General features: G+C 40.9%; 2 protein-coding genes across 3 annotated transcripts in view; both read right to left on the bottom strand.

Annotated features, from left to right (window-relative positions):
- Nucleotides 1–10,231: 10,231 nt before the first annotated feature.
- CFDP1 (craniofacial development protein 1) lies at nt 10,232–114,206 on the bottom strand. Its single transcript, XM_054579175.1, has 7 exons — nt 114,021–114,206; nt 104,620–104,737; nt 102,271–102,490; nt 99,814–99,941; nt 90,955–91,074; nt 20,367–20,525; nt 10,232–10,501 (listed from the first exon to the last, which is right to left on the bottom strand). The coding sequence occupies exons 1-7, from the start codon at nt 114,082–114,084 to the stop codon at nt 10,411–10,413; spliced, it is 900 nt and encodes a 299-aa protein (XP_054435150.1). The 5' UTR covers nt 114,085–114,206; the 3' UTR covers nt 10,232–10,410.
- A 6,830-nt stretch (nt 114,207–121,036) lies between these two features.
- TMEM170A (transmembrane protein 170A) overlaps nt 121,037–131,859 on the bottom strand; it is a 15,183-nt gene continuing 4,360 nt past the window's right edge. The window contains exons 2-3 of one of the 2 annotated variants that reach the window (XM_054579172.1): nt 126,282–126,452; nt 121,037–123,385 (exon numbers count right to left, since the gene is read on the bottom strand). In XM_054579172.1, the coding sequence (XP_054435147.1) occupies nt 123,255–123,385; nt 126,282–126,452 (302 nt within the window). In that variant the 3' untranslated portion in view covers nt 121,037–123,254. The remainder of the gene's footprint in view (nt 123,386–126,281; nt 126,453–131,859) is intronic. The other variant, XM_054579173.1, reaches the window with a different exon arrangement.

Genomic DNA, 131,859 nt, shown 5'->3' with positions numbered 1-131,859 from the left:
TACAAATGTACAATGGCATACAATACAGTTGTTAAAAATCGTATCCTCGAGGAATGCTTGGATAAGTGGGGAAATGCTCACAGTGTATTCCACAGGTTAAAATAACCGCACCAACCAGCCCAGTTCAATAGAATTCTGTGATGATGGAAGCGTTCAATGCCTGCTCTGTCCACTATCGTAGCCTCAAGTCACACGTGACTACTGAGCACTTGAAATCTTTGGCTGTTGTGACTAAGAGACTGAATTTTGAAGTCTATGAATTGAAATTTAAATGTAAATAGCCACGCACATAATTGTAAGCAGCTCCTGTGCTGAGCTGCAGAGGTACGGTATGCATTCAATTGTGTTAAGAAAAGGTGTGTACAAACATATGAAAAAAATACTGAAATGTATACAGCAGTTTTCTCTGTAAGATTAAGGGAGGTTTCAACTTTTATTTTCTGCTTCCCAATTTTCCAACAGTGAACAGTTTCCTTCTATAACCAGAACAATCATAGGGACCTATTACACACATCACAACGCAGAAGAGAGAACAGCCCAGCGCAGGCGGGGTTCATGCTGGCGGGAAGGCCGGGGTGCTGGCCTGGGAACTGGGGTAGCCTGCCCCGCGCAGGGCTTGTTTTGACACGGCTGTTGTGCTTCTGGTGGCTTGGGTTGTCTCCAAGCCGCAGAGCAACCTAGCCGACACATGACAACTCAGTTTGGCTGGTGTGAGCGTGTGTGTGCGCACGTGGGTCATGCCATCTGTTGCCAACCTGGCAGTGAAGTGTTGCCTCTTCAGCTGTGTGTGTTGTGTCTTGGGGGTGAGGGTTTGTTGTTTTAATTTCTCTATTGCTTCCCAGGCCTGACTTCAGCTGCTTCTCCAAGTTACCCATTAACTTTCAGGAGCTTCACAGCTAAGCTCTTGGCTGGGCCTCCAAAGACTTGAAAGTAGGAGAAAGTCCCCGCAGGTGGATCACCTCGGCAGGCGGCAGGAGCGAACCCTGGGTGCACTGACGATAGTTCGCTGGTGCGTCAGGAATTTCAGGGTTTGAATTATTTGAAGTGGCAAGAATAAAGGAAGGTTGGAATTTTCCTAAATACATAGCTGGAGGCTTTTACATTTTTTATAAGCGGGGAGGCCCTAAGCAGCAGTTCTCCAACTTCAGAAAGCACGTAAGCATCACCTGGCTGCTCGTTAGGAATGCAGAGCCCTAACATCGCCCCCGGGGTGCATCGCACCCTCCCTCATTTTAGGGAAGCAGAAATGGGGTCTGGAGAGGCAGAGGGCCAAATGGGCACAAGCTGGCCAACAGAGCTGGGGTTAGAGCCAGGGTTAGAACCGAGGGGTCCTGACTCGGCTGTATGTGTGTCTTTCGCTCTGTCGGCGGCTTCTCCGTCGCCTGTGGCACAGGTTTGGCATTAAGGGAAGAGTTAGACACAAGTGGGCCCCAACCAATTCTCTAATACCAACTGCAGGTTCAACACTGGAATTCAGTTCTGTCACTAACTGCATGGAGTTAGTGCAGACCCCACAGGAGAAGGGCTCAGTCCGACGAGACTGTCCCCGCTTCAGACGCAGCTGCAAATGGGCTGCCCAGGCCCAGCCTGCGACCACCCTCATCAGGTTTGATGTTTTCCAGAACAAATCTCAGACTCGGAAAAGAGCTCTACTTACTGTGACAGCTCATTATAAAGGCTACCAATCAACGGCCAGATGGGGTGGTCGGGGTGGGGGCACGGCGTGCACAGGAGCCTCTGGGCCTGTGGAGCTGGGGCGCGCCCCTCGCCCAGCACGTGGGTGTGTTCATCCACTTGGAAGCTCCTCAGATTTTATGGAGGACCCATTTCACAGGCGTGCTTGATTAAAGCATTGGTGGTTAGTGACTGAACCCCATCTCTGGTCTCCCCCTCCCCGGAGGCCGGCGGTGGAGCTGGAAGCTCTAGCCCCGCAGCCACAGGCGGAGCTTTGCTGGCGAGCAGCGCTCCTCCTGAAGCCGTCTGGGGCTCCCCCAGGAGCCCCCTCGTGAGAGTACGAAGACAGTAAGTTCCAAGGGTTTTAGGCGCGCTGTGCCAGGAACTGTGCAAAACCCAAATATTTATTTTTTTATTACACCACATGGGGTATTTGCAATCATCTGGAAAATACCACTTGCATTGCAAAGACAAAATAGGCCTCTACAATGATTCTCATCATTTCTAGCCCCAGCTGTTAACAGTGGTCTCAGGGGCACACACAGGTCACACCAGACACTGTTGGTGCAGGAGGGCAAGCGTGGATGTGTGTGTGAGAGAGAGAGAGACTGGGGGATGGGCAAGTTCCCCTCCCTATTCTGAGGACCCCCAACCTCAAAGGTCCCATAATAAAGCTCAATGGCAGAGCTGTAATAGAACTGCCAGGTCCAGCTAGAGAACAAAATATGAGGCGATGTGATGAGGTGTCAGGGACAGAGAGGGTCCACCTGGTACCCTCAGGCACCCTAAGAGCTTCCAGACTTAAAAAAAAATGTCTCCCATTTGTCAGTCAGGGCGCCTCAAACTTGGGCAGGCTTAGGTTATAATGCAAAGGTGGGAGAAACAAACAAGGCATTAACTAATTCACAGAGATTAGCGGGGCTGGTCAGAGAGGTGAGCCTCCTGCCCCTTCTACAGAGGAGAGCAGAGCAGCTGGGCCCAGCACCCTCCTCCGCACGCTGGTGAGTTCGGCCATGCCTCTCATGGAGACAGGGAGCCCACAGCAGCCTCAGGTCACGGCTGTGACCCTCGGACAGCCAGGACGCTGGGCAGAATCTGAAGGTGGGTAGCCCCACACCTTCCACTAGAAAACCCAGGCGTTGACTGTAATTCACTTTGGTGTCTTCAAATTCCAAGCTCATTTATCAGGTCAGGAACCATTTATTCACCTCTAACAAGTCGAGGCCTGCTGCAGCATCTTTCTGCCATGTGGCTTGTTCGTGTCCTGTCTCTGTGCATCTGTCAAGGCGGCGTGGGTGAGAGGGAGGCCGACTCAGCGGGCCTTGCACCACCGGCTACGCTGGGAGGATGCAAAGGGCCAGGCACAGACCCCTCAGTTCCCCAGCCTGCTTTTCAGAGAAAGCGGAGTTGGGGGCCCCCGGTAGCTCACCCGTGTGAGCCACTCACCTCCTGGGGAACGGTCAGGAGCCGATGGTGGGGGGTGTCATATTGGAATGCCTGCTAGCCCAGAATGGGATGCAGAGGAAGCTCCTCGACACCCAGCAAACTCATCACTACGGGAACCCCTCTATCCCTTAACTGCCCATCCCTTGAGGTGAGATTCACACACATAAAATGAACCCTTTTAAAATGTACAATTCAGTGGCATTTAGTGCGTTCACGATGTAGGGCAACCATCACGTTCCTTTGTACGTTAAGTCTTCTGTGAATTGCTTTTTGCATCGATGCTCCTTATGAGGTGCATCTGTGATGGTGCGTGTAGCCGTGGTTCATTCTCTCCATCTCTGGACCATTTTCCACTGGTGACTATTTCACGATCAACCCTTTCCCTTGACGGGCATTGGGTATTTTCCAGATTTGTCCGATCACCAACAGGCCTGCCTCGCTGTGCACATGCTGGTGCTTTTCTGGTACAGGAGGCGGGTGTGTGTGTGTGTGCGTGCATGTCTGTGTGTGACTGGGGGACAGGCAGGTTTCCCTCCCTGTTCTCAGGACCTCCAACCTCAAATTCAAAGGTCCCATAATGGAGCTCATGACAGAGTTGTAATAGAACTGCAAGGTCCAGCTACCGATGACAAAAGATGAGGGACAGAGAGGGCCCCCCTGGCAGTTGCAGGCTCCCAGTAGAGCTGTTGGGTCACATGGGCCAAGTGCAGCTCCAGATTTATTAGACAGGGCCAGTGTTCTTCAAAGTTGTGCTAATTTATATTCACATTAGCTTGGCTGTCTTAGGGAGCTGGGAGCCAGGTGCACAAATTAATTATAGTAACTTAACACTTGGATAGTGTATTTCATTTAATAAAATGCTCTGAGGTAGGCAGGGCAGGATTATTAACCTTTCTCAGCAAGCTTTTGAAGACAAGGAATCTGAGACTCGGAGGGACTCAACCTGGATCCCAGCACTGATTTAAGGGAAGAGGCAGGAGGCGCATCTGCCCCTGGGGAGCGCTCTCCTCCTGTTTCTGCCCCTCCTCCCCACAGCGTCAACACTTGTACCCAACTTGAGCATAGATCAGGCAGTCCGCCCAGCAGCTTTCTGAGGTCACAGCAACGGAAGCTCCCTGGCAGAGCCTGGAGAGGAGACTGAAGGAGGGTCTCTGTGGTTTGGGTTGTTCCTGGCTGCAGGGAACTGGGGCAGAATCTCCTGGACTTTCATATCTCATATTCCTCATTGTTGTCAACTTGCCTGTGCACAAAGATTGCATCTGATAGTACTTCTGAATCTAAGTTGCCCTAGGAGGGCACCAGAAACCTCAGGGGTTAAAAAAAAGACTGTAGAAAAGTCCCAAGCAGGAACCCTGGGCACACCTGTAAGCCCAGGGAAGGAAGTGCAGAGGGAGAGGCATTTGAGACACTTTGACATTTAAGATATCTTGGCAGTCACCCGGGCACCCGGTCCCTCCTCCCCTCACTCCCTGAAACCAGGCAGCATCCCAAAAGATGCTGCTTAGCACAGAAACCTGGCCCTGCACCGGGGCTCACGCACGGATGACGCCTCCCCAGGAGGCTTGCCCGAACAAGAACTGAGGGGTCTACGTGAGGCCACACTCTCCTCCCCTCGCAGGGAGTGTCCCGGGCACAGGCAGGATTGGAAGCGAGGCCGGTGTGCCCGCGCCTTTGGTGCTGTACTTCTGACACAAAGTTTTGGCAGTGGGTGTGCCAGCTGCCATTCAACTGCAAGCGTTGCCTCTCTTTGCTTCTGTCCCTCTGCACTCAAGCCCTTTCTTTCCAACATGAATTCCCCACCACTGGGCTCCAGCAGGCGATGAGTGTTTAGCCTTTCCCGTCCCCTTTCTCCAGTCTTAAGATGTAGGTTTGAACACTGGCTGTTTTGCAGTTTGACTTTAGGCAAGTTTGCTCTTCTCAAAAATGAGGAGGATCTGATGAGATAACGTGAGGAAGCACCTGGCGCGTGGGACCAGACCTTCATTTGTTGATGTAGCAAAGAGCTTCTGATCCTTCCCCAGGAGTCCACCATCTCATACCACTTCCTATTTGTTCACTTGTTTGGGGGGAGGGGCAGGCATGCCCTGGCTGGTGTGGGTCAGTAGATTGGGTGCTGGGCCGCGAACTGAAGGGCCACCGGTTCAATTCCCAGTCAGGGCACCTGCCTGGGTTGCAGGCCAGGTCCCCAGTTAGGGGTGTGCAAGAGGCAACCACACATTGATGTTTCTCTCCCTCTCCTTCCCTCTCTTTGCCTTCTCTAAAAAGAAATGAATAAAATATTTTTTTTTAAAGTTTCCTCTTAAAAAAAAAAAAAAGGCATGAACTCTAATCCAACACGCCCGAGCAATTCCCATTCCAAAACCAAATGCCAGACTGCACTCTGGAGAGCCTGTTCTAGGTGCTTTCCACCGCTCCACACCATGCCAACCTCGCTACACATCACATGCTGCACCTCCTCTGTTCTGCTGATGCCACAAGGCACCACAGCACCTGGAGCGCCCTGTCACCTGGTCCCTGGCTGGGTAGCCGAAGCGCCATCTCCCCATCCTCTCTAGGGGGGTCCTCCCCGTCCCTCTGCGGGGTCAGCCACCTGCTGGCCCTGTACCTGGGCAGGTCTCAGGAACTCGGGCACTGTGCTGTCTGCAGGGCTTAGTCCAGCTCCTCCTGCTCAGCTCTCTCAAGGCGCAGTTCTTAATGGAGCCCCTTCTCCCCTAGAGACCACACGCAGAGTTCCTAACTAGAGCACGGTGTTCCTCGAGAAATAGGAAGCAGAACACAAAAAGCAGCCCGTTTTGTTCTTTGACCTTATGCTGTTGTAGGGCAGTTTTTTCAGCAATGGGAAGGTACCAGGTGGCTTGGAAATCCCACGTACCCACCTGGGACAAAGAGAAGACAAAATCGATGGCAAGAACAAGGCCTGGAAAGCCAACTCTTGAGGGCTCTCTGGGCTCTCCAGCCCAGGCGAGACGGGTCCTTGGGCCGCCCTCCCCCGTGGCTCACAGGCGGCGAGAGCAGTGCACGGTGCCGCAGTGCACGGTGCCGGCGAGGCTGCTGCACGCCTCCCAGCCCTGACTCAGCCTTTCCACGTCCCACTTCCTGCAAACGTTTGCCTTGACCATTCCCGACTCTGGGATAAAGGGACAGTACTTCCTTTGGGAATTAAGCAGATTAGTTTTCACTAACTGTGATGTGAAGAGCTAGATAAAATATCCATTTGTTCTTCAAACAGTGGGCTAGACGGTGTCTGCCAAGGCTCAAACGAGGCCCTGAGGAGAAAGGTGATGCTTGACTGAAGAACAGCACACTTCAGTCAGCCCCGCCACCCAGCCTGGCCTCAGCAGGCTCATCGAGGAAGGCCAGGCCCTCGCTGCCGCTGCTCTGTCCTTCGAGAGTGAGGCAGGAGGAGGTCTGGACAGGTGGCAATGCTGGCTGAGAAGGCAGGTCCCACCAAGGGCACAGATGGGGCTCAGGCAGGAACAGACAGGTGACCAAGAAGGCAGCCCAAGGCTGCACCACGGCTGCCTCTGGCCCGCCTCGCCCTCTTACACCCCCGTCCTTGCCTGGGTCCCTGGCAGGCAGCAGACACTCTGTTCTGCAGCCACGGCGGCGCTCAGCCCACCGCGGGTGGTCGGGTAGGGCTTAGACACCTGGCACCTCCGGGGGCCTAGTTCACACCTACGAGAGACAGCCACTCATTTGGAGAGACCAGCTGCCCACGCTCGAGGACCTGTCTGGCTGACCAGTCCTACTGTCCCTCGGAAGTGATCCACAACAGTAAGGAGTGAACTAAGGGTCAGAAAAGGTGCTTCAAAGTCTGGGAGGTGAGGCGACATAGGAACAAGCACAGGATCTTAGGAGGGGGGAGCAACTTTTCCTATACCAGGGTTCCCTCCAATACATTCCTGGCCGCCGCCGGACCTGCAGGGTACGGAGCGGAGCTCTGAGACCCCCTCATTCTGTCCTGGAAAGGCCAGAGCGCTTCCAAGTCTTTCCTTACACACAGCTTCATTCTGCCTCTATGGGGCAATTTTTAAAAAATGGTTTATTGTGAAAATTTAAATCTATATAAAAGTAGAGCAAATACTGTAAATAACTTGATGTACTCCTCACTCAACTTCAAAGTTACCGACACATGGCCCATCTTGTTTCAACTCAAACTCCACCCACTCCTCTGGAGCAGTTTTGAAGACCAAATGGAGGAAAGTCAGCTCATTTATTACAAAGAACTGAGTGTGCTGGTACCACTGTTGGCTGACCTATCACCTGGTCTTAATGCCCCCACCACTCCCTTCCCTGACCTCCACAGGTGGTTTTCCAGCCTCCCCCACAGCCGGGGGCAGTGGGTGACCCAGCGCTGGCCAATGACACGTGAATGAAAGCCTGCTCTGAAGCTGCTTTAAAGTCTCATTGTGAGAGGATACATGTGCGTGTGCTGATTAATAGCCAGAGGAAGATGCTTTGTCAGTAAGATGAACTTAGTTCAATACAGGTGCTTTTAAAGTGATTACTTGCAGATCAAGAGGGAGGCAGCTTAAGTCAAGGGAAATGAAAGTTTTAAATGTGAAAGTTTGGGGACACCAAAGGAAGGATCTACAAAGCAGGGAGGAAGCGCGTGTGTAACTAGGAGGGTGCGGTGAATAGAGACTCACCAGCACTGGATTGCCCCCTTTTGTCTCCAACTGTTGGGAACACAAAGAGAGGCTACGGATCATCGTGAACAACTACTGGCTCTAGGGACCCCAGGCTCCAGAAACCTATCGTGAGCCAACGGATGGACACTTCCGTCTGCCTCCTCTGACTGACAGTTAGCAAATAGATGGAACCCTGAGAAGTCTCAACATCCCTTTATATCAGGAAGTAGCCAGAGCAGTCGTAGCCCTAAAGCCCACAAAGATTTGGGTTCCTAATGCCTGAAGGGGGAAAATGTTAGAAGCTTGTAAATAACTTTGATTAACTGCCTCGGGCCATGTGTCTGTTTTTAACAGGGTAACAAGAGGTGGTCACGCCCTCCCTCAGAGGAGTATGAACCACCTTCTCCCACCAAATAGATTCTAATTCCCTCGCCCCACCCCACAGGTTATATAAGACCTCAGGACAAAAAGCCCACGCCTTTCTCACCCACCTGGCCTAGGCCTGCTCTTTTCTAAGAGAATGTATCAGTAATAAACTTTGCTTACAAACTGAAAAAAAAAGAAAAAGGTCAAATAGCTACCCATTCGCATTCTTGACAAGCTGCCAGAGTCTGTAAGAAGATGGGACTAGGCTACAGGACTTTTCAAGAGACTCGTGGATGTGTGAAAAGTCATCAAGTGGAGTTCAGACACATGCAGCAAACCGGCTGGGAGAACTCGTAGTAAATCAAGGGGCAGCTGAAAAATAGCAGAGCTTTCTGCAGAGTTGTGACATTAATCTGATGCAGAGGACAGAGAAGCCTGTGCGAGGACTCTCACGACAGAGCTGACTTCTCTCTCAGTGCCTGGGAGCAAAGTGAGAATAGCAAACCCACTTGTGCCAAGAGCCCAGCATGCTCTTGCAGTGTGTGTCTTAATTCCATAGGCTTCGAAGGTGTGAAGATTTGCTAAAAACCCTAATTTACGAGCTCAGCACCGTTCATTCTACAGGTTTACAACTCATTCTTCAAACTGGGAGGAGCCACCTCATGTCTGCGGCAGTGGCGGCTGAGCTGCAGAACTGCGCGAAGGGGAATGAATGCTGGAGGCCCTCAGGACTCCAGGAGAAAGGGCGACAGTCCCCCGTAGGGCAGTGACCAGCGGATGACGCACAGAGGACGCCACGCGGCGGGACTTGCGTCTCAGTCTTGGCTGGCGGCTCCTGTGGGTCTTGACATTCTTCCCTCATCAAAATGCTGGCTGCTCCTAGATCAAAGGACTCTCCTGTTATTCGGTGCGTCACAGGCCCCCTGTTCTGATGCTGGACTGAGAACGCTCCATCGTGACTTCTAGAATCCTTCACTCAAGTGGACAGGAACAGACAATGTATTCCAGTCACACGGAGCCTGTAAAATATTTTTCGGAGAAGTAAGATCCCTGACCGCGTAGAGTTGAAAGCCAGGTCTTGGTTGCCCAGAGCTTCTGACCACACACTGGATGGGAGATAAGTGCTTATGCCACACAGGGGTGTCGTGAGCACAGCTTCTCCCTGTGAGGTGCTGGTGTTACTCATGCCATTGACAGACGAGAAAAATGGAGGCTCAGAAAGCTAAGCTGTGGTCAATGCCTCAGAGCCGGTAGCTGCCCGGGCAGGGACTGGACCCCGGTCTCTAGAACCCTGCCTTCCCCTGGGGCGCTCCCACTCCCCAGGACCAGGCTGCGGGGTTTACGGCCTTATTAATATAAAGTCTGGGATTTAAATTTTCCTGAGGAGTACAAGAAAAATAGCCTTTCACAGTCTTCTTTGACAAACCAAAAGCGAAAGAATTATTGAGGTAGGAGCACATCTGAAGTCAACTTCAACTTTGGGAAGAGGAAAAAGGGTGAAGGTAAAAAAAATTCCTAATTCTTTAATAACATATCCTTATTTTCAGCCTTTCTTTATGCCATTGATAGGAATCTCATTCAGCAGGGAAAGAGATGAGGGGAGACACGGGGACGGAACCAAGAGCAGAACTGCCCAGGGCCCTGGCGTCCCTCCACTGCGAGGGCGCCGGCTGCCGTCAGCCTGCGGGGCCAGGCCGACTTCGCGGAGAGCCCCGCGGCCCTAGAAATCCCCTTCCTGACGGGGCCAGCCGGGGCGGCCTGGGACGCACTGGCTCGGCCTGCTGGGCTCTGCCGCAGGGTAAGGGCAGGCAAGTGGTATCATCATCTTCACCGGCCTCTTACAGGGGCAACCTTTATTTTTAAATTATTTTCTAAAAGATTTTTATTTATTTATTTTTAGAGAGAGGGGAAGGGAAGGAGAAAGGGAGGGAGAGAAACACTGACTGGTTGCCTCTTGAATGCGCCCCAACCATGGACCGAACATGCAACCCAGGCGTGTGCCCTGACCGGAAACCAGACAGGTGACCTCTCGCTTTGTGGGACGACGCCCCACCCACCGAGCCACACTGGTCAGGGCAAGCTTTTATTTTTTTACTTTTATTTTTTTAAGGACAAACTTTTAAAAGTAAAATGAATGAAACCACGTGAGATGGAGATACAAAGACAGAATTTCGATGTAGAAAAAAGGCCTTGCTGGGCAACACTGGAGGAGAAACACCAGAGACGTTTCACAGACGCACAAGAAGCTCACATTGTAAACAGGATTAAGCTGCTATTGATTCCCCCCATAACATCAGGGTTTCATTTTGCTCAGCCTGAGATCTCGCTCAATTTCAAACTGCCTGTGATCCACTCGGTCTAGAAAAGCTTTCCGTTCAATGTACCTAGAAGAAAACGAAAAAGATGTTTGTCAGCAGAATCCAGTAAGAGAACACGTCTCTGCTGCACTGACCCGTCCCCCCAGGTGTGAACAGGTCCACGGGGGCAGTGGGATCACCGGTTAACAGCAACTGCAGCCAGATGACCGCGGCTGGGCCGGAATGACCACCTAATTGCTCTCGGTACCGGGTCCTCACATTTGGTCTAAACAAGGATGTTTCTGGTTCAGGTGTGAATGCAAATAAAATGAAAAAAGAAAGCAACAACTTGTCTTAGGGAAAATACATGAGGGCTTAGTGGCAGGAACATGTTGCAATTTTGTAACAAGGCTTTAAGGAAGGACACATACCAGCTCAGCCAAGCCAAGTTCAGAGCCCAGCGTGCTTCCCCGCTGGTCAAGGACTGAATGTGTCTGAGGCTCATTTTTCTCACGAGTGAAACAGTAATGCCATATTCCCTGGCTTTAGTGCTGTGCTGAGCTGGTGGGGAGAGGAAGCTATGCATCCTGCATATATACATGAAAATGTCAAAAAAGGTCATCCAAACATGGTAGTAAAAACTACCTCCCAGGGCTGCAGTGAAGAGGTACATAAAGTGCTCACCTCAGAAGGTATTTAGCTGCCTCTGCTCTTTCCTCCTCCTCGCCCTCCCTCCTCTCCTTCCATCCTCTCCTTGTACCTCGACCCACTGGGGGCCTTAAAGGGGCGGGGTGATGCTCCCTCCTCTGAGGCCAGGTTCAGCGGACTGATGAGGAAGGCTTCCCTGGGCGCTCCCAGGCAGGGTGGGAGGGAAGCACAGGGCTGGCGCAGCCCAGCAGACGCCGCTGCATGTCAATGCTCCTTCTTGCCATAAAGTGTGTGGCCATTTGCCTGAGGAGGGGGACCTCTGCTGCTAATTAATCTACTGAGGAAAAGAACGCCATCGAAAGTGGGACATATTACTTGAATCTCTGCACCAACTTCTCTTTTGTTGCACTGTGGAAAAGGTGCACCGTCTCTCATTACGAGGCTGTTATGTTTATGGTGAGAACCTTACCAGGTTCAGGAACCGTGCTCCTGTTCGGAGTGCGGGGCCCCGCTTTCCCTCTCGCAGCACCCTGGGACGTGCAGCTCGTCCGAGCGCCTTCCAGCCCAACCGCCCTGTGTCTTAGGCCACGGAGGCTCGGCCATCTGCCGGCTGTGTGACCGAGGAAGCCGCACAACCTCACCCATTGGCTAGCGTAGAGTAGCTGCTCAATAAAGTGGCAGTGACTGCGGTCACCATTATTTTGGGAACCTGGTTTCCACTGAGGTTGTGAGGACAATCGATCCAAGAAAGCAGTCAGCTCTCCAGAAGCATGTTATCAGCAACAAGTAGCCACCGCCTGGTCTGGGGTGAGGCACGAAGGGGCCGTGTCAAAGCTGCTAACTAGAGGCCAGAATGGCTGAGAACACGAGGGCAGGGCCTGCTCCTAGGTTTGACATCAGCCCTCAGGGTCAGGCTGTCAGATTTCGCAAGTGAAATACAGGATGCCCGTTAAATTTGAATTTCAGATTCCCTGGTGGACAGGGAAGAAGCCACAGAGACTGGGCCCCATGCTCCCTTTCAAAAGTCCTCACTCGAGGATGTGTTTTTTGATTTTAGAAAAAGAGGAAGGGGGAGTGGGGGGAGAGAGAGAGAGAGAAAAACACTGACGTGAGAAACATTGATCAGCTGTTTCCTGCATGCGCTCTGACTGAGAATTGAACCCTCAACCCACCAGGTATGTGCCCTGACCAGGAACTGAACCCGCGATGTTTTGGTTTGTGGGATGCTCTAACTGAGCGATCTGGCCAGGGCTGGACCCCTTTTTGATACAGAGAGAAAATGGGAGACAGACAGGGAAATAGACACATGACAGAGCAAATTCCCCTTCCATCTGTCACCAAGGGACCGAGGATTCTCCAGTGGGGACGCTGTCACACTACAGCAACCATGTCTCCTCAGCCGCGCCCGCTGGCCCCAGGTGACGCTCATGATGGGGACCAGCGTTCTGACAGCAGTGCGCTTTAAATGCCCCTTGAAGTTCCGGCGGGAAAAAAGGGGTGACCTGGGGTTCCAGAGGAATTTAGGGCATGTTTCAAAAGAGCCATTACCCAGGGCTACCTGTCTGAGAGCGAGCGGGTCATGGTAAGGAAAAAAAGTACGACATGCGGGGTTGAGCATTTGTTGAAAGGACAAAGCCAGCCCCATTTGCTACTGCGGCACCATTTGCCTGGCAGGCCTGTGACCTTGTGGAACGTGACTGCCATCTTCTCTTCTGAGCTTGTCCCCAGGACTGGAAATTACTGGGAGCAAGAACAGAACCAACTGCTCCTACAGCCACAGGCAGAAGACACTGGAACAATCTGCGGCCTGGTATCACAGTGCCCCAGCAGCGCCCCGACGCCTCTTTAATCCGATAAAAGCCCACGGCCCCCACCACCCTCGGGGCTGGTGGCTCTCTCCACGCCAGGCCCCCTCCTTTCTGGGAGAGTGAATAACAACCTTGTTCTCTACACTTCCTTCTCTTTGGGGATTCTTTCACAGCCTGCATGACCAACCACCCTAACGCTGTGGTCTTTCTTTTTGACTTTCCTTTAAAGAAGAGAAGTGATACTTGAATTAGGATGTACACCGAGCATGAACACAGGCCTTGAAGGTTCCCGATGGCTGTGCTGGGTCCAGCTGACCTTGAGACTATCAAGGCTGAAGCCAGGCTGGGCGCTAACGAGGCAGATGCGGGCAGAGCTCAGGGTTGGGAAGGCCTCAGGTGGCAAAGAGGGGCACATGTGCAGAGTGCGACTGAATTCTCAAGGGCACTCCAGACAAAGGCCATCGAGACAGGTTTGGCGACTCCATTTCCCCATTCACGGCCATCTGCAGCTGCTAATGGGATCCTTGTGACGGCTTTGGTTTACTGCCAAGAGCTGACCAGGCAACATTTCTATCGGACACGGACACCCCCACCACTGAGACAGAAAAGATGCCAAGGATGAGGACGGCTGTGACACTCACTATCTGTGTGACACGGGGCAAGATACTTAATTTTCTGTGCTTTATTTTTCTTCTCCGTAAACAGGAATAAAAATTACAGTACCCTCTGATGATACAATGAAACCACAACAACTGCTTTGTAAACAATAAAACCCTAAATAGCCGTGAGCACTGCGGGGTTCTTGCTTCCCATTTCTCACTCGACTGGTCGCTAAAACGATTCAGAGCCTGGGACAGCTGAACAGGAACCATGGGATCGAATGTTCCACAAAGAGGAAAAGCGCGTGGGGAAAGCCCCTGCTCTGAGGCGGCCTGAGGACGCGGCCTACTTAAACTGAGCCTCAGGAAGTGTCCGGGCACCTTGAGCAGGTTAGTCCCAGAACAGAGCTGCCAGCTGACAAGTGTAACGGTGCCTTTCCGGCCTGTGCCCAGCCCTCCTGGGGACCCAGGCTGATTCGCCCCAGTCCACTGGGAAGCCGGGGGTGGGGGTGTCACCCTGTTTCACTACTATTGCGCTATGTGGCCCATTTAAGAGGCCGCAGCTCTTCACTTTCATTAATAAAATATGCTAATAGGATCAAAACCTCAGGGATTTTCTAGCTTTTCCTGTCAGAACCAGGTTACACCCAACAGGCTCTGACATCTTTTTCATCTTTCAACCCAAATTGCTTTTGTGCCACCAATTTTCTTGAGATCCAGGCCAATGAGGAGGGAAGGAAAAATGGAAGAAGAGGACAAGAGAAGGGTAGAAAATGTTTCCAGGAAACATGCCGGCACGTACTTCTGGAAGCCCATGCCACAGACGAAAGGGTGGCCACCCACCCTCCCGAGACATCAGAGGTATGTGAGGGTGGAAGCGCCCAACGGGTGCGCTCACCTCCAAAAGCTCCGTCACATGGCTGGTCACCTGCCCACAAGAGGCCTCCTGCCTGCTGGTCAGGAAAAAGAAGCGCAGTCTGGGCCAGGGCCGCCGCAAGCGGGGACAGAACTGGGGATGCTTCAGGGCAGTGTTGTTAGTCAGCTGCGAGCAGAGCCAACATGCATTCAGTGCAGCATAAACAGGAGGAGGAAAAGGAGAAACTCCAGAAAGCCACGGGCAGCAGAGGCGCTCTGAGGCCCGAATAGATGTCACTGCCCTACAGGGCGGCGTGTGAGCGGAGCCCACCCTGGAGGTGTCTGAGGGTGTGTGACTGACACTGGGCCACCCTGAGCGCGGGAGGGGAGGAGACGGGGTGGGCAGGGGACAACTCGGGGGCCTGGGAAGCAGGGTAAGGAGCTGAACGCTGATTTCAGCAGGGAAGTGGGGAAAAACGGTTTGTATGTTTTAAATAAGCACTTAGCTGCCATGTGGAGGAGACTGGAGGAAGAGGGGCAGGGGCGGAAGCAGGGGGCACAGTGGGCGTCTGCAGCCTGCACTGCAGGGCCGGCAGTGGGGCTGGACACACAGGGGTGGGCCCAAATGTTCTAGCACAGAACTGTCTACTGGACTGTCAGGATATGAGTAAAGAGAGAGGAAATCAAGGAGGACTCCTAGGTTTTTCTTTTAACAGTTGCCTAGATGGCGATGGTGCCATTTTTTGAGAAGTCTCAGGGAGGAGAAAGCAGGAATATAGTTTTGGATGTTAACTTTGATGTGTGTTTTGAACGTGGAGATGTCAAGTAAACAGGTGATGTGGGAGTCCGGGGATCAACGGAATGGCAGCTTTTTGGGGGGTCATCAGCAGAAAAACAATACCGAACCCGTGGACCTAGTGCGCTTTGTTAGGGGAGAGAATGTGAGGAGAGCTCAGCCCTGGGACTTCCCAAGTTTAAAAACTCTGAGAAGGAAAGGAGGTCAGCCAGGGAGAGTGGGAGGAGAGGCCCCCGAGCTGCATTTGCCACCACTGTGGAAAGTATTCCTAAAGGAGCAGGAATGTTGGCAGGAACATGCCAGAAGGCCGCCAGCCCCGAGGAGGCCCCGCAGACTCAACTCTACCCCAAGAGCCAGCCCCGCCAGGTGTGGGCTCGCCCACGTCTCCTTGCTCTCCTTTCAAGTTCCTGTTCCCTCGACATTACGGTCTAGTTGTGCCTCATTTTGAACTTGACATAGACTTATACTGTGTATATTCTTTTGTGACTTGCTTCTTTCACAGACTGACCTAATGGACACGTTGGTTTTTGTCCTTCATAGAAATGAAATCATATACTCTTTGTGTTATATAATTAAAACTTGCTCATGTTCATGTTTGTTGCTGAAGAGTATGCCTGTGTATGAACATATCACATTTTGTCACACAACTGACAGACGTTGAAGCTGTTTCCAGATTGGGGATATTATGAAAAGTACTGTTCTTTAAATTCTCACGTGGCGTTTGGGGAATATATAACTGAGTTTCTGTTGGGAACATGGCTAAGAGGGAAACTCCCAAGGCAACTCCTAAGGCACAGGGAATAATTGCACTGAGCGTCAGTAGATAATACCAAATGGGACGTTTGAATTTGAATTGTTTTATCTCCCAGATAAATTAAACGTTTTTATCATGAGGAGACCGCCCTCTTTATTTCTGGTAATGTTGCTGCCGTAAAGTCTATTTTATCTAATATTAATATGGCTACGCCAGCTTTCTCTTAGTTAGTATTTGATTGGTTTATCTTTTCTCCAATTTTTTTGATCAACATTTCTGCATCCCATTGTTTTAGATAAGTTTATTTTAAACAGCAAATAGTTGTTTTCTATTTTTTTTCAATGTGTCAATCTGTCTTTTAACTGGAGCATTTAGTTTATTGACATTTAATGAAAGGTCTGATAAATTTAGTTGTAAAATTACCACCTTATTTTGTGCTTACTTGTCCTTCCTGTTTGGTTTCTTTAATTCTTTTTGTGTCTTCGTTCACAAATCATTTCATTATTCTTCCTCCATTACTCTGGAATTTATACACTCTATTTCTGTTCTAGAAATTTCAATACGTACACTTAATCAACACTTTTACCCTCCTCCTGGATAATACAAGATCTTTGGAAAACTAAACTCCCGTTACCCCTTCCAACTTTTATGTATTTGTCGCCTGGTGTTTTAACACTATCTTGCTATAAGAAAAAACCCTACCAATGTATAAGACATTAACATTATTGTTTTATATGGTCAGTGCTCATTTAAATTCAACAAACATATGCTTCTTTGTCTGCTTGGGGCAATCTGTCAGCTTTCATTATTCTGAAAATGTCCATGTTTTCCCTCATTCTTGAAGGAGTCTCTCTCTCTCATCTTTATCTACACACATGTAACACAGAAGTCGAGGTTGGTAGTTGTTTATTTTTGCACTGTGAATAGATCATTCCAGAGTCTTTGGCTTGTACTGCTGCCAATGAGAAGCTGTCTGTCAGTCTAATGCCCCTCCTTTCAGAGAAGTCTCTTTTTTTCTGGCTACTCTTAAGATTGTTCTCTTTGTCTTTGGTTTTCTACATTTTCACTCTACTACGTCTAAGTTTGGATTTCTATTTTATTTATCCTGGGGTTCTTTGGGTTAAAAAAAAAAATCTATAAAAGAGGTGTCTTTCATTTTTTCCCACTTTGGCCTCCAAATTGCTTAATTTCCCTTCCATATTTTTTGTTCTTTTGGGTAATTTCTTCTGTTTTCCAGTTCATGGATTCTCTTTTCAGCCAGTCCAACTGCTATTAAATCTATCCATTTAGTTTTTAATTATGGTCATTATATTTTTCATTTCTAGAAATTCTGTTTGTGTCCTTTTTAAATCTGCTAGGCCACTGTTTAAAGTTCAAATGTGTATCTGATATTTCCACTGTCTAAAAATTCTTTGCAGATCGGATCCTGTGTGTGCTATTTCTCAAGGTGCCTTGTTCCCTCCTGTATTTTAAGATCACAAAATTGCCTTCTAAAAAATTGGAAATAATAACCCATCTACCTTCAAATTCCATCAAGTCTTCACAAGGGAAAACACATGCTGGCACTTACTAAACTAGAATTACCATCAAGACACAAAAAAGCACAATAATCTTTTAACCTCAATCCAATCTTATGTTAGTCAGAACTGCATAGCAGGAATACTTTTATCACCAGTCATGGCCTGAATTCTTGTACATGAGGTAGATTTAAATATAGTGTTTGTAAAAAAGTCACAGTCTCATAATAAATAGGGCAGACGCCAATCATTACTCACAGGTAGCTTTTTTGAGACATTACCCACTGCGGCCTTTCCCCCTCCTTTGTTCAGGAGGGCACTCTCGTTCCAGGGGAACACTTCTTGGGATTCACAAAGGGGATCCTCTCCCCAGGTGATGCCTTTGCTTTTGTTGGCATCTGTGCAGGAAAATTTGGGGGGCTAATCTGCTTCTGCTCAGAAAGACCTTACAGGTTTGGTTTTCGTACTTCCCTCCCTTTGATGCTGTGGCATTGGGTGCACTTTTCAATAGAAATCTTCTTGCCCTTCTTGATACCCCATTTTGAAGTCAGCTCTCTAGTTACCATGTGCCGCAAAGGCTAACCCAGGAGCTGGTTGTCTTGCTCTCATCTCTAGAATTTTTAACAAGTGTTATTACACTTGTCGGGCTGACATTAGTTCTTCATCTCTAGAATTGTGATGTTGTGGTCTAAGTGCTCTTCAGCCCTGGCTGCACATTAGAAGCAACCTAAGGAGCGATTTTAAAAATATAGATAATGATGACTCTTGATTTAGCAGCTCTGCATAGGGTGACCTCGCCCCCTGAACTTGGAAAAATCCCCAGAGGATTCTCGTGCTTAGTCAACATGAGAACCACAGCTCCGGTCCCTTCCCTGGACTAGGGGCTGGGCCCTTTCATCCGCCTGCAGGAGCCAGGAAAGGCAAGTGAGTGGCGTGGCCGTGCACACTGGGAAGAGCAGGTGAAAGGAGCTGAAGGCAAAGCACAAGAGTCACAGATTTGCCTGGGAAACACTCGATCAGACTCATGGAAATCCTCTGGCCAGGGGAAAAGTCTCAGAAAAGGAGGGGAAAGCAGAGCACTTAAAAGTTGCACATGATCAGTTGTTCCCTAACCCAGTTACTTGATTTTCATTACCTGAAAAGTCCTCCTCATGGGGCAGACATCTTTTTAATTTTTTAAAAAATTTATTTTAAAGAAAGAGAGAGAGAAAGATCAATTTATTGTTCCGTTTATTCATGCATTCATTGGTTGCTTCTTGCATGTGCCCCAACCAGGGATTGAATCCACAACCTTGGTGTATCGGGACGACACTCTAACCATCTGAGCTACCAGGCCAGGGTACAGGTATCTTTGGTCTCGTTTTCTCTTCCACTCTATGTTTTATTAATCTCCCTTATCTTTAACAGCACCATTTCTTATTTTTATAAGATCTGTATTAACTCAAGCAGAATGAACACACTGTCCAACCCAGACAGTCAATATTCGGAGAAATAACAGAGTGTAGCGCACACTGGCAGCTCCCCTGCTGCCTTAGATCTCTAGGCAAATGTGGAGAAGAGGAGGGGGCTGGGAGTTACGAGAGCTCAATCAAAGAGTGGGGAGGTCTGGGGCGAACGTCAGGGGCCTGCTCCCGATGACAGCGACCCTACGTGCACTGCAGCCTCGGCCTCCCCCGACGGCCTGGGCGCTTCCGCTCCTGTCCTGTGGCATTCTACCTTTGACAGACTGACCTAGAAGTCTGGTAGTTAAACAAGCTCATAAAGTCAGTAAAAAAAAAATTTTTAAACCTACTGATCAGCTTCCAAGTTCACTCAAATAATCTTGAAGCCTAATTTAAAATACATGATACCCCCATCCTGGCCAAGTAGCTCAGTTTCAGTGCAGGTTTGATCCCTGGTCAGGGCACATACAAGAGTCAACCAATGCCTGCATAAATATGTGAAACAACAAATCGGCGTTTCCCCCCTCTCTCTTTTCCTCTCCTCTCTAAAAAAATCAATTAATAAAATAAAATAAACTATATGACCCTCCAAATAATTCTCTCACTTTATTATAGTTTAGCTTAGAAATAACCTGAATGCCTACTACTTAATGCACAACTTTAGGTGATAGGCACTCTGTAAAGGGCTTTATGTATATTACTCATATATTACACACATGTTACATTTATTTTTTCACAAGATCCTTACAACCACTGAGGGTGGTATCATTATCCCAGTTTTACTGGTGAAGGAGCTGAGCCGCAGAGACGCCCCGTGTGCAGCAGGGAGAGCCCCCCGCCGAGGGGGGGGGCGGCGCACCAGGGCTGTCCCACGGCTCACACAACACGTCCTTTCACTCTGAGGGCTGGAAAGTGCTGACCTCGAGCCTGGACCCACTTCTGTAGTAACTTTGTTCCTTAGTCCTTCAGAGGTTTCCAAGTACTCACTGAACACTGTTTCTCTCTTGATATTCCTAAACACATAGTTTATGGACGTCCTCTTTATATTTCAAAGTGAAGAGGAAGGCGGTGTAAGTGATAGCCAAGGGTGAAGCCCCATCCTGGGTCATAATGACATGTATAAAAATAAATCCCACAATAATGAGACATCTAGGCACCCTGTTGGCTGCTTTTGAAGCACTGGGCTAGCCTGGCTTCTTGGAAGGCCAAATAATTCAGGTCAGGCCAAGACCGATACAGTGAGCCACATCTGACCACGTGAATAAACAAGGTGACTTACAGTTCACAGGAGCTGTAATTCAGCAAATTCAGCTTGGCAGACATGACCGTCCCCGAGGGAAGTGTTGCTCACATGCCCCTCCCTTCCTGATACCCCTAGCATTTTTCTCTGCCAGGACCTGCCCCACTTAGAACAGAGCTTTACTGACAAACCCAGGTACTCACATTTTTCATTTAAATTGGGTGGCCTGTCTGCAATAAACTATTTCAGAGTTCTTAGGATTTTTCAGAGGACTGTAATCAATTCATTCTTACCCTTCCTTCCCTCGATTGTGGATGGCTAGCTCTTCACCGATGCCCTCTTCCTCCTTGAAGCTCTCCCAATCCAATTTGGACTTCTCTAGGGTGCTCATCTTCTGCTTCTTGGCTCCAATTTTCCCCAAAAGGCTGCTCATGCCACTTGATCTTTTTAATCTGGGGAAAGCGAAAACATGAAACAGGTAGCATGTGAAAACTATAATCTCTTGATTAATGTTTTTTTTGATAGGCACAGGGCTCCCCAGATTCGAGTTCTTTACCTTAACGGGGAATGTTCATATCCAGGGTACTTACTGTCTGGTGTGGAAAACATGTTAAATAGACCAGAATTCTGAGGTCTTTTCCCTGCTTAACATCTCTGACCACTCTAAGGACCTGAGGATAGAAAATCCTGAGCACCTCTGTGTGCTCTGACAGGTCTCTGCTTGCAAAGAGGGAGAAGCGCAGCATGACTTAGACACGGCTTTAGGATTACATGCCTCAGTTCATATTCCAGCTCTGACTGTAGGCTAGTTATTTAACCGTATCTGCCTCGGTTTCCTAATCTGCAAAGTGAACAGTTTACTCACGGGGCTGTAGAGTACCTTATTTGTAAAGTGCTTAAAGCAGCACCTGGCACAGAGTAAAGACACAATGAATGTCAGCCATGCCGAACCACTGTCACGGCTTGTGCACTACAGCCCCAGGGGATTCTCTCGAGAGAAGGAGAACCAGATCCCAGCGCTGATGATCAAGAAGTCACAATTTCTTGAAAGGACTCTGAGATCAGTTTCCTTTCAGCTCCTCTGAGTCAGGGCCCTGGTTTTTCCCAGGAGGTGGAGAACATTCCTTACCCCAAAAGCAAATGCACAGCCTGTGTTCTATTTGCTGGTGCTGCTATCATGGTCTGTGGGAGAAACCCCATATGCCCAAGGTCAAGTCTTAGCAGGCCAAATGTTTCCAGTCAATGTTAAATTAAATGTATGAGATTAAATAAGAATAACAGAATGTAGCTAGTGAGAAGGTAGTATTATGGGAAGGAATATGGCTTTCAGTCTCTTTATGAAACTAAGGCAAGTTATATACCAACATGCAGGAAACTGGAAGTTATTTTCTGCTTTCTTGGGATATGCAAGAGTTAAAACATTTAAAAGTCTCCATGAGCTAACATCACAAGGCCTACTGATAACATCAATTCCTTTCTCTTGCCTAGAATGCTGATTCTCCAAGTGCTTTCACAGACCTGTTCTTCCCTTTGTCTCACTGGGGCCTGTGTCTCGGAGTTGGAGGAGGACGTTTTGAGATGGCTTGGGGTCACACTGACCATTCTGAACCCCCACCTCCCTGCAGCGCAGAGCCGGTCACCACCTCTGCCCTGGAGCGAGCTGACAGGCCAGTGTCCGCACCGCACACAAGACTTTTGGGGCTGAAATACTTCCCTCCAAACTCTCATGGTATTCACCTTGACTGAGAGCCTGTTAGCTTCCCTGTTGTGGTTACATCCCACTGCATGCTGTTAGCTTAAACCAACTCAGAACAGGCCGGCCAGGCATCCTCATCCTCAAGGTTCAGTGACAATAGTTTTCTTGAGTTGGGCAAATAAACAAAGTTTGAAGAGGTCAGTGATACAACAAAGGTCAAACCAATAGAAAATGCAGATCCAGAATGACGCAAGGTCCTTCTGATGCCCAGTGCAGTGCACTGAGCTGTCTCGCCTTTAAGGTGAGGATTTACTCGAAATATTTTCTGACAGCTATTTTACTTCCCAATTTCTATAAGCATTTTCCAAATAGTTCTTTATCAGCTTTTAATTCACATCTTCTAAAAATTCTTTCCCTACAACAATCATCTCCATCAAAACACACACACACACACACACACACACACACACACACACACACACACGGTATTTTTGGTTCGCAGGCCGGCACTCAATCCACTGAGCCACACCAGCCAGGCACACATTATATCTTAACAGGAGCAGAGCATAAATGGGGATTTAGAAACTTAGTATGTCAAGTTGTTTTACTTCTCATCTGCCCCAATGCCGCTGCCTTGGATCTCACTGCTACAGTCTCTTGGCTGGATAGTTCGGCAGAGTCTGCACCCATCTCTCCAACTGCTCCCTCCTGGCATCTATTCTACTGCTGTCATTATAGTGACTTTTCTAAAACACACACGTTATCAGGTCTACTTAACGTCTCTTCCTGGGCCCATATTGCTCTTGTAAGTATAAACTCCTCAACTTGCCAAGTTCTTCCTGATCTTCTCTTGCCTCACCTACCTTTGCAATCTTTGCCCCAACTATACAATCTTGAATCTGTACCTCACCTCTACCTGCCTCCTCGCCATTCCTCTGGTCCTGTCTCCGCTTAGAAGCCACTCCCTCCCGCAAGCCTTCCAGGACCCTTCCTTCAATCCCTAAATTCACTACCTCCTGGTGGTGCTTCTATTGCACCCCAGTTCTTTTCCTATTAGAGCATGAATCCTTTCCACAGCAGATGCTTGAGCACTCTAATTTCAGCTGACCCCCGCCCTGGGCAATTCTGAGCAAGCTCCGAGTCATTGTTGACAACATTCCACCAGAAGCACACACCTGGAGGCTTTCCATTTCTGGCTGCAGGACCTCCTTTGACCTTGCCTACGTGCCACAAGCACTGCCTGCACACGTGGTGGAGTTCATGCTTTGAGGCACCCCTCAGGGGGACAGGAGCTGGTGGCCAAATGGCCCCAGCCTGCTGTCCTCACAAAAGGCAATTCTGGGAAGTAATCTGAAGGCTTCTCAGAAGTTCTGATGGCATTAGGCTCCTGTGTCCTTGGAAATGCAATCTTGGATTGGCTTTTTTTTTTTTTTTTTTTTAAGATCTTATTCTTTTATTTTTACAGAGAGGGGAAGGAGAAAGAGAGGGAGAGAAACACTGGATGGCTGCCTCTCCCAGTTGGGAGCCTCGCTGGCAAACCAGACATGTGCCCCGACCTGGAACTGAACCTGCAGCCTTTCGGTTTGAGGGATGATGCCCAACCCACTGAGCCACACCAGTCAGGGCCAATCTTGTATTGGCTTTTCTTGCTTCCCTGTCTCACTCTCCCACCCCGTCTCTCCTGCTCCCTGGGATGACTTCCTAAATAACCTACCTGCACTCAAAGCCTCATCTGAAGTTCCGCTTTGAGAGGAGTCTAAGATGTTTAGGAGAAACATGGTTTTCCTTGTGCATGCTCTCTCTCTGAGGATACTCCAAATCTCTCTAGAGAACATGGATATAGTTGTGCAAATAGTGGGCACTTGATAAACCCAACAATGCCACCTAGATCACAGTGCCAATTAGTGAGAGAGAATCAGATCTTTGTAAAATAGTGTTCAGAACACTTTTAAATCAGGAAATTCTAAGTGTAGCAATTTCCACTTGTATTCACCAATCAGCTCTCTACAGCCCAGGGTTTCCCACTGTATCTGGGCAGCATCACAGACTTTGGGCACTGCTCTGCCCCTCAGCCGACAGCTCTGATGGTATTCCCAGGTTCTAACACCTTTTCCACATATCACTTTGAAAAAACTATGAGAAAATGATTTTTTTGCTGTACAGCAATGAAGAGGCTTCCAGCAAAGCAAAAAGCCATAATCCTTCTTTGCTTTGTTCACCATTAAACAGCAGCAAAATGAAAAAAAAAAATTAGCAAAATATCACCTGTGCTATTACGCTTTAGGGGAAAGCTAGATCTGCCTTCACTGGATCATTAACATGGTTTATAATCTCCTAATTTGATAGTCTTGAAAGCAAAAGTACCTGTCTTTTATTTGAAACTAAATCAAAGTGGATGACACATTTATAGCAGCACCCAGAACACACAGAGGCTCACGGTAACTGAGAGGCTGGCACTCCCGCCCTGGGACCCGGCACGCGGGGTCCCTGCAGGCCTCCGAGCTCTCACACTCACTCTCTCACTTCGACGCGGCTTTAGCGGCAGGGCCCTCGGCCCTACTTCTGCTGTTGAGGTTCATCACACAGGCTTTCAGGGAAGCTGAGGCAGGCAAGAAAGAATCAGCTGCAGGGCAGGGGCTGCTGCTCTCTGGGCTGTGAGGGGACACTGCAGAGGGCGCCGCAGCGGCGTGTCTCCCTCTCTCCGCACTGTGGCATGTGGAGGGGTACGTCAGCTCTGGTTTCCCATAGGCATTTGGCAGCTGTGTCGACTAGGAAGCAGTGGAGAGGGGAGGTCAGAATTCCCTTGGAGACCTCAATGCAGTTCCAGGCACCACTGATTTCTCTCGGTTCTGGATCTGAAGCCACAAGGCCAAAGTACTACCAGCAAGTTGGCTTTGACAGGCCACCCCCACCCCCACCCCCAGTGGTGGGTTTTTCAGTCTTGCTTCTAATGTGTGGTGAGAGCTGTGTCACAGAAAACCACAGTTTTTCATTCAAAACACTCCTCATCTACCTTTTGCAAGTCAAAATCCAAAGAAATGCACCATGCACTTGCTCCCTCGCAGAGTATACCCAGAATGTTATACTCAGACATATCCGGTGTATTGCTGCCAAGAGTTTTCAGTGTAACAACTCCTCCTGAGTGTCACGCTGCTTTACTGACCTTACTGCTCTAAGTGCCATCCTGTCCAAGGAGCACAGCCTTCGCTCTAAGCAGCAGGCTTCCCTGCCCTAAGAGAGCATGGCTGAGTGCAGTAGGCACGTTGCGGGAAAGACGTTCTTACCGAGCTTCTCTTTCTTCTCTTTTCTGTCCAGTTAGCTATCGATCAAATCAGCAATTATCTTCAATTTCCTTCCCACCTAGCCCGATGACCTCTCCCAAACCAGATACAAACCAAGGCCTCAAACAAAAACATTCAGAAACTCCGAAAAGTAAAAGGGACAAAAAAGGCAAAATGATAGTCATCCTTTTCCTCTTTGAATTCAAAGCTTACAACGATAATTTGCTAGAATTTATTGTTTCTCTTTAGCTCCAGAAATATAAGCCTAACAAAACCGATTGCAACGAAATGGTAAACTCCATCCTGCTAAGTCTGTCAATAAAGATACTACAGTAACTTGTTTGCTCTGTTCCAGCCTCATGAGCATGGACTCAGGTTCACCCAAACGACTGTAGCAAAAGTGCTCTTCTACCTGGCCACCTTCAGTGAGGTTCTGGATCCTGCTGTTATTTTATAAGAGTTAAGGGACTGGAAAAATAACTTAAGTGGAACTAGAAAGAAAGACAGAACACAACTGCTTGTGAAGGGCAAGTGGGAACATCTTTCCCTACTGTCTTTAAAATCAGCTCAAGCACCCCAGCCTTCCCATAGAGAGAAGTTTAGGTTTGGGAATACATTTGGAGTCATTCATTCATTGTATTCATCCAACAGAGATTACTGAGAAATTAATGTATACCATACATTGTGCTTGGAACTGGGGACGCAATGCAAGGAATGATCTTTGACTTCAAGGAGAAAATATAAGAGATGAGATAACCATACAGGCAAACTGTAACCACATATTACAATGGCACCTAGAGGGAGCAGCTGAGAGGCAGTTTCAACCTTATTTTAGAGAATCCAAGAAGGATTCCAAGGTTAAGAAACCTGCCCCAGTTCACAGTGGGAGACTTGGGACTAGTACTCAGTGCTTTTGACACCCAGTCTGTCTTCTCCATCTTGCTGATGCTCAAGATGGGGATAGATAACCTTTGGGGATACTTTCCACACTCCAATTTCCATCATTGCTAATTTGGGGGTGGGTATTCTAATCTTCCCCGTTGTCCAGGAGCTCGATGTACACAGGCCCATGTCTTACTCACTCTTGACCCAGTCGCAGTGTAGCACAAAGCCTTGCCACAGTACGTGACTGCTACATGTTTAATGAACTAAATCCCCATGATTTGACAATAGACTTACCTAATTTTTTCTCATAACAAAAAGATTCAACACTACACTTTAACTGGCAGGCCAGAAAGGTAGCTTCAAAACTGGACCAGCAAGGATGGGGTCAACGCATATGCTTGGAAGCACTATTGATCTTTATTTAGAACTTCAACATACAGAGCCTGGCTCAAATCTATGCCTTCCATCTCGTAACGTGTATAACCACTGAAATGCAAATTATTTGGAACAGTTTCTTTGGCAGAGATATGCAGTTTCCTTAGTATTTGTCATCTGTTTACAAGGCAGGAGTGGACTTTTTTGTAGCTCATATGCGGACTATTTTCCAGAGCCTCCCAAGGATCTGGAACTGGCATGTACATCCTGAGTAATGGGAAGAAAGTTTATGATGGTAATTCTTCAGTGAGAACTGTCTGCTTGGAACCACTGTTCTCTTTCAGATCTTTGGATTTAGCTGAAACCCATAAGAAAGAAAAGTAAAGCCTCAATTTTGGGCCAATCCCCAGGCCAATTTTACTCCACACCTGTGTAAATCTCTAAGCAATTTCCCCAAAGCCCAAGACCAGACCACTTAAGGAATGGACTGGGAGGAAGCAGTACATTAGGCAGAGTTTAAATCCCACTCACTTCCCAACCTTGTACTGACGGTACTGTAGGGGACATTGGGTTCACTGGAAAACCAGAAGTAACACAAGAAGTCCCAAATAATCTTTAACATTCTGTGGCTTGAAAAACTGTTAGTACTCTTAAATCTATTATTGACGTTGATACAATGCCAGGAAAAAAAAAAAGTGGCATCTATCAGCAAAAGTTAAATAAAAGCTGGCAAATAGCAGCAGCCTCACAGTTCTTCTACAAATAGAAAATGATTTGCTACTCAGTTTTATTGCTCATATGTTAATCCAAGAATGAACTGCACTTGTCTGTCTGATTTGATTTCAGCTGTTCTGTATCTTTATACGCATCTGTGAAATATACCCACTTTATTTGACGTTTAAAGTTTCCTTTGTCTCCTTTAATCTTTTATTCCAGCATGTTCTCCTACCTTTTCTTTTGTTTTGCTTGTTCGATTTTTTGGCATTGACAGCATTGCTGATTTTTTTGAGTACAGGAAGGTTTTATTATATAACATGGCAAGTTTAGGGTTTGTCTTTCCTGAACCAAGTACGTCACATAGGTTAGGCTGGGTACTTCTCACTCCACCATCGCTTGGTGGTGGGCACATAATGCCAAGACAGTCAAGGACTGAAGATGCTAAGTGTGGTCCAGTAAGCTGGTAGTCTCTCCTCTGAATTAATTTGTAATTAATTTATAATATGTAGGATAATACTCTCAGGAAGTTCAGGAAGTTTTCACTGCGTATTTCTAGTGCCCACTCTATAGTACCCTGACCATGTCTAAGGATCCTATTTGAAGGACAAATATTCAGAAAATCCCAAATGGATGATCAAACTCCGGCTGTAAGAAAGTCTCTAAAAAGCGTAAGGGCAGAACTTAGAGACAAGGCCAAGGCTTATGATGACCAGCGGGGTCCTAGATTGAATAGGCTGATGGTGAGAACAGAGGTCTCCGGCCAACCCAGAGGCATGCAGGTGTGAGGGTTAGGTCTCACGGAGGTCAGTGGCAAAGAAAAACCCTTCTAGCCAGCCCACCGGACCTCTAGAAAATGACACTTGTAAATTTCATTTTTCTTTTGTCCCATTCTCCTGTGGTTTCATCTCATTCCCTGGGAAAGAGATAATGCCACATCCCTTCCTGCCTCTGCTCCAGCAATTTCCTTCCTTGCGCCATTCCCATGGTGGGGGACCCTGGCAAAGCAGGGACAGGCCTCCTTCAGAGCAGCTGGGGAGTGAAGAGGGCTGGGGGCTGTCCAAGGAGGAAATGTTTAGTTTACTGGGAATGAGGATGGTGCCTGGGGAGGCGGGATGCTTTCCCCCTGAGGTGCAAACTGCTGTTGCTTTAATTTGTATAATCAGGCACAGCTGGGGAGAATAATTTATTGACCAACAGGCCATTTACATTTCTGAGACAGAATTTTAAAGTAATTATTAAATACAGCTTCTAACAAAGCCCATAATGACATTTTTCTTTATGCAGAACCCTGGGAGCTCAACTGAGGAGGGCATAGCCTGTTTTCCAGATACTGGTTCCATATGGGCTCTTAAGCAATCACAGCCACAGAGGCAAAGAAAAGATGAGGCTGAATCAGCATCTGGCAGCTAACAAGTCAATGGCCTCTCTGAAGGTGAGCTTTGTTGTCTTTCTGTGACTGCGCTAAGCCAGGGTGGGGCCGGTCTGCGGCCTACCTGCCTGGGCTGAGGACCGGAGCCGTGCTCACCTTAAACACTCCCATTAGGAAAGCGCGGCTGGGCAAACAGCACATCTCTCAAACTAGCGAACTTGAGAAGCAAAGCCCTGGGCACGGAAGATAAATGTGCTGTGATTATGAGTTGTTTGGCTAATTGTTGATTAGGGAGTTGGCATGATTTCTCAAACCTCAGATTCTTTCTCTTTGATGTTCAGCTTTCTTTTTCTTCCAGGCAGGACTCTTATCATTTCATGAAAATATCTGAGGATGTCAATATAAAATAAATTTTAAATTCTTGGGCACCGCCCATGTCAGATCAGGTTAAAGTTTCAGGGTGTGGGGGTGTCTTCAGCCAAACCAAAACTATTCCTTTAGTCTGACATCAGAGAGACCTCACAGGGAATACGACATGCCTGCGCTCCCTTTCTAGAAATGGGTGAGCACATAAACCGCATGGCTTCATGTGAAACTCATGAGTTGGCTAGCATACACTTTGCAAAATTACTTCCCCTCCTTCCCAAACTTCTCACTGCTACTAAATAGGCATGCTAAATTCCAAATGAGAAGGCCACAGACGTTGGACACAGCTGTGATTCCTGACACGTCACAGTTCCATCTGGAGAGGAATATGTTTTATGGTCCTTTCATTAACAAGGCTGAATGGTAAGAAAGGTCATTTTTAGCACTTGGCGCTCCCGCTGGGGCCTGCCTCCAAATCCCTCTCATGATGGCATCTGCCATATCACTCGCTCACTTAGTTGTGAGGGTATCTTTTCCTGCCTTTTAGAAGCCATAATGCTGCTAACTCAGCGGGCAACTCGAGGCTCAGACCTCAGCCTGCCTCCCTGGGGCGGCTCCCCCCGCCTCACGTGCCAGGGCACACTCTCATCCACACCAGCAGTTTACCCTTGTCACAGCACCCCTCACCACCCGGGATTCAGAGAGCCCATGGGAAGCAATTATCTGCACAAGGGTGATCAAAAGAAGGGGGCTTTTTAAAGCCTGAGCCCGCAATGTCACTTTGCTAAGGCAACGCAATGGATTTCAATAAAGAGAAATATCTGTTTCCACATAGTTTGGTAGAGAAAGCAAAAAACTTTCTTTTTATTTCACGCAGGAAATGGTTTTCATAGATGCTAACCTCAGCTGGGCAATCGGTATAACCACAACATAGTTTCTCTTTAATAAATGGAAGATTTTTACCCATTGCATCACTGACCACAAACAGAATTCCCACCCTCCCTCTCTAAGGCAAGAGAAACCAGTAAGTAGAGCCTCTCTCCTTAATCTGCCAGCCAGGGTTGCTCAAGCCAGCTTTTTCATTCAGAGATGTAGATTATTCTTCACGTTTCCTGTCACCCAATCCTACTCCTGAGTGATGGACAAACCTTGAACGAATCCGGTTTCTTTGCACTCTGGGATCCCCTCAGAGCACGCGGGTCACCATGTGAATGTATGACTGTGCGTCACAGCCAAAAGGTTAGAAACAAGGTGCTCGCTGACGAGCGGCCAAAGGTCTGCTGCAATGAAGCTGGCCAACCCCGCCACACATAGATGGTTTGAGAGAATTAAAACAAAACTCATGTGATCAAGTAAAGATGCGACGGGTGAACTACTAAATTCTTTGATTGGCCCTTTTGCTCTGGGAAACTCGGCCTCACTCTGGCCCTGCTGTGAGAGCGAGGCTCCTCGCCCCGAAGCCAGCCGGGCAGCCTGTGAGAGGCTGTGAGCCCTGCTGGGGGCCCGCGGCCCCGTGATGCCCTTCCCCTCGCTGTGAGGCTCAGCTGGTAATTCGGCAAAGGCTGTGTGAGCATGTTCATCGTTGTCCAGATAAAGGAGGGAGGCTTGGAGCTGGGGGACACTCACTGACAGTCTCATTTGAATGACACAACCAAAAGGGCACACATAACCCCTCCTCCCACTTGCAACTACCTAGCCCTACTGAGGAAGAGTCTTCCTCTGAGAGAGAAGATAATGAAGACAATAACCCAAGCTATGTATGTTACTGAATTTATTTGTATTCTTGAAAGAATGCCGGAAAATCTGATCACCAACCATTTCCTCTTCCCAGCTTTACTGAGATATAATTAACATACTAAAGAATCCACCACTTAAAGTATACAAGGTAACGGTTTTTAGTATATTCAGTTATGCAGTCATTACCACAATCTAGTATTAGAACATTTTGCCGCCACCCTCGAAAAAAGAAAATACCCTCACACTGATTAGCAGTCACCCCCAACCCTCAGCTCTAGGCGACCACTAATCTACTTTCTGTCTCTATAGATTTGCCTGTTCTCTCAGCTAATACTCTTGAATCACAACTTTAAGATTTTCAAATCATTCAGAAGCAACATGTCTCTCAGCTGGTATCTATTACAGCTTCCTATAGGGAACACATTTAAATTTTGAATTTGTCCTCTATATTATGGTCACATTTAATCTCATAAGGGCCAAGGAAATCAGAAATCTAGACTCTCAGACAAGAGTACTGGAATCACTGAGCAGTCTGTATCGCCAAGTCCCACATATCACCAATATTATTTTGGAGCTGTGTTTTTAAAGCAGTGGGGTACAGTGGCTTTGCTCACTGGACAGAAACCTGCCTCTGCCAATTAATCTTTTAAAAACAAAAAAACCTTGGGCAAGTTAATTTCTCTGAGCCTCAAGTAACCAATTAGTAAAGTGAGGATAATAATAACTACCTTGAAGAGTGATGATTACATGAGCTATTAGTCAACTCAACCCTTATTTACTTAGTGCCTTCAGTGTGCCAGATTCTTTGCTGGCCACTAGACATAAAGACATAGATTTCTTACCCTCATTTAATTCATTTGCGTAAGAGACAGATAAGCAAACAAGTAATTACATTACGAGAAAATGGCTGCCCAGTAAGGGCAGTAGGTGTGTATTGGCGTAACTGTGAATTGGGGAAGGCTACAGAGAGGGAGAGGGAGGTGCCTAAAATGGGAAAGATGAGAAATAATTTGTCAAGGGGACAAGCTGGGATTAGAAAAGTCCAGAAAGAGGTAATAACGCCTGTAATGTATGTGAAAGCACTTAGCACAATGTCTGGCACATAGTAGGTAATCAATACTTTCTGCCACCCCCAGTCTTATCCTCCTTGAAAAGATGCTCTCTAGAATCCAGAGAGAAATAAAAATCTTGCTGCTGCTGGGAGAAAATTAAAGGACCTCAAACTTTAGTAGGAGTTGTTTTTTCCCCCGAGGCTAACTATTCTTTGGCAGCTAAGTAAATTTTAAATTTCGACTTCTTTTTTTCCTCATTCACTTTTCATTTTGAAAAATTTTAAACCAAGGAAAGTTGGTCTCCTTTAATCTAGAACAGTCCTGCGCCCTCCCCGCACCCAATATTACCTGTAAAATGGCCCAGAATTTGGACTTGTCTGTCGGCTTCTTTGAAGGCATCTGGGAGCCTTCCAGCATGCGATTCTTGGACTGCTTTTCTCCACCTACACTGACTTCGGGAGTGACTTCATCCAGTCCCATGTCTTAAGTACCAGTTATGTGCCTCTGACGCCCAAATGTCTTATCTTCAGCCCGGACCTCTCTTCCTAGCTACAGCCATACACACCCAACTGCCCAGTGGACACTTCCACGTGGATGCCCATGGACTTCCCCTAAGCAGCTTTCTACATCTTAGTAGCAGAGGGCAACACCGGGCCCAGCACTTACCTCTCAGACTCCCTCTCTCCTAAAACTCCCCCCATTCACTCCACCTCAGGCATGTGCCCACCCTAGAGGCCCTGCTTCAAGTCATTCCTTCTTCCCAAAATACTCTCCTCCCAGATGGCAGTTTGGTTAACTCCCCTCACCTCCCTCAGGCCATCTTACTCAGTGCGGGAACCTGCACGCACACCCCACACTCCCGATTCCCCGACCCTCCTCGGATTTTCTTTTCTCCACAACGCTTGACATTTTCTAACACACCATGTAATTATATCTGTTTATTGCCTGTCTCCCTGCTGGAATGGAAACTCCACAGAGGCTGGAACCAACCAATGTGTTTTGTTCACTGATATAACCCAAGCACCTGGCACAATGGCTGGCACATGGTAGGCATTCAATAAAAATTTGTTAAAAGAATGTATGAATATTGGGAAAACATATCCACTTTGTACGTTATAAATCGATTCCAATACTGATACCTACTAAAGTAAGAATTCTCATGTTGGCTAATCTTGTAGCTGCTGCCCATCCTTAGCTAGGTTTTCTACAGGAGAACTAAGTACGTCAGAGCAAGCACAGGAAAACATTTGTTCATTGCAACAGATGGCAGACAGCCCTGAATGACTGTCAGTAGCCTGGAATTTGTCCTAGGCTGGCCTTTGGCACCACCCCACGAGAGCCTGAAGAGTGTTCAATAATCCTGTCATTAACTATAATCTGAGGTACAGGGGCTAAGGTATCTTAACTGAAACACAAATGAGGGACAGAATTAAGGGCAATGCTGGACCAATCTTTTCTTTTACTTTTTGTCTGTAATAGAATTTGCAGAAAAAAAACAAAGTGACTATGTGGATTTATTTTATGTGAAAATGAAGCTCTGGAACAACCAGGTCAGGGGACCTTCCAGAAGACTTAGCTGTGTGTGGCAAATGAGTTTTTCCCTTGCTATTGGCTACCTCACAGCTGGGCTGCTTTTGTTTGTTTCTGGGGAGGGAACTAGTTTAAAGTCATATACACTATTACATCATCAGCCAGAAGCAATGCCTGAGTCCAGCCTTGAAGCTAAAACCAAACTGGATGGATGTAATTGGAGCAATTACCTCACTCAATACTCAGCCAACAGAACAACTTCTTGTCAGAATCTGCCACAAAGAATTATTCAGGTTTCCTACAGGCAGCAAACTGAGCTAAGGCAGAGATGACCACTCCCTCCCGCTGTCACAATCACCACAGGAAGGTAAGAGAATTGTGCAGATACTGACTCCCTCTATTGTTCCATGGGAATCTGAACTGCGGTACACAGGAGAAGGGATAAGATGGTAAAGAGAGAGGCTAGGAAAAGATGCAATAAGAAACTGGTGCTTCTCACTGCTGGGGGTCTTGGTGCCCGGTGAGAATCCCGGGGGGTAAAAGAAGATCCTGCAAACTTCCAGGGGTGGGGGCTGGGGAATGAGATCATACAAAGATTCAAGACTTCCAAATAGCTTCAGACTTGTAGACACTTGACCGTGGAACAATGTCCTCACAATTCTAAAGGAAAATAATTTTCCGCCTATAACGTTATATCCTACAAAACCAGTAAAAAAAAAACCCCACAAAACAAAACTAAACAAAACAAACAACAAACCCATGAAGGCAGAACAAACTTATTTTCAGACAGGCAAAGTTTCAAAAATTTATCTCCCATAAACTGTTTCCTCAGGATGTTACTGGAGGATGAGCTATATCAAAATGAAGGAATAAGCCTAGAAAGAGAAGCCGAGGGATCCAGGAAATAGGGCAGCTATACAAAGAGGGACAAAGGACAGGCCCAGAGCAAAAGCGGCACAGAAAGCCACGGTAACAAAGAGCCCTGATACTGGCAGGATAATGGAAGGCTCCAGAAGGAATTGGAGGTGGGGTGGGGGATGGAAATGACAGATTATCTGACAGAGTGGAGAACAGTGTTGAGAGGAATTTTACAGCCCTGTTGAAGAGTTCGGAAAAAAATCTGTGATAGGGACACAGAAAACGAAGCAAAGTAATATACATAGGTACACAGGAAAGGAAGTATAAGGCAGTCCACACCCTGGCTCAGCAGAAAACACCACTAATAGTGACAGTAACGCATTACATTGGGAGGGCGGAAGGAGAGCTGGGGGGCTGAGGGGCAGGGGTGGTTCAAGAGTGTGAATCCTTCCTCTTCCAAAAAAGGGGTTGGTGCTTCTTAAAAACTAGAATTAACAGAAGTTAAGAAATAATGTCTAAAATTGATAAACCAAGAAATAACAGTAGATTAAACACTTTGCTTTAAAATATGGACCAAAAAAAGAGAAAAAGACCAGAAGAAATGATGAACGGAGTTAAAGCGGCCAGCGCAGGAATCAGGACCCAGGACTGGGCCGGGGGACTAACTGCTCAGCACATTTTGACTTTTCAAACTATGTTACGGTTTTGATCGCGTAACAACTTGGGTTAATAAATCTTTTTTCTTTAATTGGGGTGACACTGGTTAATAAAATAAATTTCAGGTGTGCAATTCTAGGGTACATCATCTGTATATTACCGTGTGTGCTAAGCGCCCCACGTCCCCCCCATCACCTTTTATTCCCGTTTACCTTCTTCCACCCCCCCCCACCCCCCTTTCTCTCTGGTAACCCCCACACTGTTGTCTGTGTCCCTGAGATTTTTGCTTAATCCCGTCAGCTTTTTCATCCAGCCCTGCAACACTCTCCTCTCCTCTGACAGCCACCGGTCTGTTCTCTGTATCTGCTTTTATTTTGTTAGTTTATTTTATTAGATTCCCCATATCAGTGAAATCACATGGCACTTGTCTTTCTGACTGGCTTACATCACTTAGCATAACAGCAGACAAGGAGAGAAAGGGGTTTTTTTGAGCTGTAAGTCTGGCCCTGTTTGGCTCTTAGACGTCCTAATTTTGAATGTGTTCTCTCTGACTTCTGCTGCTGTCGTCACTTAACATGTTTATTGTTTATTCTTAATAAGGTTTTTTTATCATGTACAAGCCTTTCTATACCACTGAAGTATCTGAACTGAGCTATATTTGAGAGTGTTCTGTGTGCAGGTCACTCGTTCATTTGTTTCATTGTTCAAAACCTTCTACATTCCTGCCATGTGCTGGCAACCACGCTGATGCCAGGGACATAAAGGAAAAGTGAGCCTCGTTGCTGTTCTTAAAGAGCTATGACCCCTCACAGTGCCTAACAAACAACAAGAACGAAATCCTCTTTCTTGCTTTATCCCTTGAACACCTGTTTTAATATTTTTAAGTGTTTCTTAGTGCTATCCAAGAACTACCTGCTTCAGAATCCTCTGTGGTTATTAAAATTCAAAACCCCCCTGAATCAGAATATCTGGGAGCAGGGCCCTGGCATTGGTACTTAACAACAACACACCACAGTTTGAGAGCCACTCACTGTTTTAGAGAAAGTCCTTCATGTCTCCCACTGAAACACATTACCACTCACGTAATTATCCAAACATTATGAATTAAAGAGAAACCAAATGGGCTGCCCAAACATTTGGGGAAGGCTGTGAAATCAATGTGGGTCAGCTGAGCCAAGCCACCCAGGAGTCATGCGGCCAGTTTTCAAAAACAATGATGGATGTATAGACTTAAGGTAGAGGTGAGGGCAGGATGGAGGTAGTTCTGTCTTTTACATCTGGTTCTCAAGTCCTCATTAGACAAAATCACTCAAATCATTGCTGTTTCTTCATTGGAAAAGCTGGTGAAATGATCTTTCCCCCAGCGAGTGAGTGCACTGCTGAAATGATGAAAGCTAGAGCATTCTTCTAGCACTTAACAGAAAAGATTTTGCAAAATATAATTTATCGGTAGGATTTGTATGCTCTTAACTAGGATATGAAAAGCATAAAACTGTTTTATATGGCTCATAAGATGAGAATGCCCTCATTTTACTAACAATCAAACTCTACTGTCCACCCCCAAGTACAGAATCTAAGTAGCACAATGTTGTTATTATTCTGAAGGCTGCTGCTCGGGCAGACAAGCCAGTCCTTATGGTGACAAAATAAAGCAAATTCCAATTAGTAGAAGTTAGAAAAAGCACAAAATTGACCTTATTCTCCAGGGCAACTTCAAGGATGGACCTCTCCTTCCGTCAGGTACTGCTCCACCTGCTGTGTCGGGGCACCGAGCACCGAGGCTGCCCTCGAACTGGCCTCCTTCCAGCGGCGGCCAAACGCAGTCTGTGGTTTGTCTTTTTCATTATTGTTGTAGTTCTTTACATATACATGTTAGGTATATACTTTGCGAATGTTTTCTTTCGTTCTGTTGCTTGCCTAATCACTTAATGATAACTTTTAATGAACAGAAGAAAGAGTATCTGCACGGCTTTTGGTTTAACATAAAAGGGGAAAAGCAGTCATGGTACAGATTTAAAGAAACAAATCGATCAGTATTTCTTTTTTAAACTATTTGTTTTTAGAAGCCAATCGTATATCTTAGCAAACAGTGAACCATCATGGTCACTCCACTGCCCAAGAGCAAGCTAAATTTCGGAGACACAAAACTCTCTGACGGCTGCGCCTTCGGGTGCACACTGTTGCAGAGCCAAGTCGGAAAATGGCTAGGAGACGTGTCTCTGTCAAATGAGAATCGCAAAGGAAAGTCCTGAAATGCCACCGAGATTGTCATCGAACCAGAAAGCTTTTGTTTTTGTTTTAAATAGGAGAAGGGAAGTAAAAAAAGCAATGAAAGGAAGTCTTTAAAGCCTTCCATACCACATTCTGGTTATTAATACAGCTCTTTCCTTCTTAAGCTGATTAAAAAATAAGGAAGGAAGTGGTGGTGGTTAGAGCCAGGCACTCAGATGGTATAACTTCTGGGCTGCACTCCTAATTCATCTGCTGTGTGGGCTGCCCCCATCCTGGGTAAATCAGCCCTTCACGTTTTCTACTTCAGTGTCTGAGACGCAGAGAAAACAATTCAACTGTGAGAGGCTGGGAGCACTGTTAATCATAAATGCTCTGCAAGAGCCTCTGTGGAACACAGGTATTGCCGTATTAGTCACTCCGATCATCTGGAAAGGCCAATGACCACAGCCATCCCCCCTTCTCCCCATCCACAACTTGCCTCCTCCTTGTAGCACCTGACTCATAGAAGCTGCAACAAAGTTTGCTTTTTTTTCTCTTGTATAATTAAGTAATCCAAACAAAACCCTTTAAAACCGCAGCAATAGGTGAAAAGGAACAGGACAGAGGATAACCATTAAGGATACACTGTTGCAGCAATCCCACGTGCCCAGACAATCCCGCCAGTCTGAAATGCTCTGAGAACATCTGCACTGCCCTGGGATGCGAGCCCCGGACAGAGGCTGCCGGCCAGCGGACCCAGGCTGCGCTGCGAAGCAGAAGCCACCCCTCTGCTGCAGGCGAGACAGTGGGGGAAGGAGGTCTCCATCAGAATTATGGAGGGAGGAGGAAGAAAATGTCATGTAAGGTGCAAGGAGAAGTCTCTTCTACTATTCATGTTAAACTTGGTCAAAACAAGGCTGAAAACGAAACAAAAGGTGGAACACGCCCAGCACAACCTAAACTCTACCAAATTGAAAAAAGCTGTCAACAACAACAACAACAACAACAACAACAACAAACACCTACTCAGCAGATCAACTGATAAACTAAGGAAATTATGGAGACTGAGAAAGGCTCAGGCACTCCTAAAATTAATTCCCCCATCAATGCATCTTTTTACCTGGACAGCATATCTTTGGTAATTCTATAAAATAGTGGCCATGGGAAGGAAACTGAGTTATTATTATATTTTTTTAGTTTATTGGCGTGACACTGGTTAAGTTCATGGCTTGCACTCTATGGTGGGCTCTTTCATTCTAAGGATTCTTGCTTGTCTTCTGTTTGGGAAATTTTCTTCCCTTATTTCTTTGGGTATTTGTTCCTCCCATCCATTTTCTCTCTTTTTTTTCTCCCACAACTCATACTGAATGAACTCAAGAACTTCTGAAATAACCGCACCATGAATGTATTAACTTTCTGTCATGCTTTCTCTTTTTATTATTTTATATTCTAGGAAAATTCTTTGGCCCTTCCTTCCTCACTAATTCCCTTTAGTTGTGTCCATTATGCTACACAGCCCTTTTAATAAGGTTCTAGCTAAACAAACAAGTTTCATTTCCAAGATGAAGGAAATAAGGTTTTCCGCCCATAAGAATCTGTTTTTATTTCATGAATGTAATATTCTCTTTTTATCACTTTCAGGGTATAAATATACTTCCCTTCAAATCTCCTTTCTTGTATTCTATTTACTTGGATCCACCAATGTCAGTTTTTATATTTCTTTCTATTTATTTATTTATTTAGAAAGGGGAAAGGAGGGAGAGGGAGAGAAACATCAGTGTGAGTGAAACATCAATCAGTTGCCTCTTGATGCGCCCCAACTAGGGACTGAACCTGCAACCCAAGCATGTGCCTGGATTGGAAATTGAACCTGTGATCTTTTGCTTCAAGGGACAATGTCCAACCAACTGAGCTATGCTGGTCAGGGCAGCTTTTTAATTTCTTGAGCATGGAGCTTCTCTTTATGATGTTGGTTTTCCTCTGATATTTGGCAACTCTTAGTTATGTGCTTGTGCGTGATGTTTTAGATCCCCAGTGTGTAAATACTCCATCTACTCCCCGCAGCCTGTGTCCAGTAATTACAGGGGACAGGCAGGACATACAGGGCTTTTGGATGCTGACTACCTTTAATATGATTCCATCTGCCTTCTCTCCATCAGGAATGCTGGACTACCCAGGACATTCCTTTCTTTCCAGCACTATTAAAGACATACAAGTATATCCTTATAATATGTTTAGGGATTTAGGCACATGTGTAGCGACATGTGTTCAATTTACCATCTTGAGGCTACTTAACATTAACCAGGCAGAGAGCGTTCTAAATATAAACCACTAATACCAAGTACCGAATAGATACATGCCTTATGTAGAGGGTGATTCCTTAAAAGTCTCCAAATGGCATATGGAGAATGTGTCTTTAAGATGACCAATCCATTTTTGTTTCTTTGCTTACTAAACAAAAAAGCCTCCTGTCACTTTTTATCATTTTCCATGTCCTGCTTTTGGGATGCCTCAATAGGACAGACTCTTCTGGTTAATGAAATAGTAATGAGTTAACAAATAAGCATTTAGGTTTTCTAAACCAAATGCAATACCAGCCTTATGAGTATGGCTGCCATGAATCAGCTCATTGGAATCACACTGGCTGATAAAATCTCATTTCTAGATTTGCAAAGCTGAGAAATAACCCTGTAACAGAGGTAAATACAAAAAACCTGGGGCCCCCTTCAAATCATGGAACATTACCAACAATCAATAACTAAAAGAAAAAATAACGTTAGGAGAAGAAATGATTTCTGGTTCTTAAAGATAACCTAATTTAAAGGAGACTTCTTCCTCTAGTAAGCTAAAGAGAGGATCTGCCTGCCTCCTTTAATAAATTCTAAGTTAATAACATTTACCTACAAAAGTAAAAGTTAATCTTCTTTTTCCTACATTTAAATGTTTTCATAGAGCTCAAATACTTACATTGCTCAATTCAAAGTAGTTTTTGGTTAGCATAATGGGTAGGGAAATCCCTCAATAAAATGTCATTGCCTTGGGGTGAAAGGCAACCGAACAAATAAAAGACCAGTTTTATTTAGGTTATGCAAAAGAAAAATATTCTTTGGAATGAAATTTCTGCCTGCAAGTAAAGTTAATGTTTTTTTTTGTTTTTTTGTTTTTTGTTTTTTATAGAAGCCCCTTAGTAGATTCTACTTCTCTGTCTCACAGGTTTTCTCCCCTTCTGTTTCTCATTTGCTAAGTAAGAAAGAGTTAACTCATAAATTAGAGGAATGTTGTTTCAGCGCCACAGAAAGCTTTTAAGGACAGGGTCAATGCAAGGACCAGATTCTTCATTAACTCACTATCAAGACAGGTCACTGCAGACTCAAGAGTTCATATATCAGCAGGAAAAGCTCAGCTGGTTATGGCTGCTTGTTTCCTGCACATCTTAAAATCCAGAATGGAGAAGTAGATTCCATTGTGAGTGTTTCCTGACTTGGAAGGAAAGAAAATATTTTCATGATGACTATTCTTTTCTCAGGCTGGTGTCACATTTGGCCCAAAGGCACAACGGGCAGGAAAGCGGCCTCACTCTCGGTGCACGTTCTTACGCCGCAGTGTACTTTCTGATGTCAGTTTGCTCCCAGTTAATTATGTCCTAATGATTCTGTGTGTAGCCTCACTGGATTTTATTGGCAAGGCACTAGCTTTTAAATGAATTTTTATGTAAATGTTAATGGTTATGTAAATTAGGCAAATTTCCACAGTTACTGCCTGCCCATCCACCTGCACCACATGCCATGAGCTACAATTCTCCTTCATGGCCACTGTTCTTGACTGTGGCCTATAGTTCTTAGTCCAAAAGAGACGCAACGCTATTAATAGCCCTATGGAAAGCCAACTGGTTTTGCTCTAACTTTCCGAAAGACACTCTTTTGTGATGCTGAGCCTGGCATATAACCTTGAGGAGAAAGTCCACGAAAGACTGAGCAATCATCGCACTGTCAAAAGAAGACTGGTATTTTCCCTCCAAAATAAGTGATTGGTTGGATTAGCAGAGAACTTAAAGTAAAACTCCAAAGGAAAACCTCTCAACGGGGAAACTGTAAGCAGAGCTCTGGCAAAGAAGCCTTAGAAAGGTTTCTTTGGCCTCCCAGCAAATAGGAGAGGGCTTCAGAAGGGTGTAGGAAAAGACCTGATTTCCCAGTCTGGCCCCCACCCCAGCACTGAACCAGCAATGGTGAGACACCTTTCAACGCTCCAGGAAAAGGAAAGGCAGACACAGCATTTCTGGAGGAGGCAAAGCGGCTGTGCTTCTTTTCCACTTCTTGCTTTTGCATTTGCCACCATCTCTAAAGCTCCCTTTCTGTGCTCAGCTGATGGCTCTTTTCGAGCAGCCAGCTCAGGAGGCAGGGCTGTACAATGGCAAAAGCCTGGCTGTAGGAATCAAGGGGCCTCAGTCTTCTGACTCTGCTCTAGTCCTTAGCCTCTTCTGGCTGCCTTTCTCGTGGTCTCTTTCACTTCTAAAACTCTAGTGGCGTTTTATTTTTAAAAATTCCTAATAGTTGTATGGTACACACATTCCAAGCTAAACACTTCAAGTATGCACCTCAGGTGCCTGAATATCACAGGCCACACCAAGGCTGTTAGCTGTTGCTGGCAGCAGGCCACAAAATCCACTGTCAGAGCCAATCTGCAGCATGCTATGCAAGGGGTTTTATAATCCGCTGACACTGGAGTTTACTTTCTACTCTAAGATGTAGAGAACAGTGGTACTTCCTAATGGTTATTACTGGGAGAAAAAAAAAAAATCTCAGATTTATTGTTTTGAAAAACTGCTACTCAATATAGTCACAAATCCATGATGGCACTTCTATTTTTACTGGGATCCTTCCCCACTCTTCAAGAAGAAAAAGTCTGTATAACAGGTACTTATGTGGACAAACTCTGCTATGTCTCTGCCTCATAATAGCTTTGGCGAAAGAAAAATGTTTTCTTTACCAGCTGGGTCATTAACAAAAAGACTGTAAAAGTTTAATGAGAAAAAGAGGCCAGGTGATAAGAAGGTCACTGCTGGCTCATCACTTCCCATCCCCAGTGGCTGCCAAAGCCAAATCCAGTTACAGTTCTGACCAAACCCTGTAGATTAGCATACCCACTCTCTGTGTGCACACAAAAACAGAACAGGCATCCTTTTTCTAGGCTCTTGGGAGAAAAAAAATATATTTTGAGGTTAGATGGCTGGGTTAAGAATCAAGAACCCTCATCTTAATTTTGGGAGAAAACGTAGGTCAGTGGTTCTCAATCTTGAGTGATTTTTGCACCTACGGAACAGTTGGCAATATCTGGAGACATTTTTGGTTGTCAAAACCTGGGGAAAGGAAAAGAGGTATGACTGGCATCTAGAGGGTAGAGGCCAGGGCTGCAGCTAAACATCCTGTAACTCACAGGACAGTTCTCCCCAACAAAGAACTGTCAGGGGTGAGAGGCCTGCCCTTGTGAAGTGGCGTTCCCTCTGTCCAATGACAGCAACTCCGTAAACCTGCTGCAAAGAGGAGAGTGGTCTCCCTGATACAGCAGTTTAAGCTCCTTGAAAAAAACAACTGGATTCAAGGTCAGGTCCATCAGTAAACGTACGCGAGGAGTTCCAACTTCCGGTTGTTCTTGGGGAAGATGGAGCCTGGCTTGGTCCTTGTGAAACAGAAAAAGTCTCTGGGCTAAATTTAAAGACTCTATGCATGACACTAAACATTTCTAAATGCCATTCAGCAAAAACCCTTTCCCATTTTAACTGGTTAGAGAACAAAATGCTGGCAGCACTAGATAGCCAGTTTTCTCCACAAGCTCCTGTTCTTCTAGCTTGTTCAACAGCAGTTCCTTTGTTGAGGATTCCACCTCTGGCCAGCCCTCAGGCAGTCTGTGGCTATGATTCCCTCACACTAATGTGTTGACTTCATTTTTTTCTCCAGTAAAAAACTGCTGGTCCATATCATGCAGATGAGTAACAAATGCTATTGAAACTGTTCCAAGACGGAAAGGAATTTTAGAGAAAATATATGTACATGACAAAGTAGGGGCACTTCCCACAGTCTTTAGGGGAGCACAAGGCCTCAGAGCACATGACAGGGGCCTGGGAAGGAGTTCGTGACTTCATCACTAGCTCAATTACTTTAAAAGCTTCCAAACAGAAACAGCAATAGCTTTGGAAATGCTTTAGCTAATAAACTAAGCAGAACTCCAAAAGGCGGCCTGATGAGCTGAACATGATCAATATCCTAATACTGACTAACCCTACTCTCTTTCCTGCCACGCCACTGTAAATCAGTTAATCAGTATAACTTATGCAAAGCTGACTTCCTAGAAAGGGAAAGAAAAGGATAATTCAGTGGATAATGATAGTTGAGTAGACTGTACAACAAATGAATATGCAACCTTTTGTGCAAAAATTTAAAGGTATTTTTTAATTATGAGGGCATTTTAAGTATCTCTAGTAAGAAACAGTTTCTCCCAAAACTGAAGCAGCATGAACAATTTTAGAGCTCTTATTTAATGCAATTATGGTAGGACAATAGGCTATAATAAACCAGTTACTTAAAACCCAATGGACCAACTGTTTGGCTGTTGGATGAAACTAACTAATCTCCAGCAATAATGCACGGATTCTAAAGCTTGCCCTGTTGGCATGTTAAGGTTCTAGGACCTCTGCATGTTTTTTTCATTGCTATACGCAAATAAAAAAGAAAACAAGGTAATGACTGCACAGCAATGTGAAGGTACTAAATACCATTGAATTGTACACTTTAAAATGTTAATTTTATGTGAAATTCACATCAACAAGAAAACAAAGGAATCAGGAGCTAAGCCACTTTAATTGCTTTAGAAAGCAAAATTATGGGACGTATGTCAATTGGAAAAATACCTATAAAATAATGGTATAATTCAAGACCAACTATATTATAGCTCATGATTATTTTTTAAAAATATTTTATTTATTTATTTTTAGAGAGAGGGGAAGAGAGGGAGAAAAAGAGGGAGAGAACCATTGATGTGAGAGAGAAACATCAACTGATTGCCTTTCGTATGCACCCCGACTGGGGACCAAACCCGCAACCCAGGCATGTGCCCAGACCAGGAATTGAACCAGTGACCTTTTGCTTTGCAGGATGATGCCCAACCAACTGAGCCACACCAGTAAGGGTTGCAGCTCATGTTTAGATGTTTTATAGTAGATGTATATTTACATGAGAAGAAAAGTAAAACAGAAGGGAAGCTGAACGAAAGAATACTCAAAATAAAATTTTTAGAATGAAAATAATGATCTTTGAGAAGATCCCAGAAGCAATGATGTTCAGAAAAAAACATCCCCCCAAACTGAGAGTCTGGTAACAGGAAATCAGTATCTTTTGTTCCTACTGTGATTGGTTTGAGGTAGACCAGTGTGGAAGTTTGAATATAAAAAAAGATAATTGAGTAAACTTTAAAATCTTGGTAAATGTTGATTCATTTAAGACATATTACGTGGTCCTAAGTTGGAGTCTAGCTCCCACAAGACCTGGTCAAGAAATCAGTGACTGCACTGAGGCTGCACAAGGGCCTCATCAAGGTCTTCTTGAAATGAGGTCTGGGTGCTTCCAGGTCTCCGCCCAAGAACTCAGAACGTCCATTAGGAGAGAATCACAGACTTGGATGATAGTGTGGACAACACTGAGTAACAGCTCAAATGGAAATGTTCAGGGTCCACAAAACATCTCCCATGAGGACTCACCTTTCTTAATTTTTACAGGACACATAGTGCTTACCAGTGCCCATCTAGAGTTAATAACAGAAAGGTGGTGAGGTCATGTCCTGGATTCTGACATAAACGTTCCTGGTGAAATGTAAATGAAGTAGCCCATGGACCAGGAATGTTACCTTTGCCAGGGTTCTCTGGGAATAAATACTCTACCAGACACTGTATAAGATGGGCAGAAAGAATTAAGGAAGCCAAGAATAAACCATTACATTTGTAGATATTCTACACTATGCATACTTTCATTTTCCAAAATAGTTGTAAAAACTAGCTCTTAAAGAAAAGGTGAACATTCCCTGCTAAAGCGATGGGTGTACCATCCAAACCGGAAATCACCCTGCTCCACTCCTCTGCTCTGAGGCCGTGTTGTGCCGCCTCGTAAAGACCTGAAAACCCAGTCAGCCATCAGTACTCCCCCACCCCATCCCTGAAGAGTGATTTAGCTTCAGAATCTCTCTTTACATGGCACTATAACCATGATCATTACTGTTAGGTGTCAGGAAAACTATTTGCCACCTGTGTTTAAGTGTTTGCTTCTCAGCTTCCAACTCCCTGGAAAGACATCACAATACAGAGGGAGGAGCTCAGGGCTTGGAGGCAGACAAACGTGGGTGTGAACCTGGGTTCTCCCTATTTTTGGGGGGCGAACTAACAAACCTAGCTAAACCTGTTTCTGTAGCTGTAAAATGGGGATGAAATTATTCCCTAGGGGTAGAAATGATAGGCATTAAGAGCATCCATGCGGTGAGTGTAACTTACTACCATCATTCTCTCCTGAGGTTTGTTGAAGGAACAGAGCACCAAGTCATTGCTTCTACCCCCACCCGAAGGGTGACAGGCGGCCTAGCTGGGGAAAGGAGATCCTGGCCCACAAAGAAATATTGAGCTATTTGTTGCCTTTAAGATCTATTCTACAGAGCAGTAATACGTGGAAGCCCTGAAGTGAATTGTGACCTGTGAAGTAAGAACAGACATCAGGGATGTACACAAGCCACATGACTCTTTAACTGGGTTAGAGGTGACTGCTTCAGGTCAACAATTAAGAACAACTTGTTTTAGAATTAGTTATAGGAGTATTTCTCTTCCTCGTTAGGATTTTAATCCTTTGAGCACAGAGACCTTTTTCTTTCTCTCTGTATCCTTAGCACAACACTTTGCTGTGAGTATTCTTCACTGCTGGACAATTAAAAAAAAATCAACAACAACAAAGAAAAACGTCTAGTTTCACTAAAGAACGAAGCAGCAGTTGAACACCATTTGCCCATTTATGGAGGAGGAAGCTGACATTACCAAGGTCACAGAGCCAGACACGGCTGAGGTGGGATGCGAAGCCCTGGTCTGCCTGACTCCAAGCCTGAAGTCACCTTGAGTGGAAGGCTCACAGATGTGGAGGTCTTGAAAAATCTAACACATATCTCCACAGAAGGTGTCTTCATGATGGTATAAAAATGTGGTGGCCTCACTGGTCTATCAGTTCAGACAAACACACTATGGTTATGCAAAATGTCTACTTTAGGAGAAGCTGGGAGAAGGGTACAGGCTGTCTCTGCTCTACCTTTGCAACTCATTTATAAATATAAAATATATTTATTTTCCTGAATGTGGCACAAAGGGGAAAGTGCTGTTTAAAAAATGGCTGCCTGGCCCTGGCCAGGTTGCTCAGTTGCCTGGAGAGTTTTCCCATGCACCAAGAGGTTGTGGGTTTGATTCCTGGTCAGGGCACATCTGGGAGGCAACAGATCAACAGATCAATGATCCTCTGTCACATCAATGTTTCTCTCCCCTACCTTCTCTCTCTTTAAAATCAATAAACACCTCTCTCTCTTTCTCTAAAATCAGCAAAAAAACAAAAAAACAAAAACAAAAAAAAAGGCTGCCTAAATGCAATGGGGTATTCTGGACTGGATGCTAGAATAGCAAAAGGGCAGTCCTGGGAAAACTGAATAAAGTATAGAGTTTGGTTAATAGTTTTGTCCCACTGTTGAGCTCTTAATTTTGACAATGTTCCATGCTCACATAAGATGCTAACATTCGGGGAAGCTGAAAAGTATATGGGAACTGCATAATTTTAGCAACTCTTCTGAAATAATAATCTATTCAGATTATCCAATATAAGATTATTCTAAAATAAGAACTTTAAGAGAACAAAGTAACAATAAAAATGAATTTCTAGATACCATATTTATAATTGTATTTGTAATAAAATAAATACAATTTAATAAAAATGAAATTACTAATTTATTAAATCTTAATTCTTAAATCGTTATCTTTTTAATATCCTATTTTACAAAACAAACAAGAAGTGAGCATAAAGCACTTCTGCTAAGAGTGGTGGTCTCCAGGAAAAGCATGTGTGCAACTCAGTTGCAAGCTAAATAATCTGCTTTATCCAGATAAACTGAGGTTATCCATACTAGCATACTTGGCAGACATTTTCTCATTTCTCAAAAGTAAACGAAGTAAGTCTGTCACTTCAAGGAGAACAACTGAGAGTATCTGCCAATGATTAATTTTCAGCTTTAGAATTTTGGGAAACCTTTATCTACCACTGTGAACTGGACAGCTTCCCAGTACTTAAAGACATTCTGATGAGACTGGCAGTGATATTAATGTATGCAACTTATTAATGAAATTGGTTAACACTGGATGTGTATAACCCAGTTGAAAAGTATTTTCCAAATGACTAATGCATCGTGTTACAAATCATGCATATTGGAAAAAAAATCATTCAAAGTTCAAGTGACATCAAAGATTTTAATGCAATAGTACAAAAAGTTTAATGATATGGTTTTAGATTCCACATTATAGCTAAACTTTAAGAAACTACCACTATTCATATTTTAGGATAGTATCACAGAATCCTGGCCAGTGTGGCTCAGTTGGTTGGAGCGTCGTCTCATACACCGAAGGTTGAGGGCTGAATCCCTGGTCCCACACTTAGGGTGTGGGTTTGACCCTTGGTTGGGGCACGTACAGGAGGCAACAGATCAATGTTTTTGTTTCACATTGATGTTTCACTCTTTCTCTCTCTAAAAAAAAAATTTCAATAAACATATCCTCAGGTGAGGATTTAAAAAAAAGCAACAGACTGAATGAAGAAGCAGATCTGAGAATCCAGCCATCGTCTATTAAATCCAACATTAAAGAGATAAAATTATACTATTGTCCTTACTAATTTGGGGGAAAATAGTTAACAGGTAATGGGTTTATTAATGTACTAGAAAAGGAGTTAGTAAATATTTTAAATTGTCCTGTTTTAATTTTTTTATACCATAAAGAACAATTGTAACCCACTCAGTAATTCTGAAGAGTGCAAAAATACTTGAGAACAAAAAATTTAAGACCTGACGTAGGGTAATGTATATACAAGCTCTTTTTTCCAATAGGAAAAAGAGGCCAAATTCTTACTAACAGGGAATAATTCACACCACTAGCTCCAAAATAGCAAAGCTCTGCAGAGGCTGATGTACTTTAAAGTGGATAAAGTGTTGAATTTTTAGTTAGTCTGTGCACTGATGTTTCCCCCCACAAAGACTCTTAAAGAGCAAAAAAATAAGATAAAACAACATCAAAACCACCATCTGCATGCTTTGGGTTTGCCAAACCATTAGTTCAGCCTTTCCTGAGCCTCCATGCCTTTGCAGCCTGTAAGCCGTATCCTTGACCATCACTACCCCTACCTGGCGTTAAAACACCTCCAATTAGATTCTCCTATCTTTTCTCCAGAGATAACAACCCTAAGCAAATTTGGAGACACATTCAGAGCCATTAAAAATAATTGGTTTTGAATTCAGAACAAAAAGATAACAACCTCTGGTCCAATATGGATGCACTTCACTGTCTATTTGGCCAAAATCTATTTCTGTGAGTGCCTGTGTTTCATAAGTAGCACCTAAAGTTTTCAATGTTTTGTTTATTGTGCTATCAAGCCTCACATTTGCATTGCTAATAGTAGATACTCTCCAGAGAAAGCTGAAAATGATAGGCTGAGAGACAACTAGTTTTCTACTTGGCTGAACCTGTTTTGTGACTTACCCCACACATAACTCTTATCACATCAAATAAAAGATGGCTTAAGGAAGGAGGTCTTTTAGAAAGTAAACACAAGGGTCCTTGTACTACAATACAGCTTAATTTCATAGACTTGGGGACTTCTGGGTGGAAGGCAGGAAAAGGCTGGGGACTTCTCTAAAGAGAATGCATCTCATTAGTCTCAATCCCTGACTGGGGATTGAGTCTGATGACTGGGTAGTGAATAAAATTCCTTAAGCCAAAGTAGAGGGATAAATTCTGAATCCTGGCATTACATGAATAAAAGAAGCCCTAGGGGCAATACAGCTGAAAAATGTCTACAGTACTGGGAGATACAGCAAAAACTGACTTCCAGCCAAGAAGGAGGTGTAGGTAGACTTGCTTCACCTCCCCACACAACCATAAGAAGGATAACAACCAGTTTAAAAACTAAAGAACAACGAGAACTGTGAGAAAATCAAACTGGATGCAAGTCCAACAACCAAGGATTTAGAAAAGAAACATTCATCCAGACAAGCAGGAGAGGCAGCGGGGAGGGCGCGGTATGCCGCAGTGAGGTAGCTGCGGCCTGCAGAATGCATGGCCCCACATTGAGTGATGGATAAAAACCAGGAAGGACAGCTGGGGAGCTGGCAATCCCAGCCCTAGGCAGATCACGCAGCCCAGGTTTCCAGCGCCAGGAACTAAAGCCTCATAAACTCTGGCTGTAAAAATCAGTGGAGGTTTGGGAAATGGAAGAAACTGCTGGTCTCTCAGGAGAGTCCATTTAATAGGCCCACAGGGTCCTAGAATGTAGCAAACCCACCCACTCTGGGAATCCGCACCTGGGCAGCAACTAGAAGGGCACCAGACACCTATAGGAAGTGAAGGAAGTGACAGGAAACAGGGTGAGGGCCGAGCATGTGGTATTGTTCCCTCTCTGACCCTTCCCCCACATATAGTGACACAAGGTGGCAAAGCAGGCTGCCCCGCCCTGGCAAATACCTAACACTCCATCCCTTACAACATAACAGGTGCGCCAAGCATGGGGATCAAAGCAGCTTTACCTAATACTCAGAAACACAAGGATGCTGCCAAAATGAAGAGATAAGGCCCAAATGAAGGAAGGGATCAAAACCCCAGAAAAAGAACTAAGTGACACAGAGATAGCCAATCTATCAGATGCAGAGTTCAAGGCACTGGGGATCAGGATGCTCAGAGAAATGACTAAGTGCAGCCACAAAATAAAGTAAGAAATGAAGGCTATATAAAGTGAAATAAAGAAAAATATAAAGGGAACCAACAGTGAAGGGAAGGAAGCTGGGATTCAAATCAATGACTTGGAACAAAAGGAAGAAATGAGCAGTCAACCAGAACAGAAAGAAGAAACAAGAATTCAAAAAAATGAGAAGAGGCTTAGGAATCTCTAGGACATCTTTAAACGTACCAACATCCGAATCATAGGGGTGCCAGAAGGAGAAGAGGAAGAGCAAGAAGTTGAAAACTTATTTGAAATAATAATGAAAGAAAACTCCCCCAATTTGGTTAAGGAAATAGACATACAAGTCCAGGAAGCAGAGAGTCCCAAGCAGGTTGGACCCAAAGAGGACCACACCAACATATATCATAATTAAAATGCCAAAGGTTAAAGATAAAGAGAGAATCTTAAAAGCAGCAAGAAAAAAGCAGAGTTACCTACAAAGGAGTTCCCATGAGACTATCAGCTGATTTCTCAAAAGAAACCTTGCAGGCAAGAAGGGACTGGCAAGAAGTATTCAAAGAGATGAAAAGCAAGAATCTACATCCAAGACTACTCTATATCCAGCAACGCTATCATTTAGAATTGAAGGGCAGATAAAGTGCTTCGCAGAGAAGGTAAAGCTAAAGAAAGGGGTTCCATCATCACCAAGCCCCTGCTGTATGAAATGTTGAAGGGACTTATCTTAAGAAAAAGAAGACAAAACCACGAACAGTAAAATGACAACAAACTCACAACTATTAACAATGGAATCTAAGAAAAACAAAAACAAACTGGGCAAGCAACTAGAACAGGAGCAGAGTCACAGAGATGAAGATGGCGTGGAGGGTTCTCAGCAGGGAGGGGGAGGAGGGAGAATAGGGGAAAAGGTACAGGGAGTAAGAAGTATAGTTGGTGGGTACAGAATACACAGGGGGGTGTTGGGAATAGTATGGGAAGTGGAAAAGCAAAAGACTGCATATGTATGACCCATGGACAGGAACTAAGGAGGGGACTGCTGGAGGGAATTGGGGTACTGGACAGAGGGGGGACTAAGGGGGGGAAATGGGACAACTGTAATAGCATAATCACTAAAATATACTTAATTTAAAAAAGGAAAGCATAAACCATTTTTCTTGTAAGACCAATTTACATGTGTAGAATTATACCCACCTGTTAAAGGTATCAGTTAATATAAACAAATGTTTTGTATGAGTGGGGTCCATGTAACTCTTTTCAGTTACCAAGGTGTTACCAAGGCCTCAAGGCTACTGGTTTATCCTGTCTGTTAAGACTGAGATAAAATCAGCTCAGTCTGTCATTTTATATATAGGGAAAACATGCATCTGTCCACGTTCTTCTTGAGAGTCTTAGGATCATTTATCGGTTGCTTGTTTGTAGCTTCAATTTTTTTCAGTGGTGTTGGAGTCATAGTATCTGCTCTACTGCTCATTTTAGCACACACTGCCTACACACACAATGTTGTATACGTTAGGGCCTCACGACAGACACCAGCCCAGTTCCGCCTCCAATGCAAAGCTGTAGGCCACACCCAACTTTCAGAGGTTTAAGGGTGGGGGCAGGCAGGGTATTGGCATGGAGGAGGGGAGAAATCTCAACCCAGCACAGTAAATGACTTACTGTGGAATAGAAAATTAGTCATCTTTCTTTTTGGGAGCCCCTGGGAACTTCTCACTAACTTTTCCTTCACCTGAAGGTGCTAGAATGGTGAAGAACTTGCTGAAATGACATGTCAAATTTATGTAATGCATATATATAATTTTTCTAGTAGGTTGGTCCAAAATTTTCATCACATTTTCTTTCTTTAAAAAAAGATGTTATTTATTTATTTTTAGAGAGGCGAAGAGAGGGGGAGAGAGAGGGAGAGAAACATCAATGTGTGGTTGTCTCTCACATGCCCCCAACCAGGGGCCTGGCCCACAACCCAGGCATGTGCCCTGACTGGCAACCCTTTGGTTCACAGGCTGGCACTCAATCCACACCAGCCAGGGCTTTCATCATATTTTCAAAGGCCTCAAGACTGGAGAAAGTTTAAAACCAGCTTTATATTTAGGTGAACATCAAATGCACTCTAGTAGTAGACAAAATTGTCTCCCCACTAGATAATATATCAGTAATGGGGAAATGCAAATTAAAACTACAGAACATTCCATTTCATACTCATGAGACTGGCAACAATGAGGTCGTCTAATACCAGAGACTGGAGCAGTAAGAATTCTCACTGGCTGCTAGACTGATTCAACCACTTTGAAAAACAAACTGACATAATCATCTTATGTTAACATCAAAACATATTCTAGACCCACCAAGTTCACTCTGAGCGTAGTTTTTCAAATTGCTGGTTGTAACTCAATGGATCACAATTCAATTTAGTGGATCATAACGAGTACTTATTTTACTTGAATGAAAGAGAATGGAATAGAATGTTGCATTTTTTTTTTTTTTTTTTTTTACCTTCTAACACATAAGTATTGAATTTTACCTTCTTATACAAAAGGGTAGTAAAATTTTTTTGTTTCAGTCATATGTAGGTTAATGTGTATATACGTACTGCGGTCACAATGAAAATATATTTCTTACTATAGAGTCATAGTTAAAAATACTCCCTAAAACAATGTCCTCCTAGAGAAACCCCTACACATGTCCACAAGGAAACATGTATAGGGATGTTCACAGCAGTATTTTTTCCAATAGCAAAAAATGCAAAAATCGTGGCACATTCACACTATGGAATATACAATGAAACAGTGAACATGAATCAAGTAAAGCTACTCCATTAATACAGATCTCAAAGAAAGGTTAAATGAAAAAGCAAAAAACAAACAAACAAAAACCCCCACACTGTAAGACAGCATTATTTCAAGTTCAAAAACAAATGAAACGAAATAATTATTTAAGGGTACTCATAAGTGGTAAAAATACTAAAGAAAAATAAGAGAATGATAAGGGCAAAAATTAAGATGCTGGTTACTTATCTCTTTGGGGTGAAAGGGAATGAAATAAGGAATTATACACAGGGAATTTCTGAAGTTTAGGAATGTTTTCTTTCTTAAACTGGGTAGTGAGTATATGGGTATTAGTTTTGTTTGTATATTTTATATATATTCATTATATATACTTTTTTGTATGTGGGAAATATAATGAATAGGAAATCAAAGTACTGTCTGTCATTAAAATTAGTTTAAAAACAATAGCAGTACTTTGGCTGGTCACTACCACTCACGGGTTCCCTTGAGTCCAGATTTTGATCTCAATTATTGTATTCCACTGGAAGGAACTTCTTGGATGGGAGATTACTCCATGTCTTGGGGGTAAGAAAAGAATCAAGAGTGTTCTGGTAGCCCTGGCTGAGTAGCTCAGTTGGTTAGAGTAAGCCAAGGTTGTGGGTTCAGTCCCTGGGTTGGGGCACATACAAGAAACAACCAATGAATGTATAAATAAGTGGAACAACAAATCAATGACTCTCTCTCTCTCTCTCTCTCTCCTTCCCCACCCCTAAAATCAAGTTTAAAAAAAAAACACCCTTTTTATGCTATTAACTGGTCCTGCTTTTTCTCCCTTTTTCCTCCTCCTTCCAGCCCTACCCTCTTGCCTCCCCCAGTCATTCCCCTGTCTTTGTCTGTGTCCAGGCGTCATGCATAAATGTTTTTTGGTTAATCCCTTCTACCATCTTTCATCCAGCTCCCACTCCCCTCAAAAAAAAAAAAAAAAAAAGTTCTAGTATTTTCTTGCACTGCCAGAAAGCAAAAATACTTTTAGGTCTTCAGAGTTCTGCAAAAAGGACAAAGGAGTTGCTTAAAGACAATGCTGTTAGTCAGACTGCAATAATTTGAGCATCAAAAAGAAAATGACTACGGTTAAGTGAAACAAATGAATTTTGTAAACATAATTTTGCATTACAAATTGATGTTCAGAGGGCCTAAAAATGGGTTTTTGTCCTGGAAAGGAATAGTATCCTCTTCCTCCATCTCAGTAACACTCAATGGGAGCATAAGATGAAGACAAAAGCAGCAGATGTGACAACAGCTTCTCTGTAGTGGATTTAAATCGCCCTTCCTATTTTTCTACTAACTGTAAACAATAGTCAAAATAACTTGGAATTAGCTACTAATTCACCCCCAAATCAGACAGTAATGTTTTGTAATAATTGTATTTATAATACATTCTACCTGTTAAGTCACTTAAAGTGTCTAAAATAAGCCATATTAAATTTTAATTCCTATAATTGGAAGGATTCAGCTTTAAATCCTTTAACGAGGATCCACTGGAAAGCAAGTCTGGTGCCAGCAGCCATGGTAATTCCAGCTCCAATAGTGTATATTATAGTTGCTGCAGTTAAAAAGCTCATAGTTGGATCTTGGAAGTCAGTGGGCAGTCTGTTGCAAGGCAAGATACTCCCTGCTGGTTCGATTCCTAGTCAGGACACACACCTGGGTTGCAGGTTCAGTCCCTGGTCCAGGTGCGTACAGGAGGCAACTGATAGATGATTCTCTCTCACATCAATGTTTCTCTCCCTTTCTCTTTGCTTTTCCCTTTCTCTAAAAATAAATAAAGTCTTTAAAAAAAAAGAAAAGAAAAGAATAAACAGAGGAGATTCAAAGACGATCAGACACAATCATAGTTCTGACCATAAATGATCTCTAAAATGATCTCTACTGGCCATGCGGTGGCAGCAGCATTATTCCCATGACCCCCTGGGCAGCTTCTAGGAAACTAAAGTCTTTGGGTTCCAGAGGGATTGTGGTTGTGAAGCTGAAACTTAAAGAAATTGATGAAAGGATACCAAAAAATTTTAGGTAAAAATTTTAAATTTTTAATTAATGTTTCACACTTAAATGTTAATTTTATTGATTGATTGATTGAGTTTTAGAGAGAGCAAGGGAAACAGATTTCTTGTTCCACTTGTATATACATTCATTGGTTGTTTCTTGTATGTGTCCTGATGGGGAATCAAACCAGCAACCCTAGCGTATGGATATGATGCTCTAACCAACTAAGCTACCCAGCCAGGGCTTAAACATTGATTTTCAATAGACAAACTAAATAACTGATGATTAAACAACCCAAAGAAATTTTAAATGAAATATTAAAAGTTGTATATAAGACTTCTTTTTTTGAAAGCAATAGTAAGAAATAGTAGTTGAGTGTCCACATGGTTTCTAGTAATATTATTCAACTTCTTGAGTAATAAGATGCATTTTTGTCTTTCCCTTCGAACACATCACCTATTACCCAACTTTCTTCCTACAACCATTCATTAATTCAACAAGTATTCATTGAGTGCCTATTAACATAAACTGTTCTAGGTGCTGCTTATATAGATTAAGTTCAACAGAGAAGACTAGGTTCTCCATTGTCTTCTGGCTTATGACCTCATTATATAAACATGGTCTAGTAATGAGAACTTTCATAGGTGATATTGTGGGTTTAAGTCACAGATTCAGGTCCCCATATATGCCTCCCAGAATGATATTGATATCACTGTTACAGAGTTCGCTGCTTTGAGACAAAAAAAGGTATAGCAGTAACTATAAATCTCCTTTCAAAACAATATTAGGTCAGATATTACAAAAACTTAGAAAGGGGTAATGATTTGAAAAGCTCAGAGAAAGAAAAAACTTTTACAATACACAATAGAACTGCCAAGGCACCTGTCCCCTCCATAAATACTGTAGAAAATAACTCTGAACATACGGACATGTTCTCTACTTGTAAGGTTTCTTTATGAATTTCTCGTGTCTGTTTCCTCTTTGGGCCCCTAGTTTCCTTGTATTTGTTTTCAGAACCTTTGTTATTTCTTTGCTGTCTTCCTTCTCCTATTCCACAGTGTACAGCTGGAAGTGAGGCCTAAGAAAAACAAGCAAGAGCCTATCTTGACCAATAATTCCCATACCTACAGGAAGTTATTTGTATAAGATGAAAAACTCAGAAAAGTCCAAGTATTCAATGAAGTTACTCTTTCCCAGCAGAAGTGCTTTTGCCACCATCAAACACTTGCTAGTTCCTACCGTGTATGATCTACACAAACTGGGTGGGGACAGTCAAATGGGACTGTACTGAGTCACTACTGCCTTCTCTTTCTATTTCTCTGCTCTACAGGCTTCAAGGCAAAAATGTCCTTCATACCAGAAAACAAGTCTCCACAGAGACCGACGGTTTGGCCCATAGTATAGTGTGTAGCATCTTACTTTGGGTAGGGAGGCGGGGTCAGATGCCGCTTTAGGAGTGCTGATACCAACACTGCTGAAACACCAGTAAAATGGAAATTAAAATACAGCATAATACTCTTTTGAAGAGCCAACCTCCTGTCTTCCTTCCAGGCAGGACACCAACCCTAGACAGTTTCAGGTTTTCCTAGACAGTCCCAACTTTTTCATTTTACTCCTTAATCTATAAACTACAGTCACTTTAGCTCAAAAAAACATGTGGCACAATGAAGTCAATCTCAATCGACAACATGAGCTGTGAGCTGAGGTACCTTGCAGCAGGGTACCCTCTGCTCTTCATCCCTACACTTATAAGCAAACCTAAGTTACTATTCCGTTTTTAAGAGGGAAAAGAATTACTTTTCCCTCTTACAAACTGTAGTTCACTGTGGGCCGTCCTTCTAAGGACTATAAACCTGCTGCTCCACAGGGCCATTTTATATAAAACAGGCATTAATTCTTTTTTTACACAATGATATTACATAAAACCAGAGGCCAGGGCAGGAGGCCACTGAGGGGACCTCAGTGGCTGCAGCAAGAGCTCCAGCTGAGGTTTCGTTACCATGGCAGGGGCAGAGCTCGTGGCAATGGAGGGCTTTGCGGAGGGCAACTGCTGGCCCCGACATCAGCCGCTTGCCTCTGATGACCCAGTGATGAATGAGCTGAGAACACTGGAAGAGCCACCGCAAGGAAACAGATGAAACAGTTGGCTAACTTCATCCAGGCACAAAGGGGTGTTTGGTGTAATGCTATTTACTCTGGCACTAGTGTCAGGTTTGGTGCAAGGCCAAATGAAGTCTTTTTTTATAAATGTTTATTTTATTTAGAGAAAAATATAACAAATCAAAGAATGAGAAAGAGAAGGAAACCTTTATAGCAAAAATAAATAAATAAATTAAAAAAGACTTCATATATGACAGTCTGAGCACAAAAGAATCTTTTTGTGGCCCCCTCATGACACTCGCCTTCTAAATTGCTTATTAACACTCACTGCTCATCTAGCGCACAATCTATAGGGAACTAGAACAACTGCAGGAAATGTTTTACCCATCTGTCCAGAACCGCCCAGCTTTGACAAATGGGAAATGATATGTGTTCTCCAAAGATCCTTCCTTATTCATTCATTTAATAAATATTTACTGACAAACTACTATGAACCAAATACTGGACTGAGAATAGTGAACAAGCAGACTGGACTCATACGTTCAGGGAGCTAACAGTCTAGTGAGGCAGAAGAGAGATGAAAAAGTAAAATGTACATGAAAATCCATGTAATTACAGACTGAGGTAAGAGCTACAAAAGAAAAGAAAAAGGGGCTGTGATAGGTAATGACTGTAGAAACTAAATTTAAATTGGAGAGGTGTCTCCTGAGGCTCTTCTCCCCTCTAAATGTAAGTATCGTGATAATTTTAAAAATCTATTACTTTAAGCGCCTTTTTAAGAAGGAAGATAAGGGCTTTAATAATTTACCTTTAAAAATGGTAATTAATATATAAAAACAACATTCAAAAGGTACTTGAAAAAATATACCAAATTCCCCCTCCCCTAAGACAAATACTCTTATGTATCGCTCCAGAAATGTACGAAACCTGCAGTTCTCAAAGTGTGGTCCGGGAACCGCTGAGATCTCTTTAGGCAGTCAAAAAGCTTAAAATTTTGTTTTCATGAAAACACTAAGGCCTTATTTGCCCTTTCTCTCTCAATCTCTCAGAAGTGTACAGCGGAGTTTTCCAGAGGCTACACGGCAGGTGACGGTGTCAGCGCTCTGACGGCAGAGTGTGTGAAGCAAGCACGAGGGTCCGGCTGCCTGCTATTAAGACAGATACTGAAGACATTCGTGAAAATGTAAAACAATGCCAATTCTTCTCAGTAAATTCTTTTTTCTTTTGGAAAATATATCTGTTTTTCATAAAAATGCTATTTATACTCACATGTAATGAGTTTATAACTATGTGAAAATAAATGTTTTAAATTTCTTAGTTTAATTTCTAATACAGTAAATGATATCAAAAATAGATATCAAAAGCTCTTTGAGGTCCTCAATAGTTTTTATGAAATGTACAGAAGTTCTAAGACCAAACAGTTTGAGAACCACTAAGCATTTATAAATGTTTGTCAATTGTTCATTTTTAATCCTACTAAACACTGACCAACTACTACATCATTTTGGTGGATGTCTTAGAGTATGTTTTCAGTAGATGGGTAGTAACAAGGAAACCAAGTTACTTATTTGTGGCTACAATGTGTTGTGGGTTATTTGGCCGTCAACACAACACAAATCTCACCATGGTGACTGGTTAGTTGTTTTTCCACATCATTGTAAATACTTGATGTGTTAATATGTGGAGTTACTCTACGCCCATAAAGAGCTTAAAAATCATAAAGTAATTATAACACATATGTGATATCTGAAGTTGAATAACAAGGTTAAATACATTAACAGCTATTTTTAAGCAGAATAACACAGTAATGGTGGAGTAGCTCTTTTGAACCAACCCTCCCACAGTGAGAAACAATGATAAACTCTGGACAAAATATGAAAAACAAGTATTAAAGGCACAAGACAGCAACCAAAACCAGGCAGACACTGGAGTGAAATCATCTCTAAGAAGACAGTGACTGTGAGGTTGAGTTACAGCACTTTGTCAGTGGGCTCTCACCAGTCTCTGCTGTATGAGTGGACAGAAGTCAACCAGAAAACTTCATTTTCATGGCTTGAGTCTGGCTGTCAGATCAGCTAAAAAATGAGGGGGGAAATCCCAATTCAATAAGAAGAAACAGAATTCATTGCCCTGTTCAAAAATAGGCAAAAAAATTTTTTAAAGATATTTCATCAAAGAAGATATAAAAATGGCTAGTAAATGTATGAAAAGATACTCAACAGTATTTGTCGTTACGACAATGCAAATGAAATACAATGGGGTACAACTACCCCCGCCCCTAGACAAAAATACACTACCAGGTGTTGGTGAGGAAGTAGAGAAATGGGAACCCTCTTACACTGTTGTTAGGAATGTAAAATGATGCGGCCACTTTGGAAAACAATTTGGCAATTTCTTAAAAATTCTCTAAAAGTAAATTCACCATACCACCCAGCAATTCCACTCTTGTGTGTCAACCAAGGGAAACAAAAATAGATGTCCACACGAAGATTTGAAGGCCCACATGAAGACTTACAAACAAATGTTCATAGCAGCATTATTCATAATAACTAAAAAATGGAAATGATCCAGAAGTCTATCAACTAGTGAATAAACAAAATGTTGTATATCCATATATGAGAACATTATTCAGCAATAAAAAAGAATGAACTACTGATACTACTCAGTTAATGAACCTCAAAACATTATACTAAGGCAGGCAGACATTAAGAGACTATATTAGAAGCATTAAAAGTATGATTATGTTGATATGAAATTTCCAGAAAAGGCAAAACTACAGAGACAGAAAGCAGATCAGAGTTTGCCTAGATCTGAAGGTGGGAGCAGGAATTGTCTGCAAATGGGAAGAAGGAAACTTTGACAGAAATGATTTAAAACTGAATTATGCGACTTCTGGTCAAGATGGCAGCATAAGTAAACAATGCTTGCCTCCTTGCACAGCTACATCAAAATTACAACTAAAATATAGAATCATCAGGAATCAGGTTGAATGGAAGTCTGACAACTAAGGAATTAATGAAACCACATCCATCCAGATTGGTAGGAGGGGCGCAGATGCAAAACGGGCTGGTCCCACATCCACCTGTGGTAAATAATAATTCGGGAGGGATATCTCAAGAATGAGGAGTCCCAGTCCCACACCTGGCCCCCCAGCCCAGGCTTCCAGTGCCAGGAAAATAAGTCCCCATAATTTCTGGCTAAAAAAGCAGTGGGGATTGAGTTGGTGGAAGAAACTGCTGGAGTCGCAAGCAGTTCCTCTTAAAGAACCCACACATGGACTTACACAGGTTCATTCCCTCTGAGCTCCAGCACCAGGGTAGTAGTTTGAAAGGCACCAGTGGCATAGAGGGAAAAACCGAAGCATCTGACATCAAAGTGAGAGCTGGGGGATAGCTTTCTCACAGACAGAAAGTCAGGCAGAGGCCCTGGTCCCTTTTCTGAACCCTCTTCCCATGGAGCCATGGAGACACAGAGAAAGCAGGCTGGTGCCACATGTGAGACTCAATCAACCTGGCTAACACTGTTTGCCCTGCCCTGGAGAACCCACCCAACTTATGGGCCCACCCAAGGTGCTTTTCCATATGAATAGCTGGTCTTGGCTCACGCTTCACAACTACCTAAATCCCCTCAAACAAAGAGCCTTAGTGAACTCCAGACCCATACCTCTTGCTAAGTGGCCTAAGATTCAGCACTAGCAGCAGCCAGTCTAGATTCACAGCCTGGCTTCACCTGGGAATCTCCAAGCCCAGCACAAGTAGCACCCATCTCAGATTGCTTTATAGCTCAGGAAGGACGGCCCTGAGAAAAACACAAATGGGGGCTGACCTTGGCCTGCAACACCTGCAAAACACCAGAGCCTGCGCACCCAGCGGACAGCTACAGACCACACTGGAGCACCACCACCCTGTCCCTGCACAGCTGATCCTTCACAGGGGGTAGGGGTTGGTGGTCACAGCCAGTCCTTGCCATTGACTGACCTGGATAAACCCTTCCCATTGATCCACCAACAGCAATCAAGACTCAACTAAAAGAGGAGGGTGCACTCAGTTCACAAGAAGGATGCACCCTGAATACTCAGCTTGGGTGATAGGGGAGGCTGTGTCACTGGACCCTATAGGACACCTACTACATTAGGCCATACTACCAAGGCTCGGAGTCAAAGCAGCTCTACCTAATACACAGAAACAAACACAGGGAGGCTGCCAAAATGAGGAGACAAAGAAACGTGGCTCTAACGAAAGCTCCAAAAAAAGAGCTAAACAAAATGGAGATAAACAATCTATCAGATGCAGAGTTCAAAACACTGGTTATATGGATGCTCAAGGGACTTAATGAGGACCTCAACAGCATAAAAAAGATCCAGTGAGAAATGAAGGATACACTAATTAAAATAAAGAACAATTTACAGGAAACAAGAGTAGAGTGGATGAAGCTGAGAATCAAATAAATGATTTGGAACACAAGGAGGCACAAAACAACCAATCAGAATAACAAGAAGAAAAAAGAATCCAAAAAAATGAGGGTAGTATAAGGAGCCTCTGGGACAACTTCAAGCATTCCAACATTCTCATCATAGGGGTGCTGGAAGGAGAAGAGAAAGAGCAAGAAACTGGAAATTTATTTGAAAAAAATAATGAAAGAAAACTTCCCTAATATGGTGAAGGAAATAGACATACGAAATGTGTCCAGGAAGCACAGAGAATCCAAAAATAGATAGATGCAAAGAGGCCCATATCAAGATACATCGCAATTAAAATGCCAAAGGTTAAACATAAAGAGAGAATCTTAAAAGCAGCAAGAGAAAATAAGTTAGTTACCCACAGGGTAATTTCCATAAGACTGCCAGCTGATTTCTCAAAAGAAATTTTGCAGACCAGAAGGGACTAGCAAGAAATATTCGAAGTCATGAAAAGCAGAGACCTACAGCCAAGACTGCTCTACCCAGCAAAGCTGGCACTTAGAATGGAAGGGCAGATAAAGAGCTTCCCAGACAAGAAAAAACTAAAGGAGCCCTGGCTGGTGTGGCTCAGTGGACTGAGTGCCGGCCTGCGAACTGAAAAGCAACAGTTCAATTCCCAGTCAGGGCACATGCCTGGGTTGAGGGCCAGATCCCCGGCTGGGAGTATGTGAGAGGCAACCATGTATCTCTCGAGCATTGCTGTTTCCCTCTCTTTCTCCCTTTCCTCTTCTCTCTCTAAAGGTAAATAAATAAAATCTAAAAGAAAATAAAAAAATAAAGGAGTTTCTCTTCACCAAACCTTATTATCCGAAATGTTAAAAGGACTTATTTAAGAAAAAGAGGAAGATGAAAACTATGGACATTAAATGGCAATAAATACACATTGAACAACTGAATCTAAAAAACAAACTAAGCAAACAAGAACAGAGACAGAATCATGGATTCGGAGAGCATGTCGATGGTTGCCAGATGGGAGGGTGGTACAGGGGAATGGGCGAAGAGGTGAGGGGATTAGGAAGTACAAATAGGTAGTTACAGAATAGCCATGGGGATGTAAAGTACAGTGTAGAAAATGGAGTAGATAAAGATCCTATGCATGACCCATGGACATGAATAATGGTGTAGAGACTGCCTGAGGGAGTGGGACGTGCTGGCTGGAATCGTGCAAAGGAGGAGAAATTGGGACAATTGTAATGGAATAATCTATAAAATATAATTTAAAAAAGAAAATAAAAAATAAAAATCAGATTTCAATAGATGCATAAAAACAAAAAAAAAGAAAGGAAAGAACAGGAAGGAAGGAAGGAAGGAGGGAGGGAAAGAAGAAAGGAAGGAGGGAAGCCTGAATCATGAACGATGGTTATGATTCCAAAAAATTTATTAAAAATCATTAAAACTGTATACTTACATTAGGTGAATTTTATAGCATAAAAAAATAAAACCTTAAAAAGCCGTTTAAAAAAAACAGAAAAAAATGCTAGGGCAAAAAGGAGCAGAGTGGGGGAGGGTAAATGAGATTTCTAAGACTAACTTGTCAAATGTAGTAGGTGGAACTTTGCAGCCTGATACAAGCTAACTAGCTGGGGGCGGAGGGAACACCTTATGATACAATTAAGGAAATATGAATACAATAAATACTTGAAAATATCAAGGAATTTTGTTATTTTTCACATGTAATAATGGTAATTGTCTCTAAAAGAACACTTACTTTTTAGAGATACATATTGAAATAGTTATAGTTAAAATGATATGATGTTAAAATTTTGCTTCAAAATATTCAGTGGTTGTGCTAGTTGTAGAATGAATAGGGCCCTCATAAACGATACAAAGGGCATGTGTTGATAAGTGTTGAAGCTGGGTGATATGTACGTACATGGGGATTACTCAACAGTATTCTATCTACTATCAACTGAAATTTTCCATAATCAATAAAATTAAAAGTGGATAATATTATCTACCTCATAGATTTGGCAAATGTTGGTAAATGCTGAAGTATGATGATGGTACAGGCATTCATTATACCTCCCTCTCTACATTTGTATATATGTTTGAAGTTTTCCATAATAAAAAAATAATTTTTTAAAAAGCCTGAGAGCCCTGGCTGGTGTGGCTCAGTGGACTGAGCACTGGCCTGTGAACCAAAGGGTCGCCAGTTTAATTCCCAGTCGGGGCACATGCCTGGGTTGAGGGCCAGGTCTCCAGTTGAGGATGTGTAAAAGGCAACCGATTGATGTTTCTCTCCCTCTCTTTCTCCATTCCTTCCCTTCTCTTTAAAAATAAGTAAATAAAATCTTAAAAAAAAAAGTCTGAGAACGTACATATTTCCTTATTGGTATCAACACTATCCATTTTTCAATAATTCAAACAAATTAAGAGTAAAATGCAACAAAATATTCCAGTACTTTGTGCAATCATATCTTGCTTTATAAAGACCAAGATACTTGGGTTGCTAATTAGCTGATGTATCAAATTTAAGGTTTGGTTAAAATAGGCAGATCAAAAATGTACGTATAATACATGTGTTATAAAATATGAGTTGTTCAAAATCCAAAAGTACATATACATATAGTTCTCCCTTCCTTTGTACCGTTCTTAAAGGTAAAACGAGACTGATGTCATTAGACTTAAAAGAAATATTTTCTTTGAGGAATAGTAGTAGCATAATAAAATAGCTTAAAGCACACATTGCTATGTAGAAATCTATCTAATGCAGTCTTCTGCTCTAACTACCCTATATTCAGACTCAAGGCTTTGCAGTGGGTAGCCTAATTATTCTGCAATAGTCTAAACACAAACTATTGCTAGAGACACTTGTTTCCTCTGATGAAAATAGAAAAGCAATGATTACAAATCTGTCCACCACATACAAGTGGATTAAAAAGGGGGAAAAAGAACCAGTCCATTCTCTACCGTTGAGAGCCTAAGAACTGGAATAAAATCGGAGTTCCCAAAATGGCTTGCTTTGGTTTGACCCACACATTGTTTTTTTGTTTTTGTTTTTTTTTAAAGAAAAGAAATCCACACAAATTCATGTAAAATCCAGATCTCTCAATATCTGTTGAAATACCTCAAGATTTGGTAATGTTTCCACGCGGCAACAAATGACTGGTAGATAATGGAGTTTGAGACCCGTCCTACATTAATATAAAGACAGACATGATCCTTGTGTCAATCAGACAGAATTAATTTAGTTGAAATGAATATGGTAGAGTGTGTGTGTGTGTGTGTGTGTGAAGTTCCTTAAAAAATTTTTTGGTCTCTTTGTAATAGTATATATCCTGCCACTTAAATATAGTCCATCTTACGATTTTTGCTGCCTCATATACACACCTTTAATATAAGGACTATATTAAATGTTCGATCTATATTCCTTAGGAGCTTTTAATTGGCACTAGGCTCAAAACAAAGAGCCCATGTACCTCACTAAACAAAAATTAAAGATCCATTTGAAGAAATCAACTGACTCGCAAAAGTACCTGCCCATAATAGAATTCAAGATGGGACCGCTGTGAGGGGGCGGGGGTAGGAGGTGGAGGAATAGAGAAAAAAGGACACGTGGACACGGGCAACAGTGGTAGTTGCCGGGATGGGGAGTGGGGGGAGGGCGTGAGGGGAAAAATGGTAATGAAAAAATACAATAAAAAATGAATTAAAAAATAAAGGATATTTCTGCTGAATGAAAAAGAAAAAAGTGTCCACTTGGGCTTGCTTCACTTAGTGCTACACAGCGTATAGTTGCTCAACCTGGGCAATATTGTTTTTTCCAATCACACAGTTCTTTGCCGTGGGAGCTGTCCTACATGCTATAAAATGTTCAGCAGCATCACTAGCTCTTACCTACTAGGTGCCAATAGCATTTTCCCTACTCCCCAGCCTAGGTTATGACAACCACAAATGTCTCCAGACACTGCCAAAAGTCCTCTGGATTAAAAATTAAAACATTTTAAGTAATGTCAGTAGAGACATATACAAACTTCATCATTAATGATCTTTCTCTCGTTCCCTCTATACCTATATATGTGAAATGATCAAACACTGGCTAATTCACAGTACCCTACATAAATAAAATTGTGGATATTTAAAAAAAATAGTGATGCCAAAATAAACTAAGAAACTTAAGATTTATATAAAACCCAAATGAAATTTTTTAAACTAATATCTTCATCTTTAAGTTCTATGATTAAGCTTCCACTATAGTTGAGTTCTTATTCTGCTAACTCAGGCTCTTTTCTGAACACAGGTTTCTAAATTCCAGTACCTAAAAACATTAATACAGCCTCACATTCATGAGAAGAACCTCCATTTCTAGTCTTCCCTCTCAGATGTTTTATTTATTATTAGGATGAGCAGAGAAAATAAAATTAAGGGAAGTTCAGTCAGAGAATATTCTCCCCTAATTGAAAGGGTTATTTAGTAGGAAGAGGAAGGAAATATCAATTAAACCTACATAGGGTTTTAACCAGTTTTAAGTTTATTTGTTAATTCATTATTTTTCCTGATTATTTCATAATTTTCTTGTCTAAATATTAACCAGTAAATGAAATAACCTTGTTATTTAAGAAGGGGAAAAAGGGAATAACAACTAATTTTTTTGAGTCCTTCTTTGCCAGAAACTTTATGAAGGTACTTCATCTCATTTCACTCTCAGAACAGCTCTATGAGATAGAAATTATGATCCCCATTTTACACCTGAAAGAGTCATGCAAAATTAGGGTTTGAACTAGGCAGGACTGGCCAAATCAAAAGCACATATAATTATACTGTACCTACTTCCAAAGAAGGAGTCAGCAATAATAACATTCATTACAGCATTCTCTTCCCTCTACTGTAAAATACAAGAGGTTGAAAACAATAGCTAAAAGAAGGGTCTCAATCTGAAGAGTTTGACATAGAGCAAAGAATTCCCCAAATAAATAAAAAGTGAACCCAATCTAGTGGTAACCAAATTCAGATGTGGATGGTTTTCATATCTGTTCACAAATAACTCAAACGCTGGGCAGCAGGAACACACCCAGAATTTCAAGATTCCAGCCAGGAGTGCTGACTAGCCTCAGTAAAAATGTCAACTTACTGCCAAAGGATCCAGATCAGTGGAACTTTCCAGTTCTCTAAGAAAGCAATATATAGATGCCTGCAAAATGGTTCCAGAATCCAATCAGAACTAGAAATTAAAAAAAAACTTAGACCAGGCTCTGAGCATGAAACATCTTCTTCATGAAAGAATCAACAGAAAATCTGACAGAGGTGCTATAGTTGTGCCTCAATCCAGAGTTTACAGACTGGAAGTCAGCTGACTTTTGCAGCTGCTTGCAAAGTTCATTCAACTTTTCCTTCCAGGTTTTGTTTCACAGAAGAAAAAAATAAAACCATCAACTTTTAACATGAGGGAGTGCTAACTTTTCTTACTGGCACCCTGTCCCCCACATATTTAAAAGCTTGTGCACAAACATCAACCCACACACACAGCTTCAAATGCCTGTCTGAATCCTAAATGAACCGGAACACGTGTGTCAAGAAGCAGAAAAAGAAAAGCCTTATCAAGGAAACACTTCAGTTCCAAAGTTCTAGCAAACTGCTCACTGAAAAGGGAACTTAACTTTACCAACTGCAAGATAAAGAAAAAGTTCATAACCTTGTTGTTTTAAAGGAACTCCCAGGCATGCACTCAGATCACAGACTCGGCTCTCAGTTTAGGAGCTGAAATGACTCTGGCCTGGAGATGAAACAGTGACAATTTCCTGGACACACCTCTGTTGGAGCAGCTGTTCCCATCTGTCCACTTCCCTCCCTTACTCTAAAAGCTAGTTCAAGGTCTGGATTTATGAGTTAAATTGTGCTAATTGAAAAAAAAAAAAAAAAAAAGGACAGATTTCCTAGGACCAAATATGGAAATAGCATGATGTCCCATTTCAACCCTCACAAACAGATGTTAAATTGACCAAAGTATATTAAAATAATTTCATCTCATTCATTCTTATTAGTGCTTACAGCTTTGTTATCTTTTGGGACTTTCTTCTAAAATGACTAGCTATATATTAATTTAATAAATATTAAGGTTATTTTTTCTGAAAAAAAGGGAAACAATTGGAAAAGAAGAAAGTTGTTCAAAAGAGTTTTCACACCATGGGTATTAAACTCTCCTAACATGGGGCATTAAAACTCTCCTAAGCTAAGACAGACACTGGGTTCCTTTTCTTCGTGACCCTCTATTACACCTAAATTTACTGTGTAACTGATTATGAACAAAAGGGAGGCTCAGTTTGAACTCCAGCAAGAATAATGCACTGTATTTAAAGGGTCTGCTCCCCGATGACCGTTCTGGTTACAGCTATGAAGCCATTTTGTCCCTTACAAGGGAAGCCTTGACTCCCTCCACACAACTCACTCCTCCTGGCTGCAATAACCATTTCTATTTAACATGAAAACACTAATTAGAGTTTTAGTACCTTTATCAACACAAAGCAGTCTCTACAAACACATTGTTTATCAGAAAGCAAAACTGTAAATAACCTGAATGTTGTTACAGGGAAAGGGTGTCATTATACAGAACATTCAAATCAGAATACTATACAGCCAGAATATCAAATAAATCTACATGTACTAACACGAAATGTGTTAGTGTATATATTTCAGTATTTTGAAGCAAAAATAAAAAAATCAGGAAAAGAGGCTTACATGATCCCATTTATGTAAATAAAAACACCTTTTGCATGTGAAAGAAAACCCCGTATTGATATGCACATAGATTCCTAGTACTCAGGGCAAGGTCTACCCTGGGCTGTCCAACTGAAATACAATGGGAACCATAAATGGGAGCCACATATATAATTTTACATTTTGTAGTAGCCACATTAAAGAATGTAATGGTAAAAATAATTTTAATCATTTATTCTATTTAGCCCAATATACTAAAAATGTTAGTTACTATTTCAATAAAATTGATACAAAAATTCAGAGAATTGTCACTAAAATGCTGTCTCTATCATTCTTCTCGATGTGCAATCTCAAGAATCTCAACACATTGTCCTCTAGTCTGTTATTTGTAAATGAGATGAAGGAATACTAACCACAACTGAAATGATAGCCTTGTTTCTCAGAAATCTTGTTTTGCAATATTTATATCTTACCTCTTTCATGAATATTTTCAATGTATGGTCATAAAACAAGGCACTTAGCTAAAATAACAAAAAAAAAAAAAAGAAAAAGAAAAAAGGTGGAAAGAAGAAACTAAGCATGAGAGAAGATAAAGACTTTGTTTTCAAGAGCAATTTAGATACAAAGGAAAAAAAACACAAAGCCATTAAATATGCTAATAAATTAAAGTCAGGGTAAATTCCTTAAAAATTCTTTTCCCTACTGCAGCTCTCCACAAGCTCGCTCAGTTCTATTTTTTTTTTTCTTGTAGCCTTAAGAAAATCCCCTGAAGCGACAAAGAGAGTCACCCTGAACTGGCTTAGCAATAACAGGATATCGTGCCAAGTGGCATGTTTAGCTCATGTCCTTGTGATATTTCCTACATCTATTTCATCTAATCTACACAGCAACTTTGCTAGTGGTCACCAGCTACAGCCTGAAGAGTTTAATAATGGCATACATATATATTAAAATCCCTTATGTACATTATACCTGGCACCTACGTTAAATAGGAGAAAACAGCTTTAGAGTTATCCATAAGGAAACCCAAAGCTAAGTGCAGGAAAGGCTGAGGGAATACTACATGTTTCCTGACTTGGAAACAAGGCTTTCAGGCACACATCAGAGCTTTTGCTCACTCTGACAAGAATGTGTACTGCAAAATGTATTGCTGTGGAAACGACACTTCTAAAACAAGAGGACAAGTCAACCTGAAATAAAGGAAATATCAGGAGTTGCGAAATAAGCCTTGTGGCATGAGTAAGGAACTTCCCACATGTCTATGCTTGAACGATGGCATGATTAAGCTGAAATAAATTGTCATTCCAATCATTTAATAGACAGTACAGTCTGTTTCTGGGGTCAGTTACTTCCTGAACATGAGCTATGAAACCAAAAACATTCTGCTTTTAAGATTGAGACTGATAGGAGAATATATATATATATAACCAAAAGAATAAGAATGAACTCTCCTTAGATCAAAGTTTACCCAAGATGTTTTAAAAATGATAATCATTAATAAAAGCTATTCATATATTCATTCATTCAACAAATACCTATAAATTATTTATAATGCACTAGACTGGAGATAAGAAACAGAGATTACAAGGTCTATGCCCTCAAGCTCACAGTGCAGTAGTGGAGAACAACATGTAAACTGACAGAGTACAGCGTAACAAGTGCTACAATAAAGGCTGTTAACAAACGCTGTTGGAAAGGGTTAGGGTTTTTAGATATTGACTCCAGCTGATTCAGACAGAAAAGAAGCTCATTTTAAAAACATTGGGAAAAAAGGAGATAATGGGTTTTGCAAGTGTCCGTGGAACATATACCAAGATAGACCACATTCAGGGCCATAAAATCAATGTCAACCAATTCTAAATAGTTGAAATCACATCCCAGACAAGAAAAAGCTAAAGGAGTTACTTACCACCAAACCATTATTACAAGAAATGTTAAAACGACTTCTTTAAGAAGAAAAAATAAATAAATATATGAACAATAAAATGGCAGTATCTGTATACCTATCAATAATTACTTTAAATGTATGTAAATTAAATGCTCCACTCAAAAGAGTGAGTAAGAAAACAAGACCCATACATATGCTGCCAACAAGAGACACACTTCAGATGCAACGACATACACAGACTGAAAGTAAAGGTATGGAAAAATATATTTCATGCAAATAGAAAACAAAACAAAACAAAAAGCTAGGGTAGCAATACTTGTGTCAGACAAAATAGACTTTAAAACAAAGGGTATAACAAGAGACAAAGAAGGACTTTTCATAATGATAAAGGGATCAATCCAGCAAGAAGAAATAACCCTTGTAAATATTTACATACCCAACATAGGAGCACCTAAATATATTAAACAAATACTACAGTATTATATAGCCAAGATATGGAAGCAACCCTAAGTGTCCATGGATGGATGATTAGAAAATGATGTGGTACACGTATATAATGGAATATTACTCAGCCATAAAAAAATGAAATTTTACCACTGGTGGCAACATAGATGGAGGTAGAATGTATTATGCTAAGTGAAATAAGTCAGACGGAGAAAGACAAATAACATAGATTTCACTTATATAAGGAATCTAAAAAAAAATAAATGAACAAACAAAACAAATAAATTCATAGATACAGAGAACAAACTGATGGCTGCCAGAGGGGAGGGGCGTTAGAGGGTTAGGGTGAAAAAGGTGAAGGGGTTAAGAAGTACAAGTTGGCAGTCACTAAACAGTCACGGGGATGGAAAGTCCGGCACAGGGAATACGGGCAATAACACAGTAATAACTATGTGCAGGGCCAGGTGGGCGCTAGATGTTTTGGGCAGACCACTGCTTTGTAAGTTATATAAATGTCTAACCACTACATTGTACATCTGAAAGTTATATAATATTGAGTATCAAATGTAATTGAAAAAAATTAGGATTTTATTTATTTAGAGGGAGGGTAAGGGAAGGAGGGAGAAAGAAAGGGCGAGAAGCATCGACTGGTTGCCTCTCATATGTTCCCCAAATGGGAACTGAACCTGCAACCCAGGTCTGTTCCCTGACTGGGAATCAAACATGCAACTTCTTGTTTTGCAGTACGATGCCCAACCAATGGAGCCATGCTGGCCAGGGGGAAAAAGAAAATTTTTTTTAAAAGAAATCTTAACAAGTGTATTCTCCAACAACAGTGGAATGAAAGTAGAAATCAACTATAGAAAGACAACAGAAAAACTTCCAAACACATGAAAACAATACATTTCTAAATAATGCTTGGGTCATAAAGAAAGACTCAAGAGAAATAAAAAAATACATTGAGTAACAATGATAACGCAACATACAAAATTTCATGGGATGTAGCTAAAAGCAGTTCTGGAGGGAAATTTATAGAACAAAATACAGACATTATATAAAGAGGAAAAGTTTCCAATAAAAACATCCAGGCTCCCACCTCAAGAACCTAGTAAAAGAAGATCAATATACAGGGTCTGGCAGAAGTAATGCCTGCTTGAGTGTGGTTGGTGGGGTACTAATATACATGTGATAATTTATAGTTTTAACTTGAACATTTCACCTATAATTTATATGGTGTGCTTGAGTGTGCTATTGTTAAGTTGCAGATTTACATGCTTATGATCTTGTAATGAAAAAAAGGGGCATTATTTGTGCAGGACCCTGTATATAGTCAAAATAAACAGAAGTAAGGAAATAATAATGAGGAGAAATCAATGAATTGAAAACAGAAATACAACAGAGAAAAAAATCAATGAAATAAAAGACCTACTTCTTTGAGAAGAGCAATAAAATCAATAAACCTTTAGCAAAACTGGCCAAAAAGAGAGTAGACATAAATTACCAATATCAGGAGAAAAATGGGTTATCACTACAAACCTTGCAGACATTGTAGGAGTAATAAAAGAATGCTACAAAGAACCCTACACACATAAAGTTAACGTAAGACAAAATGGGCCAATTCCTCAAAAAACACAAACTACCACAGCACCCTCTATAAATTAGATAATTTTATTAACCCTAAAACTATTAAGGAAATAAAATTTGTAATTTAAAAACTCCCTGAAAAAGGAAATCTCCAGGCCTAGATGGTTTCATGGGAGAATCCTACCAAAGTTTAAACAAGAATTAACTTCAATTTTACACAATGTCCTCAAGAAGTAAAAAAGAAGCAGACACTTTGCAGTTCATTTCATGAAGTTAGCACTGTCTGATACCAAAACCAGACAAAGATAGTAAAACAAACATACAAATAATACCAACATCCCTCATAAATATAAATGCAATACTTAACAAATATTAGCAAATAAAAGTCAACAATACATAAAAAGCACTACATACCATGACCAAGTTGGGTTTATTCAAGAGGTGAAAAGTTGGTTCAGTATTTGAAGAAAATTAATCAATGAATACTGGCAAAAGGATACACATGTAGATTAATTGAAAGTGCAGAAATAAACCTAGTTAAGGTTAATTGATTTTTTACAAAGGTCACCAAGACAATTCAATGGGAGAAGAATAGTTTTTTTCAAAAATCTTGCCTAATTATAGAATTGTACCTCTGAAACCTGCATAATTTTATTAATCAACGTCACCCTAATAAAGTCAATTTAAAAAATTGTGCTGGAGTAAGAGGATATCCACATGTAAAAGAAGGAAGCTGGACTCCTCCATCAAACTACATACAAAAAAAATTAACTCCAAATAAAGATTTAAATGTGAGCACTAAAACTATAAAATTTTTGGAAGTAAACATAAGGGTTAATATTTGGATTAACCTTGGGTTAGGCAATAGTTTCTTAGATATGACACCAAAAGCACAAATGATCAAAAAAATAAAAGAGTAATTGGCTCTCATCAAAATTAAAAAAAATTGTGCTGCAAAGGACACATGATCAAGAAAGTGAAAAGATAACCCACACATAGTGAGAAAAAAATTTATAAATCATGCATCTGATAAGGAACTTGTACTTAGAATATATAAAGCACTCTTACAGCTTAATAATAAAAAGACAATCCAATTTAAAATGGGGAAAGGATCTGAAAAGACATTTCTCCAAAAAAGATACACAAATAGCCAACAAGCCCATAAAAAGGTGATCAACATAATTAGCCTCCAGGGGAATGCAAATCAAAACCGAGACACAGAACTAGGATGGCTATGACCAAAAAGGGTAATGGCAAGTGTTGATGAGGACACGGGGAAATTAGAGCCCTCCTACAGTGCAACCAACCGCTGTGGAAAACAGTCCGGCAGTTCCTCAGTTAAAAACTTACCATATGATCAAGCAATTCCACTCCTTCCCACCCAAGAGAAAGAAACACACGTGTCCACAGAAATACTCGTACATACACAAATGGTCACAGCATTAGCCATACTAGCCAAAAGGAGGAAACAACTTGAATGACTTTCAACTGATGAAGATATCCATACAATGGACTATTATATGGCAATAAAAAGTACTAAAATATTCTACATCACTGATGAACCTCAAAAACACTATGGTGAGTGAAAAAAGCCTGACAAAAAGAACTGCATATTGTACATTCCATTTATATAAAATGTCCAGAATGAACAATTCCATAGAGAAAGAAATAGACTGGAGGTTGCCCAGGCCGGGGGCGGGGGCGGGGGCGGGGCGAGGAAAATGGGGAATGACAGCTAATGGATGCAAGATTTCTTTTTGGGAAGATAAAAACGGTCTGAAATTGATTATGGTGATGTTTGTAAAACTGTGAATATACCAAAAACTACTGAATTGTACATTTTAAATGGGTGAATTTATTTGGCATGTGAATTATATCTCAACAAAGCTATTTAAAAAAATAAATGTAATCATCATATTATCAAGCTAAAAGGAAACAAATCACCCAACTATAGCAATCTATACAGAAAAAAACATTTGACAAACCTACAGCTAACTGCAGGTTAACTGAATGTTTCTCCCTAAGACCGGGAACAAGCGAAGATGTTCACTCTCACTGTTTTTATTCAACATAGTGCCAGAAGTTTGAGCCAAAGCAAAAAAGCAAGAAAAGGAAAAAAAACATACAAATCAAAAAAGAATAAAACATTCTCTATTTGCAATACTTATCTATGCAGAAAATCCGAAGGAGCCTAAGAAAATAAAAATTCTGGAACTAACGTGTAAGTTGAGCAAGGCTGCAGGATATAAGGTAAACATACAGAAATCTATTATATTTCTATTTATTGGCAATGAACAGGCGAACACTGAAATTAAAAATACAATTCCATCTATAATCACTCAAAAGAAAATTTAAAATATATTAGGTATGAATCAACTGATTCAATTAGAAAATGGGCAAAAGACATGAACAGTCATTTCACCAAATAGGATATATAGATGGTAAAACTGCACAAGAAAAGATACTTAATACCACTAGCCCTTGTGAAAATATAAATTAAAATCATAAAGAAGTATCACTACATACCTACCAGAATGGCTAAAATAAAAAATAGTGAGAATGAAAAATTGGATCCCTTATACATTGCAGGTAAAAAAGTAAAATGGCACAGTTCCTCTAGAAAAGGTTGGCAGTTTCTTTTAAGAACTATCCATGCAGCTACCAAATAACCCAGCAATTCCACCCCCCTCAGAGAACTTATCTCTGAGAAATGAAATTTTAATTGTGGTAAGCAGATTAATGCCTCCCTATCCCTCTAGAATCTGTATATTAGTTACCTTACACGGCAGAGAGGATTGTGCAGATGTGGTTATGGGAATGGAACTTGAAATGGGGGAGATTATCCTAAATTATCTCATTGGGCCTGATCTAATCACAGGAGTTCTTCAAAGCACAGAACCCTTCTCAGCCGGGTCAGAGAAACTAGATGGAAGGAGTAGAGATTCATGGCTTGAGAGGGAATCAACCAGTTGTTGGCTTTGACATTTGAAGGGGGTCATGCATGAGCTGAAGAACGGGAATAGTCTCTAGAAGCTGGGAATAGTCCTTAGCTGACAGCAAGAAAATGAGGACCTTAGTCCTATAAACACTAGGAACTTAGACTGCTTTGATTTCAGCAGTGAGACCCATGTTGAAATTCTGATGATTTACAAAATTGTGAGACAATAAACTTATGCTGTATAAGCAGCTAAGTTTCTCATAATTTGTCATAGCAGAAATAGAAAACTTATGTTCACACAAAAACCTGTACACAAATATTTATAACACTTTATTTGTAATGGCCCCAAACTGGAAACAATACAGGTAGCCTTCAATGAATGAATGGTGAAATGAATGGTGGCAAGTCAGTACCACGGAAAAGGAGTCAGTAATAAAGAGGGACAAACTACTGCTACACAGAGTGAGAAAGGGCCACCTGAAAGGTTATAGACCATATGCTTCTATTTATTTATCGTTCTTGAAATGACAAAATTACAGAAACAGAGAACATGTTAGTTGGTTGCCAGAGCTGGGGATGGGAGGAAAGTGGGTGTGGTTACAGAAGCACCACGAGCAACCCTAGTGGACTGGAAATGTTCTCTTGCCTTGATTGTATCAATGTCATTATCTTGGCTGTGATATTGTAAGATGTCACCACGGGGGGAAAACTGGTTCAGGAATCTCTCTGTATTACATTATACAACTGCATGTAAGTCTATAATCTCTCAAAAGTAAAGGGCTCAATTTACAAAAAGGTTTTGGGTTACTCACAAAATTCAGGAGGACTCAAGAACCAAGTTCGTAGGCCAAACACAATGGCCCCAAATCGGACCCAGGCAGGTGAGGATGCTGCTGGCATGGCTGTCATGCACACGTTGCAGGCAGCACCCTACACGGGCCCAGGATTTTTGGAGTTCCCTGCCTCTGCCTCCCTGGCCCTGGGCTCAGAATCCTGGGTGCATGTCTGATTCATGAAGCCAAGGTTCCTGACCGAAAACTACTTACAAAAGAGGCTGGGAAATCAAAGGTTTTGAATTTTCTGCTCCTTGCCTCCCATAAAGGGTAGCATCTATGAGGCTTTTGAAGCTCTCTAAGAAGGTCAGACACTAGACAAAAAGAAGGTTCACAATAATGGGGGGTAAAGATTTTTTAAATAAACATTAAGATGGAGCTGAGTGGAGTGTCAAGTAAACGGATATGATCGTGAGGGAATTTCATATAAGAAAACTTAAGTGTATTTTAGAGATCCAACCAAAAAAATATTTCCAGGATTTCTGTTTCTAAACAGAATAAGGAAAACCAACAAAGGGAACAATGTAAACAGCCTAAAAGAGAGAAGAAAAGCACCAGACATTTAAGAAATACGGTATTTTAGTGGTGAAAATCGTCTTACAAGAAGCAGCAATTCATATCAGATGTGAAAAATAAGTCATTAAATGTATTTTTAAAGGGTACTGGGTATTCCTTCCTATGCTCAGAGTGGTCAGAAATGTTTCTTTCATGTCACTTCAAATTAATCATATGTAATGAACAACTCTGTACTAGTTGTACAGAAAGACGCTAAAGAACAATATAGGATATCTGCCCTTAACGAGCTCATGATGAACTGGTTCCAGGCAAGACAGAGGTTTAACATAAACCTCTATTTTCCAGATAAAGACCTAGAAATATTTGATAAAATATACCAAAAGTTATTGTAAACATGCAGTTAAACTCACAAGACAGAAAGAGAACCCTCAGGGTGCCAGGTTCAGAAAATGAACTGAAAACCACAGAAGCAGCACAGGAGCTGATATAATGGCTACAAGGGGTGAGGAGGTAGGGGAAGAAGTTTCAATAACTTCTGACCTGGGCTTTGTTATCCACATAACAACAGGACTGGTCTGAGGCTTATAAGAAGGGGGAAACTTAGAACTAAAACCCTCAATAAAGTGGAAAGTCTATGCATCCTCAGGGAGAGGACAGAAGAGAAAACATTCACCTAACAGCCCAGGAAGCAGATTAGAAAGCTTCTCTCTGCTTGGGCTGTAGGGTATAGATGGAAAAAAGTATCTCCTGACAACTGGTAGGTACCCTTGGCCTGTTACCACATGAATTTGTGGCTCAGAATTATTTCAATTATAATACCTGAATGTTCCAGGAACTACAAAGCAAGAAATTAACATAAAAATTAGCCCAAGCCAGGGCATCTAGAAGAAGGAAATTCATCTTCACTTTAGAGAAATACAACTTCACTGCGGGCCACATGAGATCACTCCATAGATAAAATCTTGTTTAAAGGAAGTAAAAATATTACTAAACACAATAGGAAACAATCTACTATAAGAAAATCAACAAATAAAGACAGCTTTAGAACACCAAGAACTTCTGATAAAAGAACCATCAGAAAGCAACCATAAAGGAAGCATACTTAAAATTACAAATATAAGAGAAAACCACAAAACCATAAGAATAAGATTCTACGGAAAAAGAACAAGCAGATTTGAAAACCAGCTAACTAGAATTTTAAAAAATAGAAAACTTAGTTATTGAAATTAAATTGGCATGTGCCTCTCTTTTTGGCACTGCTGATACTCTTGAGAGCATCAGCCAGGACATGTGTGCACACTATTATAGCAGCACAGAAAGATGGTGGAATAAGGGAAAGAACTCCTTTCTGGCTGTCAAATAAAGTAACTCAGAAAAAGGTGTAAAGTTGGCTGGAGCTAAAGTATGGTGTTCATTATTATCAGGCTAAAGAATTTGAACTTAAAGTAGGCAACAAAGATCAAATTTTTGAGCAAGTGATGCGATCTAAATTAAATCTCTGCCAAATTATCCCAGCAGTGGCCTGTAGGGTGGATATAGAAGAGGGACTATAGGGTGTAAGCAATTTAGGAAATTACAACAGTCCAAGCCTATCAAAAGACAAAAAAATATCCCAATTACATGAAGACAGATGCTTCAAAGTAAGACCCAGAATATAGGCAGTGGGAATGAAGATGAAATACGCAGGAAAGAGGGAGAGATGAGAGAGGAGAAGAATATAAATCAGTGTTTATAGACATTTTGAAGGGGAAATTAAAAGGAATTAACGGATCAGGCAGTTGGGTAGGGAGAGGATCAGGCAGGGAAGGAAAGAATTGAAGACGGCACTAAGGCTGAGTGACTGAGGGAATAGTGGTGGTTTGTTGTTTTCCCCCAGTGATACGCCAGCAGTTTGGCCCAGCGATGAGGACCAGATTAGAAAGAGGCCTCAGATTCTAGTCCGGGCTCTCTCTCCCAGACAAGCTACTTTGTTTCATAGGCTGTGTTTCTTCAGCTTTGTAAAATGGGAGAATTTAAGAGATAATGAATTAAATGGTGGACCAATGTGGTGTTAAAGGGATTCAGAGAACGCTTCTAGCAAGCGGTGCAAAACATGGGTCTGGAGCTCAGGAGAGAGGCAGTACTAGAAGGACAGAGCAGAAAATCACCAACACAGAAGAGATGGCTAAAGCTGCCGGAGAAGATGAATGCTATTATTAAATGCACAAAGAGAAGAGGCCTGTGAACCTTAGGAAAACTCTAAACAAATACAGAAAACATGGCAGTAGAGGGCTCAGGGATGTACCCGTCTTACCAGAAAGGGGTGTCCAGAGGCAGTGTATTGTAATTCGATGACATATCATATTGGGAGAAAGAAGTTGTGTCCCATTTTCCATTGCCAACCAATGTGCTCAGTGATTGATAAAGTGTTAAGGAAAATAATAGCCTTCATCAACAGGCTTTCTCTTCTACACCTGGAAAACAATGATCCTTTGCTTTCACTATCGTGTTAAACAAAGTCCTATGTCAAAGGAGTTTAAAAAAATATAACTCCAACTTCATAAAGACAGGTACGTCATAATCTAAGCCTTCACAGAACTGAAATCCTGCCTGGCTCATTCTTATAGTGTAAAGCACACAGCTGACCCAAGTGAGTTCAATAGGAAAGCTGGCTTCACCACATGAAGACTGAGAAAATGAGGTTCAGACTAGTCCAATATGAGCTAAATCAGAATGACTTCCTAAAATTATAACAAAAACTTGGATTTAGTTAACCCACAGCACAACACAGAAACATGGCTGGGACGCAGGCACGATGTGTGTGGTTACTGTTCAAAAGGGAAGTTTTCCTCAAATCTTTTCCTTGAAGCTAGTTATACTACACAAAAGACCAAGATCAAGAGTGTTTGGTACGTGGTATTCCTTGGATCTTCCTAATTCTCACTTCTGATTCACATAAATTATGTTACACTCTGACTTATCGGACTGTGGAGAAAACCCTCCTCCTTCGGTTCCTGCTTTCTAAAGTGCACCCCCCCTCACATGGAGCTGGGGATAAAGGATCCCAATTTAAAGCTGAAGTCAATGCAAAGAATGGGCTTTTCCTGCTTATTCTCAAATTAGCAGCCATTGAAATCGTTCCACATTTCAAAGTCAAAGAAAGACTCATAACCAAAAGGCTGTCACTTTTTTCATGTCATATGCACCCAGAATTACTAGATCCAAAGATGAAGACTTGTTCAGCTCTTCCATTTTCTCAATGATATGGAAGTATCAACCTAGTTTAAAAGTTTAAAACTATTTCAGGGTGACAGGTTCCCTTGGGTGACAGGGTTTGGGCAAGAATCCAGGGCTAAGTAACTGAACACAGTAAATGTCAGACATCGGGTCAGCCCGCTTTTCAATCCCTGACAAAAATAATTAGAACGTAGCTGCTCAGCCTCTCCCATAAGAAAAATTCCCAATCCCAATTAAAATTTTTCCCAATATGAATTTTTATGTATAATCAAAACCTCCCATGAAATGGCAGCAAGATACTTGTATTAAAACCTGAGCAGAGCCCTGACAAGTATGGCTCGGCTGGAGCACTGTCCCTCAAAGCAAAGGGTCGCATGCCAGACTCCTGGGCAGGGCACATGCCTGGGTTGTGGATCTGGTCTCGCAGTCAAGGAGTATGAGAGAGGCAACCAGTCTCTCTCACATCGATGGTTCTTTCTCTCTCTTTCTCCCTCCCTTCCCTTCTCTCTAAAAATAAATAAATAAATCTTTAAAAAAACCCAAAGACCTGATCAGAACATAAGAATCATTGATTGTTATGCTTTGGACAAATGACATTCTTCACTGATACTTAAACATTTGGTTCGCAGGCTAGCACTCAATCCCCTGAGCCACACCAGCCAGGGCTGATGCTTAAACATTTGGAAATACATAGGAACTTCCAACACTGAGGACCTGAGAGAGAACCTATACAATCCCTAAACTGGCTCACGATTCCTCTCAGGGTTTATAAAACAGATTTTTACCTCAATTCTTAAATGACTGAGAATTAACTCTGATGATTTGATACAGGATGGAGACTATCTACAGGCAATACCCAAAATCTTGTTCTTTCTGTCACACTTGACAAGTGCACAAAAATGTAGCATCAGTTTAATTCTTAAAAGAAGTATGCTTTTGGTACAGGTTTTCAGAGGGGAAATTTTAAGCCACAACTCAAACTAGCCTTTGGACGATCCAGTTAACTTAGTGATTGTGGAGAAAACCCTGATGACTGCTGGTAACAGTGCAGAAATGGGCTCTCAGCAACAATGGACAGATTCCAATCAGTATTCCCCGATTGGCAACCTCAGTTCGGACGTATGGTGCACACACATCTGATGACCCAATAATCATACTTCTAAGAATCTATCCTCCAGAAATAATAGCACAGGAACATAAAAAATGTGCGCAAAGAATTATTACAGAATTACTCATAACTGTAAAAGTTGGGAAACATGTCCAATAAAGGAATGGTTACTCAAATAGAGACTATTCACACAATGAAATGCCAGGCAGCCATCAAAAAATGGAGGTTTATGCTGAGCCTGGAAAGATGCCCAAGACAGGCTGTTAAGTAAAACTTCAGTTTGCAGACTAACATAGGATGACTTCATTTTTGTTTTAATGTATATATGATTATAATACATTAGCAGAGAGTAAAGAAAAATCTGCACAAAACTGATAACCAGTTAACAACAATTTGTCTCCAGGGCTGGGAATGAAGAAAAGGCAGGCAGCAAGAAAATTTCACTGCCTGCTTTCTGAAAAATTCTAAGTGGCGGGACTATGGGTCATTTTTTACTTTCCTATTTGCAATAAAAAAACAAAAACAACAATAAAAGCTTTGCATATCAAAGAAAAAAATGAGGAAAGAAAAATCATCTTTACTTTCTAAACACAATGGTAGAGTTGAGAACAAAACAAATTCTAATAAAAGAAAAATGTATAAATTGTATAGCTCACAGACCTCTCATACCAAGAGACTAATTAGCCACAAAAGAATGTGCAGCATTCATATACCAAACCTTGCTAATGCTTCAAGTTCCTGGAATCTTGCCAAAGACCAGCCATCTTTTCAGGGAGGATTCTGCCCTCTAGTGTACACAAAGAGAAGCTAAAACACATGCAACAATTAAATCAATAAATTAGTGAAATTCAGTGATTTCATTAGTGAAACGAAATATTTCCGTTTCATTCCTAGAGCATCACAATTTTGACTTTAAATGGAAACCTCCATATCCTTGTTTCTAAGCCTATTTCCTGTTAATCTAATGAACAAAATAAACTGATGAGCAAGATAAAACCTGAGGCATGGACACATGGAACAGACTGATAGATCCCAGAAGGGAGGGGGTGGGGGTGCTGGAAGAGATCAGCTAAAGTACATATATGCATATATGTCAAGGCCATGGACACAGACAACAACATGGCAAAGGTGGCCAGGCGCTTGGTGGAGGGGGAAAAGGGGGTAGGGGGTATTGGGGAATTAAAAAAAATTTTTTAAATCAATTTCCTTTTATCATACTGAATAAACTTTGTGAATGTCATAACTTCAGCTACCTATTCTTTCTGTTCTTCCCTGCATTCCCAAGATGTGCCCAAAGCACTTTACCAACTCATAATTCACACCAAGAAAAATTTGGTACAATCAAGTGTATAGAAATATAGCAAAATAAAGTTTTAAAAGTTTATAACAGATATAGGCACCTGGCTCTTAGACTCAGATTCTTGGAACTTGTTGGCACTATAACTTAAGGCTAAGGTCAAAGGGAAAAGGCTGCACTGTGCAATAGTCTCTCTCATCGGATTTTCTAAGAACACCAGAACATGTTCAACTCCAGGCAACCTTGAAAACCAGTAGAGACACTTACTAGGTTCATAGTATTTGCTGTAAATATTCAGTCTAAATTGACAAAGGTTACCCTATCCTGGTGACCATAAATGAAAAAAGTTTTTGCTTTGAAAGCTTTTCTATGTTTGGGATCTCACTGAGATGCTCACATTGGCATGCACTTCATTGCTTGAGTCAAATGTCAAATATTGTCCCCGGCCCCAACAACAACAACAACAACAAAAGAATATCACTAGTCTCTCCATAATTCTTTGAGTTACCAGCTTTGCCTGGAACAATCTCCTCAAATCAAGAATGTAAATGAGAACAAGATCGCCTTTAATGAATTCAATATATTCCAACTACTCAGGGGGAAATCTTTAAAGAATTATTTAATTTTAATTTCAAATCCATTTACTCTGTACCTGTAAGACCTGTAGAAGTATATATTAAAAAGCAAGTTAATAATAAATTAAAATCAAATGAAACAGAGTTTAGCATCCATTGAAGAACATGAAGTAAAAATCTTGCCCCACGACAAAGCACATCATTCTGGAGCTCATAAACAAGATAACAGCAGTACCACCAAGGCTGCCAGAATCAGTCATTTCCATTTGCTGCACTAACTCCTTGAAGCATCCTCTTCAAAGCTATTTCTAGCTTAGTCCTATCCTGGAACAAATGGCTGCCAGAAGAGAAGCACTTAACATAAAACGGGTAAGAATGTCGCCTGTCTGACTCCCCTGGCCACACCCTCACTGTGCTGCCTGCCATGTGGGATTTAGACCTCAATAGGAGTTCGTTACCATACAGGAACAGCAACAGCCATGGTTCCCCGGCTGAGCACATCTTGTCCGCAGCTTCCTTGTTGGCTATTAAAAGATTACCAATGTACAAACATAACTGGAACTCAATTTTTAAATCATGCCAGCCCTTTAAATTTCATGAGATAGGAATGAGACTAAAATAGAGGAAACCTGGACTGGCCAAGGTTAATGGAGAAAAGGCTTACAAAGGAAAAGGGAGGAAATGGTCATCTCACTTCCTCCAAAAATAACGAAATACAAAATAGCTTTCAAAGAGTCCTTCATCAACTATAAAGCTAAAGAAAGATGCTTTTTAACAGACAAGGCTGATTAGGAGGATAAGAAAGAGTGGCTGTGTGGCACAGTGGCCGAGAGCCCAGGCTTTGGTCTCATTTGGATCTGGACTAGAACCCTGAAATAATACACGTAGCACTGTGTCTTAAATTTGGTTAAGTTGTCAACAGAAGCTATTTCGTCTTTTTTAATAAAGGTAAAGAAATGTTTAACCTGCAGTGTGAGAAGATAATGTGTCTGATATTCAATCTAAAGAACATACTGGTTCCGAAAGGAAATTGATCTGACCATTAAAGGGAAACTTTATCATTAAAGGGGAACTTACATATAGAACTGCACATGCTTCAAAGAAATCATGGTGGGAGATATCTAGGTACCCAAGTCACCCATCCCTTGGTAACTAATACTCCTAGATTTTTCTTTTATGGTTCATTCTTCTATTTAAGCCCATATCTGAGTTACCCTACAACCCAGTAATTCTATATCCAGGTATGTACCCAAAGGAAATAAAAATTCATGTACATTCAAAAATTTGTATAGGAATGTTCATAGATGTATTATTCATAATAACCAAAAGTGAAAACAAACCTATGTCCATCAACTAATATACTACGAAATGTCGTATATTCATACAGAAAATATTATTTGGCCATAATGAATGAAGCACAGACACATGAATGAACCCTGAGGACATTATGCTAAGTCAACGCAGCCAAACAAAAGGATTAAAAATATTGTACGTTTCCATGTATGTGAAATGTCCAAAATAGGCAAATCTAGACACCAAAGATAGATTAAAAATTGCCTAGAACAGGGAAAGAGAGATGGGGATGCAAGTGAAGAGTGAGTGCGTTTCTTTTGGGGGTGATAAAAATTAATTGTGGCTGCATAGCTTTATGAATGCACTGAATGAATAAGCTAAAAGCCAATGAACTGTGAAATTGAAGCTGTTTTTAGAGAGGGGGAAAAAAGCACATCTTAAATTATTAAATTTGCAAATACCATTTGTTCTCATTAAGACTACAGTCCAAAAAATATCATAGGCTACATCTTCTGGAATATCCACTTTCTTCTAATTATCTTAATTATTACAATTACCAATAAGCTCTCACTCATGACATATAGTCTATTGAAAATGATTTCAAGCTGATTTCCCTCTTTCTGGAATGGCCATTCTCTAAGGCTAATCTCAACATGTTCAGCTGAACCTTGAACAATGTGGGTTTGAACTGTGGGGGTCCACTTATACATGAATTTTTTCAATTGACCCATGCAGTTTAAACCTACATTGTTCAAGGGGCAACTGGAGTTGGGAATCTGCATATGCAGAGGGCAAATTTAAGTTACGCTCACATTTTCTTCCTGAGCACTCAACACTCCTAACCTTGCATTGTTCAAGGGCCAACTACATCTATTCACCAGGCACAGACAGACACACACATGCCAACTGACCAGGCATTTCATGAGAGCATCAAACCAGAAGGTAAAGTCAGATTGTAGTTTGTCTTTTTCTGTTGTTGATGTAAATACTATATTAGCTTTGAACTATATTAGCTTTGAAATGTTCTTCTCAACGTGAAAGCAACTCCTTTAAAAATAAAAGAGCTTAAAAAATTTAACATAGGTCAGAGGTCTAATTGATCATCATAATAAAAGCTTCCGATTAAAAATTAGAAATAGTTCTACCTAATATTGTGACAATATCAGATTTTTGTTACTTTAAGTGAAATATTCAATGCTCTCTATCGAAAGACTACATATATCAAAAAAATTAGAAACTTTAAAATGCCAACAAAGTCATTAACTCATGCCCGGGGAGTTTGGGAAAGATCAGATTAACTGCTTGGACAGGAAGACTGTGTTGCACAAATTAGTTTCCTGGGAACTGATTGGTCATTAGGTTGAATATTAACAAACTTCAAAAAGTCAGGCATTATTACTGTCTTCTCAAGTCTTTAGTCTGGGTCTTCTATTTTTATTATGACACTGTGATTAATTCTCTCCTATCTTTGGAGCAAACATTGCTGAACTGATTACCACCCATGATACTGCTTGAGACTTAACAATAAAGCCCCCTACCACCCTTTTATTTAGGTCAATCCCAATCTACAGGAGTGAGCAACAGTAGGCTTACAGTTGTGAGTACACAAAACACAGAGTGTATTCTTGTATTATTATTTAATAATTGTATTATTTATTTGTATGTGTCATATTACTGTTATGTTGTATCCTTACTTATGATTTATCTTTTAGGTAATGATGGATGGTAATTCAACCTACTTTTGCCCAAACCTGTATAAAGAGGTAACTAAATAATAAGTCCTTAATTAAATAAGTGAATGTCTATGGCTAGGATTATAAGCATCAATGAGACTAAGAGTCCACTAGTAGTCCACTGCTGGAATAAGGATAAGTAGTAAATGCAGGGCTGAAAGCAAGTAGTAAGTAAGAGTGGGGCTGAAGGCTGACCAGCCAGATACCCACAAATACAGGGGGAAGCTGGATGTAAGTGGGCAGCCATACTGGTAATGAGGGTGGATGGCAGTGGGTTTTTTTTTTTTTTTTTGGCATCTCAAAAAAGAGTTGGGGGGTGGGGGGAGAAGTGGATCAAGAGTTTAGAGTAACATAACTACGGGAAATTTATACACACTGAGCATTGTACTTCCTACTACCAAATGTAGAGAGTGCTTCTTGTCATCTCTAATTTGGGCCTCTAATTAAAATTGGATGTTTGGTTTATTCCATTCCCAAAGCATAAACTTTGGCTTTTTATAGCCTAAGCAGTGTGCTATTTTAAACATGCAAAGGAAATGCATTTTCAGTTATAAACATTTGCTCCTGTGAATCTGTTCTCATTTGCTAGCAAAGGATGTGGGACAGGACGTTTCACCCTGTTGCTCTGGTTTTCCTGTATTGCTTAAATCTGTTTAGAGAGAAGGAAAATAAATAAATAAAGTGTTTCTGCTGGACAATTTCTATAAACTGAAGCAACTCCAAAAATGAAAATGAAAAGTCTGTGGAAAAAAGACTAGAATAATTTTTTTAAATAAATTGGATTATTCCCATAGGTCTTTTCCCCTGAAAAGACTTTCCATACCGTGCACGTGCAGCCTGCAGCAGATGCTAATGTTGGCACTGATAAAATGTGCCCACTTAGTAAACACCCCAGATCAGCTGAATTCCTCCTGACCCTGTCTTTTCTCAAGCACAATTACAGCTGTAGAAGCTCCTTGAGATGCCAAAAACAAAACAAGAAAAACAACCAATCATGCCAACCTTGAGCATCATCTTCTAGATTTATTCAGAAATTCAAAGTACACTGCATAATTCAATGAGTCCCCACTTTCATGTACAACTCTGGGAGGGTTTTTTTACTCAGGCAGACATAATCTTGTGATGTTACATTCCATTATAGTTTTCAAAAAAACTGATTTTGATTACATTTCACTTCACTGCTTTATAAGGAAGTCAGCAGTTCATTAATCTACTGCAAGATATTTTCATCAGCTGCCCCTCCAGATTCCCTCTAAGTCCTCTGTGCTGCTCTCTGCCCCAGGTGCTGTCCTGTACGGACAAAAGGCTCTTCCGGGTCAAACGGTAGTCAGGCAACTTTGAGCTCTCTTTGCGACTATGCCTCAGTCTTGGTCTCTGCCCTTGCTGGGCTTGCATATCCCAGGTTTAGCAAGGATCCTGCAAAGCCAGTTTAAAGAGAATTTACCATTCTCAATATCCGATCAGTTTCATTATCTGATCAAGCCCCTCAACACCTTTGATGTGTAATTCCTAGCTTGCCTTCAGCAAGAACCCCCCACCCCATGTCTCCTTTTAGTCATATTCCATCCACTGACCCTGCCCCCTCTCACTCTGCTGCTTGGCTATGAATCCCCAGCTGTCTTGACTGTATTCAGAGTTGAGCCTGATCTCTTTGACCTATTGTGGTAGTCTTCATCTTCATTAAGTAAGTCTTCCTTACTGTTTTAACAAGTGTTAATTTTTTTCTTTCACAAGACTCAGTGGTCAGTCAACCAATGAATGCATAAATAAGTAGAACAACAAACTGAAGTTTCTCTCACTCTATCTAAAAATCAATAAATTAAAAAAAAAAATAAAATTTAGAAGACTCAGTGGTCAATGGAGCATCCTGGCAAGAGTTGGGAGATAGGGAGGGAGTAATGGGAGATCTGGGTATTTATTTCCCTGGCTTCCCCTGGAGGATCCATCACTCAAGTGAAGGTCTGAGCCCCTGTCAGGAGACCCTCTCTATCTGCCATAACTGTGCCCCCTCTTGTCCCTTCAGGTCGAAGGGTGGCGATGGAGCCTCATTATTACCAACCCTGTAGACACCGCACTGTTCCTATCCCTATGGCTTCTCATCATTCTGTGTGTTATTAAACTATCCTCAAAGTATCCTAATTTGAGGAAGCCACCTGTTTCCTGCCCAGTCTCCTTAATATAGATATCGTCCCTGCAGATTTCTTCCTAAAAGGGCTATTAGCTCTTTTTAAGAAAGGAAGGCATGGTTACAAAATGCAGCCATCTTTCTATGTGAGTGACTTAGTGACTTAGACAAGCTGACCTTGTTAAGCTGCCACTTCTCCCTCCTCTAGTTATCTTCATAATCGTAGTAACACAGCATTTTCTGAAACATATAGGTTCCAAGTAGAATCTCTAAGTATCAATACAAATTATTTTAACCCTGTGGAGGTTGTGGTAAAAAAGTAATTTCAGCATAGGTCGCATGTATCCGAGAGATACATTCATTACTAGTATGCACTGAAATGCAAAAAAAAAATTTTTTAACCTGCAAATTTGCATTTATTATATTTCTATAATAAAATACATGATTTTTATTTATTTTCAGTTACAATCTAGAAATTATTAAACAAAGAAATATAAAAAACATAAAGAATAAAAACTTTTCTTTTCAAATAATGGAAAGATGGATATTGCTAAAAATACAACCAAAAAATGTTTTTAACATTAATTAACCAAAATTTTCAATAGCTGGCTTTGCAAAACCTTTGCAACAGTCATTGCAAACAATATTGCTATGCTCAAGGCATACTTTTCACAATACTTGCAAAAATGTTTTCTTTACTTTAAACTTTATTAAATAAGGCTGTTGAGGGTTTTTAAAAATATTTTATTTATTTATTTTTTAGAGAGAGGGGAAGGGAGGGAGAAAGAGAGGAAGAGAAACATCAATGTGCGAGAGATACATTGACTGGTTGCCTCTCACACACCCCCAACTAGGGACCTGGCCTGCAACCCAGGCATGTGCCCCTGACTGGGAATCAACTGGCGACCTTTTGGTTTGCAGGCCAGCACTCAATCCACTGAGCCACACCAGCCTGGGTGCAAAAATATTTTGATAAGCAACTCTAGTAGCGTTTGCTGAAATTCTTCAACATCTCTTGGATTATTGAATTGATATATTTTTCCTGCCATTTTCAATGGTAAATGGAAAAAAATACACAGAACTGATGTCTAAGTTCACAAGCACACACACAAAAAACTATACCAACACTGACTTTGGAGTTCACGTTATCGCTCAGATACAATTTACTATCGCATTATCACATACACTTAGGAAACACGTGTTATAACCAAACTGATGGCTTAAACATCAGGGCTTAGCATTAGTCACACACAAATGTGCAGCTAATCGTGACTTTGAACCTATGCATCTGATATATGTAACAATATTTAAGAAAAGAGTTTGTTTGTATCTCTCAGATCAGCCATAGCTTCCTCCAAAGGGTTAAGAAATAGCCAAGGAGGCTAGAAGTGAAAATTATGCTAGAGGAAACCACGCTAGAAACCTAAGGTAGAAGAATGCTTGCCTTTACATCTATCTGGCACTTAATCTAGAGGTAATCTTCACCATAACACTTTTAATAATTGCAAAAGACATTATTTAACAATACCAGATACAAGTCTGGTAACTCAGTAAAAGCCTACAGAGGCTAATTCCATACATAGTCTAAAGCAGTATTTTTTCGAATTCAGATTGTAGCATATTATGACTTCAATTCAGTGAGTCCTAACATTTCAAAAAAATAACACATACTCAACATAATAATTTAAGACAGAAAATCAGAGTTTATCATATATAGTAAAGGAAAATATTATTTCACCGACTTTTTATTTCTTTTTCTTACATACCTATATTTATGGGTATACTAGGGCACACTATAAAATGTTTTCCTTACTAGGAGTGTCAGTCAATAAAGTTTGAAAGCTACTGGTCTGAAGAGAATCCCTTTCAAACAATATGATGATTATGAGACTAAAAACATGTTGTTTCAGCCTACAACCTCACTTTAAAAATCTCAACCCTCACTCAAAATAGTTTATTTTGTGACAACCACATCAATATCTGAAATAAAAATGTACTGAAACAATATTTACTCTTACTTTGTGATGCAGTATAATATTTTTATTCTATTTCATTTCTTTTAAATGCTGACTGTAAACCACAGCTTAAAAACTTCTGAGCCAGGCCTGGAGACCTTTGTTCACATTACTCTTGCCCTTCCACGCTGCTTTCATTTCCACTGTGGCAGCAAGCATTCAATTATCTGCCTTCTGTGTAGCTACTACATGACTTCTGCCACCTAATCACATCAGGGGTCAAGACATACTTGGAGTTAAGAAGCAAACACAGAGCAGGGCGCAGGTGCGGACACGGCTCCCGCTGCAGTCCTCGCACGCACCGCCATGGCACACCCTGAGAAGCAGCGCCTCACTGAAGCACCTGCAGCTCCCTGCCTGAGGACTGAGGACTGAGGACTGAGCACAGGCGGAAGCAGCTGAGCCAGTGCCGGCAGAGTGAGAGGATAAATAGCCCAGCCTTGGCGTTCTTCACCGCCTCTCTGAGTTCCCCAGCAGGACTGAGTACTAGCCACCACCAGCAGCTACCTGCTACGTAAAGCACCCTGCCCCTGCGCTGGCTTCCTTCCCACCTCCTTTCATCTCCCTCCCTGGGGCTTCCTGCAGTCACCTCTCACATTAATGACTTGCACTCCAACCTATGTCTTGGGGTCTGCTTCTGGGCAAACAGTAACCCTGCTGAGCACACCGGTGTAACGAAGTGTTATTTAGGGTCAGAGCTGCAGAGATGAGAAAGGCCTGTCCTAGAAAAGCTCATAATCTGATAGGAAAACCAATGATATTTTTTTTCAATGTAAAAATAAAAACCCCAAAAATCTTTATTATTCACTGCAATGCCATAAGTATGCTTGGATAAGGAAGGAAGATGTGGCAAACTCTGACAGATGGGTCACAGAAGCCCCTGTAGGTGACTTTTCTATCCTAAAAACCTTAGGGACACAGAGTTCCCCACAGGAGTCAGCAGGTGATCAGTCTACCTAGGGGGTGTGGTCCGTGTTCACCTCTCTGCAGGCTAGCGCCCTGGCTTCTCATATTTACTTTGAGGCTTTATGTCTCACACAAAGGAAGAAAGGGATTGCTTATTTTCTCTAAAGAGAAATAATTCTATTCTAGTCTTCAGCTAAAAATAACTCAAGTACTATGGAAAATATGAAAGAAGAAAGACTATTAAGTTCCTGAAAATGTGTTAATAGAATTATTTGTGAATCAGCTTTGACCTTATTAATGTTCCTTTGAGGTCCTTGGGGGATAAGAGCACTCAACCCAAATCTTCATTAGATGTTCTGAAGAACTGCGGAAATTTTCATTTAAAAATTATTTCTTAAATGTAAAGTTTACTGTGTTCAGCCCTGTGATCCACACTGTAAATCAGCACTTTTTTCAGGCCGATATAAAATGAGACCTATGGCTAATTTCCCTTTGCATTTTCCATTTGGCAAACATTTCAGCAAAGGCAGAGCAGCAGCGTAACTTCTCTCAGGAAAGGAGTCACGACAGCCACAGTCAAAGCGGGTCCTTACACCGAAAACGGCTTCTCCGGCGCGCCCCGTGCACTTGGGCCCGGACCGAGATACTCACCCAGACCCAGCAGGGAGTGACGGCAGAGTTGAAGGGAAATGAGCCTGTGGTTTTTCTTTCTCATTTTGCTTGAAGAAGGATTTGGCCTCTTTAGATGTAGCATCCACTTCCTTAGTCACCCTGTGCCAAGGAAGGAGACATTATTTACAAAGAAATACAAAGACAGAAACAAAATCTAAAAAGACGGAATGAATGACAACAAGGAAAATACCCACTGGGCTTTCAATAAGTTCTGGCTGCTGAGTTTTATGGTTTCAAGTTTACTACAACAGTTCCAGATAAAGACACTTTCCCTTGCTAAATGAAATGATAATGCATTAAAATCTGATCTCTCTAAAATCCCCTCCATTATTTCTGTCAGCATGAAACACTCCGGGAGTCACTCCTGAACCACAGCCTGTGTGGGTACTGCTGCGAAGACCCTTGCACTTCACCTCACACGTAGATAAGGATTTACACTTAAAGGCCCAGTACAAGCTGGAGTGTGGAGATGGAATATTCAGGAGCAAAACACTGCTATTACTTCAAAGAGAAAAGCAACCGTATAAACAACTGGAAATACTCTGTAGAAGGTCCCTATTCTATACCTAAAACAGACCAAAGATGAAACAAGATCCCTGAAAACTGGATGTCTTGGCACTAATCTGGGAATGGACAAAAACTTTGAGAATCCTGCCAACTTCAGATCTGCAAAAATTGCCCTCAGTATGGCTGATCATCAAATAAAGAGCAAAGAAGGTTATTTATGGTGCCTAAAATTTCAGATAAAGAAGAGAAAATGTCTAATGCCTGCCTAGGCTTGCCAATTCAACAAAAACATCTGAGGAATTTTGTTTAAATTTCAATCTATCTGTAGGAGGGTCAAAAGTTATAGTCATTGTATTATGGATGTTCAACCAGCTCATCCAGAATAAGACTGGCCAATAAAAATGACAGATGAATCCTGTAAATTCCGTCTTTGCAGGAAAGTCAGTCTCTATCTCTTCTCTCCTTCCTCTTAGGCTACCAGAACCAAATTTTCTTATTGAGGGTCATCTCACTCCTACACTCAGTACTGTGTCACCCACAGAAGTGACAGAATAAAGATGTGAGAGCTCTGCATTATAATCTTGAAGGGTGACTCAAAAAAACAAGACAAAAACTCAGTCCCCTGCTCAAGTTCTTATGATGGCTCAGTATTACTCAAAGAATCAAACATAAGCTGCTGGAAATTGCCTTCAAGACCCTCTGAAATCTAGACCTATTTTCTATCAGACTTAATTTGTGTGTCCCTCAACTCTCCCAAATGAACCTCTCAGTAGTAAGAGTCAAGAGTGAAAACTAAGAGAATTTATATGATAGATTAAACCATCATTCAGCAAATATTCTCTCCCTCTTAACCAAGAAGATAACTTCCCCACCCCACTGATACTGTCTGGACATGTGACTTGTTTCAGTGGTTAGTGGGAGAATAGAAGTTTTAAATATGTTTCTGTTCTTTCATGCGCCTCTTGACACCCTCTAGCCATAAAAAGAATATTCCTCAAGCAGCTGCTGGTCCAAGGTGGGTAAAAGATCTGAACCCAACCAGTAGCTTGGAGCCAAGCCTGGACCAGCTGAGCCCGACAGCCAGAAACACACTGCAACAAATAAAGGCTTAGTGGCGTATACCACTGAGTCTTGGGATGGTTTGTTACACAGCAGTTCTGTAGCAATGGCTGACACATTTATATTTCGTGAGTGAGAAAAATTAGATTTTAAGGGGTTATGTTACTTTTTCAAGACCAGCCAGAGATTAAGTAGCAATGCTAGAGAAGAACTCTGTAGATGTGGGGCCTAGAAAAAAAAATGATATGACCTCTACCCTTCAGGGGCTCACAGTCTATCAGGGCAACCAACCATGAAAACAAGTCATGACAATATGTGATCTCTATTAAGTGCCATAGAGGAAGCATGGAAAAAGCATAACTGTGGGAACACCTCTGTTAATTCCTTTGTGTCAAAGTCCTATTCATATTCACCAGGTAACAAGTTCTATAAACTGGTATATTTCTCTTAGGGGCTTTGCTAATTGACAGTGTAGTGTTAGCAGAAGATTACTCTGCCTAGAAGAACTCTACTTCTAACAAGCAGTAAGAAGAGATTCAACCATCACAATATCTTCAAGTAGGGAGGTCTAAATTATAGACCACTTTAATATACAAGAAGGAACGTTGACAGGAAAAGGCCCACTATTAGCAGTGATTAATTCAAGAGTTATCAGCAGAAATTCCATTTTAAGTTCATTTTCACTTACTCAGAGCTTCCTGAAAAGTCTTTATTTAGGCAGAAACTTTCCATGACTGGCCTCTTCCAAAAGGTGAATCATTTAGGAAAGTCTGAGTTAATTGGCTCAGCTGGTTATGTGACAGGGAAGGATAAAAAAATACTATTTTTCCTCATTCCCCAAGTTTAATAAGCTACGCATTTTAAGGGGGGGGGGACAAAACTAAAAGGTAAAGATCCAAAATTTAGCAATTATAATATAACTAGAAAAAACTAAAAGACTAACTCCGTGTTATCACTACCTTATACTTACAAATTCTTTTCAGTCATCACTAGCTCTTTTTCACATTTCTTAAAGATGTAGTAATGCTATTAACTTGATACAAAGACAAAAAGAAGCAGAATAATGACATAAAGAGATTAAAAGATATGCTCAAATCTTTACACCAAGTTTGCATCTGGATGTCAATTAAAATTCAGGCCTCCCAAGTTCCTATATGAGAGTTCCTTATGAAATCTAAATTTAAGTATAAATAATTTAAGTTAAAAAAAAAATTTAGCAAATTGCCAACTATTAAGAGGGGTTTTGTTTTCTTTAGAAGGTAGTTAGAGAACTTTCACTTATGTTATATATTTCTGTAATGTATGTTTTTAAAATAATAAGCATATATTACTTTTGAATATGTGTTATATTTATTAAAAAGTGCTTCTCTTGTTGAAAGATACAGTGCTGCCCTCTTCTGACAAATTGTAAAAATAGTAGACTCCCTGAAAAAGCATCCAGTATTTAAAATTATCATTCATTTGCTTTAAAAGTGAAATAGGAAATTTGTGTCACACAACTACGTTAATAAATAGTAATAAGTCCACAAAATTTAATTTGATCAGGCAATGTTATGTTTTCTCATTGTAACAGTTACTCCATGTAGGGCAAGTGGTTAAGTTATAATAAATCTTTCTCTAATATATATGACACATGGAAAATAATGCAAGCAGAGAAAAATTTCTAAAAATTTTAAATCCTTTGATTTCTAATGGTTTATTAAACACTTTATTATTTTTGTAGGACGTCCTATTAAAGGTTTGCCATCAGTGTTCTGCTACCCTCTACTGGACAACTTCTATGGTTTCCAATGTGATTTCTGGTAGCAAAATATATTACTAATTCACATCATCAAGAGTTATTTAATGGATCTCCAAAATGACTGATTATCAAGAAAAAGCGTGTTCTGAAAGATGTTGCCAGAAGTGGTCTAACTTATCACCACCAATATTGGGTGTTACTGATGTACTGCACTGAAGAAGACAAAACAACAGGGTAGTATTTTTGTCTAAAGTGATTAATCTGATGCTACTCATGAGGAAACAATTCAACAATCCAAATTAAGGGACGTTCTACAATACAAATGGACTCAAAAAATATATGTCAAGAAATACAAAAAGGCTGAAAAATAGTTCTAATTCCAAGGAGGCTAAAAAAGACTAAATGCAGTGTATAACCCTGAACTGAATGTTAAATTGAACAAGAAACAGTGTCTTAAAGAACATTACTGGAACAACTAGGGGAAAACATAAGCAGAAGCACATATAGAGGTACTTAGAATGTGGGCTGCAAAACTACCTGGTATTGGTCCAAGGTGAGATAGATACAGAAATAGTAAGTATTTAGAAACGTCTCTGCAATTCAAAAATGTCACAATATTCAAGACATGATCAGTGCACTCACTGCATTAAACAGAATGGACATCAATTCAGGTACTGTCAAATTTGCAAGGTGGTCACGTGCTATTAGTGTATTAGTTATGTGCAGAAAAACCACATTAGAATGTTTAGGTGATTTAGTCAAGTAACACCTCAAAACTTGATAAAATGTAAGCATTTATTTCTTTAACTATAATTTTCTTCAATTAGAGTTGACATAAAATATTATATTAGTTTCAGGTGTACAGCATAGTGGTTAGACATTTAACTTACAAAGTGATCCCCCTGGTAAGTCTTGTACCCACCTGACACTAGACACAATTATTACAATATTACTGACTGTATTCCCCCTAAGCTGTGCTTTACATTCCCGTGACTATTTTGTAATTACCAATTTGTATTTAATCCCTTAACCCTTTTCACCCAGCCCCCAGTCCCTCTCCTATCTGGCAACCATCAGTTTGTTCTCTGTATCTATGAGTCTGTTTGTTTTGTTTGTTCTTTAGATTCCATTTATAAATGAGATCATATGATATTTGTATTTCTCTGTCTGACTTATTTCACTTAGCATAATGCCCTCTAGTCTGTAATTTATCACTATCGGTCGCAAGTGGCAAGATTTCATTATTTTTTTATGGCTGAGCAACATTACACTGTATATATGTACCACTTCTTTATCCAATCATCTACTGGTGGACACATAGGTATCTCCCACATCTGAGCTATTATAAGGAATGTTGCAATGAACATAGAGACGACCATATCTTTTCAAATTAGTGTTGTGGATTTCTTCAAATTAATACCCAGAAGTGGGATTGTAAGCATTTGTTTTTATAAATTATTTTTTACAACTATTTAAATTGTTAACCAAGTGTGACTGTTAAAAATTATACTTTAAATTAGTTAACTAAATTTAAAAAAGTAAAATTGGTGTTTTTTTAATCCTAATTTATTGATGGCAAAACTAGCCTCATTGTTTTGTAAAGAAAACACATCTTTTCTGAAAGCAGGAATAGTCATAAGTCACATGATGACAATGGAAGTAATTCCAAAGAAACCAAGCACCACTGAGGTCACACTGCTTTTACCCTATGAGCCCTCTTACATTTACTGTGGTTTGTGATCATGCAGTACTAAAACCAAAGTGAGTTCTTTGCAGTGATGTTTTGGCGATGAAGCATTTACATACAAAACATATAGAAGTAAGTTCATATTAAAAGAATTCTTTGAAATAAAAGAGTACTGAACTAAAAAGCCAATAAAAACAGACAGACACAAACTTCTATTCATTAACATCAGTGCTTTTGCAGCCTTCTGAGGAAGGAGCGCTTTTGGTTACTAATTAAAAAACAAACAAAAAACATTCCCAACACCCTCGAAAAGACTGTATCTAGTATGTCTGCTTGGAAATCTTGGTGAATCTGTGACAAAGAAGGCAGTTCAAGCCCTGACCAGGTGGCTCAGTTGGTTGGAGCATAAAAAGTTTGCTGTGGGTTCAATTCCTGGTCAGGGCACGTACAGGAGGCAATTGATTGATGTTTCCCTCCCACATCACTGTTTCTCTCTCTCCTGCCCCTTCTCTAAAATCAATAAACAAATCTTAGGGGGAGGGCTAGAAAAAAGGAAGGTAGTTCAAATACAGCTTTCCAATACACCATGGCTTTAAGTATTCAGGATCTGGCTTATGGTAACAAAAACTAGAATAAAGTTAGTAAAGTAATTTTTCAATGCAATTTAAAGAATTTCAGATTACTTCTAACATGAAATTATGGTGTATGTGTGATTTAAACATGAGGATGATATAAAGAATTCTTTTATCAGTTTCTTGCTGACAAACATACCTGACACTCATCTGTATGATAAAACTAGGGCCACACTGTCAACAAATGTGATTTGAAGTCTAAGTGTTCAGAAGGGCACGTTCCAATGGCACAGCTGGTAAAACAGAAAAACAATTTAGATTAAGGAGCATGTGCTAGAATATAAATTAACGCAATGCTTCCTTCATCAACAAAGTTCTCTGCTACCAAAAAAAATCTTGCTATAGTAGTAAAAATTATGAATTATTTAAGGTTAATGCCTTAAAATTTTAAATGACTCTTTTTATATGTGATAAACTGAAAGCTGATCATAAAAGTGTATATGTTATCTTGTGTGCTGAAGTACAATGGTTATGAAAGAGACAAATGATGTTGAGAAAGATGAACTAGGAAATAAACAGTGTTTCCAAAAGAAAAAGTAACTACTGGCTTTCCAATTTTAAAAATCTCAACTAGACAATAAAACTTGCTTATTTCTCTGATATCTTTGGTTTTTAATAATCTTAGTACTTAGTATGCGAGGCGAAATTCAACATATTTTTCAGTAGCAAATAAAATATAAGGATAAAAATGCACATTAAGAAGCCTGGAAGAACAGTTTCTATAGATTAACATGTTTCACAGAAGGTTTGGAACTGTATTTTCTATCAAAATAATAGCCACAAACAGGAAATTCATGCATCCAGAATTCCTTTATTCCCACTGAAGTATAACTTAAATGTAATTATAATTTGACAGGATCAACTATGGGAAATGGACGCTGGTAAAGCTCTGAAGATGAACTTTGAAACTACAGTATCACTGGATTCACTTTAGATTCATAAAAGGAAAATCCTGAACTTAATGAAATGGCTTTAAAATCTATATTTCCATCCTCATGAAAATATCTGAGATGAATTTCTTTATGATCAATGTTTTTTAAAAAGAGAAAACTCAACACAGAAATAATTTACATATACATTATCCTCCAGTAGTTCTGTCATCAACCCAACTCAGACTGGATAAATTAACAAGAAAAAAAGTTATTTGGTCTCATTAAAAACTTTAAAAATTAAAATACAAAGTGAGTGGCTAGATGTTAACTACTGAGAATTGATACTTTAGTTTTTTTTTGTTTCAACTGTAGAATAAAAAGGTGTAACTGTAACAGTGATTCCCTGTATCAATCTCTTATACTCACTCTTTCAATGAACAGCATGTATAGTTATAAAAATCTTTTCCTTTTCCTATCTTATGTTTTCTCTTTTTGACTATGTATACTGAATTGTAATTGTATATCTGTTAAATCTCATTGTTAAAAATTTGAGCTTATATGTGGTACCTCTTTTTATTTTTCTAGAGTTCCATTTTATTGTGTTTTACAAAAGTATTGGTCTGTAACAGGTTGAAAATTTAAAATCAGGGTCTTCATCTCAGAGTTTAGATAATAATCTGCATTAATGTGAAATTTGCTGACTACTAGAGTTACACTATACCTTGAAGGAGAATGCCCTTGTTCTTAAGAAACAGTGCTGAGGTATTTAAGAGTGAAGCGAAGTGATCCTCTAATGCCTACAAGTAATTCTTAAACGGTTCAGCAAAAACAAAAAGAGAAATACAGATGGAGGTGAAAGAGGCATTAACAAGCAGTGAATCTGTATGGCAGGTATATGCGTATTCCTTGTAACACTATTCTTGCAAATTTCTGTAAGTGAAATGTTTCAGAAGAAAAAGTTGGGGGAAAAAACTTTTTTTAAGTAATAGAAAGTTTTGCTCTACACCATTTATAAAACTAATAATGCCAAATTCTTTTTTTTCCAAGATGTATTTCCTCTAGATGAAATATTTGGTGAAAAGTAGATATAATTTTTAAGAATATCAATTTTAGCCCTGGCCAGGTGGCTCAGTTGATTGGAGCATTGTCTCATACACCAAAAGGTTGTGGGTTCAATTCCCATTCAAGGCACATACCTAGACTGTGGGTTTAACCGTTAGTCGGGGAGCACACAGGAGGCAACCAATCAGTGTTTCTCTCTCTCCACCTTCCTCTCTCTCTCATCAATAAACATATCAGTGGGTGAAGATTTTTAAAAAGTATCAATTTTAGGGGAAATTATCTTTTCAGAGAGCATACAGGTCTAACTAATTACTGTCAAGGAAAATAAATGTGATTATCTAAAAAATTATTGATTGGCATTTCATTTGTTCTCATTTAGCTCTAAATTAGAGAACTGCTGTTTTCACATAATAAAAATTAAGTAAGTAGGAAAGAGGAAATCCTAGACATGTGGCTCTTACCTGGAACAGCCAGGAAGTTATTAAGTCCCTATTGTTTTTGTAAACTGGTAACAAATCTCATGAATCAATTTCAAAAATAATATAAAGTGAGGAAATAATACTGGAACCAAACTTCTCTCCTGGCACTTTAATTTTTACCTGATTTCAGAGGCTTCACTGGGACTCATACTTCATAGTCAAGGAAAGTAATACAGGAAGAAATGACTTAGCCAAAGTCGCAAAGCACGAGTATGTGAAACCATACACTTTACTCTTACATTTCCTGGTTTCTGTTCAGCCAACCACTTTATAACATCCAGAAACTAGATTATGATAGGTGAAAGGACCTTTCTCATGTTCTCTGATAATTCATGGAGCCACTGTTTTCCTTGAGTTCAAATATAATGCTTCCAAAATATCACAATGGGGTCGAATGAGGACAGATGACTCATAACACCATGTAGAAAGATGCTCATTTTTAAGAGAACTTCCACATTTTGCTGTATATAATATGCAAGTTTTTGACCACATTTTTGAGGGAAAAATAAGGATGCACATTATACATGGGTAGTACTAATTCCGTACCTATATGTTTTTAATTCTTTTATTTATGCTCATGCATTAAAAGTATAACTCTAGAAAGCAATAATGGTATCTGTATGCAAAATAACAGTCTGGAATACAATAATCAATTTTGTTTCTAAATATATATAAATAAATAATTGAATTTAAAAATTAAAATGATAGATTTTTTTCCTGAAAGTTTGGGCCAAAAACATGGGTGCACATTATACTCGGCAAAATACAGTAGTTTCGAAGTTTGTGAAGGTCATCTTACCTGACTTCTTCACCAGCAAAATCAAACACCTTGGTGATTTTAACTTTTTCTGTTTCTTTAGGTTTCTCTAACTCATCTGCTTTGACCAACAATTTCTTTGAACTAGTTTCTTCAGTCTCCTCTCTTTTCTATGAAAAAAGTAAGAAATGTAAGCAGTTTCACTTAAGAATGGAATCTAAAAGAACCATTCAAACATGCTGTTTATGGCTATTCTTAAATGTTTCATCTCTAAACAGTTAAAGACCTATTGAAAATTTATTTGATTGAAAAAGCTTGTTTTTCCTTCCAAAGGAAATGCTTTTGCTTTTCGCTTAGTACAGTTACTATCAAAAGGCATCTATGTAGTCTGTTTTCTGCTGTAAGCTTCAAATCTGTTTGTAAATTTTTAAAAAATCTATCTGGAGGACTTTCAGTCAAGATGGAGATATAGGCAAAAACACCTTGTCTCCTCACAAAACTACAGCAAAAATTACAACTAGACTACAAAACAAATATCACCCAGAATTATCAGAAAAAAAGAACTGTATGGAAGTCTGACGACCAAGGGATTTAAAGAAGCCACATTCATCCAGACAGGTGGAAGGGTCGGTGAGTCACAGGAAGGTGGAAAGGCATGGAGAGGCCCAGAGACACAGAACAGGCACCACATCCACTTGTGGTAGATGAAAATAGGGAGGGATATCTCAGGAGTGAGGGACACCGGACCACGCAGCCCAGGGTTCCAGCACCAGGAAGATAAGTTCCCAAAACTTCGGGCTATAAAAACCAGTGATGGGGAGGTAGGGCTGTGGAAGAAACTAAGGGATTCTCAGGAGACTCCTCTTAAAAGGCCCGCAAGGCTTAGGACTTATGCAGATTCACTCCCTCTGGGATTCAGCAGCAGGGCCATAGCTGGAAGGGCACCAGTGGCATACAGGGAGGAACTGAACTGACTGGTAACAGGGCAAGTGCCAGGAGACAGCTTCCTCCTGGGCAAAATCCAGAGGCCAGGCAGCAGCATTGTCCCCATCCAAGCCCTCCTCCCAACACAAGTTGCTCCACCCTGGCGAATACTTAAGGCTCTGACAGGTGTGCTTTTCTACAATAGTTCACACTACTAGGACAAGGAGTCAAAGCAGCTCTGCACCATACACAGAAACAAACACAGGGAAGCTGCCAAATTGAGGAGACAAAGAAATATGGCCCAAATGAAAGAACAGACCAAAACTCCAGAAAAAGAACTAAATGAAATAGAGATGAGCAAAATGCTGGTTATTGGGATGTTCAAGGAATTCGCTGAGTACTTCAACAGCTTAAAAAAGACCTGGGCAGTAATGAAAGTTACATTAAGTGAAATAAAGAAAAATCTACAGGGAACCAAGAGTGGAGAGGGTGAAGCCGAGAATCAAATGAACAATTTGGAACACAAGGGGGAAAAAAAGCATTCAATCGGAACAGTAGGAAGAAAAAAGAATTTAAAAAAAAATGAATATAGGCTAAGGAACATCTGGGACATCTCCAAGTGTACCAACATCCAAATCACATGGGTGCTGGAAGGAAAAGAGAAAGAGCAGGAAATTGAAAACTTATTTGAAAAAATAAGGAAAGAAAACTTCCCTAACTTGGTGAAGGAAACAGACATACAAGTCCAGGAAGCACAGACAATCCCAAACAAGTTGGACCCAAAGAGGACCACATCAAAAGATGCATCATAATTAAAATGCCAAAGGTTAAAGATAAACGGAGATTCTTAAAAGCAGCAAGAGAAAAGCAGAAAGTTACCTGCAAAGGAGCTCCAATAAGACCGTCAGCTGATTTCTCAAAAGATACTTTGTCAGCTAGAAGGGACTGGCAAGAAATATTCAAAGTGATGAAAAGTAAGGACCTACAACCTAGATTACTCTATCCAGCAAAGCTATCATTTAGAATGGAAGGGCAGATAAAGTGCTTCCCATATAAGGTAAAACTAAAGGAGTTCATCAGCACCAAGCCATTATTGTATGACGTGTTAAAGGGAATTATATAAGAAAAAGAATATAAAAACTATGAACATTAAAATGGCAACAAACTCAATTATCAACAATTGAATCTAAAAAGCAAACTAAGCAAAGAAGCAGAACAGGAACAGAACCATAGACATGGAAATCATGTGGAGGATTATCAGTTGGAAGGATAAAGGGAGAGAATGGGGAAAAGGTGCAGGGATTAAGAAGTACAAATTGGTAGGTACCAAATAGACAGGGGGATGTTAAGAACAGGAAAGGAAATGGAGAAGCTAAAGGACTTATATGCATGACCCATGGTCATGAACTAAGGGGGGAGACTGGTGGAGGGCAAGGGGGTACCGGGTGGAGGGAGGAAAAGCGGGAAAACCTGGGACGACTGTAAGAGCATAATCAATAAAATATATTTTAAGAAATCTATCTGGAGAAAGAGTATTTCTAGGGAAACATTCATCTCATTCACATATCAACTTACTTTAACTTGTGGACTTGGGGACACTTTTGACTTTGGTCCCACGTCGTTGAGGAAGCTGGCCCACAGTTCATCGTCCTTCTTTTTCCTTGCAGCCTCTGACCCAGTGTCTTCTCCCTGCTCTGCAGCCATGTCTTCCTCCTCATTGCTACTTCCTCCAGATTCCCCACTGACATCTTCCTCTTCCTCTTCTTCTAACAAAAGGCCACCTGGTTTTCTCTTCCTAATCACCAAAAACCACAGGGAAAAGGAAAAATAAGATGTGCAAAACGATTTCAGTTATCCCTTCCTCAATTCTAAACATAATGTTGCAAACTCAAGAAAATTTTTCAGTCTGGGACTACTGATTAAGATGTACATTGAAGGATGTAAGGAGGTACACTAAGATTTTGTGGAAGAAATAAAGAATTGAGCTCTCAGCTTCCCTCTCAAACACTCAGAATCAAAACAGAGTGCTCTATATACTTCTAAGTCAGGACTAAGAAACACCCCAAATGATCACAGACTCAATCTGTCCAGAAAGAGTGTTCCGAGAATGAATAAATAAATATATATATATATATATATATACACACACACACATATTTTTTTTTGAAGTTATTACATTTGGAGAACATGTTTCATTGAGGAGAGCCTCAAATTTATTTTCACTGTTTCTTCCTAGAATTGTCCAGGGACAAGCAGGGGGAATCTATATTTCTTCCCACTTTCTGAAGATGTGAATACTGGAATACAGAAAATTTCAAGAACAAAAACACTGAGCCCAAAACTCATGAGAGTAAATTGATTCTAACCTCAAGTGAATTTAATACCTAAACTTCCCTTATCCCTTTTTATAAACTACAATCTGCTTTTTTGCTTCAATGCCCAGAAAGGCAGAAACACGAAAGGGAATAAAAGACTTCTATAAAAGATTCTCTTATCTGAGTTCAATAACTTAACAGATTTTTCTTTTTCTTTTCTTCCTTGCTTTTTTTTGGAACATCTTCTTTTGAAAACCATTCAAGACATTTATTAAAGATTTATCAATAATCAGATGGTGTACAACTGGAATAAGACCACCCAAAATAAAAATAATGGTCTTCTTCAACATAACTGTACACATCTTTTTGAAATACAACATGGGCAGCCAGTGGTTCCCAGAGATTTTATGATCCATTCTGGGAGATACATGCTTACCATATGCACAACAAAGAAAAGTCATGACCTCCACCAGCAATTCAATGGCATTGCATTTTACAAGGGACACGACTGAAATCCTGGGAGAACACAGTGGTAGTGCCAGTCTCGGTTCCTCTTAGGACAATGACTCCAGGCCTAGAGGTCCAACTTTTATAGCCAAAGGAATGAGTAGTTTATCCATCCGAATTTTCATAATTTTTCGCTAAAGTATAATTCAGTACCAGGCTTATGAAAGGTAATTTGCTAATATCTATAAATATCTTTTTACTGCATATAACCCTGGGTCAAACACTTCTACAGACCTGATTTACAGATACACTCCCACATTTATAAGAAGATATATACAACAAATATTCACTGCAGTCCTATTTGCTGTAGTAAAGATAGGATACAGCCTTGGCCAATGTGGCTCAGCTGGTTGGGGCATTGTCCCATAAAACAAAGGGTCATGGGCTCGATTTCTAGTTAGGGCACACGCCTGAGTTGCAGGTTCAGCTCCTGGGTCAGGGCACATACCAGAGACAACCGGGTGCTCTCACATCGATGTTTCTCTCCCTCTCTTGTGCCCTTCCTTCCCCTCCCTAAAATCAAAAAGTATGCCCTTAGGTAAGGATAAAAAAAAAATAGATGAGGTACAAATTAAACGTGTCTCCATAAGGGAATCCTTAAATAAAGTAAGGTTTATCCACATAATGAAATACTACACAGCCAATGAAAAGAATAAGGTATAGCTAGAGGTATCATCATGGTATCATCTCTAAGATGTGAAATAATGAAAGTGAGAAATGATATGCAGAGTATGCTACTATTTGTTGTTGTTTTTAAAGAGAGTAGGAAATATCTACATACATGCTTGTACATGCAGAAAATACCTCTGGCTGAATAGTTCTGAGCACAGCAACAAGGGCTAGAGACGGGGTACACGTTTTTATAGTAACTGAGTTTTTTCATTTTAACTATGTGTACATATTACCTATTAATTTTTTATATTAAAGCTCAAAAATTTTTAAGCTTTCCAAAGACCAAAAATTTAATCCTAAAATGTCTCCAAATGCTCAAAGAGAAAAAGATAAGAAACTCTAGCAGCAAGAAATCTACCAGACCAATGCCAGTAATCAGGATAGTTGTGACAACAGCCCTGACTTCTAAGGGCCTTAAGGGCAGCATCACCTGGCAGGAATGCTTTGAGCCTTTCTTTTTTTCCCTTTGGTTTTCTGTGTCTGCTCCTCACCATCCACTTCATCTTCTTTCACTAATTCATTTACATCATCTTCACTATACTCTTCACCTGAAATCACATAACAGGGTGGTCAGACAGACATTAATAAAGGTTTTCACATCAAGATGAGACATTTGCATTAAGCAAAAAGTCCAGTACTTTCCTTTGTTCTTCACCCAATTAAAATATTACTTCCTGAGAGGAGCCTGCCCTGTCCCGGGAGACTAAGCTAAGTTCCCAGATTCTAGGCTTGCACAGCAGTCCATATTTTCCTCCATAACTCATCCCACTTATATTTAATGTTTGCAATTTCTGCTATGTTGGGGACCACTTTGTGTGGTACCGGGAACTGTAGCCCTGCGTGAGCCAGGCCTTGAAAGAGGTCTGTAAGTCTCAACAGGAACACCGGGAATGCTGGGAGGCAGACATGGCCCAACGCTAGCACCGAGGGTTCCCGTGGGAAATCTGGCCTAAAGAATACATTGTACCACTGAAGCTTACTCTGCTTTGAACTGCCCTGATAAGGAAAAATGAAGTGTTTAGTCTCAAAGCCAGGGAGAAGATTCCTGAGCCCCTGAACATTGGCTTAATGACCATCTGGCATCAGTATGTCTAACAGACTCTAACGCAAGGCTGATGTATGTGTTCCTTTTACTGTTATCTATAGCCCTCTGATGTGGATTGATAAGCTTTACGTGCGTGTATGCTGTATACCCCTGCACATATCATTCTCAGTAAAAGCCATTTCAGAGAAGGGCTCGAGGCATTATCTGCTAGAGGGAAACGCCACCCCTTTCTCTTGGCAGACAAACTGTGTCTGGAACAACTCATTTTTTCATCTGCGATGGCAGGGAGGACTCCGGGGGATGGGGACTCCCACACTGCTATGCTCTGCACATGAGGACACGCATCCTGTTTTGTCTTTATAGGTATTTGCTGAATGAATGAATGAATGAGTGAATGAACGATACAATGAGTGAACGAATAGAAATTCCAATTCTACCTACTGTACTTTTAAAGAAGAAACTGATATTCCCACTTCGTCTTGAGTATCTTTCAAAGGTAAGCAAAGAATACCTTGTCTTGTCAATAAAAGAGGTTTAGAGAGAGGTCTAAAGACGTCCACTTAGACATAGCAGAAAGAAGAAACTTGTCTATTCTCCATCCTCAGACACAGACCTTCGGGCATCCCCCGTGAAAGAGTGTTAGCTGGATGCCCAGGCTGAGCACACTGAGGGCACCAGGCAACAGATCCTGTCCACGCGGAATTCAAGTAGCTTTTTTACTTCACATAAACTTGTATTTGAAGCATAACATATGAATGAAAAAAAACACAGAATCTAATGTACAGTTCAATAAAATTACGCAAAGTGAACACATATAACCAGAACCCAGCTCAAGAAGCAGAACATGATAGGATCAGCATTCCAGAAGGTCCCCTTGTGTCCTCTTCTGGTCACCAGACACCAGCCCCATCCAAAGGCAACCACTATCCTGACTTCTAATACCACAGATTAGTTTTGTATGTTTTTGAGTATTAAACCAGCAAGCCTACAATATGTACTCTTTTGTGTCTGGCTGCTTTCATTCAACGTTTTGTTTGTGGGAGTCCCCCTTATCATTGTATGTAGCTATGGTTTATTCATTCTTACCCCCAAATAATATTTCATTTTATGACTATACTACAGTTTGTTCATCCATTCTTCTGTTAATAGACATTTAGGTTGTTTCCAGTTTGGAGCCATTACAAATAGGGCTGTTTTGAATATCCCTTACATTTTATCAGCTTTTAAATATTTCACTCTCGATGAACCAATCATCATCAAACACTTCAGGGAAGCCTCCAATATGAAAAGCAATACTGAAAACAAGCCAAAAGAAATTCAGAGGAAACAGAATTAGGAAAAAAGAACATGTTAAAACATTTTTTAAAAAAGACTATATTAATAGCTTCAAAGAGACAGCCATGAAATAAAATGATTTGTAAAAATTTTTTCAGAAAACTACAACAAAAAACCCCCACACTTTTGAAAACTACAAATATGATAGCAGATATTAGGAAAAAAGAAGAAAGATGCGGAGAAGAGGCCAGCCACGTGAAAATCAGTAGAACAAGCATTTGAGGCTGAGGAAACAGTAAATATAAGGGTTCTAAAATGAAAGCAAGGTTGGCATCCAGATGCCAAATGATAAGAGAAAGTGTTTCATGAAGAGGGGAGTGAATTCCAGGTTAAGATGGCAGTTTGAACACATAAATGTAATTTTGCTTCCTCCTGAGACCCCAGTAAATCTATACAGCAAAAGGACTTTTAAAACATAAACCCACGACAGCAGGCACCTAACTGCATCATATTTGTTTATATTTGTAAAAGGTAACAAGGGAAGGATAAGCAAACAAACAAACAAAAATAACTGAAATAGCCATCTATAAGGGTCAGGGTAGAACAGAGTGGAGTAGGCAGGGACAGAAGCTAGAGATCTCTGTTTATTATTCTATAGAATTTTGAACATCCCTTAAGAACAGTTTGAATAAATAAACATAACTATATGCCCAAACAATAACATAACCCACAAAGACGGATTCCAAGAGTTTAGAAACACAGTTTTTTGACTGTACATTTTTAGCAAGATACAGTCTAAAGAAAAAAAATGTTGAACTCCTTGTAGTAACATCAATGTTGGTATTGTGCAACTATTTCCTTTATATGATAGGTGAAAGCAAGTAATAAATTACGTTAATCATGTTAGGAATCCAGATGTTCAGAATAGAGACATGACACACAATTATAAAATCAAAGAAATTAAGTGTGAAAACACAAATGTTAAAACAAAATTTAAACCCTGGCCCATGTGGCTCAGTTGGTTGGAGCGCTGTCCTGTAAACCAAAAGGTTGCGGGTTCGATTCTCCGTCAGGGTGTGTGTCTAGGGTGCAGGTCCAGTACCCAGTCGGGTGCATGTCTAGGGTGCAGGTCCAGTACCCAGTCGGGGCAAATCCTCAACAAAATATTGGCAAAAATACAAGAGGCAACCCATTGATATTTCTCTCTCACATCAATGTTTCTCTCCCTCTCTTCCCCTTTCTCCAAAATCAAAAAGCATGTCCTTGGGTGAGAACAAAAAAACGCCATGTAATTTAAAATATCAGTATGAACTCTAACTCAAACTGGGACACTGCTGTGCCAGAAAGCAAGGAATGGGTCCCTTTAAAAGGTTTTAAGATCCAGCTTGAAAGAAGTCCTAGTGGCCAAAGTGATGACATGAACATTAAAAGGAGTAACTGTTAGTAGGTTAAAACACATGTAATTGATAAAAATCTGTGCACATTTTATGATATTCAAAAAAATAATTTGTACCATTGTAAGCTATTATTAAAATCACTCCCCATTTTGAAAATTGAAAATTAAAGAAAATGAATTAACACTTATCCTGCCCCAATTGATGAGGAAAGGCTATATATACTTTCAGAAGAACATCAATTAATAAATGTATAAGAACCATAGAATTAAAAAAACACCAAGGGGAAAAACAATTACATAATAGAGGGGTCCAGCTCTCATCAACCTGTTCAGTAGTCACAACTATGGGAATCAAGGTGTACAAGGTGTCTTCTGATGTTATGCATTGTCTAACACAAGGGTTATCTATAATGTATTCTAGCCAAAAATATTTTATTTGAACCCATCAAGCATTTAGATCTACCTTCTAATGTAAGGAAAATTCAAGGGACAAAGGAACAATTTAACACCAAGAGGGAGCAGCAAATCCTGAAGTTGAGACACTCTGCAGGACACTCGACCTGATCCTCTTAGGCATAGCAATGTCATCAGACAAAGGTTTCTATTAGCTTAAACAGATTTCAGGGATGGAACAACTACGTGATATGTGTAGTGCTGAACTGAACTGTGATTTGGACAGACAAGCTATAGCTAATTTGGGGGTCAACTGGGAAAATTGGAATATGGTCTATACATTAGATGAGTTGAAAGTTGACTGAAATGGATAGGGACAGATTGTTCACTGAAAAAAGCAGGTAATAAAGTAACATGAGAAAGTATAATTTTAGGTTAAGGAAAATACAAGTATCTATAGCTGGGTATAGAAAAAGTTCAAAGAGAGTATTCACTAAGGAATTAAAACTGATAACCTCTGGGTGGTGGGAATGCAATGGTCCTATTTTTTTTTTTTAATGTTTGTCTGCTTTTCTAATTTTCTGTGAAGCTCATGCACTGCTTTTGTAATATAAAGTTATTTTTCATCATATAGATGGGCAAATATTGCAGATAGTTCAGACAAGGGGATGCACGTGGCCCTGGATCTTAAATAAGTAAAAAGTAACTCAATCTCATTGATGAAATAAGCACATTTTAAAGTAAAACAATCCAGATCAAATTCCATGCAGTTACTATGAAGAAAAAAAAAACAAACAACAATAAGCAGAACAACAACCCTACAGACAATAAAGCACAAAATGGACAACTATTGCCCAAAGACTCAGAGCTTACCTCACCTTTTTATGCCCCAGTGCTTATATATTAGCCAAACAACTAAGAATCATGGAAAATCTGAGAAAGCATCTAACGTCATAAAGCCAAAAACAAACATATTGAATGCATAAAAATCACCCTGGAGGAAATGAAGATTGTTTCATTTTATGAAGTTAGCATTTTTTGATACTAAAATCAGACAAGAAAATTATAAGAGAACTACAGACCAACATCCTTCATAAACACAGATGCAAAAAATCCTCAACAAAATACTGGCAAATATCTTCAGCAATGTATAAAAAGAATAATACATTATGATCACATGAGTTTCATCCCATAATTAAAAGGCTGTTCAAAATTTAAAAAATCAATCATTGTATTTTACCATGTTAATAGACAAAAGAAGAAAAACCACCCATAATTAATAGATGGAGAAAAAGCATTTGACAAAGTTCACCTCTCAGCAAATTAGGAATAGAGGGAACTTTAATGTGATAAAAGGCATGTGTAAGAGGCAGTACATGCAGAATGCTAATAACGTTCAAAGCTGGGTGACTTTGAGAGCCTGTTTCTTCATCTGTAAATGGACCCCACAATAACAGCACATACCTGGTAGTTTTCTGTGATTGAGTTAGTCACATAAAATGCTTAAAACACACATACATAAAAGGCAGCTTTGAAAAACCTACAGCTAACATTATACTAAATAGTGAAATACTGATTCTTTCTCCTTAAAATTGGAAACAAGGCAAGGATGTCCATTGTCACTATTACTATTTAACATCATACTAGAAGTCCTATCAAGTACAATAAGGCAAGCAAAAATAAATAAAAGGTATATCTAAGGAGAAGGAAAAAATAAAACTTTCTACTCACAGATAACATGATCTATGTTTGTTTTTGCGGGGTGGGGAGAATAAGGGGACAACCTTGGAACTGTCAATTTTGGTGGTTGTTACACAAGTCCTTGTCGAAATTCATAACTGTAAGAGTTCTTCAGAATTAAAAATATGAAAGGAGGAAACTCAACAGATGAGGTAGAACACAAAATATTGAGAATTTCCTATAAAGTGAAAAAAGGTCAGAGAGTTAGAAAATAGGAGATAAATAAAAATTAGAGTACCTGCCCAGAAGAGCTAACATAATATTCAGCATATGAATAATGAACATTTCAGAAAAATAAAGAACAGAAAATTGTTAAAAAAAAAATTCCCAGAAGCCAAGCCCAATAAATGAAAAGAGACTCAAACCAAGGCATGTATACCAATGGAACAGAAAAGAGAGCCCAGAAATAAACCCACACCTATATGGTCAATTAATCTATGACATATGAGGCAAGAATATACAATGGGGTAAAGACAAAGACAGTCTATTCAATAACTGATGTTGGGAAAATTGGACACATACATGCAAAAAAATAAAACTAGAACCTTCCTACACCATATACAAGAAAAAACTCAAATTGGAGTAAAGACTTAAATGTAAGGCTCAAAATCATAAACGTCCTAGAAGAAACAACAGGCAGTAATGTCTCAAACATTTCTCTTAGTACTATTTTTCCTGCCATCAATGGAAGCAAAAGAAAAAATAAACATATGGGACTACATCAAACTAAAAAGTTTTTGCAAGGCAAAGGAAACCATTGACAAAATGAAAAGACAACCCACTGAATAGGAGAAGATATTTACCAATGAATACATCCAATCATTGGGGTTAATATCCAAAATTTATGAAGAACTCCAACAACTCAACACCAAAAATACAAGCAATCCAATTTTGCACCTTATTTGTTGAATAAGCCTTATTTTCCCCATTGATTTGAAGTATCAACTTAATCATATATTATATTGTTAGACAGATATATATGTTTTCTCTAGAATGCTCATTATATTTCATTGATCTAATTGATTATTTCTATGCTGGTGTCATGTTGGTTTAATTGCTGAGACTTCATAATGGTTTTAAATTTTTTAAATATTTTTTAATTAACTTTGACATTTAAAAAATAAGTAAAATCAATTTTCATTAAAGAAAGAGAGAGAAAGAGAGAGAGAGAGAGAGAGAGAGAGAGAGAGAGATGGAACTCCTACCTTTTGTGTCAACATGAATGGAACTGGAGAATATTCTCCTAAGTGAAATAAGCTGGTTGATGAAAGACAAATACCATATCTCACCTATAAGTGAGACTCTATTCAACAAAAGAAACTAACGAACAAAATAAACCACAGGCATGGAAACATGGAGCAGACTGAAAGTGACCGGAGGGGATGGGGAAAGAGGACAATGGTGGAAGAAGGGGAAGGGACTAGACAAAGAACATTTATGAATGACCTATGGTCATGGACAACAGAGTGGGAATTGACTGTGGGAGCGGGGGGCGGAGTGGGATGGGTGAAGGGGGGTAAAGGGGGAAAAATTTAGACAACTGTAATAGAATAAACATGATTTATAAATCTAAAAAAATAAAAACGCAGAAAATGGATTGTTAAAAAAAGAAAAAAATGGGCAGAGGAGCACCCGAACAGACATTTCTCCAAAGAGAACTTAACAGATGGCCAACAGACATATGGAGAGATGCTCAACATCACTACCATCAGAGAAATGCAAATTAAAACCACGATGAGATATCGATCACCTCACACCTGTCAGAATGGCTATTATCAATAAATCAACAAACAAGTGCTGGTGAGGAAGTGGAGAAAAGGGAACCCTCACACACTGTTGGTGGGCATGCAGACTGCTGCAACCACTATGGAAAACCTCCATGGCGGGTCCCTCAAAAAATTAAAAATGGAACTGCTTTATGGCCCAGTGATTCCACATCTGGGCATTTATCTGAAGAAACCTAAAACACTAATTCAAAAGAATATATGCACCTCTGTGTTCACTGTAGCACTATTTACAATAGCCAAGATATGGAAGCAGCGCAAGTCCCCATCAAAAGACAAGTGGATAAAAAAGTGGTGGTACAGATACACAGTGGGATATTACTCGATCATAAAAAAGAATGAAATCTGACCATTTGCGAAAGGATGGGTGGACCTAGAAGGTACTATGCCAAGTAAAATAGGTCAGTCAGAGAAGGATATCACTTACATGTGTAATCTAAAGAACAGAATAAACAAACAAACAAAATTGAAACAGACTCACAGATACAGAGAACAGGCGGACGATAGTCAGAGGGGAGGGGGGTTTTTGTAAAGCGGACAAATGTCCAGCCACTGTGCTGTACACCTGAAACTAATACAAAATAATACTGAATTAAACTGTAAGTGAAAAAATTTTTAAGAGAAATAAAAATTCAGGTGAGAATTATTATAGAGCTTGAAATTATTATTATAGAACACACAAATCTATACAAAATGAATTATCGATCATGCCTGAGGGTCATATTGTTATTTTTTGACATTAAAGGTCTCAAGGGAAAAAAAATGTTTCTACCATGCATCCTTCTTCAAGAAGTTATTTGAGGATATATTCTCATTTTAGTGGAGCGCACCAAGAAAAAAGATAAATAGGACCCAAGAAACAGGAAATCCAAAAGAGGAGGGAGATAAAAGGGTCACTTGGCATGATAATGAAACAGAAGATACTAGGTCGAAAAGTGGTAAAATCAAGCCAAATCAGAGCAGATCAGAAAGCAAAGACAGACTTCAAGATGAAAGTGGAAGATTATCTAATAAATATAAATATCTTGGAAGATGATTTAGACAATTCTGAGAGCTACGGTCAAATCAATAGTAAGTACATAGGCTAAACAAAAACAAAATGGCATTAACTCCAGAGAAAACAAGAGGTGCAGGAATAGCAATCACAGTATGTACCCCACGGTTCAGCTGTGAAGGTGGCGTTCAGTCATGACAAAAAAGTAAACACTTACAGATGAAAAAGGGGTTCTGAAGAAAGTAACCTCACAGGGTGTAAATTCTAACTGGGCAGGTCATGGTGCCCCAGGCATATAACTCCTTTAGTAAAAGGCTTATTTTTGCCTTGAGCAAACCCTGCCCATTTTCTCTATGCACCTAGATGAACACATCTTTGAAATGCCCCCCTTCAGGACTTGTCACAATGACAAATCTTAATTAAGGATCAAGGTGGTCCAATAGCAATGAGAATGGTAAGGGAGTGGTCACAAATTAATTTTCCACGTAGACACAACAGAACTTATTGCTCGGTTGGACCGAAAAAGTGAGGAATAAGTGTGACTCCACTCCTAAGGGGTTTTGTTTTCTACCTAAGCGACTGTACGGGTACTTAATGAGATGGGAAAGTCTGGGAAGGCGCTGGATGGTGGAAGAGGTAAGTTTGGGTGACAAGATTTATTTTGGCTCCTCTTGGTTTGAGACGCCTATACAAAACAATACATAAAGACTGAGAAGGGAGCAATGGGCACGTACGTCGCTAACAGGCAAAAAGCATCATCATGTGAACTTTCTACCGAACAGGTCCCTTCTGAGGGCAAAAAGTGGACAGAGCTATCCAGGACGCGATGCTAGCTGGCAATTCCCTCGGGTCGGGAGGTCTTAACCCTCAATGCTCGGACTGCCTTTCCGACGATTTCAGCATTGGCGTGATTAGGAGACTGCCGACCACCGCCAGCGCCCCCTGCTGCAGAGCCGTGTTCACGCGTGTTTTCACGCGTGTGTTCACGCGCTCCGAAAGGGGGCTGCAGCCGAAGTGAGGCCTCCGGGAACGGCTGCACGAGATGTGCTCGTGCACACGTCTCGGGCCACAGGAGCGCAGCTGGCAAGGATGCTCGAGACCCGCGTCACGGGGCCACCCGGGCCACGGGGCCCACGCAGCGGAGCCAAGCGCACCTCATGTGGGGCGCGGGACGCTGCAAGCCTCTTAAGGGGTAATAGCTTACCTGAAGGCACGTAGTCTTCGTCTTCCTCTGAAGAGGCGACGTCTTCGGAGTCGAATTCCTCCATGTCGCTGCCACACAGGACGGGCCAAGCCACAGGACCGTAGCTGCAGACTTCAAGGCAAAGACTTAGGCAGAGACCATTAAGCTAGGGCTGGGGCTGGTCCACTCAGCGTGTGCACATGCGCGGAGAGTGTACGTGATGGGAACGCGATGCTTCCAGGCCAATGCCGGGGCCTGACGTTACTACGGGCAGTTGATGGAGCACGGGCTTCGTGATGAAGCGGTGCATTCTGGGACTTGTAGTCTTCGGCTCTACCTAGTCTCTAATTTAGTAAATGAGCTAAATAAAATTACATATCTGTGGAAATACAGTTGACACTCACTATTCACAGGTTGACATTTCAGAATTCTCTTACTTTCTAAAACTTACTGTAACCCCCAAATCAATATTCGCTGTGCTTCCTGCGGTTGTTTGCAGACATGAGCAGAGGGTGAAATTTTTGAGTCAACCGTGTGTCTTACCAGCTGATAGGGAGGATGGCCGGCGATCCGATTTTTGGTTCAGTTCTCATACTGTGTATGTGTACTTTTTGCAGCCTGTTTAATGCCACTACTTTTTAGCGTTTTTTTTGTTTTGCATTTTTGTGCTTTTTATAGTGATTTTGCTGTTTAAAATGACTCCCAAGGGTAGTGCTGAACTGCTGCCCAACGTTCCTAAACGCAAGAAGGCTGTGATGTGCCTTAATGGAGAAAATAGGTGTGTTAGATAAGCTTTGTTCAGGCATGAGTTAGTTGTAGTGCTGTTGGCTGAGAGTTCAATGTTAATGAATAAACAACTCGGTACATCAAAAAAAAGGGAAAGGAAATTCGCAGATCTGTACTCTAGGCTGCTCCATGAAGTACTAACATGACATATATAGTGTGTAAAGAAGCTATGGAAAAGATGGAAAAGTGGCTAGATTTGTGGATTCATGAGATGACAATAGATGTGAAAAAGGTCTGGAGGACGGCATGGTTGTGAGGCTGAAATTCAAAGAAATTTATGGTCATGGTACTCAGGATCAGAAAAAAGTTAACCCCCTTCTGCTAGTGCTAGCTGGGTTGCACATTTCAAAAGGTAATATGGGGTGAAAAATGTTAAAACTTAATACAGGCAAGTTCTGCAGACCAGGAGGCTGCTGAAGAATTTTAAAAATACTTGCTAAGTGTTATACAGGAAAAGGGATATGTGGAAGAGCAGGTTTTCAATGTAGCAATGGGTTCGTTGGCAAACGAACCTATATAATGCAAATGGGCTCCTGGCTTTAAGTCATTCTGAGAATATGCAACCTTACTATTGTGCGCCAGTGCCACAGGTGACTTTAGGTGCAAATCCCTAAAGTTGTACAGAGTCCAAAATCCACAAGCACTTCAAGGGAAAGGTGGCCTATTGGAGGTGGTACAAAAAAGCGTGGATGACGTCTGATTGGTTCCACAACTGCTCCATACCAGAAGTTGAATGCTATCTCCAGGGCAGAAACCTTGCCTTCAAGGTTTTGTTAATTTTGAATAATGACCCAGGCCATTGCTGTGAAGAACTCCAAAATGCGCACCCCTATGTAAAGGTTCTTTTAATGCCCCCAGATACCACGTCTCTCTTTCAAGGCAACCCCTCCATCAAGGCATAATCAAAAGCTTTCCAGGCGCACTCTACCATCAAAGGTTTCGAGGCTCTCAACGCCAACAAGGAAACCACCGTGATGGACCAATGGAAGTCAGTCAATATACGCAACGTTATTATGTTGGCACAGCCTGGGACAGCACCAGGCAGGCTACTATCAATAACTTTTGGAAAAATGTTTGACTGGACTGTGTGGAAAATTTCGAATGCTTTGAAGGTGTTACAGAAAGTGTAGAAAACAGTGTCAAAAACATAATGTATTTAGCATGGTGAATAGATGGAGAAGGCTTTGATGACATGAAGAAAGAAGATGTGGAGGAAATTTTGGCAGAGAAGGCAGTAGAACCCACCAAGGAAGACCTGGTGAGAGGGCAAAACAAGGCATCAGAGGCAGCAATGATGAGGACAGCAATGAGAGTCAACCTAAGACTCAAGAATTGTCCTTAGAGTGGCTAAGATATCAGAAGAGAATTCTGCCTTGGAAAAAATATTCAATGACTTGGAAGAATGTGACCCTATGCTTGACTGCAGCCTCAGATTTAAGCATCTAATCTCCACCGTGTTTGTGCCTTATGCTGAGATGCTTAAAGATTTGAGGCAAAAAGCCAAGCAGACAAGGTTGACCCAACTTTTTGAGCCAGTTTGGAAGGGAAAATTGTCAACTCCATCAACAAGTTAGGAAAGCCAAATTCCTGATGTTGAACTGCCACCCTCTTACATTTCTGCTAAGTTTCACCAAGCTCTCCCTTGGTTTTTGTGGGGAAGCCAAGGTCGGTAGGGTTAACCACACCGTGCATTCTGCCACCACGCACCCTTCAGCTCCATCAACAGTAGATCCTAGTTAATGTTTTTATAAAACTTTAAATGCTTTATCTTTAACTTTTCAGGACTTTATTTGCATTATTGTACAGTATATAGTACAGAGTACTGTATTTGTTTACAGTATGTGAATATTGCAGAGTATGTATATACTGTGTGTATTATGTATGTACTGTATGTGTGTGTGACTGAGGGGGAGTTAAAGTATTACAATCTCTGTATTGTAGGGCATATTACACAAAAATGCTGTATTTGAAACATTGTTTCCTTATAAAGAAATACTGCACATAATTATTTGTTAGAAAGATGTATTAAATAAGATGTCTTTGAACAGAAACACACAAAAAAAGGTTATGTTTTGATCAGTTGACAAAAATGTGACCACTTACAGGAACCCAACCTTGTATTTCCCCCAATAGTCCTTCAGTGTTCACTGCTGGAGTGTGTGGTGACTTTATAGACCTAACTACCAAGATTAAGAATTGACTTATTCTAGAATTCAGACATCATCCACATGAATCCTTCCTTCATGTTAATCCATGTGGAAGTACAACCATATATAACCTTCATCATCTTATCAGATTAAAATTTTTATTAATTATAATCCAATTATGGGAGCCAGTAATGTAGATAAGATGTAACTTTTTTTTCCTATTTGTGCAGATGTAGGGTTTTTTTTTTTTTTTCTTTTTTTTCCTGGCTGAAAATGGCCCCTTGATGTTCTCGATTAGACTGGGTCTGTCACCCAGTCCTGGAGCTACCAAATCAAGGGATAGATGAAATACATCTGTGAGTAAAAGGACATTATTTGCATTACTGTACAGGATACAATTTACAGAGTTTATAGTGGCTCTATGCCAGCAACCTTTAAAAAATAGCCTAATTGAAATATAATTCACACACCATAAAATTTACCCACTTAAAGTGTCCAATTCAGTAGTTTTTATATAGTCACAGACTTGTGCAATCATCACCACAATCAATTTTGGAACATTTGTATCACCCCCAAAAGGAACGTGTTACCCACGGGTAGTCACTCTGCATTTCTCCCCCAATCCTCAGCCTCAGGCTAATCCTTCTGTCTCTGTAGATTTGCCTATTCTGGACATTTCATATGAATGGAATTATTCAACACGTGGTCTTTCGTGACTATCGTCTTTCACTTAGCTCTTTCCAGAGTTCCTCTGAGGTATATATGTACCTATGGGACTGCTTGATCCTGTGGTAACTCTGTGCGCTACCTTTTGAGGAACTGTCACAGTTTCCCAAAGCACCATCTTATGGTCTCACCAGCAGCGTACAAAGGCTACAATTTCTCCATGCCCTTGCCAACACTCGTTTTGATTATTACCATCTTAATGGATGTGAAGTGGCAATTTCATTGTAGTTCTGATTTGTATTTCCCTGATGACTGTTTGTACTTCCTTGATGACTTCATGTCTTATTGGCCATGTTATGTTCCTTGGAGAAGTGTCTATTCAGATCCTTGGCCCGTTTTAAAATTGAGCCATTTTTCTTTTTCTTGTTGAGTTGTAAGTTCCTTATATATTCTGAATACCCAGTCTTGTATAAAATAAATGACTTGAAAATATTTTCTCCTATTCTGTGGGGTGTCTTTTCACTTTTTTCAGGGCATCCTTTGGAGCATAAAAGGTTTTAACTTTGATGAAGTCCAACTTATTTTTATCCCTTGTTCCTTGTGCTTGTTCCTTATACTTGTTCCTTCTTTTGAAATTGTATCTAAGAAGGTTTTGATTAACCAAAGAGCACAAAACATATTCCTGTTTTCTTCTGAGAGTTTTATAGTTTTAGTGTTATATTTATGTCTATGATCCATCTCAGCAGATCTTTCTTATGGGAGAATAACAGAAAAATAGATATGGGAGTTTGCTATTCTTACCCTAATTTTCCTTGAACAGCATGAAGGGACCCGTGCAGTGACAAACTGGGTTGTAGTCGTTTGCCCCATCGCTGGGGTCTAAGTCTGGGGAAAAGGACACAGTGGAGTTCTCCAGCATCATCCCATTTCTCCCAGTCTCCTCTTGAGCTCAGGAGCACTCCATGTTTTTGTTCAAATCCACAACTAAAGTTTCCAACCACATTAAGGGTAACCAGGGGAGGAAGTATTTTCTATTATGTCAAGTAGTTTAGTAAAGAGGTCAAAAATTGGTTAGCAGGCGAAATCCAGCCCAAAGACCTGTAAAATCTGGCCTTTTGAAAAGATTTTACATGAATTTAAATTAAGCTGCCAGCACTTTTAAAATTGAGAGATTTCAAATAACCTAGATTTCCAAATTCCCTTGAAAAATTGTAGCATGTGTCAGCAATGGGCATATGATATTCCCAAGTAAAAACTGGCTGGAACTGAGCAATGGCCTTATACAGGGCTCTCCAGTCGGCCGCAATACAAATCCCCACAACTCCCAACAAGATTTCTGGTTCATTATTACCATGTTATCTCGGCAGTAATTTACAGGGTCCTCTCTGCCAACTCAGCACCTTTAGCCCCTCATCTGCCATAGTCTCTTTGCACTATCCAATCTTGGGTTATGGCCTTTCCTGAAACCTGGAAGTTTTTTCTCTCCTGGGTCCGGGATACATACATACACAGCTGCTGGCCAAACTGCATGTTTCCTTCTGGGGTGCTAGGAATGTCCTGTATCTTGATCTATGGGGTAGTCGTGTAGGTGTATAAATATGTAAAATTCATCAAACTATATACTTGTGCACTTTATTGTATATTATACCTCAAAAAATGAGAGAGAGGATGGGTATTTCCTTGCCAGACATTGTATGTCTGCCTACAAAGCCTGGAACTGCAGCAGGCACCTTGTGACCATGTGGAAGCTACCCAGACTGGACAACCCAGTTTGATGAACATGGCAGAGCAGGAAAGGATTCCTGATGTCACAGTGAGTGCTAAACTAACCTGGGAGACTCCCTTCATGTAAAAATTTATTGAAATAATATATTTTTGCTCTGGTTGGTGGATTGAGAACTGGCCTGTGAACTGAAAGGCTGCTGGTTTGATTCCCTGCCAGGGCACATGCCTGGGTTGGGAGCGTGCAGGAGGCAACTGATGTTTTTCTTGCACATTGGTGTTTCTCTCCTTCTTTCTCCCTCACTTCCTCTCTCTCTAAAAATACATAAATAAAATCTTAAAAAACAATAATAATAAATTTTTTTCACACTATCAGCTTTCCACCACTTCGGTGCTAACCATACAAAAGCTTGTTGATATTAATATATAGTTCACACAGTGGAGTTAATTAGACTCAAGTTCACATGTAAGTACAGTTTAATCACATCTTTGAACAAGAATTTTACCACAAATTAGTAAGAAGTTGAACATAAAAGGAATACCACAAAACATGTTAAGTACTAATTATAAAAACCCCCCCAAGAACTTAAGTCAATTTTATTACAAAAGATTAAACTCATTGCCCACTGAAAAAGAAATAATAGTTCCAGTTCACAGAATTGAAAGAAATTCTTTATTGATAAACATTTATATCAGAATTAGAAATGTCAGTAGAAAAATAAAATTTAAATAATTTTCTATCATACAAAGACTTGATCATTTTGACTGCAGCAGTTAGTGAAATAATCTAATACAAAATTTAAGCTGATTTTAGTCACAACCAGCCTAAGGGAGTGCACAAAAAGAAACACAGGTACATAGAAGTGTCTGCTTGTGGGCAGCTAATGGCACCAGGGCTTCAATCCAGGAAACGGTTTCTTAGGGAAGGTTATATGCACTGCAGTTGTAGTAAGAACTTAATTCAAACCAGAGCAGTTAGGGCACCAAAAGCCAACATACAACTTAAAAAACTTAAAAAAACATAAGGACAAATTTAAAGGTAATAATTGCAGGAACTTTTTCTCACTAGTTTAGACATTCCCTAAGAAGTAATGTTTTGCTAAAAAAATAAAAATAAAAATAAAAGGCCTTATTTCTCTTGGAATATTCATTATGCATTTAAATGTGGACCTAAGTATTCATGAAATGCCTTTACTCCCAAACGTCTATTTTAAAGAATCCAGAAATCAGCTTTTGGTTGGGGGCTGTCTTCTCCCCCAAAATTAAAAAAGAAAAAAGTCAATATACAGCTGGGGGATGGGGCGGTTGTGCATGTCTCTTAAGAAAGCCAGTTTTTGGTAAAATTCTCAAAAATCTATATAGTAAAATACAATGTTCAAAACAAATATCAGTATTTTTTTTATTTGAGCAACTACCCTCAAATAATTGTGTATTTGAAGTGAAAATTTAAAAAAGAAAAAGAAATAAGGAAGAATAGCTATTCTTTATCATTCAAATACTTTTGTCCTGAAAACATTCAATATGCAAAACTCAATTTATAGAAAGTATATACACATATATTCACAGAAGACTGTTCACATACTGGCATGAAGGAAACATTCAATTTGAAGATACATTTTATATTTGAAGTTTTTAAAAAGAGCAGATAATCAGAATATAGCAAACACGAAAGAGAAACAGGAAACACCTTTCAAGATGCATTAATTTTTTGTGTCTTGGCTCTAAAAGAAAAATAACCAAACATTTAAATCATAGATCAATGTGGTTTAAAAATTAGCTCGGGGGAGGGGCCCACCAATCACTGGCTCACTTGTTCAATTTGTGAAATTCTATCCAAAAGAATGTTCTAGGTGAGAACGCTGCAGCAACCTTCAATAGAGATTATTAAAATCATTTCTTATAATAAAGGATACATACCAAATTTCTTTGACTTAAAGGCTACTTTTCAAAATCACAGCTCCTTGAACTGAAGAATGGAGTTTTTCACTAAAGACAAAATTTGCTTGAAAGGAGGATTTGAGCATTGGAGAGTAATCTTGGGGCATTTATAAAGATGTTTGCCTGCATTCCATCTCTACCTGTAATTTTCCACCTTGGCTGAGTATATGACACTATAATTTTGATAAGGGGTCTAATGGCCTATTAGTTGAAAGAAAATGTCCAGTTAATTTTTGTGATCCTTTGTAATTTTTCTATTTTGACCATTCCTGGTAAATTGGTCCTCCTGGCTGTTTTTAATCAGAAGCCAGAATGTGTATCTCTTTAAGTGGAACAGTTTGTGTGTATATGACCTCATGGGCTGTCAGCCTTACTCTCACAATGAAAACTTTCCTTTAAAAAATGTCAAACTTAATTACCGGAAGCTATTTTGAGAACAGATAACAACAACGTTGATTGTATTCCATACAGAACTGTCTTGGTTTTTGCAATCCTGTTTTGAAGGTCACAGTTTTCAGGCCTTCTAATGAAAAAAGTTAGGCAGTAGAAGAAAAATTTAAATAGCTAAAATTGGGTTTTAAAAGCCTCTTATTATTTGCCCTGGCAGGTGTGGCTCAGTTGGTTGGAGCGTTGTCTGTAAACCGAGAGGTCTCAAGGTCAATTCCCCGTCAGGGCATATGCCTGGGTAGTTGGTTCAGTCCCTGGTCAGGGCAGGAATGAGAGGCAGCTGATCAATGTTTCTCTTTCATACTGATGTTTCTCTCCCTCTCTCTAAAAATCAATAAGCATGTCCTCGAATGAGGATAAAAAAAAACACAACAAAATTCTTAATATTTAATTCTCTTTAAGGACATCGATTCTCTTAAAGGAAAATGTAAAGGGCACAGTGGATGGCATATCTGAAAATTAAACTTCAGGCACTTTCTGGAAGTGACACTTACCACTAAGTAGCTAAGAAGACTAAGTAGCTATTAAAACTAAGAAATCAGTAACCCTAAAACTAGTTTAAGCTGCACTTCTACAATTTTTCAAGAGCCAGTAATAAACCAGGCACTAAGAAAAACTGTAACAGAATGTTTAAAGTATCATTTTTATGTGTCTTAATTTCAAGAGTATGCTAACCCATCTAATTTAAAATTTTCAACTTCAATTATTTATTAGGATATGTTTCCAATTAAACTGAATAAAATTAATAGAATAGAGGTGATAGGAGAAGGTGGTATTGGAATTCTGGGGCGAAAAAAGCCTCAATTAGTTAGCTTATTTTGATCAAATGTATAAAACAACAAATTCACATCTTTTAAATATATTAAATAATCAGAGGTCAAGAGAGTTATCCATAGAATATCACATCATTCAGTAGTTATCTCCTTTTTTAAAAAACACTGGAATCAAAGCCACTACTTGTGTTACACAGATATTTTTTTCTTTTTATTTCACCAAATTTGTTCACAAAGCTATACTATACTCAACCAAAACCTATTTGGCACTTACTATCATGAAGGTGTACCAAAAAAAAAAAAAAAGTCTACCAAGTTTCAATCAAGTTTAGATCAAATGAGATTTTTGGTACAGTATAGTCTGCTTAGAAATAAACCAATATTTTCCATGGTTTTTCTGAAATATGCAACACTGCATTTTCTCACAGAGTATTTTAAGTTTCAGTGCAAAGACTGCTAACCCAGAAGTACCGCTGACCTGGCTTTGGGTAAAGGTGCACCTGTACAACTGCTTAAATTAAATTATCAAAACAAACAAACAGACAAACAAACATGAAATAAAACTTGATTTGTTTGGTTGAGAACAATAAGAGTCCAAAAGGATCTTCACTTCTTGGAACTTCAGATTGAAGAAAAGGCTGAGTTGCTGTTCTTTGCATACTTTTTCAACCAAATTACTTCCATTTGAAGAACTACAAAAACACTACATTCCATATTGTATTCTTTTTGAGGATTCTATAAAACTTAGGTTCAACGTCATAGCATAAGGGTATATGCTATAGAGTAGCTAAAATCCGTAAAAAGGAGATCACCACTACACAAAACGTCTGTCCAGTGCCCAAGGTGAGGGCTTCAAATGGTATCATTTGTTTTCCCGCTGCTCGGTATACTCCAGCAATAGCTGCACCTGTCCCAAAATTCAAGTGTTAAAACAAAAATCAAGATTAATATAATAAGGAAATTATAGCACTTAAAATTCTACTATAAGGAAAATGTTCCAGATTTTCTACATTAAAATTTAAACATTACAGAAATGTTTTTGTTTTCCCTATTCTTTTTGCTGACTTGTCTAGGTTCTACGTATTTCTTATATGGTTTGTAAATTACTGATTCATGCTTTTAGATGTTTTAAAGTGACACCTTAAAACTGACAGCCTCCTAGGCATAGTGAATAAAAACCATCTGGGAGTCATAATCCAAATCACAAAGACTGCAATTTCCACATGATCTGATTACAAGCTGAAAAACATCTCTTTCTTCCTCATGCATTTAACAGGTACCTCATAAATTCCTGGCAATGAATATCAAAGAATCTTTTGTGTGAGCCTGAGCAAGAAATATTTCAGGAAAAGCCACAAGGAATTTCCACTCAACCTTCCACTATACTCAAAATTCCCTTCAGGATGCGGAAGGAAGAGGGAGGAGTGGGGTGGGAAAAGGAAGAGAGGACTCTAACCCTATAAAGTTGTTATTAATTCAAAGGGTGTGAGGAGAGGGATACTCAGGGGTTCCTTTCTGTTCCCTCTGTCATTAATTGTTTTTATTATGTTAGTCATTATAACTCCCTAGAGATAGAGTAAACAGAACAAGCACATTCGGATCTGCTCAGTTACCCTGCAGACTCAGCATCATACCAAGAAAGTCAAGATTTCGTTAGTTTGAAAAGGACAGCTCCAAAAGATCCAAAGTTCCCGGATGACCACTCCACCAAATGCTCCAAACAAAATTCTCCTTGGTCACAGTGGGCTCATTCACTCAAATATTTATGTAATTCTATGTTTTGTAACGTGTGGTCCCGATCCTCATAGCACACAGAATCTAGCTGAGGACACGGGACAGAAAGCACAGCATGAAAGAGGTTTTGAATGATTCAAGTCAGAGAGTGTCTCAATCAAATATCTACACAGTTTATAAATGTGATGTGAAGGTTATTAACCAATTTAAGAAGAACAATATTAATCAATACCTGTGTTGGTTTCCAGGCACACTTGTGACTTTGAAATGCCCACCTCCAGTGGCAATGCATACATGCTGCACTACTATCATCTGAGAGGCACATGTTTCATTGAACCCCTTTTATCATTTAGTTCCAAAAAAGTGGGTTGGTTAGAAAGAAGCTAAAGCAACTTGAACTGGGCCTTAATGCGGGATACGGATGATGAAGAAGGAAAAAAAGAAAAAGCTTACAAAAAGGTCAGCAAAGAGAAGGGAACAGACTCTGTGCATAAAATCTTAAAGATGCAGCATTTATCGCACAATTACTACTGTTACATCACCATGTGTATGTTGTTAGTATTATGTTAAACACTTCACATACACCTCATTTCATTTAATCATCACACAGGTGGGTAGTATTATCCCTGCTTCATTGATGAGAAATCTGAAACAGGTCCTCACAGCCGTAATCCAGTAAAAAAAAAACTGGAGAAGAGGGTCTCTAAAGATAGCTGATGTAGTTCAAAATGCTGGATAAGGACAGTTATGGAAACTCCTTAATGCAGACAGGAGAAAACTGGTCTCTTTCCTTTGTTATCCCTAAGTTTTTATCTTTTATGGAACACAAAGAAAAGAGGCCACTTTGTCCCCAAAAAAACCCTCACGCTACAGACAAAGGGAGATTTCTGTTTTAAGCTCAAGGTTTAAATTCACAGGAAAAAAAATAAAGTTACAAATTAGTAGGAATGCTATGTTTCTATTTTTTAAGAATATATTTATGTTTACATGTATACTTAGAAAAGAGTCAGGAAGCACATACCAAAATGCAAATTGTGGTTCTCATTTAGGAATGTGGCAATGGAGAATTTTTATTTTTGCTTTCTTATACTTTTTACTTTATATAAAATATACATGTTAGTTCTATTTAATTATGAACTTAAAAAGATATAAACTTATTCTCATCCCTGTGACATGAGCCAAGGGGGGAAAAAACGGTAAAAATAATTTATAATATGAATGTTACTCCAATTCTTACTCAGAAATTCCTCAGAGGAAAAAAATAACCAGGTACTTTTTAAAACAGGAATTCTTGTCATTGGAATTATTCTTCCATCGTTAAAGTAACCACACCTGAAGGAGTAGAAGTAATTCATCAACCATCTTATCATGTTATCAGTCAAGTGACAGCTGATGAGAAAGGAATAGTAGCTTCCAAAAAGACAAATATCTTCCTTTTGCTAGTGACCTGTCAGAAGATGTACCTCTCAAAGCTTAACATAGCTTCCTGGAAGCCAGCAAGAGGAAATCTGACTCAGAAAATCAAAGATCTTAGCCAAATAATTGGGGGACTGAGGGTGAGGGAAAAAATGGTACATAATAAAGGGACCTGTGCAATCAATCGATGTTTCTCTCACATCAATGTTTCTCTCCCTTCCCCTCTCTCCAAAAGCAATGAACAAATGTCCTTGGGTAAGGATTAAAAAAAAAAAATTTTTTTAAAGGGACCTGTGGTTAAAGACCACTCTTTTTCCTCATCCCACTCAGGCATGTTTCAAAAATGGGTCCTGAAATTAACTGACAAGTCATATGAAATGACTTTTGACTGGTATTTTATTTTGTTTTTATTTTTTCTTTTTGAATTTAACAGGGTGACATTGGTTAATAAAATTACATAGGTTTCACGGGTACAATTCTATAACACATCATCTGTATGTTGTACTGTGTGTTCACCACCCCAAGTCAAGTCTCCTTCCATCAACATTTACCCCTCTTTTCCCATTTCTATCTTCCTCTACCCCCCTCCCTCTAGTAATCACCATACTGTTGTCTGTGTCTATGATTGACTGGTATTTTAATGTCTAACATACTTGTCAAGATTCCAGCAGTTATTGGTCCCACGATGCCCATCAACAGGATGCTTACAGACATGAACCTACCATATTTGTGATGTCTGAGGGTGAAGAGGGCCAGTAATCCAGCAGGGACATGAAAGAAGAGAGAGGACACCAGTGCCCACAGGAACACACCATACCACATCTCTACAAGGGAAGGAAAAGAAAGGTCACAAATCACTGCCTTTCCCAGCGCAGTCATTACAAAGGGATGGTCATGGTACCCAGTTAGTTCATTTTCAAAACCATTCAGTTGCAAGGTATGTTCATCTGCCAACTATCCAAGTACTGATGGCTTTAGAGGGATCAGTAAACTGCAGCCACCACCTGTTTTTGTACATGAAGTCTTACTGGAACACAGCCATACCCATTCATTTAAGTCTTGTCTATGGCTGTTTTTCAGCCCCAAGGGCAGGGCTGAAACAGTGGCAGGGACCACACAGCCCACAAAGCCTAGAGTATTTACTACCTGGACCTTCACAGAAAAAGTTGACCAATCCCTGAAACGCTACCTCTAGCCCCAAACACTGAAAAAAAAAAAAAAAAAAGGTTCACTCAGATTTGAAAACTGCCCTAAACCATTTTCCTCCTATAAGAAGTACAAGTCTAAGTTCACTGACTGGGTACCATGCAATCAATACCTGTTGATCTTTCCTGGCTTTTTGATTATTCAGTCTCCTAAAATGGAAAGCTGTAAATTATATTCATTCAATAATCATTTTCAAGATAATGCAGTAAATATCAAGTCACTGCCTCCTTTAAGGCTATCAAAGCTCTTTAAGGTATGACATAAATACCAGAAAATACAAATGGTCTGGTTTGAAGACAAATGATAAGCGAAGGGCAAGTTAGAAGAGGAGCTGGTTCCTAGAGAGAACCTCTATTCATTCTTACAATGACAGTAATTTAGTAACATTAAAATATTTGATCATCAACCATGTATACAAACCTATGCATGAGACACCTTGGACGATACAAAAAAGGAGGAGATACCACCCTGCCCTCGTGACTTTATAATTTGGTAAACAGCAGGCACAACATTTTCCCCCAGTGAGCCCAGGCAGCTTTAGAATTCTCAGGATAGCTCTTCAGCTACCCACGTGGATATAGTGAAGGTGACACAGTAGATAAAATCTTGTCCATCTGCCCTGGCTGGTGTGGCTCAGTGGACTGAGCACTGGCCTGCACACCAAAGGGTCGCCGGTTCAATTCCCAGTCAAGGGCACATGCCTGGGTTGCGGGCCAGGTCCTCAATAAGGGGCGCACAAGAAGCAATCACACATTAATGTTTCTCTTCCTCTCTTTCTCCCTCCCTTACCCTCTAAAAATAAATACGTATAATCTTTAAAAAAAATAACAAACAACTGAGGGTGTTGGGCACTTTTGTTCTGGTGAGAGACTATCAGATAGCTATAAAAAGCTTCAAACAATTTGTAAGCTTTTATTTTTCCTTCTGCTGAACAAGCTATTATATATCTTTAGAATTGTATTATAATATTGTTGAAACTGGTCTATTTTGTTTCATGATTTTTTGCAAATTCTGTTAAAACAAGTTAATCATGCAATATGGAATATAAAGTGATTAAATAATTGTGTCCTAAGCTTAAAATTAAATATATAACATATAACTAACATATTTGTAATATGTAAAAAATATATTTATTAACTAACTATTGCCCTTCCTCTGCAAAGAAAAAAACAACTTTCCCGTCGATAGTGTCGATCAGAAATTGCAGGCAGGATTCTGAATCCTCAGGGTCTGGGTCCCGTCCTCTTCAGAAACAAACCTACATCACTGCAGCCTCCTTTCCAGCCTTGGGCGGGAAGCTATTCTCGCTGCCCCCGCCCAGGAGACTTGCCCTCTCTTCTTGGCAGCAGCTCCAGAGGTGGCACTGTCTGGTGTCCAGACACACTGCTCCTCCCCAATAAAAGTGTACCCACCAGAGCTGTGATACCCACAAACCCCTCCTGCCTGGGCAGCTCCTGCTGCACCCTGGCTCAGTGAAGCAGCCTGGCCCGCCCAGCCTAGGGCCCCCTCGTACACCACCCCATCACCAGCTCATCCCCAAACCATAGCACAGCACCATGCAGTTCCCTTCCAGAGCAGTTAACTCCATCTTACACCCCATAGTCCTTACCAGCTATTGCCCAAATCACTCAGAGATGCTGACCTCCGTAAGACCACCCAGTGTGCACACTAAGTTCTATGGTGGCACCAGGAACGCCACTGTCCCAAGGTGGACAAACAGAATTACAAATCTGCCTCCCAGACACAGGGCAGCCGCCACGGGCTGCTGGCTGCCACCGCTGACCTGCTACTGTTCTTGGGCCCTGTTTGAGCGCCCCAAATTTAGAGAGAAGCACTGCTTTCTGCATCAACTCAAGGCACTGCCGGTACCTGGCCTCTTATTGGCTGCCACACAACCATTGGGGCAGTGACCTCGGAGGTGAGGTCCTGAACTGCCAGAGACTCACTAAGTTAACCTCCATAGAAGTGGGACTGGACACTCAGGTGTGCTACCCGACTGCTATGAAACAAACTGTGTTCCACCAAAATTCATATATTGAAGCTGTAATCCAAAAGGACTGTAGCCTTATAAGAAGAGGAAGAGATCTCTCTCTTCCCCTCATTCTCTGTCTCTCTCATCCTGCTAGGGGAGGACATGGCAAGGAGGCAGCCCCTGAGGGCCACAACCCCACCATGCTGGCACCCTGATCTTAGACTATGAGCCTCCAGAACCATGTAAAAATAAATGTCTGTTATGTAAGCCACTCAGTCTACGGTACTTAGTAACAGCAGCCTGAGCAGAATAAGACGCCAACACTCACCTGGTCCCACTTCTGGAGCACAGGACCTGCCCAAGGGGACCTGCTAGGCTACCAACCCACACCTCAATTTCCCTAAAAGCTGAAAGGCCTATTGGCAAACAAAGTCTGGCATAGCAGGTCAGCACCTCCAAGGTGTTGAGAAGGGGAAGTACACTGCATCCTCCTGCAACCCTGGGCTGCATCCATTAGCTACGTCAGTGCCTACATATTTTATATTGCATCATTTAAATCATTTTATGGAGGAATAAAGGCTTAATTATATTAGATGAGTAGTACAGTTTAGAAAACATTTTTCAGATGGATGGGATTATTATAGGACTCTAATAGCAAAGGCAAACTCCAATCAATAAAACACTTTAAAAGAAAAACTAAGTGATTTCCTTTTAACCTACTGCACCTTAAATTGCTATCTATTTAATAGCTATTTATTGATTATCACATGGTACTTTTTATTTCCCTGGCTCAGCACACTGTGAAAAATCTGTCTACATTTCTTACAGTACTTCCTTGTTCACTGTTTCAAATTAAGTGCGTAATCATCAGCTTTGTTTATTTTGGCAGCTCAAGTCATATCACTTCCTGATGCTGAAGTACAAATCAGATGATCTACAATAAAGGATTATAAGGGGAAATCAGATTAAGTACTGGTGACAGAAAGGGCCCCAAAGATGTCCACATACTTATTCCCAGAGCCTGTGAATATGTGTGGCAAAAGGGAGTTTGCAGGTGTGATTAGATTAAGTATTTTGACATCAGCCTAGATTTTCCAGGTGGGCCTAATGTAATCACACCAGGGTCCTTGTAAGAGGGAGGCAGGAGGGTCAGAATCAGAGAGATGTGAAGAGGCTATGTCTTTAAAGATGTAGGAAGAGGCCAAGAGCCAAGGAATGCAGGCAACCTCTAGAAACTAGAAAAGACAAACCAATTCTTCCTAGAGCCTTCAGAAGAAATATATCGCTGACGACCTATTTTGGACTTCTGACCTCCAGACTGTACGATGATAAATCTGTGTTGTTTTAAGACACTAAATTTGTGATAAATTGTTACAGTGGCAACAACACTAAGAGTTCATTCATTCAACAAATATTTATTTAGCCCATTCCATATGTCAGGCACTTCAGTGGAAAAAAAATAAAGATAAAAGGACAAAGATTCCTACCCATAGGGAACTTATTATCTTCAAGAATCTATCTTTCAGGCAGACATTTCAGTTAGAGAGAAAAGCCACACAGGTTGTAGAATCCCCTAGTTGAGGTCTATAGTAACAAAAGGGGTTTGTAATGGCTGGCTCTCAGGCCCTCTAACATCTATAGCTGAGTCACCTAAATTCCATGCAAGGTCTCAAGGCCAACCTGGCCCCAATCAGCAGAAATGGAAGAGGCCTATACCACGTGGGCAGTAAGGCTCAGCACTCAGCCATCTTTTCAGCTGGACCCCCTCCCGCCCCCCCCCCCCCCCGCTCATGTTCCAGGTCAAACAACTATGTCAACACTTCCAGCTCCTCTAAAGCCAGGGTTCTAGGTAGACCACATCAGTCTTGCTGGGAACTGTAGTCCTACTCTGTCCCGCAACTCGACGTTGGACTGCCTTGATGCTGATGGCATCAAAGCCTGCATCCCTCCACACTGTCCAATGTGAGACCCCTTTTTTACTGAATCCCACCTACCTGCCAAGGGACCTATCTGTCCCCTTGTTAAATAAGAAATACATATATATTGGTCTCCGTCCCTGGTTCCTGACACAGAGCTTCTAAAATCCTTGTAATTTCCAGAATCGTCTTTTGTTCTCCTAAGGTGACTCTTGGTGGGCTCCTGGATGGGGGTTGGTAACTAGAAAGCCAAGACTATAAGCTTGGAACTTGCAGCCCCATCCCCCATTTTTTGGAGAGGGGAGAAGGGCTGGAAGTGGAGTTAATAATCAATCACACCTACATGATGAAGCCTCCACACAAATCTCAAAGCACAGGGTTCAGCGAGCTTCCGGGTTGGTGAACACATCTACGTGCTCGGAGGATGGCCCACTCCAACTCCACAGGGACACTGTGCTCTGGACCCTTCCAGATCTCAACCTATGTATCTCTTCATTTGGCATTCACTTCTACCCTTTAATATCCTTTGTAATAAACTTGTGATCTGGTAGTAAACTTTATTCCTGAGTTCTGTGAGCTGCTGTAGAAAATTAAACCGAGGAAGGGTTTGTGGCAACCTCTGATTAACAGCCAGTTGGTCAGAAGCACAAGTGACAACCTGGACTTTTGATTGGCATCTGAAGTGGGGGGGTGGGGGTGGGGGCAGTCTTGTGGAACTGAGCCCTTTACCTGAGGGATCTGATGCTAACTCCAAGTAGACAGTGTCAGAACTGAACTGAATTGTAGAACACCCAACTGATGTCACAGAATTACCTGATGTGTGGAAAACCTACACATCTGCTGTCAGAAGTGTTGTGAGTGTGGTAATAGTCTGAGAGTAAAGGAAAACAGTGAGTTCTTCCTAGATACCCTCTACTTCTCCTTAACAATGATAACTTGCTCACTGGGACTACCAGCTGTAGGCTGCCGCCTCTCTCCTGACATACTGATAGACAGCCCTCTCACCCCTGATTTCTGAGTGTGCCCCCCTGGCCTGCCTCACTCCAATCGTCTTGGTTCTAGCACGGCTAGATCTTGTCTCTCCTGATCTGGCCTGCCATCTAATCTCCACACAAAGGCAAAAAGTCAGTCATAATG

Source organism: Pteronotus mesoamericanus, unplaced genomic scaffold (assembly GCF_021234165.1).
Source record: "Pteronotus mesoamericanus isolate MK-2021 breed Mesoamerican mustached bat unplaced genomic scaffold, CSHL_Meso_final contig_52, whole genome shotgun sequence".
In the NCBI taxonomy this organism is placed as follows: Eukaryota; Metazoa; Chordata; class Mammalia; order Chiroptera; family Mormoopidae; genus Pteronotus; species Pteronotus mesoamericanus.
This window is presented reverse-complemented; position numbering and strand designations above follow the sequence as displayed.

Excerpts from the sequence above, each read along its gene's own strand:
- CFDP1 (XM_054579175.1), bottom strand. The coding sequence starts at position 114,084 with ATGGAGGAATTCGACTCCGAAGACGTCGCCTCTTCAGAGGAAGACGAA. Across the intron at positions 102,491-104,619 it reads GCTCAAAGCATTCCTGCCAG|GAAGAGAAAACCAGGTGGCC; the intron begins GTGATGCTGCCC and ends TTTGGTGATTAG. Across the intron at positions 99,942-102,270 it reads CCCCAAGTCCACAAGTTAAA|AAAAGAGAGGAGACTGAAGA; the intron begins GTAAGTTGATAT and ends CTTTTTTCATAG.